The sequence below is a fragment of the Ruditapes philippinarum genome, unplaced genomic scaffold (assembly GCF_026571515.1).
Source record: "Ruditapes philippinarum isolate M1 unplaced genomic scaffold, ASM2657151v2 ctg937_1_1_1_1, whole genome shotgun sequence".
NCBI classification, from domain to species: Eukaryota; Metazoa; Mollusca; class Bivalvia; order Venerida; family Veneridae; genus Ruditapes; species Ruditapes philippinarum.
Window position 1 is genome coordinate 406,819 of NW_026861665.1, and position 144,179 is coordinate 550,997.

The following is a 144,179-nucleotide window of genomic DNA, read 5'->3' on the forward strand; positions in this document are numbered from 1 at the left end:
ATCAGCTTAATGTCAACCCACGCAACTAGTGTACACTAAATTATGTGCCATCTGAACACATGCTATTCATTCACTACTGAATTTGAGACAAGTGCATTTAAGATATTGACCGGGTAAAGCAGAGTAAGGGAAAAAGGAGTCATAAACTATTTAAAAATAACTTATTGAACTCTGAATAATGTAAACACTATTGATTATTTAGTTCATAAATGGCCTACAAAGTTACGTTTATCGCAACATCGACTATTGATTTTTGATTAAACATGTACCTACGATGAAGAAATCTTAAATCCTCGTGAATTACATGCCCGCGTCATCGTACAAAACCTGAATTATATAATGACATTATATACTTCATAAATGTGTGTGATTATAAAATTCAATGTTCGGGAATTTAATTAAGAAAAGTGACAGGTTGTCTTAACGTATGATACAAAGACAATTAGTAATCCAACTTGTCAGGTGTAAGCACCTAAGTAATGTATTGTTGACATAGTGACACATACCGCGACCACTGCTGATCGGACGCTTTCTTTTTTACATGTACATGAATTCTTTCGTCTGTAAAATATGGTGGAAGATTAATGTGTATATTGAAAACTTTTAACTGGATCACGTGACTGTTTATGTACATGTGAAAATGTAACATGTGGAATAAATCGTCGATTTTTCGTTCGATGAAATTTTATGACTTTAAACTTTCCTCTGATGCGTAACATATCTTTACAGTAAACCAACGTTTAATTCACCTTTTCAATATAAAAGCGGAATTAAATTGTATAAATTTACAACGAGTAAGTACAACTTTAAAATTGTATACATGTATATTTCAACTTTTGTTAAACTTTCATCACTTATGTAATATTAGCAATTAGGATGTAATACTGTTGCTTATAACATTAAAACACTGATTTATATTATGAAATATTTGGACATTTCTGTTGAAAATGTGTCAGAGTTAAATCGTATACGTATACATATATCGAACATCCACAGTGTGTTAACTAGTTACCCGCACTCCAGAGCATACCTTTACATATTTTGACGACAGGGAAAGAGATAACGATAGTCTATTTAGAAAAGTCATATTCAGATGCTCTTACATTAGTTACTTTTTCTGTGACGACAGGGAACGTATTTTTATTTTTGCCTATGAAAATGACCAAAAACATCTTAAATTAAATTATATGCCCGCCCCACGTACAATCAATATTTTTGATTAATGTACAAGCAAGTTTAAATGTTGTGATTACAATTATTATGGAACAATAAATGAATATATCAGAATAGTTATAAAACATGGTTTTAGAATAAAACAAAATGATTCGTAAAGAATTATCTCATGTATAAATCGAGTGTCAGTTTTTAATGCATAAATGTTTTGATGTACAGAAGTCTGACCCTTGTCCATTTAGAATTACATGCTTGGAAGCCTTTTTACAAATTGGAAAATTTGCATTTAACATTAAATGTTAAAAATGTGAACTGAAATTGTTTATTTTTTTATGAAAATCTTCATAATTCATTTAATCATTCATTCAATACCCTCTTTTATATGCGTAACACTATTTTTGTTAAATCATGTATTTCACTTCATATTCATAAGTATGTAATACTTTACACGTACAATTTCAATTATAACTAATACTGCAAAACCCCTACTGTAATGTCCAGCGTATGGTCATGTACAAGCAATGTTGACACATCATAGTCAATGTGACATTGAACATTGTTTAATTAAGTTGAATGTAAAAAATTCTATAACATAAACAATTTATATGAAGATTGATTTTGTTCCTATTTTCTAAATCATAATATAATTTTAGTCGACTAAGAATTGTAATTAATGGGAAATCTGTCTATTCAACTCGCGTCACTTGATTTAATTTAATTTCTGTTGATGACATATTTTACTATAATTCTATTCTAAGGAAAGATTAATTAACAAATAAATATGTTCCTTATCATTAAAACATAAATTCAAATATGTGACAATGTAATAAGTTCTAGATATAAAGTGCACAGAATCATATCCATATCAACTTATTTTTACCCCTATTACAAAATGAAAAACACCTAAAACACTGCTTCAACTTCAAATATTGCGTGGGCTCGGCCGCTTCGTTTTAATGTGTCCATCTAATTCCATTTCAAGGATATTAAAACATTTAAAATCTTACCCCAAATTATCTATGGAACAAATTTAACATAGTCAATATTTCAGTTTTTCCCTACAAGATTTTCGTTATTCATGTTAATAATTGTCAGGAAAAACAAGCAAAGACTGTATTCATTGATTGATTTTATCTCCTGTATTTAAAGAGTTACCGAATTTGACTTTAAGTTTTGTGTATTGCTTAATATGTGGTAAACGTATAAAGGGAGTCTCTTGACCTTGTCAAAAATATTATAGCGTTATACTCTTAGCCCTTTTTTTATACAAATTGGTCTTTCTCTTAAATTAAAACTTTTTAAAATTTAAAACCGATTACTTAATGTTTTTTCTTTTTTCGAAAAAGGGATTAACTTCGTTCTGATTCCTTGCTCTTCAATTACTCTTTTTATATGCAGGGGATAACATATACTTCATTATTAATTTATTATACATGTAAATATTTTACTTCGCAGAAGCTCCATAATATGATTAATCATGTGACGTCATGGTGCAAGGATTATAAATAAATCTGAAGAGCAGAATTATCCCCAATCTGAACTTTTCAAGTCTTGTTCCGTTAGGTTCAATTATTACCATTGCAATTTGTTATATACGAAAATTAAACAAGAAACAAAAAACGACACTTTACACATTGTATTTGTTAAATTACATAGAAACTTACTATCACTGTTCATATAACAAATTCATTATTTATGGAAACGTTTGAAATATTTTGTCTCACATTTTAAACTCAAATCATATCTATTTTACATTTGCTCGCTTATACGATTTAATAAATATGAATTCTGTCCATTCCTCCTCATTCTCGCGTTAATTCAGAGATCATTTTGTTGCAGTACAAAATTTTATTATATTCTTTATTATCATATCGATATCATAATTCAAATTCAAATCATATATTATGTTCCCTTATCATAAGATATCATGATGTGACAAGTTCAATTAAATTTCAATAAATTGCAGCTTAATCTTTATTTATATTACAGAAATTATTATACTTCCAATAAATAACTTATTTGTTTAAGGTGTCCTTTGCTTAAGACTCTAATTTTTATTTCCTAAAGCTTTTATTTTCCTTATAGTTCAAAAAGCCAAATAATGACACTTATGAACAAATTTTGATTGTTGCATTAGGTCAAATAAATTTAAGTTATCTCCAATTAAACTTAACTTTTCTTACTTTTTTGCAAATTTTAATTTTATAGCACTATTTATTCAAAGCTCTTAAAAGAAACGTATTTTAATGTTTGTGAAGATTCCATTGATATTCCTGGGTTATTAAAACAGATGAATTATCTTGATCATTTATTGTAATTTTCAATCATTTGAAAAATGATTTTTAATTATAACTCATATAGGTTCTTTTTATTATAAATATCTACTTTAAAACTTTTTGACACAATATAATGTATGACGCGTTAAATACTCTAGCTCATATGTTCAAGAGCTTGTTATCCTCTTTAAACTTATATTTTTTATTTTAAAACGTATTAGCTTTGCTCACTTAATTTCGAAAAGGGCGTTACTGCGTCTGATTCCTTTCGTTACAGTTAAAAGTTCTTCATTTAATATAGAAAAAATTAAATACGTCTATAGTTATTCTTAATTATTAATAGAAAGTAGAAATAGATGAAACTTTACTGCCCAAAGTGCTCGCATTAATGTAAATAATTTATTACTGGAAAAATCGTGCTCCCGTGCGCCAAGGACATTGATAGTAAAAGTTGTAGAAATTACTTCTCAATCGTGTAATGATTTCAGTTTGTTCCGTTAGATTTGAAATTACCTATTCAATTTGTTTTTATATACGAAGATACTTTAAAACAAAAACAAAACAAAAACCTTACGACTACCTTTACACATTGTATCTTGTTAAATTGTTACATACGAAAACTACTGTCCCACCTGTTCATTATAGCTATAGTCATTCTATGTTTATTGGATAGAGTTTGAAAATATAATTAAAATGCCCACAATTAAAAAAATATCTTTTTAATCATGTTGTTGCATTTATGTGACCTGATTCTAAATAAAAGTAATTGCTGTTGTCAGCGATTGGCCCTCCTCATATATCATATCGTATATCATATCATGCATCGATCAACATAATGTATCATATCAAATCATGCATCATGTATCATTATCATATATCATATCGATATCATATCATATCGATATCATATTGTATTATATTCGCAACCAGGCACAATTGTTCATTGAGATAGGTCGATGAGAGGTGGACAAAGTTTACAACAATTTAATGACATGTTTTCAATTAAATATACAGCTGTTACATCTTTTGATGTATATATATATATCAAGGAAGATTATTGATTAAACAATCAACAATATAAATAACTAAATCAATTTGTTAAAGGTCCATTAAGCCTAAAAGATGCTAATATTTTTATTTCTCAAAAGCTTTTTATTTTTCGGGTCCTGTTATAGTTTCAAAAAAAAGCTAAATAACTCCCTGACCAACTGCCTGAACAATTTTTGATCCTGTTGCTTTTTAAGAATTAAATACAGTTTAAGTGTATGGAAATCCAAATACTACTTTGTTAACATTTTGCTACTTTTAGGACAAATAATTTCAAATATAGCACTACTTTTTTCAGGTGGAAAGCATCTAACATGCTCTGAAACCATTTTGAAACGCTATGAAACTAATGTTTGCCCTTTCTGAAGAAATTTTCCTTATACGTTTCTGAGTTAATTAAGAGCAGACTGTGAATGTAACATCTTGAATCACTTTTTTATATTTTGTTTTATATTTTTGCAATCATTATGTATACATAATAGATTTTTAAAAATATGGATCAACATCATTATTATGTTCTTCATTCTATCATAGTAAATATGCGTTGATTTCAAAAACATTTTTAGAACACAAGTGTATAATAAGAATATAAGAGTATAGAGTACGTAATAAATCTTCAAAATGTTCAAGAGCTTGTTATCCTCACTTAAGAAATTCTTTCTATTTTAAAGGCCCATTAAGCGTCCAACCTTAAATTTCAAAAGCATGCTACGTGTGCGTGTGCGCGCGCGCGTGTGTGTGTGCTATTACCAGATTCCAAAAGTTACTCATTGGTAATATAGCTAATAAATTTCAACAGATAACGTCTTCAAATATATTTCTTAACTTATAAATAGAATATTGAGAAATATTGATGAAAGCTTAAATGCATATTTTCATTTTCCGTATTTTCACTGTAAAAATTTATATTTCACTGCAGTGAAACATATTTTTCGTATTTTCACTAGTGTCTTTCTAGTCTTCTTTCGTCTAAATTTACCAGATACACAAAATTTACGGGAGGTCTTTCAAATTGTAATGTCAAAAAAGAGAAAAATGTATATGATAAACAGAACATTCAAGTTTTTTTCTATAAAACAGGATTTATTTTCGCCTTGTGGTATGAAAATTATCTTATTTCACTTAAAGCGGTACTCAAAAAATACTTGAATTCATACCACTCGATGAAAATAAATCCTGAATTTCTTTAAAAAAAAAACAACACACACACACACACACACATAAAACAAACAAACAAACTTGAATATCCTTATATATTTATTGTCATTATTTGAGATACACATTTGTGTTTTATCAATCAACCAATCAATCAATCAATCAATCAATCAAATTGTACTTTGCCAAATTTCTGATGCCATTAAAACTTGTATACCTGTATCACCTTGGCAAGGCATCACAAAGTGGGTTAATAACTATCTGTTATAGTATTTTTTGACCATGTTTGACCTACTATTATGCTACTCGAAGGTAGAGCTTAGTCGTCGCTTTGTCCGTCCGTCCGAACGTACGAACTCAAGTGACATTATGGAATAATATCCATGTTCATTCCGTACCGACTTGTACTCATGGGGAAAAGGGTTACTCATGGGGTTTAAATACGTTGCTTATATGGTTATAGAAATCAAAGAAGATCAAAGAAAAAATCCAAAATGTCAACTCAGAGAGATTCCGTCCGTCCGTCCCCTTTTCTTGTCCGGGACATACCTCTGTAACTACAAGAGGTATAAACAAAAAAAATGTAGGTGGATAGATCTCATTGAGTAAAAGTGTAGTGCAAAAGAAACAAAACTCTGTCTTGCCTAATTTTGGAGTTATTGTCTTTTTTCAAGTTTACATTGTTAACTTTGTCCGAGACATAACACTGAAACTAAAAGATATCGACAAGAAGTAGTTTCTCTGTGTCCAGAACCTGTTCTTGTTTCATATAGATTCTACAAATTGATTTCTTCAAATTGATTGAAAACCTACTTCTGTTTTGTAAAGCGGAATTCGAGTGGTGACAGTCAGTTTTACGTTTAACAATTAGGACACATTTATTATATACATTTTTATATTGTCAAACGACTATCTATGATGAACCTATACACTGACATGTTTGTTTCGCTTCAGAATGAATCTCTCACACGTTTTCCGAAGGTTTGCAACAGAATTGGCCTACGACGATCACACAAACCCACACTATGATGTCACAGCAGGTCAGCTGAGTTTCGCTTTTATTTGGGCATGGTGCACATTTCTTTGGTTATTCCGCTACGCCGGTAAACCCCACCGGGAACCAAATGGAAATGATGACGCAGTAACTAGAAAAGAGTCGAATTCAAACGGTAGTGTCAAAGCTGACACTGAAAAAGTAAAACAGCAGCAAACATCGGTGGTGGATATTGAAAAGGATGACAAAATTGTTGACACAAATAAAGTAAAATCAGTAGTAAACGAAAAAGAAAATGGTGTGAAGACATTTTCGTCGGTGAGGCCACCACCTCCATTAGATGTTTTCCTTAAACATGTGTACATATTTGGATTACTTTTGTTCTTTTTCTACCTTTGCGATTACAGAAAGGTATGTTACTTACGTTTTTAACCTTTAACCCGATAAAAAAACCAGGTTCTTTCAAATACTATTTGAAAGATCATTCTAGAATCGAAACATATAAGCCATTGTCATCATTTACATAAGCAAAGCCAGCTTGTTGGCCCGTGCAGTCTGACCAGGCCCTTTACAATTGTGTGCTTGACTTGCCTTATATTTTCATTTTTACATTCTTAAAATTGATAATGGACAGTTCCGAAAATGGAAACTGGACAAGTTCATTTAAAAATAGAGCAATATGAGCGTTAAATAAACATATACTATGCAAGTAAAGCAAAAAATAAACGTGTACATTTAATCATGTTAGACATTCCTTTATCAAACAGATCTTTTTTTATTTTATTTCGGACTTAGTTACAGTTTCCTTGGTGCCACGGTTAAGTCGTAGTTCATAAAATATTTATAGCGCTTAATAGATGTGAAAATTGAGTACATGTAAATGTAAGTAAGAAGTTTTGATAGAGAATTAATTACTTTAGATTCATTCACTGTATAGGTCTCAGGACATAAAATCACTTGCCCGACACCGCCGTGGGTTCGAACCAGAGCAAACGAATTTCTTTTATGTGAGGAAGCTATCCAGCTATGGGAAGGCCGTTGGTTCTAATCAGATGCCTGCCCGTACCGGAAATAATTAAAATAGGTTTAAAAACATAATGATGTGTGAGTACGATAGACCATACACATGGCCAAAATCAGATCATCCAGAAATGTTTTACCAATAACTTCATTCAATAAAAAAAGTTTGTTTTGTCGGTCATTTTGGCAGACTATCGTTTGAAACCATCAATTAAGGTTCATTGTTCAATCAGTACATTTTTTGAAAGGTAAAGGTTACATTGAATTGTATTCAGCCCATCTTATGGATGTAAACTAATTACCCGCATGCCTGAAACTGCTAAACCGTTTTATTTGATCATATCATTTACATTGCATTCATGTTGAAAATGTTCATGATTTTTTTCCTGATTTTATTCCGGAAGTATGAATTGCGAAAGGAGATTATCACGTGGCGTATGCAAGAAAAAAAATCAATTTTGATTCTGATTGACAATCATCTTTTTGTGCCCCCACTTTAGTGGCGGGCATTTAGATTTACCATTGTCCGTCCGTCCTTCCGTCCGTCCGTTCTCTTTTGTGTCGCACGTATTTCAAAAAGTATTTGACCTAGTCTGGATTTATTTAGTATTTTTAGAGTTATTGCCCTTGACTTTGTAAAAATTTGCAATTTTCAACTTCTGTCGCACGTAACTCAAAAAGTATTTGACCTAGAGTCATGAAACTTTACAGGAATGTTGATACGTGTGTGCAGTTGTGCACCTTGGTATTTTCGTCTGGATTTATTTAGTATTTTTAAAGTTATTGCCCTTGACTTAGTAAAAATTTGCAATTTTCATCTTGTGTCGCACGTTACTCAAGAAGTATTTGACCTAGAGTCATGAAACTTTACAGGAATGTTGATACGTGTGTGCAGTTGTGCACCTGGGTATTTTCGTCTGGATTTATTTAGTATTTTTAAAGTTATTGCCCTTGACTTAGTAAAAATTTGCAATTTTCATCTTGTGTCGCACGTTACTCAAGAAGTATTTGACCTAGAGTCATGAAACTTTACAGGAATGTTGATCAGCATGTGTAGTTTGTGCACCTGGGTATTTTCGTCTGAAGTATTTGACCTAGAGTCATGAAGCTTACATGAATGTTGATCAGCATGTGTAGTTGTGCACCTGGTTTTTTTTTGTCTGGATTTATTAAGTATTTTTAGAGTTATTGCCCTTGATTTAGAAAAAATTTGCAATTTTCATCTTGTGTCGCACGTTACTCAAGAAGTATTTGACCTAGAGTCATGAAACTTTACAGGAATGTTGATCAGCATGTGTAGTTGTGCACCTGTTTTTTTTTGTCTGGATTTACTTAGTATTTTTAGAGTTATTGCCCTTGATTTAGTAAAATTTTGCAATTTTCAACTTGTTTCTCATGTAACTCGAAAAGGATTTGACCTTTAGTCATGCAACTTTACAGGATTGTTGATCAGCATGTGTAGTTGTGCACCTGGGTATTTTCGTCTGAAGTATTTGACCTAGAGTCATGAAGCTTACAGGAATGTTGATCAGCATGTGTAGTTGTGCACCTGGTTTTTTTGTCTGGATTTATTAAGTATTTTTAGAGTTATTGCCCTTGATTTAGAAAAAATTTGCAATTTTCATCTTGTGTCGCACGTTACTCAAGAAGTATTTGACCTAGAGTCATGAAACTTTACAGGAATGTTGATCAGCATGTGTAGTTGTGCACCTGGTTTTTTTTGTCTGGATTTACTTAGTATTTTTAGAGTTATTGCCCTTGATTTAGTAAAATTTTGCAATTTTCAACTTGTTTCTCATGTAACTCGAAAAGGATTTGACCTTTAGTCATGCAACTTTACAGGATTGTTGATCAGCATGTGTAGTTGTGCACCTGGGTATTTTCGTCTGAAGTATTTGACCTAGAGTCATGAAGCTTACAGGAATGTTGATCAGCATGTGTAGTTGTGCACCTGGTTTTTTTGTCTGGATTTATTAAGTATTTTTAGAGTTATTGCCCTTGATTTAGTAAAATTTTGCAATTTTCAACTTGTGTCGCATGTAACTCAAAAAGGATTTGACATGGAGTAATGAAACTTTACAAGAATGTTGATTTGCATGTGTAGTTGTGCACTTGGGTATTTTCGTCTGGATTTATTTAGTATTTTTAGAGTTATTTAGAGTTATTGCCCTTGATTTAGTAAAATTTTGCAATGTACAATTTGTTTCGCATGTAACTCAAAAAGTATTTGACATAGAGTCATTAAACCTTACGGGAAGGTTGCTCAGCATATGTAGTTGTGCAAATTTGGTTTCGCTTGTGGATTTATCCAGTATTTGTAGAGTTATTTCCCTTGACTTAGTAAAAACCGTTTCATTATGTTGTGTTATTTGTTCCTTGAGTGCTTGTGTTAGAATCAACCAATTTTACAGGAATAATGATCAACATCATTATATTACAAGAATAATGATCAACATCACTGTGAAGCTATGCACCTGGGACTTTGCATGTGAATTTTTTTTAGTTTTGTTAGAGTTATTGCCCTTGACTTACAGTAGTATGAATTTGCAATTTTCAACTTGTTTATGCATAGCTCAAAAAGACTTGTATGTCTGAAAGTTTACAAGAATGTTGGTCAACATGTGTACTTTGGGGTTTGCTTGTGGATTTATTCAGTATTTGTAAAGTTCTTGCCCTTTACTTAGTAAAAGATTTTTATAGTTTTCAACTTGTGGCATATGTAATATTTGACCTAGAGTAATAAGATTGACAAAACAGTGGCGTGTGGGGGCACCCGTGTCCTATGGACACATTTCTAGTTAATCATGGTTTTATCAATTTACAACTTTACCCCCTTCCAGATGTTCAGGACTTTCTAGCTCACCTGAGCTAGCGCAAGGTGAGCTTTGAGGATCGTTGAATGTCCGTCGTCCGTTCACATTTGTTAGTTAACAATCTAGTGGTCACATTTTTGCCTCAATCATCATAAAACTTTGTCAGGGTGCTTGTCTAGGTAATTGCACGCATGAGTTCAAACATGGGTCTTCTCGGATGAAAACTAGGTCACAAGAGCTAAAACGAGAAACACTCTAGTGCCTACTGTTTTGATCTAAATATCCTGGAAATTGGTCTGAAAGTTTATTTTGATAATTGCAAGTTCGAATATGGGTCACCTGGGGTCATAAACTAGGTCACACCGCCCAAATATTGAGAAAAAAACTTTTAAACACTTTAATGTCACATTTTAGACTCAAATGCCATCACATTTTTTCAGGATGCTTGTTTAGTTAATTGCTTGGATGAGTTTGAACATGGGTCGTCTTCCTTGATGAAAACCTAGGTCACAGGAGCTAAAAATAGAAAATTCTTGTTAACTCTCTGGTGGCTACTGTTGTTATCCAGATATCCTTGAAATTGGTCTGCAAGTTTGTTTTGATGATTTTTAGGTCAAGTTCGTATATGGGTCACCTGGGGTCAAACACTATGTCACACTGCCAAAATATGGGAAAAAAAACTTTGTTAACACTCTAGAAGTCACATTCATCAAACTTGGTATAAGGAATTGCTCGGATGAGTTCGATGGGTCAGGTGGGCGATCTAGGGCCATTTGGCCCCCTTGTTTAACAGTAACGAACTCTTTCCCGATCGCATCTTATCGATCCATTTAGTCAGACCTATGAATAACTGTCGAAGTGATCCGATTGACACTCGGTGTAACACGGCCGGAACTGGTCACTTTTTTCTTTATTATCTTTTTCCTTTATGTTTAAGTCAGCCAAAAGATACCCTTGTAACATATTTCGCAACCAAGTATTGTGATTAAACTATATATCCCTTGATAATCCGGATGGTCAAAGTACCAATATATAGCGAAATATTGTTACGCAAAAGAGTTAACAAAAAGTTTTAAAAAGATGGTTTATTTACGTCTACTTTTATTATACGGGAAAGAAAGAATCGTCTTGATTTATTACCTTTAATATTAGACATTGGTTCTTTACAGCAGCTGTTGTTATATGAAAGCTAATGGTCATTTAACCAAGCAACATGCTGAGCTAATCTGCTATATAATAACAAGAGCACCGCATAGGCGGGACAATATACGCCCGAATGCAAATTTGGTTTTCATTAATTAAAAGATCAAACTAATCAAAACTGATTTTTAAGTAAGAAATTTATAGACCCATTCTTTACACTTGTCCTGAACATTTTTTGTTTTCAAATATCAATATAATAGTAAGTGAGATCTACATTTATATTTGCAAAAGAACTATGCTTTAAGACATGTTTACTATATACATATATGTACAAATAAGTTGTGTAAGACCCCCCCCCCCATTACTACCGCCTGGTGAGAGCCATTTTTAACACCAATGAAATGATTTTTGTAACTATTGCAGCAAAGATCCGGGCATTGTAGCATTACATAAGAATACACACAAGTAAATAAGTTTTTCTATGTAAGTGACTCCTGGGGCAGAGCCAATATTGATCCTGTATATATTTGTTTTCTGAAACATAATGTTCCTTTAAGAAAATAAGATACTAATACTTTACCTTTGCAGTCTGATGATGCGCATGCTCAACGTTTGTAGGAACAGGTTAAAAAGACTTTTACACAAAGATAGCATCGCCTTTAACCATTTACACTCTTACTTTCAGGTGTTTCCAAAGTTGGAGCGGGTGTACAACAGGGATGAGTTTTTGTTCGCCATCTTTCTTTTATTTTTGGTGGCTTGTGCCTATACAATACGGCCTACTGCTGATAAAATACTAAACAGGTAAGTCTGGAAACGTTTTGTAAATTACGACCATAGAACAACATCAATAAATGCTGTGGAAGAGTATTGCTTTACTTTGTCATGTCTAATCTAAGTTAGGCATTAGAAGGAAAACATAGAATACTCGTCACACTGCCCATAGCTTTCGCAGAAGCGGTGTGTCCATCACAGCGGCGGTGGAGTATTCGTCGCAGAAGCGGTGGATAAAATATGGCCGTTTGCTGTTGTCGGCAAGTTTATGACTGGATTTTACTTAATGTTTTACAGGAAACACATAGTGAGACTGCAGCCCACTTATTACACGCACACAGTGCAATTCATTGCCATTTATGCAAACGCTTCTATATAGTTTGACGAGGGGACGCCACTTTTGTCTGATTTTTAGCCCGACTATATGAAGTATATGGAGCGCTGTCCTACTCGCCCCAGCGTCGGCGTCCGCGTCCAGATTTCAGATTAAAGTTTTGGTGCAGTTAAATATTTTTCACAATAACTGTTTCATTTCGTAAGGTATCAACTTCATACTTCAAATATATGTTCCTTAGATTAACCACATGTTATGTGCCAATGTTTATAACTCTAGTACCAATATTGCAAGAATTATCTCCCAATAAACTAAGATTTATTTACTTGAAAAAATGTTATTTTTTACTATAACTTCTTTAGTTTTAAACGTATCTACCTCAAACTTCAAATACCTATTCCTTATCATCAATTTAATACAACTTATGTGACAAGGTTCATAACTCTTGGAGCAATATTTTCAGATTCATGTCTCTTTGAACTTAGGATTTTCTTTCCTTTTTAAGGTATCTACTTCAAACTTCAAATATATATTTCTTATCATTACACACATGCTATGTGACAAGGTTCATAACTTTAGCGTGACTATCTCCAGAATTATTCCCCCACTTAAACAACAAAATGTTATTTTTTACTATAATTTAATACATAATTTTACATAATTTAATTTTCTTTCATAGTTTTGTCTTCCTTACTGCGTCCAGTATTTTATTAGTCGAGCTTCGCTGTCTCCTGTGACAGCTCTTGTGGTAATAGCACGTACAAATGTGTACAAAACGATCCATAAATACTCCAGCATCACATCGTATGTATGATACTTTAACAAAACAACCATATTTTGGAACTTTTGGAAATTGTTATAGCCTTTTCATAAAAAGATTGACAAAAATTGAATACAACGCAGACGGCGATGGATTCGATTGCAACGCAGTCCATTCTTTTCTAATTATAATTGTAAATACGTTAATGTTTTTAGGGACCAAACTGAAGAATGGAAGGGTTGGATGCAGGTCTTGTTTGTTTGGTATCACGTATTTGCTGCCAAGGAATGGTATAACTGGATACGTGTCTATATTGCTGCTTACGTTTGGATGACAGGCTTTGGTAATCTTAATATTATTTTTTCTTTTTATACCAACGACGAAATCCACAATATACTATTCAATATTTGTTGCAGGGAAGAAAAATGACAAATTAAGTATTCAAGATAATTTCTGATACTTAGGTTGCTACAGGAATAATAGGTAACTGTACTTTCTCTTTGACGTTATTCAATCAGTAAGGTGGTTATGTTTTCTCCGTCCGTCCGTCCGTTTTTTTGTCCGAGACATAACTTTGTAACAACAAGAGATATCAACATGAAACTTTGTATGTAGATAGATCTCATTAAGTAGAAGTGCATTGTATAAGAACCATAAATCTGCCTTGCCTAATTTTGAAGTTCGTGCCCTTTGTTCATTTTTACACTTTGAACTTTGTCCGGGACATAACTCTGAAACTATAAGAGATATCAAAATGAAACTTTGTAGGTAGACATATCTCATTAGATAGATGTGCAGTGCACAAGAACCGTTACTTTGCCCTGTCTAGTTTTGGAGTTATTGCCCTTTGTTCATTTTAATACCTTGAACTTTGTCCGGGACATAACTATAAAACTATTTGAGACATCAACTTAAAAGTTTGTAGGTAGATAGATCTCATTGTGTAAAAGTGCAATGCAAAAAAACATAACTTTGTCTTGCCTAATTTTGGAGTTATTGTCCTTTGTTCATTTTTACACGTGACATAACTCTGAAACTATATGAAACTTTGTAGGTAGGTAGAACTCATTGGGTAGAAGTGCATTGCAAAAGAACCATAACTCTGCCTTGCCTAATTTTGAGAGTCGTTGCATTTTGAGCTTTGTTCGGGACATAACTCTGAAATTACAAGATGTATACTTTTCTGTGTCCAAAACCTATTCGGAGCATCACCCGGTTCAGTCGGTTCTTATTTTTCATATCATTTCCTGTAAATGAATAATATAAAATTTGTTTTTATTTATATTTCCAGGAAACTTTTCATTTTTCTGGATACGCAAGGACTTTTCACTGTGGCGATTCCTAAAGATGCAATTCCGGCTAAACTTCTTGGTCACGTGCATATGTGTTGTAACTAATAATCAGTATATGTTGTACTACATATGTGCGATGCATTCCTATTGGTTCATATCCGTGTACGTGTTTATGGGAGTTTTGAAGTCGTGGAATACTGACTCGAACAAAATGACAATAAAATTTGTATTTTATTTCATTTTCAATAGCATAATATTTGAAATTCCAGTAATAACAAACAATATTTTTAGGCCTTTTCAATTCTTGTTAGGGTATACGGAGCCCTCTTATGAGCCAATGCACGAGTGGGCATTTAGGGCTGGTTTGGACCACTGGGCTTGCTTTTTCGGAATGCTGTGTGCGTATAATTACCCACATTTTGAGAACTTTATCAAAAATCTGGAAAGTGGAGAAGGATGGAAGAGGAAATTTTGTATAAAGTGTGTAATGGTGACGACATGCTGTTTAGCACTGGTATTGTGGTATAAGTACGTGATGACAAAGGACAAGTATGAATACAACGTGCTCCATCCGTATACTGCACCTATCCCAATATTGAGCTTTATTATTATCAGAAACGCATTTCCGGTCTTGCGCACTCACTACATTGAATTATTTGCATGGCTCGGCAAAATTACGTTAGAAACATATTTATCACAACTTCATATTTATCTACAGTCAAACGCGAAGCATTTAATAGGATACATTCCAAACTACCATTTTCTCAATTTCGCTTTAGCTACTGTTATCTATTTACCCATCTCTTACGTGCTGTTTAATCTAACCACAGAGTTTAGTTCTTACCTTTTGCCGAACAATTTAAAACTGATAATGAAAAATGCTATGTACATAATGATAGCATTTCTTATACCATATGTGGGATTTTCTATAATGCTTGCAATTTACTGAATTGTAATAAAAGTACATGTATATCCATATTATGTGAAAGATGTGGGGTAAATAAAGGGAATCTACGTTATACATATTATAGTTGTTTATTTTTTGTACTCCTAAAAAAGTTTTAGAGACTATTCTACAAGGTTGTGGAAGGTCGTAGGTTACATCCGGTTTCCGGTGTGAATGTATTGTAGTCAGGAGGATCTTCTTCCACATCAAAAGCTGCAGCCTTTATTTATCCTAAATAGATATAAATAATACAGGGCGCTTACTACACGTATGTACGTGTGTTTCTTTGAAAATTATGTGTATTTTCTAAATAATTTCAGATTATAATAATTTTAATACAACAGTGGAAATCATGCTGGTAAAGTTTGTCAGACAGACGGGACAGCCGGAGTACCTGGAACAGTTCCTGGCTGTTATGGTCAGCCAGAGTAATATAATAATAATAATAGTATCTTTATTTTAAGAAGATAACACACGAAGATATACCATCGCAGAAAACAAATAACATGTCTTAATTTTAAATGTGACCTTCTAAACAATATATAGTACCACAAAACATCATAAAACAAAGCAACTATTCCATTAAGATTTTGTCCTGTAACTATTTTTGACAAACGCTCCTTTTTAGATATTATATATCAAATATACATGCATAAATACTATTGTAACATAATGACATAGTAATGATTATATTTATTTGATCTGCATTATATGTTTTTTATACTTATTTTTAAAAGATGTCATAGAATTCGGAGAACGTAAAACAGATCGTATTCTATTCCAAATCTTAGCACTATTGTAATTAACATCCAATGAATTTTTGAATTTATTAATGTCTAAAATGTTAGGGGAGCGTTTGTCTCAAATGTTCTTTTGGGTGTTCGCAAATACACCTGGCGAACAGTATTATTTAGTGAAGTCTCAATCCGTGAAGTTTGGTCATAGTACATACATCTAGAAAAATTGTAAACTATCCGTTTAGATAATATTGTCTGTATCTCGGACTGCCTGCAAATAAGTTTCCTTTTTACATAATATCGATTCAATTTTCTTTTTACGATATATACGTGCTACAATCATTCATAGTTGGAAAAAAAGCACGTTACAATTCAATACTCCAGAGGAGTTAATGTTTTAGATATAGTTGCAAGAACACAGACTTTATATTTAGCAGAATTATTTCAGGCCCATTATGCCTCAGAAATGCTATCAATTTTATTTCTCGAAAACTTTTTATTTTCTTATTCTTATTACAGATTCAAAAAAAAAAAATGATACTCGTTTGCCATTTAAATGAACTCGTATATTTTGCTTCTTTTGCTTTGTTTGCAATCAGTATAATTATAGTGATGTAAGTCAAAATACTACTTTGTTTACAATTTTCTACCTTTACCACACAGCGCTAATGTCTTTATTTGTTAAACAATTAATGTGCTCTAAATGCAATGTTGAAATATTACTAATCAGATATTTGACCTTTCTAAAGAATTAGATGTATATAGAATTCTTAGGCTAGTGCGCCATTAACCGTTTTCTTTTTTAAAGAATACATTACACTTTCAAGACTGTAGGAGATTTTTTACTGGTTTGATTAAAATGTGTAATTCATCTTTTCACACCGATTATTGTATGATAATGAATGAAAAATGTAATAATCGGCAAAAAAAGATATTTGATTATTTTGTGATCATGATTAGAGGTGGTACTCCAGTCCTGTAATGAGTTAAATCCAATGTAACTTGTCGTACTGTCGTACGTCCGTGGCCGAGTAGTTAAGGTCGTCGACTTCAAACCACTTGCCCCTCACGGCTGTGGGTTCGAATCCCGACGGGGACTTTGGATTCTTTAATGTGAGGGAACTATCCAGCTAGCTTACGGAACGTCGGTGGTTCTACTCAGGTGTCCGTTCGTGCCTGAAATAATTCACGGAAGGACACCTGAGGTCTTCCTCCACCAGTAAAGTCAGAACGTCGCCATGTGAACTATACTGTGTCTGTGTGACGTAAAACCCAATCAAACTAACAAACAAACAAACATTATTTTTTTCTATTAACCGTTAATTAGAAATTCCCAAAAGTGAATTTTTGCGAATTGGAGATTTTCGCTATTTAAATAAAAGTTCGCGTTCTACTGTATCTAAGAACCATTCGCGATTATAAAGCCTCGTGAGTTAGTCCAAAATGTTGGTTTCGCAAAAATATCTGATTTAATAGAACTGCTTTGTGATGTACCAGTGAATAAGTTCAGTTCGATTGAGAAGAATGCTTTAGGCTTATGGAAACACTTTCGGGTCCAATTTCTTAAAGCAATGCGCGTAAAGACTTTTTGTCAAGAACCCTGACTGGGTTCGAACTCATGCGGCCAAAAATCTTAAGTTCCTCGACCACGCCAGTTAATGACATCCGACAACCATCATCCCTGGAGATACCTAAATGGATTATAAATGCCGTACGTTTCAATAAATTTAAGGAAGGAAGTTTTTGATTGACCGGAAGTGACCTTGACACGGTATCATAAATACAGAAAACACAGAAAAATGGCTGATTGCCGGTATACGGTATACCTTTTAAGAATTTTATGGAAGAATGTGAGACAAATGTACTTCGGGTGTCCTTTCTATTGTGTGTCGAACACATCTGTCTCATTTCCAATTTGTCGCAAATATAAATGTTTACGAGCACATCGGTGACCCCTCGTAAGACAAAAATGTGCTCCTACACTACTGGACCGATGCAGTTGTTTTGCTTCGGTACAATAACAGTTACGTGGGCTATGCACAATTTGCGGGACTTGCATTTTTTACTGCACCCGATGATTTGATATTCCAGAAGTATCCGATATAATTCGGGTACCTTCGTGTCGCCGGCGGGGTTATATATAACTTGCAGAATTAAAATTGCAGAATTGCATAAAATGTAATCGTATGTGAAGACAACTCTTATTTTAAAGAATAGAATGGGCAGTAAACGTTGTCTCCCTTGCCCGACTAACGTACCAGCAACTCGCATGCAAATAAAATAGTGTTTTATTTGAAAAGAAAAACTATATATATACGGTCGCCCACTAATAAAAGAGTAAAAGCAAAAGTAAAAAAAAAATATTCCACTGAGGTTTAAAAGCCTAAAAACATAAATGAACTTTAAACAGAAATATATGCAAAGATAGTTTAGAAATAAACTTTGAAATAAATTGGAAATCTTATTTTTATGCTTTTCTTAGCCCGATTTGAGTGAAAAGTGTGTAAACGCTTTTCATTTCGAGTCATTTTTTTACAATTTGAATAATTATTCTGGAAAAACGAAGTGCGCGAATGATCTGAAATTTTGCACAAAGATTAGTGATCTAAACCTACAGCAAATGGTACGTTTATCTGGAAAAAATATTTTCAGTCCTATCATGTCAAAAAACCTCAGTGGAGTCCCTTTCATAATTGCTCCTCGACCTCTACATTAGTGTCTTCCATTGCTCAATTATAGGTTAATCTTCGAAGCAGCAAGCCTCCAGATTCATGCTAATTTCATTAAAAAAATTGAAAATGTACATATGTATTAAAAAGTAAAATATTATGAACTGAACGAAACTCATACATTGCTAATGACATTTACAATCCACGTAAATCACCAGAAAAGAGGACAAAATATGCAAAAATATCTCTAACTGCGTTAGTCATGCAGTGGAATATGGTGATAAATACTGCAAAATCAATCATTTATAGCAAAAAACATGCAGATAATTATTTGATTCTTGAATATTTTTATTTGGCTCATCTAAAGGCATGCATCACTTGACGAAATTGTCATATAAAAAAAGACACTTTTCTGATAAATAAATTATATGAATTGTTCTTGTCATGGTTAACATAGTAATAAGTTTTAGTGATAAACAAGCATATTTTTAAAATGACAATTTAATTAGTTAGTTATAGAAGAAACATGCATTTAATGTTGATAACAAAGCGACTGATAGATCCTCAAACACTTGACACAGAAAAGAAACAAAAAATCAGGCATTTTCGGGACCGCCTGTTTTTTGCAAGGGTGGCCCTCTATTTGTGTCCAACCGGTTTGAGCATGTCGACAACAAGAAGAATCCCGGATATTCCAAATATGATGCCTGCTATACAGCACAGGGCGAACGACCAAGACAAGTTATCCATCTTCGAGCCATAGATAATGATACCAAGAATGATACAGCCGGCTGTAATAAAAAAAAAAGAAACAGGTTGAACACCGCTATATTACAATGTCGCCGTAACACATATGACTTAAACGCCTGATAGCCATTTTGTTTATTCACTGCTGAATTCGACATGTCAATTGCTTATTGACAAATAAATGCTAAATAAAGTGCTAAATATTTCGTGAAATTCACAATCCCAATTGTAAAATTTCTAAGCAACATAGGACAAATTTGCCCCAATTTATATTTTTAAGATGTATGACAATTTACTAATTGTCATTGATTATGGAATGTGATCAGATGACTGACTGATAGAGGATTAAAATAAAATATACTCGAATTAGTTATGACGTACATATAGATCTATATATAATATTTAAACTAGGTAAAAAGTGAGGTAATGAATACAGTTTTCATATAACGTTGTTATATAGTGTAATGTTAATATAGTTAAATATAATGTTATAATAATATTGTTATATATAGTGTCATGTAATATACAAATGTATTTAAATGCAGCTTCACATAATACAGTTATATAGTGTAATATTTACATAGTTATATATATAATGTCATATAATATACAAGGATTGCCGGAGGCGTGAATCGACCACGCAGGATAGCTAGAGGCGAGAACCGACCCATCAAGGCAAGTATCGCTAGAGGCGAGAACCGACCTAGCAACGCCAGGATCGCTAGAGGCGTGAACCGGCCCAACAACGCCAGAATCGTTAGAGTCGTGAACCGACCCAGCAACCCAAGTATAGCTAGAGGCGTGAACCGACCCAGCAAGATCGCTAATGGCGTGAACCAACCCAGCAAAATCTACATAAGCCGATAACACGCAATACATAAACACGGCTAAATTTATCTGTTTTTCTAATTTAATTCAACAAAGTCAGAATTACAATACATGGATTTCAAACAACTTCAATATTTGATAGCCAGATCATTTTCTTCAAGTTATGATCGGGCTTTTTTGTTTACAGAGATTACTCACAGACGTATCTATATACTTTGCTTCTGACTTCATACAAGTCTACACCACATTTCAAGTTAACATTTTATAATTCAATTTATTTCTTTTCGTACTCATTAATTTCAAAACAAAAGTATACTGCAGTAAAGTGTTGTATATCATCGTCGGATACCCACGGCCTTATCGCATAACATGTTCATCAACCGTGGGTATCCGACGGTATACGAATGAAAGCGTAAGATTAAAACGCTACCTGCAGCAAAGCATGCCACCATAGCAAGGATGAACACAGTCTTGTTGTCGGAAGTCTTGGGCACAAAGACGTACAAAATAAACAAAACAAGCGCTGCTAAGGCCGCAATTAATCCGAATATCACAAACGTTTTAGTAGCATCAAACCAGCCTGTAAAGTATGGAAAATGTTTTTACATGTATATTTATTTACAATGTCGCCTTTAAAGAATCAGTATTTTATATAAAGTAACGTGAACAATTTGTGCCTCTTGGCTTTTGTTACATATTAATACATTGGAATGATAACGATCAATCCCCATGTCTCCTGACTAATGTGAAGGCTAGAATTTCCGCCTAAAAAGAAAATAGAAGCACATGGCTATACGCAGCTTAAGTACGTTAGTAATAGTTACAAGTACTAGCCTTTTTAACCAGATTCCAAAGGATCACGTGTTTACAGTGTTTTTTTTTCTCGACAAGCCTTTCTGGGTACAACTGGTTCCATTTTCTGTACGAATGTTTGCTAACACTGGGATTGTTAAAAAATAATTGTACCTGTCTCAGAATTAAATCGTATACATATACATGCACAGTGCGTTAACTGTAGTGCAGGTATTAGATACCCGCACTCCAGAGCATGCACATTGATTGGCTCATTTTTTCTGGGGTTAACGTTGTGTTACATGTGCTTGAAACAAACTTTTTTTATGTTCTTTATGGGCTATATACTATAATAAGATATCTTAATATACATTTATAGACCGATTATGTAAAATATTTGATAATGTGACTAGCGCCTTGATATAAGCTTTGGTTCAGGTCAGGCAATTCTGACTGATGTCTATGGCATGTCAAAGGTTTTCGCTAGATGGGTCCCCCAGACAGTTGACTGACGGCCAGAAACGGACCAGGCTTGAAGGGTTAAACAAGTTGGAGCACAGGTGGGCATAGTGCATTGATATAGAGGGCGATTGTATTGAAAAGTAAGACCATTAATTAAGTTATCTGACTACCGAAAGAACATCGGGCCATTATTGTCTTGTTATATATCTTTACAATTAACAATTAATAAACAATATCAAATTGTTGAAACAAGTGATATCCAACCAAATTTAAAGATATGCTATGCTCAAATTTAACATAAGAAAATATTGATAAATGCTAAATAGTCTCTTTCTAAACATAAAATAAACATGTTTTAACTTCATACATAGTAGATCTGTGTTCTGTTTAAAATTCCCATTGGAGCCTCTGTGAAAAAAACTACACTGATATATACGAGGTGCGAAAAAAAACTCAACCGCTATATAGCAGTCGATTTTTTTTTCTATATGAATCAATGAAAAAACTGTACTGCTATGTATAGGTTATAGGCTAAATACAGAGTTTTAAGAAGAACAAAATTAGTTTCTTAAAAATCTGTATATAACCTATAACCGACTTACAGTTAGCCCCGCCCATTCAAATTCAGTGCATTATGTAATTGGCGGAGTCCATTAAATTAGCTCATTTAACGCATACATTTAATACATACAGTTGAGTTACAGCACTGTATGGTAAATATTTCGGCATTTAAACAAAATAGAGCGATTTCATTGGCACACAAACTTTGGGGAAGTATGCAAGAGGGTATGTTGTAGTGATCTAAAAATGACACCACTCTGCCACATAACTACACATAATATTTAAGTTGCGCATAACATTTGACCATTTTAATGCCAGAAGTTTTATCATAAAAGCAAGGAAATTACTGTATACTTTTATGGAAAAAGTTGAATAAAGTTAAGATAAAATAAAAATTGTGTTGCAACCTCAATTGTACATGCATGTAGGTATTTGTAAAGCAGTTATATAATTGCTATGTCGCTATGGAAAGTGTATCAACTGTTAAATAAAATAGGAACAACGACTATTTTTTCTGAGTTGATTTTAAATTTTATTTTTAACATAATATTTATTCAAATATGATATGGCTGCATGTGCAATATTGATAATGTAACTCTCTTTTTTGCTGCAGGTGATTATAATAATACATGTACTTTGACAATGTTAATGTCAGAAACACTGCCATTTATTGTGAAAGATTTGTGATGGGCATATCAAAAAATCGGGTGATATCAATCAGTTTTTGTATAATTTTTTTTTAAGTTCTTGATTTATACATGTTTCTGTGGATTCATTGTGTATGTATATTAAAAGATGACAGGTTATGTTTTTAATCCTTCTGGCCAAATTTCCTGTCATTTCTCCATAAAAGAACGTTAAAATCCCAAAGTGTTAAACAAAACACCTTTTCCATCATAGCCATAAAATAGCTATTTTAAGCACGTGTTTAAAGCTTAAAAATACGAAAAGCGTTACAAAATAATGAACACGCATGTGCATTATGTAAAAAGGCGGAGTCCATTAAATCGGCTAATTTAACGTATAAATTTAATACATACAGTTGAGTTACAGCCCTGTCGGCAAAATTTAAACAAAATAGAGCGATTTCATTGTCAGACAAACTTTAATAATTGGCGAACTGTAGGTAATATCAATACAGTTTTCAAATGCTCATTGAAGTGTATTGTGTATAATGGGTTAGTAAGTTCAAAACCATGCGTGTGGCGCCGTTATATGTCGCAACGCCGCTAAATGTCGCCCTTGACGCTAAATGTACCACCATTGCCGCTACATGTCGCAACCTCCGCTAAATGTCGCAAAAATCGTCTACCGTTAATGCACCGTCTACCGTTAATGCACCTGTCATTATTTTGCCCGCCCGGGGGGCGGCGGGCTGACCCAGGGGAATTTGACATCTTAAAATGTTTGAAGTCTAAATCCCCACCCTAAGGACAACCATTTTTGTCTAAATCCCCACCCTTGAGCCTGCTTGGTGCATCAAATGCCTATTTGAAAGACCCTGGCGACACCGAAATAGATTTTTAAAAAAACAAACCTACAAATTTACATTTACTTTTGCATTTAGACTTAATTAATGTACGATTATTAATATATTATGAATTATTATGAATTATAATTATTAATTGTTGTTTTTGGGTCTTGTGCTCATGAAACATATTGAATGTGCGTAATTAAGTATCTAAGTATTTTGCGGGATTCGAACCAACAACGGTGAGGGGCAAGTAGATGGACACAAGTAAGCAAAGCAATATACTTAACAGAGATGATTATCATAAGCACATTACATGTAGCGTACTTGCATACTATAACTAAATCAATCGTTTTGACAGTTTAATTTCACCCAAAAAGAACATTTAAAAAGCATACATTTATTTCGTCTTTAGTCAGCAGATTCGGACATTCCTTTCGGTCCCAAAGTTACTAAATATATACAACCATTTACTCTATGATTATTGCAATATAATACCACTAGCAAGCTTAATTTTATCATGAATATACATCTTGCGACATTTAACGTTACAGTTGCGACATTTAACGGTAAAGGAAAATTGTGCGACATTTAACGATACAGTTGCGACATTCAACGGTAGTCAATTTTGCGACATTTAGCGGCGGTTGCGACATTTAGCGGCAATGGTACGACATTCAGCGGCAAATGCGACATTAAGCGGCGTTGCGACATATAACGGCGCCACAATGCGATAATGACTTATTATTGCAATCTCAACTTTTCTGCCCTTCCGTCAGTCTTCGAATAAGACCTCGAACACAACAGTTTGAATACTGTTGAGCTGTAATATTAAGTAGTTATCGCATGGTTCTGAACTTTTCCTTTGTTCTTACTTACCCATTATACTCTTTCAGTACACTTTCAATGAGCGTTTGAAATCTGTATCGAGTACAGTTTTTTCATTGATTCATATAGGAAAAAACTCAACATTTTCAAATTTTAAAAAATACAAGGATAAAGAATAATAATCAGTCACATACCCGGTCCTACGGCTTTATAACACTGTTCAATATACGTTGACCTCCGAGAGTAATAGCTGTAACCCTCGTGACAAGACCTCCATAAGCCACTATTCACCGACACATGACGCCGGTGAACATCGTACCCAGAATAAGACATCCAATAGGGCGTGGCAAACCCAATTACAGCCAGCAAAAATCCTATCATCGCCAACACTAGCGCAATTTTTATAAGGGTAGATGCTGCAGCGAATGCCATTTTGAAGTAAACGCTTGTTTTCTATTCCAAAATTTGTATTTATTTTTTCAGTTCAAACGAGACTGTGGTGTAAGAATAAAGTAGTAAGGCGATAACAATGTGTTTCAAGCAGTTGTGCAAAAAGTTGCTGTGTTCATGTATATTGTGTAATTCGTGTGTCGTAATTTTAAAGGGACTTCACTGAGGTTTTTTTTGACATGACAGAACTGGAAATATTCTTGAGATTTGTTATACAGTTTGAAGGTATACGCAAATGTGCAAACATTTGTTCATTTTTTTTAAAATTAATTAATTAATATATTTATCTATTATCATTGTCATCATCATCATCATCATCATCATCATCATCATCATCATCATCATCATCATCATCATCATCATCATCATTATTATTAGAAGATAATTTTTGTTTGTTTTGTACAGAACTATTTTTTAAGCTCACTCGATGAAATAAAATTTCTTCTGACACAACAAAGAAACGCATTGTCTTTCTATTATTTGCTTAAAAACAGGAGTAAAATAAGCCTGGCCGAGACTCAAACCTGGGACCCTCGGAATACCGTACTGCAGCTCTACTGACTGAGCGTTCCGGCCGCCTACAAACTACCTCCCCTGATTAGAGAACAGTTTAATACCGTGACATAATCATTTTCGGAATAATTTAGGATTCAAACATACCACAACTTTGGGTCACCTGAAGAGTTTTTAAACATTATTACTACTATGTTTACAGCCCTAATTGTTCTGGAATTTAAACATATTATCAGGGGATAATTGGGAAATATGTCATCTGTCATCGTGGGAGGTCTATACAAACAGTATTAAGAGATAGAACATGTCATAGCATCCTGTAAATCTTGTCTTAAGTTGTATGAATTCAAGAATGTAAATATAGTATTAAATTGTATGAATTTGTATGAATTCAAGAAATAGTAGCCTTCACACATTAATATTTGCTTAGTTTTAATTGGTGTTGTACTGCAAAATCCTACCGTCTGCTGAGGCCTTTACAAACGCTGGGTTATTAACTTATCTTTCGGGCAGATGACTTGTCATTGCTTCTACACAGTTTTTACAGTTAGGATACTTACATATGACCAAATGTCACTAAGAGCAGTTCTGCATGATGAAGGAAGAGTAATTATCAAACTGTTGAGAAGAAATCATAAAAGTACAGACGAATAAGTAGAAACGAATTTGGTGAACAGTAGATTAAAAGAATTGAATTAAGTGAGTTTTGAAATATCATGTCGTGCTAAACTATGTTTAAGGGTATTGGTTGTATGTCAGAGTTCGTCACTTTAAATCTCCAAAATAACACAACGTACAAGTGTATCATAAGGTTCGCTCAAGTCTCAGTTTCCGAATCCAAATATTTCACTTAGGAGGTAGCATGAGCTGAATACAGACTACTGAATGTTTAAACACATTCTTTGCACTTAAAATTATAAAATGATACGAATATTTCTCCAGATAAAGAAAAACTAAACAAGAGGGCCATAATTGCCCTGAGTGACTCACCAGAAACAACTGATTTTTAGTTTTGGAAATTATCTATTTTCAATATTTTCTAATATTAAATTTGAGCATAGAATATGTTTAAACAATAATTTGAAGAAATGCCATGACCTGGGGCATTTAAGCTTTAATGTCGGCAATCAAATTAATATGAGCAAACTTGATAAAAGAAGAATGCTACAGACAAAGTTTGGTGATCATCCATCATTAGTTCTGTAGAAATAGACAATTAAAGGTATTTCTATTTTTAGCTTTAGCGGCCCCTTAAAGGGGCCAATCAAATTAGTATGAGCAAACTTGATAAAAGACTACCCAAGAATGCTACAGACAAAGTTTGGTGATCATCCATCAATTAGTTCTGTAGAAATAGACATTTAAAGGTTTTTCTATTTTTAGATTTAGCGGCCCCTAAAAGGGGCCAATCAAATTAATATGAGCAAAGTTGATTAAACACTACCCAAGAATGCTACAGACAATGTTTGGTGATCATCCATTAATTAGTTCTGTAGAAAATGTCTAAATGTTTTTATCTATTTTTAGCTCTAGAGACCCCTAAAAGGGGCCATGTTAAATTAATATGAGAAACTTGATAAAAGACTATCCAAGAATGCTACAGACAAAGTTTGGTGATTATCCATTCATAAGTTCTGTAAAAATAGACGTTTAAAGGTATTTCTATTTTTAGATTTAGCGGCCCCTAAAAGGGGCCAATCAAATTCATATGAGCAAACTTGATAAAAGACTACCCAAGAATGCTACAGAAAAAGTTTGGTGATCATCCATCAATTAGTTCTGTAGAAGAAGATGTTTAAAGGTTTTTCTATTTTTAGCCCTAGATACTCCTACAAGGAGCCAATCAAATTAATATGAGCAAACTTGTTAAGAGACTACCAAAGAATGCTACAGACAAAGTTTGGTGATCATCCATCAATTAGTTCTGTAGAAATCGACATTTAAAGGTATTTCTATTTTTAGATTTAGCGGCCCCTAAAAGGGTCCAATCAAATTAATATGAGCAAAGTTGATAAAACACTACCCAAGAATGCTACAGACAATGTTTGGTGATCATCCATTGATAAGTTCTGTAGAAGAAGATGTCTAAATGTTTTTTTCTTCTAGAGACCCATAAAAGGGGCCATATCAAATTAATATGATCCATTCATAAGTTCTGTAAAAATAGACGTTTAAAGGTATTTCTACTTTTAGATTTAGCGGCCCCTAAAAGGGGCCAATCAAATTGATATGAGCAAACTTGATAAAAGACTACCCAAGAATGCTTTAGAAAAAGTTTGGTGATCATCCATCAATTAGTTCTGTAGAAGAAGATGTTTAAAGGTTTTTCTATTTTTAGCCCTAGAGACTCCTACAAGGAGCCAATCAAATTAATATGAGCAAAGTTGATAAAACACTACCTAAGAATGCTACAGACAATGTTTGGTGATCATCCATTGATCAGTTCTGTAGAAGAATATGTCTAAATGTTTTTTTTCTTCTTGAGACCCATAAAAGGGGACATATCAAAATAATATGATCCATTCATAAGTTCTGTAAAAATAGACGTTTAAAGGTATTTCTACTTTTAGATTTAGCGGCCCCTAAAAGGGGCCAATCAAATTGATATGAGCAAACTTGATAAAAGACTTCCCAAGAATGCTACTGAAAATGTTTGGTGATCATCCATCAATTAGTTCTGTAGAAGAAGATGTTTAAAGGTTTTTCTATTTTTAGCCCTAGAGACTCCTACAAGGAGCCAATCAAATTAATATGAGCAAACTTGTTAAGAGACTACCTAAGAATGCTACAGACAAAGTTTGGTGATCATCCATTGATTAGTTCTGTAGAAATAGACGATTAAAGGTATTTTTATTTTTAGCTTCGAAGATTAAAGAGACGTCTAAATGTATAGTAGATGTTTAAAGGTGTTTCTATTTTTAGCTCTGTTGACCCCTAAAAGGGGCCAATTGAAATGACATGAGCAAATTCATGTGTGATTATCACAAGGATGCAACAGACCAAATTTGAAGTAAATTTGCCCGGCAGTTTCAGAGAAGACGATTGTTGACGCATGACGACAGACGCCGGAGCATCCCCCATTGATACTAATAGCTCACCCTGGTGAGCTAAAAAAATCAATTACTAAGACCCAAGAAAATGTTAACTAAACTTTAGTGTTTGTAGTAATTTTGGATATCGCCATTTTAATGCTGAACGACACATCGATGATAGTTTTTGCATAGCAGGCTCTGATCGTTTTTTATCACAAGGGATGAAAAACTTTTTAAAATTATTTTTGCCTGTGTGTATTATGATTTTTTTTGCCTGAAAAATGTATTAGGAGAAAAAAATCCCTAGTAAAATCAAAATGTACCGGTGGCAAACAAACCATTTTTAAAGGTGGCCTAATGATACATTTAAGGAATATTTATGTCCGTCATATACTATCGTAGTAATATGGTGCTGATTTGTGGGACATTTAGGAATTTAGTTTCATATTTAACATGTATATTGATAGTTTTTGCCCCGAAAAGATAAGAGTAGAAACTGGTGTTTTCGATTATTCAAATAGTCGTTTTGGGGAACAATATGGAAACTAGAGGTTTTTTTCTCCAATGAAACCTTTTTAAAAATTATTTGAACATATTTTCCGAGACCAGCACATTTAAGATATGTTTGTGGTGGTTTTGCTTTGGCGCAAATATACTAGTGGATATGTTAAACTCGGCCATTTACTCGGAATTTACCGTCCGACTTTCCAGCAGAACAGGGCCTGTAACCCGATAATCCGGAAGTCAAAGCCCCCCCCCCCCCCCACTCCCGACTGTTTACACGATACACGTGCGGAGGTAGCCGAAGGCACACTTTATCGTATGCATAGACAACTCGTACTTTTAAAACTAGAATGATCAATCATAGTTGTCTCCCTTGCTGGATCAAAACATACCAACAACATTTGTATATAACATTTTATTTGAAAAGAAAAACTTATACACAATCAACCACAAATAAAAGAGTACAAGCAGAAGTAAAAAATAATATTTGATTTCATTAATAATTGCACCTTAGCGTATTTTTTCACCTTGGCAAATCATAGGCCAGTTAAATTTGTATGTTGTATTTGCACAAATGCTTGAAATATAAAGGCACCTGATAAAATTTTCCTTAAAGATCTTTTTTGAAGTTCTTAATATGTGAAAAAAATTATCTTTGTTTTCTTACTTGAATATTAATGATATGATGACTGGAATTTCATTTTTGACTTTCATAACCAGTTGTAACAGCAATTTAATTATGGAGGTAGAGATGGTCCAAGCTTTACTACAAACAAGAATTATACAAAAAGCAAGGCTTGAAACTGACTATATAAGTACTTTGAAACAGACTAGCGTCTTTAACTTTCAACTCTAGTCTAAACGCTGGAGACAGACTTTGGTCAAAATTAGCAAACGTGTCTACACTAAACTCTTGAAAAAAAACTTCGGTCAATGTTAGCAAACGTTTCTAGCATAGCTTTCAGTAAAAGTTAGTAAGCCTATCTAGGCTAAACGCTGGAACCAGACTTCGGTCTATGTTAGCAAACGTGCCTATCCTTATATACTTCAGTCTCAGCTACTGACGTGTCTGAACTAAACGCTGGAATCAACCTTTGGTCCGTTTTAACAAACGTGTCTTTTAGAGCTGTCAGTCAAAATCAGTGTGTCTAAACGCTTAACAGAACCTTGGGTCAAGATCTGCAAACATGTGTGGCCTAAAACCTTTAAACAGACTTCAGTCAATTTTAGTAAACTTGTCGGCCTAAACTCTTGAAATAAACTTCAGTCATGGTATGCTTACGTATCTGGATTTGCCTGACCTGGACTCTAGAAGCGTGCATGACCTGGACTCTAGAAGCGTGCCTGACCTTAACGCTTGAAACAGACTCCGTTTGTAGCAATTTAATGCACTCGGTAAGACGTGACAAAGGTCTACTACAAATAGAAATTTAAGTTAAAAATGGAATAAATTCATGTTGTTTTCCATCCCGTTCGAGTTACCATACAAAGTACCTTGAGAGTTATCATGTACAAAAAGACTCTGAGCTATTGAAAGGCACTAACACTAACAAGGCAAATAATACGGACAGTATTTTGCATTTTGCAAGTTTCATTAGATAATTGAGTTATTCAAAAAATAGTGTAAATTGTTAGGCAAGACACTTTGGCAGATAACAGAAATTAAGTTCAAAAATAACACAAGAAAGTTTGCAACAGTTAACAACACTCTGGTATAAAAGTTTCCAATTAAACATAATCTGATTTTAAAATAAAAACTTGAAGGAATACTTCAAAGCCTCTTTCACAACACAATTATTAGAAAAATGAAACAAAAGTAAGTTACAGGGTTATCATCTCATGTATACAAGTATTATAATATTAAATGCATCTTAATGTTTTATACATAGTTATCTTTCCTGAAACAAATACGGAGTGGTCACGTGATTCAATGATGTCACGTAATTCAATTACCAAAATGTGTCATACGTTACATAGTAACTTTTGCCCCCGCTCCCCACTGCAATTTTTTCCGCCACACATCCACATTTAACACTCGGTCATCACACTAAGCCAAAACAACCATTCATTATCTTACCCATTATTTTCTAATTTGTGATCTTAAATCTTATTTCTGACAGGAATTTCTGATAACTGGACTTACTCGAACCGACGTCATCAGGCATGACTAGTCTTAAGGTAAAATACAGTAAAATAAGTCTCAACTCGGCGCGAGGACCGAGAATCCAAAATGTTGACCCGCTTCGGATGTCTTAAGTTCTTGTATCGCATTTCTATTCATGCTCCGATTCCACATAAATTTGTAAATTGTGGATTCTAATGTTTGATATTATATGTCTTGCTGAAAATTTGAAATTCAAACATGCTGAAAACAAGTTATATAAATAACTATCACGAGTTGTATTACAATATTTTACAGTTAGCTTCCGATGCGTCACTTCCGGTACGTTTCTTTGAAATTTAGAAGAAGACAAATTCAACCGGTATTGGTCCAATCAAACACTCCGCACTAGTCAGGACAGCAACTTTGTAGACAAAACATTAAAGATCTAAAAGGGTACATTAAATATAGTTCTAATACGTAAAAACACTTAACAATAAAATGAAGTTAAGCAAATATGATACGAGTGTATAAAAATAAGCTTCTATGTAATAAAACAGTTAATATATATTTATAAAAGTCTAAGATGTAGTCAATTGCTAAACAGGTTAAGACAACATTCAAATTGCTTTTTTTCAACTTAAGATAGAGTAAAAATAAACATTACAAGTTCAAACTGATTTTTCCCGTTTGTTGTTACACTTCTCAAACAGTTTTCTTTTTTACAGGCACTCGATTAGCGTGCATAACAATATACCTAAATATAGTGTTCCACAAGGTAACGGTATCTCGTGACTTAACTATCACGTGACTAACGTTTGAGCATGTCGACAACAAGAAGAATCCCGGATATTCCAAATATGATGCCTGCTATACAGCACAGGGCGAACGACCAAGACAAGTTATCCATCTTCGAGCCATAGATAATGATACCAAGTATGATACAGCCGGCTGTAATAAAAAAAAGAAACAGGTTGAACGCCACTATATTACAATGTCGCCATAACACATATATAACGTATTATTTAAATAAGCGGAGGATGTTTCCTATTCATAGACTAAAGATTCTTTTGTGAGATGTAAGAACATGTATATCTTTCTTTTTTTTCTGGAATGTGCCGCCACAGTTGAGTAAGCTACCACGAAAGCACACGAACTTTGACGTCTTTGACGTCATTTAGTTATACCTTACGTAAAAATACGACATATGAGCAGGAAATAGTATTCTGCCCAGCATGAGCTTTATCCAATTTAAATTTATGAAGAAATAAACTATTAAAAGTAATTATTCTCTTCCGAATTGAGACATAAAAATTATGCTCGCTATTCCTGATGCCATATATCTCGTGTTTTGGCCGCATTGATCCTATAAAAAGTTTGCATCCACGTTAACATTTTTCATTCAAAATTAATGAATTTTAATCGCTAAAGCATACATTAATCATGATAACACAATAGGGAAATAGCAAAATGCACCCAAGTATATTATTCACAAGGCCATTCATTGTGAACAGAAAAAATGCCGACGAAGCCATCCTTTGGAAAGATGTTTTTTCTTTCAAATTAAGTGAACTTGACCTTTGCTGGTGACACATTAGCTCAATCTGCTAAGAATTTCAAAATCCAGCCATAAATGACAAAGTCATGGACAGGACATGAACATCTATTCATAATCAATGACCTTGACCATACCTGGGAAACCATAACATGAGCGCGACACATTTATGCCAAGTTATTTTAAAATCAATCCAGTCCAGGAATGACACATTTGTTGACCGGACACGACCATAAAATTACTTTTATCAAGACTGGATATGCCCGTGTGACCTATGATCGTGAAACCTGAATCTTGTGGGATACAATTGTTATCATTTCCAGCACGCTTATGCCTCTATCGAGGAATGGCAGATTTGTTGACCGCACATGACCATCAATGCCGGTTTATGAACATTCTTTTCAAGCCATAGTGTGACTTTGACCTTTGACCTACATACCCAGATCTTGCATATTCTTGCATATTCTTGCATAAACACATTATCGACTCAATTTGGTACAAATTTAAGTTATTTCAAGAGGATAAAATTCTGATTAAAATGAGAATCGTTATTTCACAGCTCAACCACATTTATTATGCAGGAAGCAGAATGATTGCACATAATTATGAAATTAGTATACACTCCATTTTTTCTAATTTTAACAACAGATAATTAACCCAAGTTATATTTCCATCAAGTTTGGCATTTTACTAATTGTCAGTTATTAGTTCATGGAATGTGATCAAACGCGAGTGTTTCTGTCGAATTAGCAACAAAACTCACAATTTCAGAAACAAATGGTCGAATGAATGATAAATTATAGAATATTGAAATTAGGGAACAAGGGAATATTTATGATGAAATATGGACAAGTTTTATGCTCAAGTGAATTTTGCAAGGTCAGGATCGAACGAGACAGCGTCAACCGGCCCAGCAAAAACCACGTGAGCCGAAAAAATACCCAGCATCAACATCCTGCAACATTAAAACTTTTATTACAACTGTCCATCTTATTAAAACAAACATGCAACAAAATCAGAACACATGTATTTCCAAAAACGTTATATTTGAAAGGTTGTTCATTTTCTACAAATGCTATTACAATAAGCAATTTTTGTCTACATTTTACTGGTAGATTTTCATACCTTAGGACTGGCTTCATACAAGTATAGACCCCATTTGGAGTTTTCGCTCTTTATATTTTAGTTTCGGTTTTTTTCTTTTTCTTTCTAGTTAATTCAAAACAAAATAGTAAAGGGCATTTATTTGTTTCACTATGCGTAATAAACCCGTAAAATTAAGTTTAAAATTTTACCTGCGGCAAAGCATGCCAGCATAGCAAGGATGAACACAATCTTCTTGCCGGAAGTCTGGGGCACAAAGACGTACAGAACAATCAGAACAAGCGCTACGATGGCCGCGATGAATCCGAGTGTCTCAAACGCTTGGGTAGCTTCAAACCAGCCTGAAATGTACGAAAAAGGTACACATTTATTTACAGAAATGTTTTGCAAAGCAATCATTTGAATGATCGCGATCAATTCTCAAGCATGTCTCGCAAGTGTAGCTGTAAAACAAAACTGAAAATTAGAAATATATACTGGATATTTGGTCTCTACCTAGATGTTTTGCATTTCAACATTTTCAAAAAAAAAAAAAAAAAAAAAAAAAAAAAAAAAACACAAAGGCTATAACTTTTCACTAAACGTTGCTTATATACACTAAAAGTACATGTACTAGAGTTTTACAGAGTGACTGTCACCGGAAATCAAGATTTGAAAATCGATCGATCAGGTGAGTAAATGGTACTTTGATTTCTCGACAACTCGTTATGGTAAAGTCAAATGTCGTCGTAAAGGCGCTTTGTACTGCACAATTCGTGTTAACAAGCCTATTTCTATTTTGACTATTTTCGAAAGAATCGACAAAGGAGTTATTGGGTATAGAATTTATGTTTTAATTTGTTGTGACTTAATTTTTACAGAGTTATCAAAATTAAGAATATTGTCCCTAATTAATCAATTGAAGAAAGAAATTGCCGTGAAACCTAACTGCTCCATAGAACACAACTGCATAGTCGTTACAAATCAGCACGAAACATGGATAACATACCAGTCAAAGAATTTTGGATATTTCGATATGCAATTTCTGTCCAGGACCACATTGATCCTTTAACTAAGTCATATCATGGTAAAATGACATATGATAAGTTTAATATAACGCTGGACCGTCTGAGCTATTTTTCGTTAAAAAAAAATCATTGGAAATTGACATTTTTTTATTAAGAAGATATAATAATATATCATATGCATATATTTAGGTATATATACATTTTTTTTCATCAATCAAGACTACTGGAAGTCTTAACAATATTCTATATGTTTTTGACACTAGTGACTTTATCTGCAAAAGAAATACAATAGAAATGCAACGATACGAGGTTTCGTCCTTGCTGTAATACGTAATGAAACGTGTTACGTGCAAATATTGTAATAATATTATCTCTTATATTGACGGTGCAGTAGTTAATATCACAATGTGCAAATTATGTCATGATATGTAATTTCGTATCTCTCAATCTAATCTAACCTTGACTACATCGTTTTTTATCTCATAAAGATGTATGTTTTACCCATTATTCATACTGGATTGTTTCCAAGTTGTTACTATGGCAACCAGAACGGATGCCAGCGATTGAGAAATATTTCGGCTGAGTCAGGCAATCAGGTAGTTATAAAGGTACGCAGGTTTTATATATGTAAATATTTGAGCGAGGAGTCAACCTGTTCGGGCTTATCAGTGTTGACACGAGTTATAAACACTAAAATACTCCGTGTGTAAACTGAATAGTGAGTGATGTTCGGAGTGTTTCATGTTGTTTATTTCGTGGCGTTGTACACGTGAAAACCGTGCTGTTGAATCTGCATCATAATAATACAATACATCTGATGAACAAAGCAATAAATTTTGTTATTACAAGTTTTACGAGGAGGAAGAAACTTGTTGTATCTGATACCAAATCCACGATAAATCATCAAACAAAAGGGATTTTTTCTTCTATTTGATGAATCAATAAATTGTTTGATAGTTCATGTTATGATTCAACACTATTCATGGCGTACATGCGTTAACTGTTATATGATGTACTCATAAATTCAGCAACCCTCATTGTCAAACCAGTCCCCTTTACCTTTAATTTGGCAATGAATCGGGATAGGAAATATATTACATCCAAGAGACCCATGCAATGGTTAAAAAAAATCCAATCTCACACATGTATAATTTGTATGTTTTCTTTTTCTTAATTATAGTTCAATCTTGTTTATGTAAGTTAGATTGAGTAACAAGTTCTTCAAACACTTACTTATCACTTTTGAGTCCGCATTCTAGAACTCACCAGTACTGGTGTCACCCCAGGAGACATGGTCATGACCCAATTACGACTCGAACCCTTGACCCCTCGGTTGAGAGGCAGATATCTTAACTACTTGACCAACGCTCCCCGAATGATTCATTTGAAGAAATACAGCGGGCCTTATTTGTCATTTAAGAGTGTATAAATGAACGTAACGCACTTTTTTATTCTTAAAACACAGTGAAACCATTGCAGAGCAGCCCTCTTGTAAAGCAAGTACCTCTTTTCTTCAATAATTTCAATTTTTTCCCAAAGTAAGACATAATCAAATCAATTAACTTCTCTTGTGCAACACATCTCAACAACCAAAAAATCTTTGTCTCCTAAAGGGTTTTGCTCTGTAGAGGCTTCACTGTAATCTGTAAATCCTAATTATACAGTAAGTGATAAAACTAAATCTTACAAATTTCCGATTGGCAATACAAGTGATTTACATGAATGTAGTAAGTAGTACTAGTTGTAAATGAAACTGTATACCCAATGTCTCCCTTACAAACCTATTACATCTTAACATTATTGATTTGTCATGTACGATACATGAATTATTCGGCCTTTAATACTAGTAGACCATTCATTACACGATACAAAGATATTTAATAAATTATATTAATGCAATGTTTGTAATATTAAAATTTACAAAATTCAGGAAACTATCGTGAAATGCATACAACAACAAGAACTACAGCAGCAGCAGCAGCAGCAACAACAACAAAAACAACAATATCAGTATAAAGGTATATAAACGTTATATACACGTGTCGTTGCACGTATGTATGTACGTGTCATTGCACGTGTACATTTATGCAAGTGTCACTGCACGAAAAAGGCATTTACTTACTTCCATGACTTTTAAAATTATGACATTTCATCATGTATCGAGTTTGAACGCAATATTTCCACATGCCCTCGTATTCTCTAACTTGAAGAAGTTCGGTCTTTCTGAACGGGTCAATGTAGTCAAACACTGCCCAGTACGTGGTATAAAACCCTATCATGTGTAGCAATAAGGCCACCAAAACCAGTACAAACACTATTTTTGTCAATAAAGTGGCATATTTGTAACTGCATTCCATTGTTATTATTTGTTTTTGGAATGATTTAAAAACGCTGAATACTGTATTTATATGTGGATTTTTGGTTATAAAAACACTTCCGTAAGTTACCGAACATGTAACTCACAAGGTATGGTAAAGCTTTGCTACGGAACGCTTATTTTATAACCTTTAACTTCCCTTTAATGTTACAGCTGTCGGATAGTTCCGTAATGTTTCCGAATCAAGCATATATCACAAAACATGAAAATCACAATCAAGTTTTCATTAATTACAGTTTATCTATGTTTAAAATAATCCATAGAACTTTTCCACTATTTGAAAATGAAAAAAATCCTTCACAGTCACTGAAACGGTTACGTAAATGACGTACGGTATTACAGATAAAACTAAAATTAGATTATTCCTTCCTTGTTTAAAAGACAGATAAAATTCTAATCAGGTAAGCATCAATTTCTGCCAATTTCCAGTTTTCTAAATCCGTCTGTACGAAAGTGAGTTACCATTAAACCTTCAAGCCCAGGAGAATCACACTTTAAAATTGAGTAAAAACTTTTAGTAGCACCAGTAAGAAGTTCAACTTCATCACACCTGTCGATGCACTGGCAATAAATTCATAGAATTCTTCAACAGAATACAGATCACACACACGCGTATGTTTTTTCAACTTCCTTTCTACTTTTCAAAAGAATGCAAACAATCCCAAAATATATTCTATCCCGCCTATAGGTGAAGCAAAACAAAAACATTAAAGAAAGACAGAAAAAGAAAGTAGAATGCTAATGAAGATGAGGTTGTGTATGTAAATAGAATATAGCAGCCAACCTAACTGTCTTCTATTGCTTATCAGTAAATCGCTGGGCAAGAACATAGGATAAGTAACTCTATCAAGCTTTCTGAGAAATTAGCATTGACAGATACCGCGTGCCAGTAGGTGTGTGATATATTTAGACCTTGTATTGTATTAATAAGACTGGTCTAATGTTATAAATGTACTAATCAACTATTATCATGTCAAGTTATCATTGTATAACTTAATTATCACCACATGTATTTTAAATTATCATCCCATGATTTAAATCAACTAAAACTTATCTTTCTCACAGTCAAAAGTTTCAAAATGTTGATTTTAAAGAATGACCGAAAGAAGGCCCGAACTATCGTTAAAACTTTAGTAACAAATAGGCTACCGTTATATTATCAAATGACATTTTTAGCATGAATTATCAATTATCTTTAAATTATCGAGCAGATAGTAAACTGACTACCAATTACTACCGCAAAAGTAAAACAAACCTCAGACACATTTTCTCAAAAAATAGATTAAAATATTATAAAAATAAATTCAACTCAGTTCATTTGTCAAATAAAAAAGAGAAAATTTTGCTCAGCAATTTTCAAACGTGTTTATAATTATTCAGAGCTTTTATCAAACCTTTAAAAAAAAGTGTTAATATCAAAATAAGATTTCTAAACGTCAAAACTCTTTTTTATTTATAGATTCCCAGATACATTTTAATAAACTAAGCACGCACGGCTGTCTTAAGATATTTTGCAAACGCTAAGAAAACTATTTTATTTCCAACTTGTAACGCATAAGAAATAGCACCTTTAATAATACATTTCAGAAATCAAACCATTTAATATAGCACGTAATATAACCATAAAAACAACGGATAATTCAAATCCAGCAAAATTAGATGAACCACTGATTAAACCAACAGTCCAAATGCTCTAAAATGTGACTCAGAACTTAAAAAGAAACTAAATAGTCTAGGGGGTATTTCATCTATGGACTGTGCGTGTGAAGATGACCTCACGAGTCCTTCGGGGGGAAACTGAGACAAGTGGACTTTAATGTGACGACATCGCTAAATCAACGTAGTTGTAAAACCCTTTACAACTAAAACAGTGCTCGGAGTACATCGCCGATTATTCATTATTTTGTGGAGATCTGTTTCATATATGCATACAATCCTTATTCAAAGTCTGACGGAAAGATAATGGCAATTGTGATTTCACTGATAAAATGACAATCACAACTTTTCGTCCTCTTTCGGTTTACTTCGGTCTGGGACTTTGTCCCAGCTTCGGTTCAGGACTTGGAAGGCATTCAGAACGCTTCGATAATTATTGATGACGAAATGTTGTATTCGGAACATATCGCCGAGTTGGACAGGGCCGAAAAATTGCGATTGGGAATGTTTATAAATGCGGCCAAAGCAATTAAATTACGGCCTAATTATATTTTGTAAAAGAACAGTGTATAGCCAGAAAGAATAACTATTTATTCAAAGCCTTTGAACGGCTGCATTTATTTTTGTAACAGGTGTACCTCGAGCAATGTAAGTGCCCGCCTCCACAAGAATGTTTGTTTGATTAGTCACGTTCTATCTGAAACGTACTTTCAAATAATCATAAAATGATAAATTACACCATACTAAAAATACAAAAATGATATATGACCCATTATGATATAAAAATGCTCTAAAAAGTTAAGTAAAACTGCATGACATGTTGACAGTCCTCGAGTGTCAAATCACGTGACTACAATTAATCAGAAAGAAAAACATAGGCGTGTAAACTGGACCGAAGTGCACAAAAAGGGCGGCACATATATGTAACTTTTCCAGGGGCATTACTTACATACATGTACTGTCACTTATTACTTTTGACCAGTGACATAATATGCACAATTGTTTCGGGAAAAAATGTATATTTTACAAGCAACCTTTGCTAAGAATAAAGAATGTATAATATGAATTTACTAGCAATCTTTGCGACATCGCGGATTGACACGTTTTTCAATATAAAATATAAATTTTAGAATAAAATGGTACAATGTAATGCCATACACGCACATCCTAATAAGAAAATGTCGCAAACCCCCGGAATCCAAGTATGATTTCCGGAATTGGAATTCACTTTGTATACATGTACAATAGCTCTTGACCCGGCTGCTCTTTAAATATACCTTCTTTCTCCTCGACTATTTCTTCCGGTGTATTAATTTCATTCGTATTCATAAAAACTTCTGGTTCCCTGCGCACCTCCTTTACTGGGTGCCGGTGATGATGATGGACGACTACTTTTTGGGTACGGATATGTGTCTCTTCTTCGTCATGTTCCGGAGTATTCCGTTCAAGTTCGAAATCTCTTTCGCGTTCTCTGTCATGTTCGTTGTCGCGCACTTCAGGATCTATATCTTCAGCCTGTCTTTTCTTTCTTATTTCCACCTCTTTGAATCATATATACATTTATTTTGCTAAATTCGTTTATGTTTTCCCTGTTCTCCGTTACACTTATTTCACGAGTCGTATAACAACGCGCTTTTACAACATTAAAAAACAAGAACTTAACCGCAGACAGCGCGCTCTACTTTTCTCAGTGCTGGATTGTTAAATAAAAGCAAAATAATTCTGCAAAAATGATTGACAGACTTATCTGCCCTTGAACGTAAATATATTTCAAGTAAGAAGAGAAAACTTAAATCGTTTTTACAAAAAAAGCCAAATGTTTTAAATAAAAAAAGGAAAACGTCAAGCTAAATGAAGCAATGAACAAATTATCCTAGTTTTTGAGAAATGCACCTGAACAAAAAGATTTAACAAGTAAATAAAGGGAACAATACAGAGCAAGACTACCTGCACTTTTGTAATGCATTTCAATTGAAAAAATAAACGTTTTGCAAGTGAGAAGTAACTAACTTTGACAGTCGTTGGGTAGTTGACCACCGCAAAAAAGAAACACTTTAGGAAAAAGGTGCATTAACAGTTAATGAAATTTAGAATTTTTATATTTGATAGTGAACATGTAAAAAATCCAAGTTGAAAAAAGGCGCATAATTTTGAAATTTTTATTTTATTTATGTGTGCCCTTTTGAAATGACGTTCTTTTAAAATAATAAACATGTATACAAGTTTGAAGTGAATGGATTCTCTTAGTTTCTGAAAAGAATGGGCCTTAACGAAAAGGTTAACCATCTCCAACGCCGAGGAAGGAATTATGAAAAAGCTCCATTTTTTACGAAAGTAGGGCTAATAACGACAGGACACAAGATAGACATTTACATTGAAGCAATATCATTTCATCCGATACAGCAGTGTATGCTCCGGAAATAGTCAATATCAACATACGTTAAATTTTAAGATGTATTCAAACAAAAGTATGCGTACAAGTTGTAACAATACAAGAAAATGTATTGTTCACGGTAATTGAATACATACTTAAGTTTTCTTCTTTCAGCACTTTAAACACTTCTGAAAAACTGCCTTCCGTGCAGGCGTCAAGAGTACAATGACGCCATAGGCCGCTGTGGCTAATATCCGTATCCGTCCAATAATCCGTAGCGTATCCGGTGACAAATAAGATCATCCCAATCATGAAAGTTACTACAATCACTTTATTTAGATTTTTCTTGGGAGCCGGTTCGCCCATCTTGAAAGCCTTAATTAACAGGAATAAGAACTTTCGGAGTAAAATCAATCGGTGCTTGCTTAATTCGAGTAATAACTACGAAGATTTTATTAACATTCAAAATTCCAGTTATCCGAAACAAAATTTATCCGAAACAAAATAATGATTTGTTTAGATTTTAAAAAGAAACACACATGCGACGAAAAACGTTACGTGATTCAAACAGTAAATCAAAAACGACAGAAAGCAAAATAAATGTATGTCTGATTGAATGTATTTCCTTACCGAAAATGGTCACTGGTCAGTATATGTAAAAGACAATTAATTTGTTATATTCGATTAAGCAAGCACTAATTGTGGCACGGCTTTTATCTTGAAACACACAAAAAATTTGCTATATTTGTTATTTACAAGAAAGATCAATTAGAAATAATACGTTAACGCTGTTCTCCGTTCTATAAACGTCAATTAGAAGCTATTGTGACCTTTGACCAAAATGGTTCCTTGCTATCGAGCCAATATTCAAATAAGAGTGCGCGATCAGCGGGAACCAACTTGACAAAAATTGTTTAGCCAGCGGGCGTAAGTGAGTTTTTTTAGCGTTCCTCAAAACAATCATGTACGTGTGGGCCTTTAACTTGACAATTATAGAAATATCCATGTTGACAGTCAGTGACATTTACCGTGTCAACTTTTTGTTGTTGATAATGACCGATTATTGATTGGTCAAGTTGAAACTATTCTCAATGATATATGATACTTGAAAAATGTGCTGTCGTTTTTTTGTTTGTTTGTTGTTTTTTTGTGTTGATTTGTTGTTGTTTTTCTTTGTCTTTTTTACGGTTTTCATGAATAATCGCCCGCGCAAAAAGGCTACAAGTACATTACTTGTAGGCTTTTAGTTTTTAGATAGTTAATATTACTCAACCATCAATCTTTAAGTTTGACAATGGTCAAATCGACAAAAGAATGTTAAAGAACGCCCCATATACATTTACATGCCGTCTGCTTTTGGCACATGTGAATTTAGTGTGTTTTACACGTGAGAGTTATACCGAAACAGTGCAATCAGATCTCTTCCGATTTTCATTTGTTGCGACGGACGCGCCCTCAGGCGCGTTCAGAGCTAAGTCATCTACATGGGATTTCGTCTGCTACACTCGCGCAAAGTGTCCTCAACCGATTAACAGCCCAAGAAAAAGTACATGAATTTGATCCTTTAAAACTCCCATACTATGTCGGGATATCTTAAAATCTTCCATAATTAGCCTTTTCAATTTCAAATTAAGTTATCCAAGTTAAAATATGGACGTATATGATTGATAAAAACGTTGTAGTCCCGTAGTATTATTGCGCAATTATGCAAATTACTGCCGAAACGATTTACCGCTGTCGAAAAAGTAGGACAGCAAATTATACTATAATAAAGGTGTAAGCTCTGAGTTCCAAGAAATTATTAGTAGGAAATAAATATTTCTACATTATACAAAACATTATTATTAACAAATCAAAAGTTTTTTGGACTCTAGAATAACTCGCGCATTAATAAAAGAAGAACTATTTTCGTGACTCATACCGCGGGTTTAGCTGAATATTCAGCAGTTATTAATAAATTAGATACATTTTCTAGGTCACGATATGAGTTAACCTTCGCTATTCTAAAAATAGATTCTGCTTTACCTGTGCTGATTTTCGGACAGTAGGGAGTACACATTATACATGTTATAAACCAGCGGATACTTACTTTGTTCACATGCAATACTTTTAGATATTCTATACAATTGTAAGAAGCAAACATGTTGAAAATGTAATTTAATGTGAAAATGAAAAGGACAACTAAACACTATAGTGCTTTTAAAAAAATTGTGACATTTAGATTAAAATAAAAACGATGTGCTCTGGCCCTTGCAAATAAAAAAAATCTAAAAAATACGGTGACTATTAATTGCTGATGATTTTAACCAAAAATATTTTTAATGAGACGTACATATCCAAAAGAAATAAAAATCCAAATGACTTATATTTTATTGTCTATATGCCCACTATGTTAAAACACGAAGCAATTCTAAATAACATTCTCACATGTATAATCACGGATTTATCCGTGGTATAATGTATTATGCTTGAAGTCTATTTGCATGGTTTTATTTTAGAAATATGTCGTTGAAAGTTTTTTTTCCATTTACATATCATTTCTTGGAATAAATCGATAATGACACTGATTTACAAGTTTGACCAGGGTTTAAGGCATATATTTCATTCTGCTTGAAAGTAGAAAATCTGGATTATATCAGATTGGGACACAAAATATATTGCTCCTTGTATGGAACAAATTTTCTCTGTTATATATTTTGTGTTTTATTTTTTTTTTCTAAAAAAACCCAAAATGTCTCCCCAGTTGCATGTCCGTCGCATTCAGTGCTGCAGCACTTTGATTGACAGTTGGGGCTTAAATATTTCTTGCTACGTATAATCAGCGAAGGTGCCAGTATTGTTTTCTTAAAGAGTATTTATTTATCTAAGATTTGACACCAAGAGTGTTAAGATGGGTGAAAATTTGAAGAATATATGCGCTGGTAATCGAGATGCTTAAATACCTTTAAATTTTTTAGTCATAATTTTGTTTTCATAAAATTTATTTATGTCAATACTTATGATGTTTGGATGATGTTTAAGTGTTTTGGGTTGTACAGGGGGAACGGGGGTATAGTGTAAGTCATGGCCACACGACGTTCACCTGTAATTTAGCACATACAATGTAAGTATTTATTTGTTATAACATTCAGTTTTATGTATATAAATCCTTAATAGATAGCATTTGAATAGTTAACCATGACTTTATATGAACATTAGCCTACATTCACTGCACATGAAAATTTAATTTTTACAGCATGTAAGAAAGATAACTCGTGCATACTTAAACACGGTTACAGTTATAGCAAACAAAATTTTAATAATCGTACTTGGTAATGGAGCATAGTCGAAAATCACGTGGCATTCATCTTTATAACATCCGGACCACAGTCCTTCATGCCCAGGTCCGATGTGATCCGTGCTACTCCAGTGTGGTGTAAATAATCCGGCGGCTAATATAGCGACATTTAACAATACAACTGCAAGTCCAATAGAGTAAGGTAAAGGTTTCCTCCTCTCGGACACATTTTGTGGCGCTACTTCCATCTCCATCTCGTAAAATCCGTGTAATTATATACAATACATATACAATACTTTATACACTCTCTGAATAAATAGGTCACCGCGTCGTATTTTATTTGCAGTAGTAAAACAGTATTGTACGCGAGGCAGCTATTCAGCTTTCAAATTACACACTTTATCAATTTTCGACTAGAAACTAAACGCATCGCTGCTAATCATACATTACTGTAACTGTTTATATAGTTTTAAATTTAAAGTTTATTATTATTTCTATTTAATTTGTTTTATCTGTATATCATTCATTCATTCAGTCATTTATTCATTCGTTCGTTCGTTAATAGAATATTTTGTTTTGCAAACCGCGGAGGCATAAGTACAAGAAAAAACTTTATATCATTGAGCCAAGATTAATTAATACGCTTAAACGAGCATAGATTGTGTATACATGAAGTTGCTATCCAGATATCGATCTACTCATCCGGAACAAATAAACTTTTACCATTGAACCATCACATCATTCAGCTGTCAAGCCTGTTTGATGTTTTAGATGTAAAAGTTCGTTGGTGCCCCCTGATAAGTTCGGAAAACTCAAAATATTCATAATTCTGAAGTAAGTCCTTTTAAACTAACGGTGCAATATGCCGAAGTGTGAGAACGTAAACAGTTGAGTAAAGTATTCTATGTGAACGAATAAATCGCTGAGTTGAGCATACTTTGTAAATTAATAATCTCTGAGTAAACCAATAAATCGCTGAGATAAGCATACGATGTAAACCAATAAATCGCTGAGATAAGCATACAATGTAAACCAATAAATCGCCAATATAAGTATGAATTGTAAATAACATTGTGAACCAATAAATCGCTGACATAAGCATTCAGCGTTACCCAATAAATCGCTTAGTTAAGTATTCTCGTACATGTACATTGTGAACCAATAAATCGCTGAGTTAAGCATACAATGTAAACCAATAAATCGCTGAGTTAAGCATACGATGTAAACCAATAAATCGCTGAGTTAAGCATAAATTGCTTATAAAATTGTAAACCAATAAATCGCTGACTTATGCATAAAATGTAAACCAATAAATCGCTGACTTACGCATACAATGTAAACCAATATACGCTGAGATAAGCATACAGTGTTACCCAATAAATCGCTGAGTTAAGTATACATGTACATTGTGAACCAACAAATCGCCGAGTTAAGTTTACATTGTGAACAAATCGCTGGGTCAAACATTGGTGAGTCTAGGGTAGACTGTGATAAAAATCATTGCCTTCTCGCAAATGTTAACAACTCGTTAAGTCAAGTAAAGTGCGCACTGAAATAATTTAAGAATAACCATTTAATATATTTTCAAGTGCATCGTTTACAATATCAAACTTGACATATGAATTGGAAAATCAATCATTTCAGGTACAGAATTCATAAATATTGATAACGAATACAACCTTGCAATAAATCAATTAAACATACTGAAAATAAAACAACCAAAAATAGATAATGGTTACAAAACCAGGTTTACAGAAAAAGAGCATACAGTGTACAATGAAATAAAAAAAATGGCGACACTATGAGTGTAGGCGCTTGATGATGAACATTCTATGTAACTCCTACCATATGTGCAGAGTTGTGACAGGCATACTAATAACCACAGTTTATCAATTATTAAAACAATCATGATGGTGATGATTGATGATGATGATGATGACGATGATGATTTAAATGATAATGATAATAATAATAATGATGATGATGATGATGACGATTGTCATGATGATGATGATGATTGTCATGATGATGATGATGATGATGATTATCAAGACGTTGGTGATGACATTCAATTAATTCACGATTAAAAGGATACAAATTTTCTTGGTTACATAAAAAAATTAAACAAATCATGCAAGAAATGGCATTGTAGTACAAACGTGTACATTTTATCTATATACATTTTTACAACACATACATCATACGTATGTCATGTTTGTTTTACGGTGTGATAATCCCACAATAATGTATTTTTCAAATGTTACATCCTGGTAATCACAGTAGCATAGTAAGATACTTACATCTGACAGTATAAACTTCAAAAGCGTTTTTTATGCAGTTGCTATGGCAACAGAAAGTTACAGGCGCCAACGCTGGGAAGAGGAATAACTTTGAATGAGATATGGTGCGCTTTGAAACATGTAATCGCACAATCAGTACACAAGCAGTAATTAGTAGTGTAGTTTATCATTTATTTCTTTTTTTAATCTTAAGTCATACTTTAGAAAAAAGATATATGTTGGTTTAACATTCAGTTCAATGTAAAATAACGAGTTTTCTTTGACATTATTGTTGATAATGATGATAATGATGATGATGATGACGATTATTGATAATGATGATGATGATGATAATGATAATAATTATACTAATTATAATGATGATGGTAATGATGATGATTATAATGATAATGATGATGAAAATTAAACTTAAATATAGGTAGAGGAACAACAAATGTTTTTAAGTAGTTGTTTTTCTCCCTTCTAATCCCTTTAAATTTTATGTAATAAATATATACATATAAAATGTAAAATATGTAAAATATTGAAATAAATATGTTTAAACGAACCTAAATATATTTTGAGTTTTGAAGTGCATGTACGATGATATCAATTCCAAATTGATCACGTGATGTAAAGTCACAGGAAAGTGGGAAAGTGTAAAACAAAATTATACATATATTCTCAAAGTTACTCTAATCGAGCAAAAGTTGTAAAATATTTGACATTCTCAAAACGTTCAAAAGTGTTGGGACTCTTTACTTTTCACACAAATACGTATGCCACATTTTGATGTTGAGATAAAACTCTATTGACTACCTCTTCATTGTAAGAAAATACGAACCCATGTTATCTCATTATCTTGTTTTTCTTACATGATTTTGATATTTTCAGCGGTCATAAACAAGTGTATGACATGATATCTTTGGTCATTTATCTATATATCTTTTTTTAAAAGAACTGTTTTGAAAAAGAGCCCATATCTCCTATACTAATCCTGTATACATACACTTATTACAGAAATAAGTTTACTTCATTGCAGGGCTAAATATTTATTTATTTATTTACTGAACTCTTATTCTACTTTATTCATATTTCATAAAGTACAATTTTGTTTCATTCTTTTACTAATTCATTCATTCATTCATTCATTCATTCATTCATTCATTTGGGTTTTCAAATCTTCTTACAATTCATAAACATAATACATAACAATAATGAACTCGGCTTCGATTTTTTCTTTCTTCATATAACAACAGGTCATGTTAGAGTCATACCCCATATTTCATTTTAAAGTAATCACCAAAAGTGTCTTTAATCAAAGTATAATAAAAGTGAACTAGTCTATAATGAAAGGTCTTCAATACGATAAATAAATATGTTACAGTAATTAGTTTCATATGTGATAACAAGCCATGGAAGAGTTTATATATATGGATGTTGTTGGTATTAAAGTGCGAGATACAAGATCCGATATTAATCAGGAGTTCAAATATTGTTCTAGCACAAAATATTATTATGCATCGCAAACATGTCCATACTTAATCACTTAAATTTCTATCAACATTTTTTTTCGAGAACAATTACATAAGAATATCTTAATGATAAATCAATTTTGAAAACAAATTCAAAAGCAAAAGATGGTTCAGCTAATTAAAGCCAATACGTCAAAAAAGGCATTTGATCAGATAATTTAATAATAATAATTTAATAGTGCCCAGTGCAATATGGATTTATATTGTTAAGATAAGATTCCATCTCGTGCAATCAATGTGTTCACTTGATAGTATTTCTAAAATTTCAAACATTTTTTTAATTGTTTAAAAGAGAGGAGAGACATAGAGAGAAATTTATCTAGAGAAAATTGTCTTTAAAGACCCATTATGCCTCAGAAAATATCTCAAAAACTGTTAATTTTGGTATCTTCTAACAGTTTCCAAACATATACTCATTTGCTATATACTTAAACTATCTGTTACACCTAGCTCTGTTGGCAATTTGTATAATTATAGTGAATTAGTATTTTGTATGAAAGTCAAAATACTACTTTGTTTAAAGACACATAACTGCATGTTCAGCGCTACTTTTTTCAGATGTAAACATCTAACATGCTCTTAAAGTCTTAATCCATTATTTAAACATTATTAAAAACATACATACATGTTTGACATTTCTAAAGAATAAAAAAAAGGATCTCTATGGCACAATGTGCTTTTAAGGAAACGACTGGTCTATGTACGGACATCCCATACCACCCAACAAGTTGAGATTGCTAAGCAAGCCCCGGGTTTTCCTAGGATATCGCTTTTCTTTCATAGCCACTAAACTAAGGATAGTTCTCGGAGAGACAAACTCAGTTGAAGAAACTAACTCATAGACCGTAACTAGGTCATATTTTCACAATTTTCGCATTAGTATCAAGACCCTGATTCTTTATAAAATCGACAGAAATCACATGTGTTTTTAGAGAAAACACACACACCAAACAATTAATAAACAATTGAACTTACTTGGTTGATCACCACCACTACTACAAATAGAGTAACCATTGCCTGAAACGCAACCCCTCCAAAGTCCTTGATGTGATTTCACACCACCGACAGACGATGAGATCCAATACGCAGTTGCGAAACCAATTATATGCAAGAGAAAACCGGCTGCAGCCAAACAAAAACTAACTTTTATGAAAACTGATGTTTCGTTAAGACCCATTTTTTTTCACAGATTCACACTTATTTTGCAACGCAAAAAAACCAATGTAATGATCGCTGGACTGATTTGAAATAGAGGCTTGTTTCGATATATCACGTGACACCATAAAGTACCGGGGTATAATGTTTCTCTCGAGTATTTTATTAGGGATGAAAAAGTATAGATGTGTCCAGTGATTGTGGCACATATTGGTCATTTACTGCTTGAAAATAACTTATTCTTTGTACAAATTAAATACATGAAATACATATAAAACCATTATATTTACTTATTATTACTGTAGAAACATGCATTTTATATTTGATTAGACACGATGAAAAAGTACAGATATGACACATAATGGTCATTTTCTGTTTCTGAAACTATCTAGATAATTCTTTATACAAATTAAATCACAAAATACATGCAAAACCATTAAGTTTGACTTGTAATAACACAGTTCTGTGAAAAACCTGAATTTCATATTTAAAGCTTAAGAACTGCTTCAAAACCCCAATCTTGTGCACTCTTGTCAATTTAGCCATTTTACCATGCAAATAAAGGAGATCTGTAGATATTCGATATACATGTAGTTATAAAAATAGCCACTCGATACTTACTTTCATAAATTTTTATGACAATCCATTTCAAGTTATTTTTATTACCTTCTAAAACTCAAGGTCACCTTACCATATATTTCACTGCGCTCGTAAATTGATATAGTTTAACCCCGACTCTGTCAAATTAATATTTATGCCATACCCTGCTTTAAATTTGAAAATTTTCATTGTTTTTTCCCCGTCTGATGCTGGAACTTTCATTATGATTTAATACTTATACTTATGTGTAACTTGGAACACTTATATGTTACCTTCTTGAAATTTTACTATGTAAATACATAATATAAACTACCATTTTTTTAATATTCATATGGATATTTATTTCTTTATCTATACATATTTGTATAGGTCATGTAGAAGCACTACAAAAGTCGCCAAAAGAAATTGCTAATCATCCAAGTTTCTATATACTGAAAACACCATCACTTTTCACACAATCAAAACCAATATAATTTGTAGCGCTAAGAATGCACTGGTCAAGATATTGTCTTTAATTTGGTATGAAAAGTATTGAATACATGGCAAAACATGAAAATAAACTTGTTTGTATACCAATTGTTTTTTGTTTTGTTGTTGTTTTTTGTTGTTTTTTTTTGTTGTTGTTTTTTTGTAATGTTTTTATTTTGCGTTTTCTCATCCTCTCACGATCAAATCATCTTTGAACATATCGCTGGGGACGGGCGATTCTGTGCCATCGACTGAGCAAAGTATTGTTTTCAAATATCGTTTTTGATGATTATGGATAGTGTCTAATTTTTTGCCGCGCGATTTAGTTCCGTATGTTATACGGATTTATTTCCGTTTGTTATACTGATTTAGTTCCGTATATGTTATACTGATTTAGTTTCGTTTGTTATACTGATTAAGTTCCGTCTGTTATAGTGATTTAGTTCCGTATATGTTATACTGATTTAGTTCTGTATGTTTTACGGATTAAGTTGTTTTTTTTATACGGATTGAATTTTAAACTTCGTATGATTCACAATTTTAATTTCCTATGTTTAACGTATCTATTTTCGTATGTTTACGGATTTTTAACGAATTAGGTTTCGGAAGTTTAACGGATTTAGTTTCCTAAGTTATATAGATTTCGTGCCGTATCTTTTACGGATGTCGCCACTGTTTTATTTTTTTTTAATATATCAATACTAATGATTTATTGCTGGTTGAGACTTTCTCGTCACGATATATAAATAAAATCTACTATCATAGAATTTAAGAAACAATATGCAATAAAAGTTCTGGTACAGCATAGTAACCCTTCTACAAAGCTCTGTTAAAATGATGCTTGCTGTATTATAATTTCGTTATAATAAATATTTCTGACAGGTTAAAAGGCCATATATAAAAGGTTGTTTGCAATATAACCCTCGCCTAGCGGCTCGGTTATATTTCCAAAACAACCGTTTACAAAGGGCCATATAACCTGTCAAAATCTTTATAATTAATAATATTAAAACGTCATGATTTTCCAATGAAAAGACGTTGTATAAGCAGTTATAAATCATTAATACCTATATTACTATATATTTAGAGGTTAATACTTGGTTGCTGCTCGCCATTATGCGATAATGGCCCGAAGATGTGCTTAATGTATAACGTCTTAAATACCTACGTCCGAAATACGGCATTTAGACATCGCCGCTAATCTTGGTTGTCGACCTTTCTAAGAAATGGACAAATATCTGTCATACAGTTTAACACTCCGATTAACTTAGAAAAACAAGACGAGTCCAGCAACTACCTCCCTATCTTCTATTTAGATAGAAAGATAAGCTGCTGGTAGGGATTTACAATATACAAAGCTTAGGCAGCACACCACACTAAATGAAGCCGCAGCTTCGAATGGCCAGGGAGGATTTCATGGATATAGTGACTATTGTGGATTTAAATGACTGGTTGTCTTTAAAATGCATTTTCAGCATGAAATTTGTTTTTGTGACATGTAATATGATCATTGGCAAATTCGAAAACATGGTTAGAAATCACATGCTGATAATTATTGATGTCAAGGTCGCCATTGTTTGTAAACATTGCTTTTAAACAGCATGCTCGGTGAAAACAAGTAATTTCACAGGGGGGTACAAACTTTCAGCAATAGCAAAAAATCTACAAGGCCAAGCACCTATTTCTTTGTGATATTTTGCATGCATAGGGAGTTGCTAAAGCAATGACAGAGTTTTTGTAGACCGTATATTTGCAGGTATTTTTGGCTTTTTTGGAAAAGTTGTTCCGGTTAGGTGGTTTCCTGCTTACATTTGTTAGTGCATGATTGAACGAGAAACCAGCTGCAATCGTGCCAATCGCAACTTTTTGGCCCTTTCCTTCACTCTTCGGTTTAATGATTATAGCCGATGTAGTTCCGATTGCAATCGTGACAATTCGGGCGATTCCGTCATACTGCGGAATCAGACGAAGTAATATTACGGAAATCTAAGCTATTTTAGTTACTTCGGTAATCCCAGTTTGTTTATATAAATAGGATTTCTATTTTCACTTGATTACCGTAATAAATTATAAACGAAATTGTTCCGTTTCAATTGTTTTTCAAGACGCAAAAGTTAGTTTCTTTTATAATTGTTTTTGTCTGTATTAGTTTTATACAATCAGGTACGTATATTAACATATATACCTGATACAATAGAGGATGGTTACGTCTCCAAAGGGGGGTCTTGCTTACCAAATCACAGAATATTAGTGCATGATCGAGTTATATTTAGATCTAATGAATGCAGTGAGGTAATCTAAAAATAGCTCATGCACCATGTTAGCGCATCGTATCTGTGGTCGTGTAACATAGTTGATATATGCTTATTAATTGGTACCACGTAACGAAGTATTTTAGTGCATTTACTTGTCCATAAAGATGCTATATAAATGAAATTAGCAACTGCCAAAACGAATGATTTCTCTGGAAATGAAATGTGCACACTTGTTTCCTTTTCAGTATGATAGAATAGTTAGTATTTTTATGATTGATTATTTTCTTTATAAGTTTTATACAATAGAGAATAGATTTCAAATCGTTTTGACAAAAAATATTCGTTTTTACAAAAAAAAAAAAAACTTTATGATATTCAAATACCGTAATTCAAAAAAAATTGTGATAATAAATTGAAACAAAAAAAACAAAACAATTTTAAAGGGTTGGGATGAAGGCACAACTGTGCAAGCCTTTCCTTTTAAAAGGAAACTTTATTTGCCGGAGGGATGAAAAATGTTGTTTTGGGTCTCGGACCACTATAGATTTTTGGCTTTTACGGAATGAATTGGAATTTTTTTAACTGCCTGACTGTTGCACATGGGATGATTTCATTACAGATTTGCAATGGTATGACATATATGCTCTTAACAAAATGTGTTTTCTTTTTCCAGGTTGTGTAGTTTGGGATCAGATTTATCAGACATATTGCTTGTAGGACATTGACGGCAGAAACTTGAACTTTAGTGTGGAGTGCTACCTTTATTCGTTTTAAATCTACCTCTGGATTTTTAATACCTATACAGTATGTTACTTCATAATATAAAATTGGCACTAGATCAAAATGTAATTCTCACAAAAAATGTGAAGAGTAGGATTCTGTATTATCGATAAAAACAACAATAAAACAACATTTTCTTTTATTTATTTTGTGTTGTCTTGTTTTCTAAGTTAATCGGAGTGTTAAACTGTACAGTATGACATATATGTGTTTACATTGATCTTAGAAAGGGCGACAACCAAGATTAGCGGCGATGTCTAAACGCCGTATTTCGGACATAGGTATTAAAGGCGTTAATACTTGGTTGCTGCTCCCATTATGCGATAATGGCCCTCGAGTTCATAATGTCCTTCGTGCCTGCGGCCCTCATGCCATTATGCACATCTTCGGGCTATTATCGCATAATGGCGAGCAGTAACCAAGTATTAACCTCTAAATAATTACGTAATATTGTTAGTGAAAAAATATTATCATATAAAATAGAAAAGGTAAATATGTACAGCAACATAAATAGGAGAGATCTTTCGTATGACAGAGAAGTTTTTGAAGGTGAAATTATTTAGTTCCAAATTTAAAAATTAGTAGCGGGATTAAAATATTTCATGTGGAATGTATTGTAATTCTTGGACTTAAAAAAGCTGAGTTTTTTTGTTGTTTTGTGTTTTACATACATACATACATACATACACACATACGCACGCACGCACGCACGCACCCCCACACACACACACACACACACACACATTCATACATACATACATACATACATACATACATACATACATACATACATACATACATACATACATTCATACATTCATTCATTCGGACAAATCCCAATGATGTGAACCCCATGAAGGTTAGGTTGAGCTGAGAAGCTCCAAGTACCATACAGTAAATCTAGATATAGCCTTGGAATAACACAGACTGACATTGATAAAATCATCAGAAAACTAAGTTGGAGACAACAACTAAAACACCAGTATCTACATGTATGATGGTAAACATTTTAGGCATCAAGAAAATTTAACACCACATATATGTAATTAATTTACATGGAAATTTGATGACATAAATTGAGCCATGTGTCGAAAATATGCATGTTTGAAACTTTCCACTATCGCACTTAAAATTGAAATTTACTTAAGCCTTATGATACTTTGTATCATTGGATATTGATAATTTTCACTGACAAGCACGCAAGCACACAAAAAAACATAAAAAAACAGCAAAAAAATACAACACTATATGTACGTCCTGAAAACATTACCATGTTTACAAGAAATTTGGTATTACTGGTAAGTTATTCAGGAAAGCTTGTTAGCAGGACCAACCTCCGAGAGATGATTAAACATGTGTTAAAAACCATAACAAACAAATATTTCCCACCTAAAAAGACACTTCTCTTCGACGACGGGGAGAGGAACTTTCCCATTCCGTGAAAAAGATTAGAAGTTATGATTGCGCCACATAGTTACATTTTTAAATTTTCAAAAATACAAGGATAAAGACACATACCCGGTCCTGCGGCTTTATAACACTGATCATAATACGATGACCTCCGAGAGATATAGCTGTAACCCTCGTGACAAGACCTCCATAAGCCACCATTCACCGACACATGACGCCGGTGAACATCGTACCCAGAATACGACATCCAATAGGGCGTGGCAAACCCAATTACATCCAGCACAAATCCTATCATCGCCAACACTAGCACAACTTTTATAAGGGTAGATGCTGTAGCGAACGCCATTTTAAAATAAGTTTTAATCTCCAAATTAAACGTTTGTTATTTTTATCCAAAAGTCTGTATATATCTCAGTACATATAGCCGAGAGTGAGGAGGTATAAGAATATAAGTAAGTTGATAGCAATGTGTATCGCTGAAACACTTCCAGGTAAAGAGTAAAGAATCTAGCGGTGGCGTACACAGGTAAACGTCGCGTGAGCATGACTTACACTATACCCCCATTCCCCCTCTACAACCAAAAACCCTAAAAAAGAAAAATTATGAAAAAAAAAATTTATGACTAAAATATTATAAAGGTATTTTACTCTACTTTCATTTTGCATATAAATATCACTAGCATCTCAATTATCAGTGCATATATTTACAAATTTTTCACCAATCTTAACAATCTTGGTGTCAAATCTTAGATAAAATATAATACTCTTTCAGAAAACAACACTGGCACCTTCGCTGATTAATACGTAGCAAGAAATATTCAAGCCCAAACTGTCAACAAATTAAACTCGGAAGAGATCTGATTGCACGGTTTCGGTAAAACTCTCACGGAGTAAAACACACTCAATTCACAGTGAATGAATATTTCTTTGTATATGCGTATTTTAAAATATGATAAAATTAAGTTATTATTTGTAATAATTGTTTCAATCAAAGCATCATATGAAACTATAACGCAAACCTTTTTCCTATATGATCAAATTCTCAATCAAATGAAAGTAAATAGTGTAAGTCATAGCCACGCGACGTTTACCTGTGGTGGCGTGTATGTTGGCAAGGAATGTCTGGGGAAGGGGGAAAAATTGAAAAGTGTATAATAGCCTATTCGCTTATTTAAAATATTGTGGCGTTCGTAGTGCTAAAATATTGATGTTTGGGTGGTAAAAAATAATTGATAATTTTGATGAAATTAACCCCTTGTCTTCTAATGCTGAAATAATTGTGATTGTACTCGAATACGAAATAGAAGAACTACTGGAATGATGAGGACAATGTGATGATGATATGTGGTGGTATTGGTTGTGGTGGTGGTGGTGGTGGTTAGTTATTGTGGTGGTAAGTGGTTTGGTATTGGTTTGTGGTTGGTGGTGGTGGTGGTGTTGGTATTGGTTGGTGGTGGTGGTATTGGTTTGGGTGATGGTATTGGTGGTTGGGTATTGGTTTGGTGTGGTATTTGTATGGTGGTGGTGGTATTGGTTGTGGTGGTGGTATTGGTGGTGGTGGTGGGTGTGTGGTATTGGTTGTGGGTGGTGGTGGTGGTAGTATTGGTGGTTGTTTTGGTGGTGGTGGGTGGTGTGATAACTGAAGCGATATACATTCTTTATGAAGGGGTGCTCTATACAGTGGCATAACTTTACAGTAGTCGAGTTAGTAGATTTAACGAATATCAATCATTAATCCACCAGCATCTGTATATGTGAGTGACCTTAAATTATGGAAAAAATTAAAATATCTCTCGTCAAGTGACCAAAAATAGTACAAAAACATAGTGCATACCATCTTTGCAAAGTCCACTGAAACTGTAATTTTGCACACTCTAAAGAGGAAAGAAAGTATGTCACATACAAAGTATGTCATATACGAAGTATGCCATATACAAAGTATGTCAAATACAAAGTATGTCACATGCAATGTATGTCATATACAAAGAATGTCACATACAAAGTATGTCATATACAAAGTATGTCATATACGAAGTATGCCATATACAAAGTATGTCATAGTACAAAGTATGTCATATACAAAGAATGTCATATACAAAGTATGTCATATACAAAGTAAGTATGTCATATACAAAGTATGTCATATACAAAGTATGTCATATACAAAATTATGTCATATACAAAGTATGTCATACAAATACATGTCCAAAGTATGTCATATACAATGCATGTCATATACAAGTATGTCATATACAAAGTATGTCATATACAAAGTATGTTTCATGCAATGTATGTCATATACAAAGTATTTCGCAAAGTATGTCATATACAATGCATGCCATATACAATGTGTGTCATATACAAAGTACGTCATATACAAAGTATGTTTCATGCAAAGTATGTCATATACAAAGTATGTCATATACAAAGTATGTCATATACAAAGTATGTCATATACAAAGTATGTCATATACAAAGAATGTCATATACAAAGTATGTCATATACAAAGTATGTCATATACAAAGTGTGTCATATACAAAGTACGTCATATACAAAGTATGTCACATGCAAAGTATGTCATATACAAAGTATGTCATATACAAAGTATGTCATATACAAAGTATGTCATATACAAAATATGTCACATGCAAAGTATGTCATATACAAAGTATGTCATATACAATGCATGTCATATACAAAGTATGTCATATACAAAGTATGTCATATACAAAGTATGTCATATACAATGCATGTCATATACAAAGTATGTCATATACAAAGTATGTCATATACAAAGTATGTCATATCCAAAGTATGTCATATACAAAGTATGTCATATACAAAGTATGTCATATACAAAGTATGTCATATACAATGATATAACTTCATAAACATCAGAATTCTTTATCCATGTATTATTTACAAACCATACATATCTAATTACAAGTATTACATTCATGTATTCAAACAAAGGAATGTCTATACCAAATTATGCATTTTTAAAATAATTCACTTAAGTGGTGCACGTGAAAAGGGAAACCGCTTTGCTAATAATGTTTTTATGTCACATGTATTACCACTCAAGATTATTTTTGAAGCACGGATACCCTCTGAGTACTGAACATGTAGGTTATTAGTAAGAGCGCGAAATGGTTTGACAATAGTTGGGATTCGACGCAATACTTTATCCAGAAGCATGTATAGACTTAAGTTAAATAAAACATTATACATTTTAATTATATAATGTCCTATCGAATTTAAAACAAGCACAGTAACCTTTTCTTGTAGCCAAGGTAACAAATCAACAAAGGTGATACCGATTAAAACAAGGTAACAAATCAACAAATGTGATACCGATTAAAACAAGCCTTACAATATGGACGTAAAAATTGTCAATATTTCAGAAACATGCGTGAAAATCTACGCACACTGCCGTTGTTAAGTATGAAAAGCGTTTATTACGATATGTCCAATACTATGTCGATGTGTGCAGACTTCACTAATTTCAATTTTCGAAAGAAAATTCACTAATGAACAAGAAACCTGGCAATGCCACGAAACCAGGTTTTCAATTATCACCATTGTAGATAGATCTGTTGTAGTTGAAATACAAATAAAAGCAACAAACAATGTAAGTATGTGCAATGTAAATCATAAATAATGAATTTTAAAATCTTAAGTAACTGTAACCTTGACCCAAGGGGGCCCAAAAGCCATCCCAAGTGAGGTCTTGATAAAAACATGCTTAACACCAAATTTTATAAAAAATATCTTATTCCGAACTCTAGTTATTGACCGGAAACCTATTTTCTATTTTTAGTAATAGTGACCTGACTGGAAACAGAATTTCTATTTTTAGCAACAATGACCTTGACCTTGACTCTACAGGACCAAAAAGCAGGCACATGAGCTGGCAGTCGTGCAACAACCCAGATAGCTTCTGTTTCATAACTAAATAAAGTTTGGTTAAATGTTGTAGTTGTGATTAAAAGTATATATTACAATAATAATAACACTAATAATTAATAAAAAAACAAAGAGCCATAATTAGGTCAAAACTTATCCAATCGCAAAACCCCAACAATATGCGCCAGGGCACTTGATGACAAAACTTCTGTGAAAGTTTGGTCAAAATCCGTTGAGAAATGTAGGAGGAGTTGCGCACAGAAGAAATTGTTTACGCCCGCATGCCCACCCGCCCGTCCGCCCGCCCGCCGACATACCTCAATCTAATAACCAGTTTTTCCTCCGGAAAACCTGGTTAAAAAGCTTTGTTAAGAAAATCACTCCAATATATCATTATAGTAAGAATTCAATCACTTACTTTGCGTTTCAAATGTAAAACAATATGAGTATATCTCCACTGAAAGATTATCAACAGAGTTGGCACAACTTCTCCACAAGCCTCTAAATTCTTCAACCCTGTTTCCATAGACATCTTCATACTCGAACCTTATCCAATAGTCAGTGGCAAAACCCAACAGGCCAGTAAACAGACCCACCAAAATTAGAACAAAAACTGAACCCACCAAATATGGCATGTTTTATCATATCAATCCAATATGAACATTTTTTTTAAGTATTTTTTCCAGATATTTAATTACAAATATTTATCTCATGTGCATGTGTGCATATATTCATGGCCTGATAATTTGTGGAATAATTGGAATATAATCGTTACAAATTTCTCACATATGCTTTGATGTCAGGAAAAAAAACACATACATATACACATATTTCACGCAATTAACTGTTGAACCATCGTCTACCAATGCGACCTATGCAGAACAAGACCATAGTCGGTACATTTTTAAAAAATGTTCACTAAAATAACGGACGAATGGTTTTGCTTTAAATATTTAGTGAGCGTGGTAAGAGTTAAACCCCTTGGATGTTTGCGACTACGCCACCGCAGCACAAGTTACCGTACAAGTGTTAATAACTTATATCATTCCCGTCATAGCAGACTTATGAAGTTTACTGATATACACGCAACATATAGATCAACAGAAAAGATAGAATGTGTCGATAAAACTAATATGTCCACGAAAGTCAACAGACGCGTGTATACAAACAAAACATTTTTTCAAAAATTGAAAGCATACAATTTTCAGCATGAGCTTATAATTAAACTTAAAAAAGGGAACCAAAAATGATGTCTTATAATCGAGAAAAGAAAATGACAAGCGACAGATGATTCTTAATAACCGTTTTTGCAATCTGGTGGGTAGCAGACGTTACAGTGGCAAAATATCGTCTGCAGTTAATAATAATTTGTACTTCAAGACTGTAGAATAATTATGGTATAGTCTATAATGTTTTCCTATCATTACAATATAAGGAAAGTGGGGAAAGAGAATTAAATTGTCAGCATATAGATATACAAATAGTGTATCTGTATGTGAACCATTCGGAACTCCTAGGCTATTTTTCATAATAACCATATTCGAAATTGGCCGGACAGTTCGAGAAGATACGATTGGGTGAGAACATAATTATTCACGTTGTCCTATGATTTACCTACGTCAATTAACGTCTTTCCTTTGTGGTTAACTGTAATAATTACTACATATATCTACTTACTTCCCCCTCTAGGCCTAAAACATAATGTCCCCGTTTCTTCGCAACCTTTCCACAGTCCAGAATATCCTTTCAAAACAAACGCTGAGATCTCGTGCGTTGCTAAGGGGCCATTAAACCAAAAAGGCGTAAAAAATCCCACTAAATGACACCAAAATCCTATAGCTGTTAAGCCCATAGATAATTGGGCATAAACCGAATCTACTAATATTTTGATACGCATAGTTGTGTCCCTTTTATATACTTAAAAATATATATCTTCAAAAGTGATGAGTCTTAAAAACTTATAATAACATCCTCTGGTGAATCAACTACATGAAAAACGTCATGAAAAACGTACACAAGCACGCACGTAAGTTATAGTTATTCAAAATTCCAAGACAATTATATATTCAAAACATTTTAAAATTATAATTTTCTACATTGAATATAATCCATTTCTTTTAATATTGTCAGAAAAACCTCGTCCTAATCCATAGTGTTGTTAATTTCAAATTTTCTTATTTCCTTTAATTATTTCATCATAATCATCCAATCATTAAACAAAGTCACACATATTATATGTACACACTCATCGTTTAAATTTTACGTGTATATTTCATGTGTCGTTGTTAAAACATATGCAGTATAAAAGGTAATCTGTCATCTTAATGTCGTCTGTCACAGTTGTATTGTCTTCATCATTAATACATGTGTAATTAAACATGGTGAGGCCAAATTACGAAATTACTGTATTGACAGTCCCCCGAAGCTATCTGGCTGTCTTTCAAATTTTCTATTTATTTATTTTTAACCATTTGATATTTTCTGATCTGCGTGGAGCATAAACCGTTCAAGATTTAGGGGGAAATCTTTTTTTTTAAGGAAAGCGAATGTGCGTGTACACCGTGCATATCCAGTAACGCAGGAATGTGCAAATGACGTAAAAGTAACGCCGAATCTGTGCAACGCTATTACAAAAACGAATAACACAGTAAGTAAACGAACCAAAATATTTTATTCTAAATCAAATTTAAAGAAATGAATTAGCGCATACGGCTGCTACGACATTATACTTTAACCAGCATTACAATTTTTATCAGGAATATGTTTACTTCTTTAGATCATTCGTGAGAAAGACAACCTGATCACCGTTTCGAAGGTGACTTTTGTGTTTTCGTCAAATAAATATGTACATAATAATAATAATAATAACAGATTTAAAACATCTTTTTTCATATTCTGTATACCTAAGACATTTTCCAACTACAAGTGTCGTATAATAATAGAAGGAAGCTGGTAAAATAAGTTTTAGCTACTTTAAACGAGATAACCGCCGTTGCGTCAGTGCTTAATTCACGAATTCGGCGTTACCTTGTAACAAGAGGGCCATGATGGCCCTGAAGTCGCTCATCTGTATATAGCGCACCCCCCTGCCCCCCCCCCCCCCAGCAGGGCCAATTTAACCCAAGGGCTTTTATTTGAACAAACTTGGTAGACACCCATAAGAAGATGTTTCAAGCTAAGCTCTAGCTCATTGGGTTTCTTAAAAAAAGATTTTTTAAGTTTTTACTATACACATATAGTTAATAAATGACAGCCCTGGGGCGGGGCCAGTTTTGACCCTAGGGCTTTTATTTGAACAAACTTTGTAGACACTTACTAGAAGATGTTTCGTGCTTAATATCTTAACTCTAGCTATTTGGGTTTTTCAAAGAAGATTTTTAAGTTTTTGCTATACACATACAGTACAGATAAGGAAAATCAATGACCCACCGGGGCGGGGCCAATTTTGACCCCAGGGATTTTATTTGAACACTTGGTAGACACCCATTAGAACATGTTTCATGCTAAATATCTTAGCTCTAGCTCTTTGAGTTCTTTAAAAGAAGATTTTTTAAGTTTTTACTACATGTTTATGCATATAGGGAAAATCAATGACCCCCTGGGGCGGGGCCAGTTTTGACCCCAGGGCTTTTATTTGAACAAACTTGGTAGACACTCATTAGAAGATGTTTCATGCTAAATATCTTAGCTCTAGCTCTTACGGTTTTTTCAAAGAAGATTTTTAATTTTTTGCTATACACATATAAGGAAAATCAATGACCCCCCGGGGCGGGGCCAATTTTGACCCAAGGGCTTTTATTTGAACAAACTTGGTAGACACTCATAAGAAGATGTTTCATGCCAAATATCTTAGCTCTAGCTCTTTGGGTTCTTTAAAAGAAGGTTTTTTAAGTTTTTACTATATGCATATAGGGAAAATCAATGACCCCCTGGGGCGGGGCCAATTTTGACCCCAGGGCTTTTATTTGAGCAAACTTGGTAGACACTCACTAGAAGATGTTTCATGCCAAATATCTAAGCTCTAGCGCTTACGGTTTTTTAAAAGAATATATTTAAAGTTTTTTCTTTCGGTTGCCATGGCAACCAGAGTTCTGCATGGAATTAAATTCTTTGAACAATTTTTAAAGGTGACCACCAAAGGAACATTCCTGTGAAGTTTGGATGAAATTGGCTTAGTGGTTTATGAGGAGATGTCATTTAAAGTAAAAGTTTACGGACGGACGGACGGACGACGGACGGACGCCGGACGAAAAGCGATCACAAAAGCTCACCCTGTCATTTTGTGACAGGTGAGCTAAAAATGGTCTAAATTACGTTTTATCTGCTAGATAAAGTGTAATATGACACGAGTAGATTGGAAAATGTCTCAGGTACACCGAATATAAATCAAAGGGCTGCAAGCTCTGTGGTATTTTCTGATCTTTGCAATCTAAATCATACTGACTATCTGTATGTATTTTCCTATATAAGTTTATTTTTATATACTATAATTCATCTTACGCAGCGACTGCGTTAAGATTTTTTTTTCTATAACAGTTTGAGATTGATACATATGGAATTTTGCATGACTAGAGTTGCATCAAAAATCATTTTTTATGACAGCCACACTTTATCCTTGCATATCGTGGCTACTTCCTTAAAAAAGACACTTCAAAAAAAAGTTGCCTCGACTAGGATTTGAACCTTAGGCCTCTCACACCCTAAACGAGCGCGATACGAGCGCGATACTCCTGCACCACGGTGAAGTAATACGTAATATGTAGCCTGAATAAAAACAAATACATTGTAATTCTAAATTGAGAATTTCCATTTCGTGTTTGTAATCCTTATCAATTTCGAGGTATTTTGTTCACGATAAACCTGTTTAACACTGATAAAAATAATTTAGCGAAAATCTTCTCGCCAAAACAGTCCGACATGTATATATTCCACTACTCGGCAGTCAGATTTATTTGTGTACTACGCCCTGGAGTATTCAGTAATCGACATAGCTAAAAATAGCATTTTCATTGATTAAAATGATACTCATCCGCGAAATTTGTGATTGTAACCTCATATTTCTATTGACTAATCTGAACTTTCAATGCACTGTAATTCGTTAAATGCCTACATTAAAAATCATTCTGTCTTTTAAATTGCTGGTATTTAAGCAGTTTTGAGTGAGAACTACTTTGCGTTGTTAGTTCTGTTAGGAAATTTTGTGTTAGACCGTGGATGTTAGCTATGTATTTTTCAGAAAATACAAAAATAATAAAGTTATATGTACGTTATTGTATTGAAAGATATCAACGAAACTAAAAATCGCCATCAAAAGTCATATCGCCATTTTCACGAATGATCTTGAAAAACAAACATTTTTCATGAAAATAATTTTGATGAGGCTTAAAGTATAATGTCTCAGCAATCATAATATTATGCGCTAACTCATTGCTTCCAATTTAGTGTACAGTAAAAATATTGGTCTATTTACTTATCGCGGTGCTCGTTTTAGCAACTAAATTGCACAATTCTGCGTTACTTTTGCACAATTCCTGCGTTTGCTACAAATTCCTTCGTAACTGGATATGCACTGTGGTGTATAATCAATAAGATATGCATAAAAAAGATTTTTTTCATGAAACATTCTGTGTATGTATTACTCACTAGGATGAGCTTGTAAAATATTTTAAAATTTATGGCAGGATATAAAACACGGACGGTCTTGTCTTTTCTGACACAGACCACAAAAAAGTCCAGTGGTATATGCACTGTGATTATTTCAAATCATTTTTAAAAACGACTTCATTAAAAATGTGATTTCTTAACAAATTTTGTTCATATAATAAGGTTAATCACTATTTTCAAGAGAGAAAAATATGACCTACATCAACATCCACACATAAGTTAGAATGAGCGCAACAAGTTTCATATCTTTACATACAATAAGCATTCACGTATACCAAACATATGTAAACATATGAACATAAACTTGTTAAACAATCTTATAAAAATCACAAATATAAACATGTATTTACGAATTAGTTACGCCATGTACAGCTTATGAATGGTGTAGAAATAAAACAGTTCTCACTCACGATGATCAGACCGTATTAAACCGTATACAGTTCATAAAGTGAACAACAAATTATGCGAGATTTGTCTTTGGTGTTGCAAGAAACATATTGGCGATAACGCATTGTGCATAACATCCACTTCTTTAAAAAAAAAAGTGTGCGTGATTTCAAATATAGCAAAGTGCTTTAAAATTTATAAGCATTTTTCAATCTATGAATTGACGTTCTGTGCCGCCGTCTCTGCATGTGTGCGTGTGTGTGTATGTCAACAACATCTCATCTAGATAAAGATTACTGATATAACCTGTATACGGCGTAACACTACATGTAATAAAACTACATGTATATTAACATCAAGCTCTGTACATGTATCAAAACCTTACAGAGTATCGAACTTACTTGGAAGGTTTGTATAGCCGGAATAGCTCCAAAGACCGGAATGCGAGTAGCCATATTTCGACCAATATTCGGTCACGAACCCTATAAGGTCAAGAAGCAGTCCCACAATAGAGAGAATGAACGTAACTTTAATCAACACCGGTTTCTCGTTGAATCCCATTTTTGTTGATTATTTTCTATCTGAAAATAAACAATGAAAATAGTTTTAAACAATGGAAATAAACATCCAAAAATAGTTTTTCTAATAATAGAAATAAACAATGAAAATAGTTTTAAGCAATGGAAATAAACAATGAAAATAGTTTTTAAAGTGACATTGCTTATGTCTATCCTCGTGTAAATAAACTGAGAAAATAATTGTTTATACACGTGACCAACAGAAATGTCTATTAATATCGTTCATCGTTACTTTCTTCATGTTGTAAGCATTTAACATGCTTTAAAACCGTTACCTAAACATTATATAGTTCGCATTTGCCCTCTAAAAGTTATCCATTTCTTAAAGGCCTATTATGCTTCCGAAATGCTATCAATTTTATGTCTCACATTTTTGGTACCGTCTTACATTATCAAAAAAAAATTACTAATTTGCCATATAAATGAACTTTCTTTGCTTCTTTTGCTTTTCTGACAATTTATATAATTATAGTGAGTTAGTATTTTGTGTGGAAGTCGAAATACTACTCTGTTTACATTTTCCTACCTTTACTACACAATTCTTTGAATTCATTGCTACTTTCGTCGGTATTTAAACATGTAACATGCTCTAAATCCATTATTAAAACATTATTCAACACATGTTTGATATTCTTAAAGAATTCTATACATAAGAATTTCTGAGGCATAATGTGCCTTTAAGCATATCGGACCTTTAATGTTCATGTTGTAAGTAACCCTCAGTGACTAATTAACGCTCAGTGATTAGTTTATGTAGTGAGAAGAGTTCGTGGAGGTGAGTAGCGCCCAGTAAGTAATATATTCATGTTCTTGTTGTGAGACCTGACATGGAGTGAGTAGTGATCTGAGGGCATGTTCATGGGTGTGTAGTGATCTGAGGGCAATGTTCATAGGTATGTAGTGATCTGAGGGCAATGTTCATGGGTGTGTAGTGATCTGAAGGCAATGTTCATGGAGTGAGTAGTGATCTGAGGGCAATGTTCATGGAATGAGTGGTGATCTGAGGGCAATTTTCATGGGTGTGTAGTTATCTGAGGACAATGTTCATGGAGTGAGTAGTGATCTGAGGGCAATGTTCATGGAGTTATTAGTGATCTGAGGGCAATGTTCATGGAGTTATTAGTGATCTAAGGGCAATGTTCATGGAGTGAGTAGTGATCTCTGAATGGAATGTTCATGGAGTGAATTCTGATCTGAGGGCAATGTTCATGGAGTGAGTAGTGATCTGAGGGCAATGTTCATGGAGTGAGTTGTGATCTGAGGGCAATGTACGTGGAGTGAGTGGTGATCTCAGATCAATGTTAATGGAGTGGGTAGTGATCTGAGGGCAATGTTCATGGAGTGAGTAGGGATTTGAGGGCAATGTTCATGTCAGAATATACAAAAATAACCCTTACTGTGTTAGTCACAAAGGAGAACTATTGTCATGAATACTGCAAAATCAGTAACCGATTGCATATAACATGTAAATTATTTCTTAAATTTTGTATCTTTTCACTTTTCTCAAAATACATTTTCCTCAAGGCTGATTTGAAATATTCTTGGCTCATCTGAAGGCGTGCAACTTTAAACCATTCCTTACTACATTATAATCAAACTTTGATTCTTTGAATCCAAGGGTCTCCATTTTAAATATGTTCTTCGGCAAAGAGGCCGATATCCGACTTAACTATAAGTTCAGCTATAATGAAATTTTCAGTTACTATATGGATACTTGACACTTCACAATAAATAAGCATTTTAAAAATATAAAATAAAAATGTCATTTAGCAATAAGATTTTTTCATTAGGTAATAAATGGGTGTAATGAAAGGGAGTACAATGACATAAGCCAACAAATAGATACAGAGTGGAACCCTTTATGTATTGACAGTTATCACCTTCCATAGGCCTACCAATGTAGGTATACTTTACACTTTCAAGATTCTGAGAAAGGGAACCCCTTTACTTAATGAACAGACAAAGAGCCGATTCACAGCCAATCTTTATTTCCTCAAAATGTTAGATAAAATCAAAATCTTCGGCAGACGACAACAATTTTCGCATTATGCAAATGATTATGTTCCAGACGAGACACCATACAACGAGACACCATACTATCAGATTAATCGCATTAACTTGTTGCTGAATCTCTTCTCGCAAGATGCCATTAGTAATTGCGTTGCCATGCCTACAAGGGCAGGAAAAGGTCAATAAAGTAAGACGATAAAAACAAAGGAGGAAATGCGAGAATCAGTTAACCGTATCAAGATGGAGATCAAAGAATGGGAGCTTGTAATAAGAGCGGCAGTGGTTTGGCTACAAGAAGGTAACTAGTAAGTTAATTGATGTTTAAAACATCGTCGGAATCTACGGGTTCTGATTACGCTAGACTGTAGTTTAACCAAGGATTAATAAATAGTGATTGTATATGCATATCAAATACATGATAAAAATGCATACAAAACATCCGGCCCATTGGGAATATATGTCAACCCTTTGCATAAATTTACGTATTTAAAAATGTGAAAATACCTTGCAAAGAAGGGCTTTTAAATGTGATCAAACTCACTGCTCAGCTGCTTTTAAAGAAATTTGTCATAATTATCGCCAAGGTCAGTACGACATATCACATCGTATGTTCCGCAGCGTCACGAAAATATCACAAGGTCCAAATTAGCTACCATACATTAAGATATTTCTGTAAAACTACACAAACATACTTTGTTTTAAAAACAAGATGTATAGCTGCTTTTCGAGAGATTTATAACACGATATATGTTATACGTATTAGAGATTCACGTGAGCATAGCTCAATATTTTGTCATGAAAATATAGTGCACAAAGATTATGAGGCTGTACGCAACTTAACAATAAACAGTAAACAATATGCACTAGATAGTAAACACCAGTTAGACGGTGAACAGAAATCAATAGAAATATGCATAAAGCTAGCATTAAGCAGTAAACAAAAATTTAAGCATTAGGTTTTAAACAGCACAAATATGCATTAGTTAAAAGGCAATAAACAGTAGAAATACATACAAGTGTATCAGGTAATAAACAGTAGACAATATGCATAAGACGGTCAACAAAAGAAAATATGCATAAGTCAGTAAACGGAAAATGCGCCTGTGGCGGTAAACAATAATAATAAATTTAGATAGTAGACAAATGCCGTTGCTAATGTGCAAATCCAACGTAATGCGTTTGCGACCAGCATGGATGCAGACCAGCCTGCGCATCCGCGCAGTCTGATCAGGATCCATGCTGTTCGCTATCAGTTTCTCTACTTGTAATAGGGTTGGTAAGCGAACAGCACGGATCCTGATCAGACTGCGCGGATGCACAGGCTGGTCTGGATCCATGCTGGTCGCAAACGCATTATGTTGGTTTTGTCATGACGCGGCTCAAATGACGTTGCTAATGTGCAATATACACATCCGGATGACCTCGTCGATTATTTAAAATAATCCGTAGACTGACGGAAAGGGTCGAAGAGTTGTGATTGTAGCACACAGAAACCATGAAATTGTTTAATTATATTTGCACTTGGTGAATATTTTAAATTGACTTGTAATTATATTTACACTTGGTGAATATTTTTAATTGACTTGCACATGTTTCTACTCAGGCAAAATCATTCATCGTATTGCCAAACAAAATCTAAATACAATGCAGATCAAGATCAGAGGTCACGAATATGTGCCGGCTGGTCTTTGTCGGCACTAGTGTATGGATAGCATCACCTGCCGCCACCAGTTTAAGAGATTAACATCATTCATACGAATTTTAATGAAGTTCAAAACAAAAACATTATTCTACTGCACTGGACCACCTAGGGTTAATGAGATGAACATATGATCTTATCAGATGACCAAGCAGAACGCTAAAAGTATCCTATCAGAGTGGCCGCAGTAAATTTCTCTTAATTTATGTGTTTATGTGTTATTACTAGAATTAAGATTTATTCAATTATTCTTGTTAAATGGATTAATACAATTACTTAATAACTTTTGTAAAATGGATTAAATACCGGATTTATTTGTTCATAATTTAATTTAAAGTGACAATATTCTGGATATAACAATTGACTTCTGTTTTTGATTTGATTATCCATTTATATTTTCCACATGGATTGCTACAAGAATGGGTAAAGTGTTCAGTTCCAGTAGGGAACTCCACTTTTCAAGAAGCCCAACAGTCGCTATAACACCAGTACAGTAGGTACTGAGGCGTACTGCAACGACCCCAGAGTTTGCGGACAGTAGGTCCAACATAACTCTGCAACAAAATTTGGAATGTCTAGAGTTTGCGGACAGTAGGTCCAATATTAACTCTGCAACAGATTAGGAAAATCTGTTTCGTCATCATGGAATGATGGACAACAGTATGAAGCCTTGGCCAGATGATTGACCTTCCAAGTTTTTATGCTACAACTACTACTACAACAACAAAGACAATATTGCTTTAACTTGAAGTTATCAAATTAATATTATATTATTTAACAATTTAATTTCTTGAGCCACGAACATACCAAAGTCATGTGTCTTAAAATTAGGCCAACGAAATGCACATATCACAGCTTATAATTTATAAGACTCTTATTCTATTGGTTAAAAAGATCTGCAGTATCTTACTGTTTTAAATCTTACTTGATATAAGAAAATATCAGCTCTTGCTCACAAAATATAATTCTATGTTTAGTTGGGTAATTGTATAATAAGTTAAAATAAAAATTATTTGAATTAAAGATATAATATGCTCAAATTCATTGTATTTTTAAATATTGATGATTGCTATACAGTCTCTTTTTTAATATAAAATAAACATGTTTTGACTACACACTAAGAAGATATCTTATGTCTTAAACTCTACACAATTTAGAGGCACAATAAGAATGCATAGTGTCAAAAAAAAAAAAAAAAAAAAAAAAACTTTACTTATATGCAGCTTCCCAAACACAGTTTGTACATTCTTTTATTCAAATAAGACATATTTAGAAAGAAATACATAGATTTCAAATAATTTCTGGGATAAAAATATTTTACTCTGTGATGAGTATAGTATATGTTTAACATGCTTTGGGCGGAAAAACAGTAAGTTACATTTTACAGTATCATCCTTGAACAGGCTCATTCAAACCAAGCCTGCAACATTTTCATTTATGCTGTTTTGGGCGTATTGTAGAGATTTTATTTGCACAAAAATGGTTTTATATTAGAGGAATATTCTGGAGTAAGTTTTGCCTAGAAATGTCAAGAACTGTATACTCCAAATTTGTTACATAACAGGGAATATGCTGGAGTAAGTTTTGCATAGAAATGTCAAGAACTTTGTACTCCACATTTGTTATATATGATGGAATATGCTGGAGCTAGTTTTGCATAGAAATGTCAAGAACTGTGTACTCCAATTTTTTTATATAAAATGGAATATGCTGGAGCTAATTTTGCATAGAAATATCAAGAACTGGGTATTCCAAATTTGTTATATAAGAGGGAATATGCTGGAGCTAGTTTTGCATAGAAATGTTAAGAACTGTGTACTCAAAATTTGTTATATAAGAGGGAATATGCTGGAGCTTGTTTTGCATAGAAATGTCAAGAACTGTCTACTCCAAATTTGTTATATAAGATGGAATATGCTGGAGCTAGTTTTGCATAGAAATTGCAAGAACTGTGTACTCCAAATTTTTTATATAAAATGGAATATGCTGGAGCTAATTTTGCATAGAAATGTCAAGAACTGGGTATTCCAAATTTGTTATATAAGAGGGAATATGCTGGAGCTAGTTTTGCATAGAAATGTTAAGAACTGTGTACTCCAAATTTGTTATATAAGATGGAATATGCTGGAGCTAGTTTTGCATAGTAATGTCAAGAACAGTGTACTCCAAATTTGTTATATAAGATGGAATATGCTGGAGCTAGTTTTGCATAAAAATGCCAAGAACTGTGTACTCCAAATTTGTTATATAAGATGGAATATGCTGGAGCTAGTTTTGCATAGTAATATCAAGAACAGTGTACTTCAAATTTGGTATATAAGAAGGTATATGCTGGACCTAGTTTTGCATAAAAATGTCAAGAACTGTGTACTCCAAATTTGTTATATAAGAGGGAATATGCTGGAGCTAGTTTTGCATAAAATATCCAAACCTGAGTTTCTCCAAATTTGTTATATAAGATGGAATATGTTGGAGCATGTTTTGCATAGAAATGTCAAAACCCGCGAGTACTCCAAATTTGTCATACGAGAAGGAATATGTTGAAGCAAATTTTGCATATCTTGTCAAAACCGGAATACTCCCAAATTTTTTATATACGAAGATCAAATATGCTGGAGAAAGTGTTTTGCATAGAAGTGTCAAAAACTGTGAGTCCAAATTTGCTCTTGGGAAAACGCACCATTTGGAGCTGATCTTATGAAGGAATTGTTACTTTCCTTACGGAAAGTAAACACATATTAAATAACATTGGTTGTATATAGTGTGAGGTAAGAATCTCAGGGGCAACCATGAGTACATATACAAGAAAGCTAACAGAATGTGAGTATGCATTGTTTTTACAATACTCTAGAAACACTTCGAAATACCCTGAACATTGTAAGTTGATAACTTTCAATATTGGTACTTGCTCGAGATGGTTCAATAATGAAATTTATATTGAATAACTCTTTACCTGTATATCTCAAGTAAAGTACACTGACAATGTCGATTGTAAAGAACTTGCTTTTATTTTTAAGAAAATGACATATCATTCGAAATGGAAGAACATGAAATAAGATATGAAAAGTTTTAGTGAAGAAAATAAACATTTAATCACTAAAATATTTTTCTATCCAGAATTTTCTTCGACTGAAAGGTGTATATAGACATAGCTAAATGCATAATTGAATACATGTTTGATATACTTTGTATGCATTGAAATTTTTGCTCAAGCTAACTACAGTAAAACATAGAAAAGAAATAAAATGAATTAATGAATATAATAAAATAAACTATTAAGATGGAAAAAAAAAAAATCATTTGCATTTGCCTTGTCTTTCATTGTTGGACAAACCTATGAAACCAATGTTTTACCATTCATTACAATAATGATAGTTTATACAAAGTTGTAATGTGCAGTATTTTAGATGGTTAAGATAAGGTTGATAATTTGGGATTTATTGTATACATGTACTACATCTTCAGATAAATCTCTCACTGGACCCTCTCAGTGAATTGTTTTTGTTAGGGTTTATCATCGGACTTATTCCTGGGAAAACAGCAGGTATTAATAGCTGTGCCTGGTTTGTAGGTCAAACATATGTCTTAATTTGATTTGTTTGTTTGCAAGGAGGGGTTGCTAATTAACCTTCACTGTGTTATGATCCATGGCACTATAAATCACCCAGAGAGGGATTTATGTCGGACCTATCACAACAATAGGCAAACAAAATCCTGATTGTGCTACGGCTGTCAAAGTGTCATTAAAATTTTGATTTAAATAATTGAAACAACTAGTTTCAATAAAAATATTAATTATATCATGAAAACTGCAGTTTAGTCTATGAAACATTTCTACGGTTGATGAACGCATTTATATTTGTAGACTGCATGTTAATTAGTCAACTAGAAATGTTATAAAATTTGAAAAAGAAATGGCAGGTAAATTAATAATATATCATTATATGTAGATGTGGTACCTTACTCGTCATTGCCCGGGGGAAAGGAAAACACTAAGCAGATTATTCTACCAAATGGCATGATCATAGAATATTACTTGTTAGGGGTTTTATTTTCGAACAACTGAATAAGTAAGTGGTGATAAGAGATTCAGCCATTTGTTTTGGTAGTTTTCATTATCGTTTTTGAAATAAATCAGTTGATGACTTAATTAACTAATTAATTGATTGATTGATTCCAAACAAAATGATAATAATATTAATAATTCAGGAAAAATGAACAAATTCATTTGTATGTTTCATTATATCCTATCCTGTATCGAGTGGAATCGAAAACGTGAACCATAGAAACATGTACTGTAACTGCAATACAGAGCTGATTTGGAAAATAATATACATGCGTTTATTGAAGAAAACATGCATGGAAAAAAAAAAAAATGTAAATAATATAAACGAATAATGGCAGGTTTATGCTTAATGGCCCTTTAACCGCAGATCAGTAATTTCAAAACACTGATTTTGCAAGATATCAGAAATCGAGCCTAAAGAAATTATAATTAAAAACATAAATGTGTTGCTTTAAAACCATAGAAAACTTCGAATATCACTTCGAACCACTACATGTGAAAGAATTTTGTGCTACACGTATATGTGTGTCAAACTTGTTTGCAATTTTCTGTTTACAATATACGATACAATGTATCAATTTTGCAATGTAACATTGCAGCAGGGGTCAAGCCTATAATGACCTTTAATTTCCGCACAGTAGAAATAGGGAATAGTATTCTTTTATAATGATTGTTACTTTTACAGCATTTTATGTATATGGCAATTGCATACTTTATTTTGTACATTACATTTTCAGTTTTGAAAAGTTAATAGTCGTAGATTGAATGCGTAATCATTGTACTTGGTTATGAAGTTTTAACGACTTATCAAAATGCGAGCATGGTCTCTAAAATCTCATTAACCCTAGGTGGTCCAGTGCAGTAGAATTAATAAATTAAACGAGACTTACCTGGAAGTTGAAGTTCAATTATTATTCTACTGCTACTGGACCACAGGGTTTAATGCCCACCCAATTACCCCTCCCATATGTATAAGCCATTGTCGCATTTTGCATAATTATGTATGCTCTGAAAGTCTGCTTGGTCATCTGATAAGATCATATGTTCATCTCATTAAACCCTGTGGTCCAGTAGCAGTAGAATAATAATTGAACTTCAACTTCCAGGTAAGTCTCGTTTAATTTATTAATTATACTGCGAGCAGAACACAAGAAAATTCCCACCTGTTAACTATAGAAAAGTTTAAAATCCTAATCACATCAAAACCAGTCTGATCCAATAAAGGTCGAGCAATAAGCTATGCTGATTCAGTTAAACTGATACTAGAGCGACGTGCCTTGACCGAGTTAATGTTACTCCAAATCCAATACCTTCAACATTCTGTATGAAGAAAACTCTCTGGCAAGTATTTTTTGTGTATAGATATAACTAGAGGCTTACACGATATCAAAGGCATAATTTTGATGGATGGCCGTCTGAAATATTGGTTATAGTAAAGCGGTGAATGAAAGCAAAAATCAAACAGTAAAACTTCCGGTCTTTACCTACTGGAACAGATAGGGATTTGCTCTTTCCAGTCTCTATATGCTCTTGATGCTTGACTTTTTTTCGTAGATTTATTTCCAAAGTCATGTCACCGTTCCCGTACCCGTTTCCGTTGTCGTTGCCTAGCACGGTGTCATTACCGTCTGCAAACTTTTAACAATGATCATAACTTTTTTATTTCTTAGTGAATTGTCTCAATACTTGGCCACAACAACTTTTGTGACAAGACCTTCGAGTAAAGCAAACAAACATTGACCTTCATTCATAAATGACCTTGGTATTCTAGAAAAATGTGAATTTTGAAATCCCTTAAAGTGAATTGGTCTACAAGAGATCCGTAAGTAATGTAATACAATGTTATGTAATACAATAAATAATTATGTTCATAGTATCAGACATAAAAACAAACTACGAAAAAATTATATATGAATGTTTTGTTGGCAAATGTGAGTTACTTGATCCGATATATACATACATATGAGCCATGTCAAGACAAAACCAACATAGTGCGTTTGCGACCAGCATGGATCCAGACCAGCCTGCGCATCCGCGCAGTCTGATCAGGATCCATGCTGTTCGCTATCGGTTTCTAGAGTTGGTAAGCGAACAGCATGGATCCTGATCAGACTGCGCGGATGCGCAGGCTGGTCTGGATCCATGCTGGTCGCAAACGCACTATGTTGGTTCAAATGTTCATACTGACTCATTTAAGGCTTTATCAACAATTTTTCAAAGCAATATTTTATAAGAATATTCATATGATACATTTATTTTGTTTTCATCAATATTTGAAACCTATTCACTTTAAACTTTGAATGGACTGTCTCAAGTTTATTGTTACATAAAGTCAGCGGGTCAAGTAAGGGTGAGGAAATCAATTTGTAGTCATTTCTCATGCCAAATAAAATTGGAAGGTCACATTGTGCATGATATCTTTGGCAAATATTTAATTTACGGTCGTCTGCTAAGATTTATTTTAGAAGAAAGGAGTTATGATCTCATATGCAATCGCAATTTCCGGTATGATTATTGACCATCGGAGAGGTTTCCGTATGAAAACTTGAAACAGCTTTTTTTTCAGATTATTTCATTCACAGGAAAAAGCAACAAATTTCACGAGACTATAGAAAAGGCACGTGACTGAGGCTACTAGAACTTCGCCAAAGAAAACTGTTTAAGCCGAACAAACGTTATTTCGATTTTAATGGAAAGAAAGCGGGAAAAATCAAACCTATTAACAACACTGAATTTTGATTTTTTTTTTATTTGTGAATTGCAAGCATCTTACGTTCACCTTACTAACGTTAAATGTAAGTCTATAGGAAAATCAATGTGAGTGTTTGACCTCTAGGAAGAACGGTACACATTTCATTCGGTCATATAATAGTGAATGGTGATACATTGTGTTTAATGTTACTATTTTTCGATAAATGAAATAGGAAAACATAATTTAGAAAACAATAATCAATTTATACAGTTTTAAGGATTGAAAACGGAATGAACCACTGTTCGTCCGTAAACGATATTTTCCGATTTTTCCTTTTGCCGATTTTACACCCCGCTAATTTTTCGATTAAGTAAATTCGTATTTTAAAGCGGAGCATGCGCATAACAATGTTTGTAGACTGGTTCTAATGATTTAAGGCTGTAAATGAGATTCATTAACTTCAATTTGATACGCAAAAATTTATGCCCTAGATCATCACGTAGTTAATACGGAATGAAAGTAGATTTAAAGTCTGGTTCTGTATATTGTTACTGAAAATATGTCTGACAATTATTTTAAAATTTAAATATGCCCACTGATAAACAATTTTAAACAAATCCGACTTAATGTCATTAGGTTGGCGTTTTGTACTTTTGGTTTCTACTAACCACAATAATTATTTAAAAAAAATAATGTATTGTTTACTTTCAAATCAAATCTATGAATTAACTTATTTTAAGTGGACTTTAACTTGATATATTGGAAAAAAACTTGTCAACAAGTCCCAGCATTAAATTACTATTTGTTTACATGAAAGACCGTACAGTTGCGATTGGGAACAGCCTACAAAACTGTGTTTTCTACTGAACCACTACATAAACTACCTAAATATCATTTGATAGATAATCACAAGATTTCGTTAAAGATAACCTGAGAATCACAAAATTATGATGACCTATTTCTACCATGTCAATTCTCTGTTGTGGCGGCACATTTTGCAGTGGCGAATTATTCGGTAATATGCAAAAGAATCGACTGCCAAATAGATAGGACTTCAAATGGAAACATTCCTATGAAAAACTTAACTATTCAGATTGAAAGGATTTGTAGGAAGGTATTTTCCATGGTCGGATACAGGACTTGAAAGCATAAAATATGCAATCCAAATTCTTAAAGAAGTTCCTTTTCTTTCTTTGATTGAATGTGGAAATACGCTATCCACTGTCAAGATTACGCTCACTGAAATGTTTCGAGCAACCGGGGAATAAAGCACGCTATGCGAAAATAATCCTACACGGTTATATGAACATGTTGTGTTGTATCATTTGGATATGTGAGATGCATTAATATTATTCTGGTAATAACGATGACAAAAAGAGTGGGAATAATGTCATGTCGCAATTTCTCCATTAAGTTGATTAAAACCTGTACAATAGGGAATTCACGTACTCATATTGATTGTTTTATGAAACGAGAACGAACTCAGAATGTGTAGTATACCATTTGAATCCTGGGCTTTCTAAATTCCGGAAACAATTCGAAAAAAGTCTTGGTCCTAACATATTTTCTATATTGGCCAGGTACTGGAACTTGCAATTCTATTCTGTTAAATAATTAATAATTTTATAAGCAAGCATTCTGTTTTTATAAAATGCCCCTTTATACTATATAATCTATATAAAAGTATATCTGTATAAGTGGTTTTTTATGATGGCTGTTTGTTACAATTTTGCGCGTCGCTTTATCGCTGGCGACAACACGACAAAGCACCAAACGTCGCGTTATCGTCTTGTCGTCTTGTACACCTGTCGCCAGCGAGACAAGCCAAACTTAAATTTAAAAAGCTTTCGAAATTTTGACTCGTGGGTCATTTTATGGATTGTTGGTCCGGAGCTCGGAGCCCGCCGTATGTAGTTTCCTGAAGAGCTTTGTTGACATCTTACTAGGGAATGCTACAAATATCGCGATCGAGGACGCTGCCGTCGGTCATTTCATCGAACATACATTAATGAATGCATGGTGCTATTCGAAACCAGGGTCTTTTAAATAGAATTTCTATTTGAAAAACCCAGTCGAAACAGACTATAGCACGTGATTATACATATATCATTTATATAATATATTTAAGGTATTAATTAACTCAGTATTTGTGTCAAAACGTCAGAAAACGGGCAATAAATCACTTCACATATATTTCAATGAAAAATGTTCAGTTCTTGTGACATATTTGACTTTTTTTTTGTGTATCGATATTTCGATATTCCAAATGCAACGTAAGTAATATTTCGAGCGTGCGCATTCTGCGAAAGGCAAAAAAGTTCTCGATGTCAAGTGAATAAGTATGATTTTCCCAACCATAAAAAGTGATTGGTCAACATTTTTACAATGAGTAAATTTTCCACAAGTATTTCAAATATTGATAACTGTAGAAATGTATCATTTGGAAATTCTTATAGCATTTCTTTTATTGATAAAAAAATGTTGATGGAGTTCTAAGTGATTGAGTATGAGCATTTATATGATGAATAATAATGTTTTGTGTATAGAACAATATATAGATACATGCATGTCATATCGGACCATGTATCTTACACTTACCCAATATTTTTATTTATGGCACTACAGACCTTCCATTCTTTAAAATATACCATGAACTTGAAATGTCTGAAATTGACATCAGTTTCTATCAATAACTTATTCTTATCATCCGTAAATCAAAACGAGATGAAATGTTCTTTCATTGGTATTTGTACCAGATATGAAGTGAGGTAACATTTTATTATCTTTGTTTTTACCAGAAAACCTTGAAATTATGTTATTGGTAATTTGGCATTCGTCCAAAATCTCTGATATAGTTCAGGTAAAATACTTTTGCAAATTGACTACTCTTTCGTGCTATTAAAACTCTTGTTATTAGTTGTTCCGAAGCACTGTAAGACTAGTAAGCTCTCAAGGTTATATGTTTTTCTCGTCGTTAACAAGAGCTTGCGTGTTCGATAAGGTCTTTTCGACATCCCATTCCTGGAAATATTTAATTTCTTTCTGCAGAAGACGAAAACGTTTACAAGTATATTTCAGCAGAATACAAAAGTCTTGAATTTCATTTACAATCGTTACACAGCATTAAGTCTTTGTCCTCCTTTTTCCCAATGAGAATGCATAAATTTGAAAATTTCTGAGTCTATTCCGCATAAAATGTTTATTTAACCATTTATGTCATGTTTATTACCCGTGCCTTCGAAAAGTAGGTCAACGACTACGTGAGAAAACCTAATCGCTCCTTTTTGGCTGTTTAAATCTGTGTTTGTTTTGTTTTTATTTGTTTGGGTCGTCAGGCCAAACAAATAATGGTAGCGAAATTTCAGAGTCTAATGTTGTTAATTGCAAATGCCGAAAGTAGTCCACTTTTTTGAAGCGGTTACTTCCCTTTTGTATGTACACTAAAGCCGAAAAATTCAGGGGAGATCACTGCGTAAAGATGGTCAAAGACAGGCGCATCAATTTTCAAGCAAAGTAATTCCCGAATGGTCGAAGATTTCTAATATTGTTTTATTGTATTTTCTGATCGAAAATAACTAAATACAAAGCGGACATTCAATCTCTGACACAGAAGTTTACGACAAACCTAACAACAAGTAGTTCTCAAAACAGCTTAAAACTAGCTATTTAAAAGAAAGAAATATTTTATTTTGTTACAAGTATCCAACAAATTACAACGCATTTAAAGTTAAACAATAGCGTTGGCTTATAGAATTGTCAATAAATGCACAATCACAAATTACGCGGATGAATATGATTTTATCAATGAAAATACTATTTATTACCGAATACTACACAAACCGAGTAGTGGAATATATAGATTCTACATGTCGGACTGTTTGGGCGAGAGGATTTTCGCTAAAATATTTACTTCAATTTTAAACAACAGGTTTACCCTGAACAAAATACCTCGAAATTAATAAGGATTACAAACCCGAAATGCAATGGAAGTTCTAAATTTAGAATGACTTGATATTATTCAGACTTTCTGTGTTATAACTTCTCCGTGATGTACAGTGGTAACGCGCTCGCTAAGTGAGTGAAAGGTCTCGAGTTCGAATCCCAGTCGAGGAAACTTTTTTTTTTTGTTAAATTTCTTTTTTTAAGTGTTTTTGGTTAAGGAAGTAGCCATGATATGCAAGGATAAAGTGTGACTGTCGTAAAAAATGAACATAAATGATTTTTTGATGCAACTCTAGTTATGCAGAATTCCGTATGTATCAAACTCTGGTGCGTTGCAAAATGAATTATTAATACATAAAAAAAAACCTATACAGGAAAATGCATACAGATATACAGTACGATTTAGATTTGCAAAGATCAGAAAATACCACAGAACTTGCAGCCCTTTGATTCTTTATAAAATATAAAATGCTTATAGTAAGCTCCAGGATTATTTACATTCTGTGTTAAACAACAGTTAAAGTCGTTACAAGCCCTAATTTAGAATAATATGGTTTTCTTCAGCCCGTTCACATATAAATTCATCGTGGCTGAAGGGTTTTCGGGCTCGCTTAGGAAGCGAGAGGTCTGGAGTTCAAATCCAGTAAGGTAACTCATTTTTTTTTTCAAATTGTTAAAGTCAAATAAACATTGGATTGAATATCAGTGTTGCAATTAGTCTTATAGCCAATTTGCTTCAATTAAAACGCTGGAAAGCATTGGTGGCACTATACATATAATCTCACAACCTGCACCTTTCTTACATTCTGAGACCCAAACAAATTCAGCGCCTTCTGTGCTTTGATTTCTTATTTCTGTCCATTATTGTTCACAACAGCGGTCAAATGTTTCAAGACCTGTATACAACCGTGAATAATTTAAATGTTAGTTTAGCATCGAATAGAGGTTACTTTACATAATTGTTTATACCTCTAAACGGAATATATATGTAGCGAAAATTGTACATTTTTTCGATCTGAACAAAATTGCTTTCAATTCATCAATGCTCAATTTTCCAAAATTTCTTTTTAATTCAAAATAAATTCTAACATCTATATTTTAGACACATCTTATGAGAATGCTCAGTGATATTTGTTAGATCAAAATTTAGCATGAGGAGTATCATTTTGTAAAAGTTTATAGTGTACATTCTATTATGTGTAACGACTTTCCTGATAATGTGTATCACGTGATACACATAACAGGTATTGATGACCTAGTCGTAAATCCTCCAATTGTATTATTATTATATTGAAACCCCTTAAATTCGGAATGGACTAGTCTAAATCTGGTAAATCAAAACAGTGAAAATCAATTTACAAAATTAATTCAACAAGTTTATGGTGAAATTGTGAAATTTGTTTTCTATTTCAATGGATGGCCAAAAGGAGATAAATGTTATATGACACAATTTCAGATTCTATCTCTCAGATATTCCGTCCTTTGTGTAAATATGACAGACATTAGGAATCGATTATTCGGATATCATTCAGAAAATTGCTGTCCATTAGAAAATCATGCATAAAGGATCATTTTACACAATCCCCACGGCGGTGGATCCACATATATCTCAAAAATGAGCATAGGTAAAAAGTATATTTGAATTTCCGATGCTCCAGATGTGAAGCATAACACCAGATGTGACTGTGAAATTAGGTCAATCGCAGTGTAAGTTTTCACCTTTTTAAACAGTTATATAAAATTCAATCCTTTATTTAAGAAAATCGAAATGTGATTTTACCCTCCTGACTCTCCTCTATATAACCCATTTTTGTTTTGGATTTCTATGCAGTCTTCATCGAGATATTCTTTCCGTCGTTGGGGTTCTGGTGTGTCCAAAACATACAATTTGTATGAAGAAAATGTCACTAAACGGACTCAAAAAACAGAGATTTTACAAAATTTCACTACAGACCGATGCTTAACAGTCAGACAAATCCTGATTTAAACATTTATTGAGATTTGGTTACACACGAAGGAATCGCTGCACAAAATTGCATTTGAGCTCCATATGTGCCGAAGAGATGTAGAAAAGCATCTACAAAACTGCGGATCACTTTCATATAATCATTGAATAGCCAATTTTAGTGCTCATTTTTGAGATACATATGTGGTTCCACCCCCGTGACCCCGCTATATGAACAATTGCACATTTTCGGCCGTTTCCGTAAAACTTCGGAATCAGCGGAATGTACCGAATGCACACGCGTGTTTCCTTTTTGCATGATTGTTCTGATAAAAAATAGAAATCGTTATAAATACTAAATATAACATGATCGATAAGAACTAGCTAGTCTATCAGGCATCGATCGTAGGAGTATTTACCGGAGGGTGTCACGATATTTCGATAATAAGGGTTAATGCAAATTCCAGAATGATTTGGCATTTTATTATTTTCCTAACAGAACCTATTGAAATTAATATCCGAATTCGAGAGGTTTTAGAACCCCGACCACATGTTTTGACTGCTCCTGATCTCGCGGAATTTGGGGCAGTGCAAAACCATATAATGCATCTTGTCCTTTATATACATGTGATATAATCAGAGATAAAGATGAGAAAATTAAATGCAGTTTGTGTACTGGTATTTTGTTGTTGTTGTTTGATGGTTTCGTTGTTTATTTTGTTCTTTCTTTCTTTCTTTCGTTCTTTCTTAGTATTTATTTTTATTAATTTGAGGGGTGTGTTATCATTTTGTAACGTTATTTACTCCGGCATATTACTCCGAAGGATTGTAGTTTTAAGCAGTTGTACTTGATTAACAGGATATACTCATCGGTTTACCTGTGTGTAGTTTTTTTCTGTTTATACCTATGAAAATATATAACAAATTTTGGCATGCTGCACCGTTGTTGATAAAGTATTTGTATCTGTTTAAACTCAATGTGAAAAATAGGTCAGCCAAATATTTATATATACATGTATATAAAGAAGATCTAAATCGTCGATTTTTAGCTCGACTTTTCTATGAAAAGGGGAGCTATCCTACTCGCCCCGGCGTCGGCGTCGGCGTCGGCGTTAGCGTTGGCGTCACACCTTGGTTAAGTTTTTCGTACCACCCCACTTTATTTCAGAAGTATTACAAGTATGGCTTTGAAACTTACCATACTTGTTCACCATCATAACCTCCATCTACAGACAAGAGTACATAACTCTGTCAAGGTTTTTGACAGAATTATGGCCCTTTTTTGACTTAGAAAGTGTATTGAGCTTGGTTAAGTTTTTTGTACCACCTCACTTTATTTCAAAACCATTGGAGGTATTGCTTTGAAACTGACCATACTTGTTTACCATCACGACCTTCATCAACAGACAAGAGGACATAACTCTGTCAAGGTTTTTGACAGAATTATGCCCCTTTTTGACTTAGAAAATACATTGAATATGGGTAAAATCCACTTATTGCCTTAACCCTTTGAGATATTGCTTTGAAACTTTTAATGCTATTTCACATCATTACCCTCATCTGTACGCAAGAGAAGGTAACTCTGTCAGGGATTTGTTTTAAAAATTAAGGCCTTTTATCGACTTAGAATCTTGGTTAACTTTTTTGTACCAGTCCACTTTTTGACTGAACTGGTTGAGATATTAAATTGAAAGTTGGAATACTTGTTTACCATCATGGTCCCAAAACATGGGCAGGAGAAGGTAATTCTGTTAAGGATTTTATTTGAATTATGGCCCTTTTTGACTTAGAAACTCAGTTAAAATTTTCATTCTTGTCCACTTGTTGACTTAACCATTTGAGATATTACTTTGGAAGTTGGAGTTCTAATGTGCCATCATGAGACCTATCTGTAAGCAAGAGAAGATAACTCTGTGAAAATGTTTCTTGATTTGTACTTAGAAATTCCTAGTTAAAGTCTTGTGTGCCCTTAACTGTCAAAGTTTTGTTTTATAGGCAAGCACTAAAAAAGTCGAGCGCGCTGTCCTTCTGACAGCTCTTGTTTTTCTGCATGACTGTGCTCTTCACTTTTAAGCAAGAAAACACTCGTAAAGTCAAAAAATTTCCATCATTTTATATACTTTCTGCATATAACATATTATCTTCTCTTTTATGTAATGATTTTGTTTTCGTATGGATACGCCTTTTATAAAAACAAATAAATGCTTTAGACAGTGTAATACTTGGTGTAGGCGTTGAAGTTTATGTAAATATTTACACAAAACGACAAAGTGGAAATTTCAATTTGACCATACTAAACACTTGTATATTCCTTTGTAAACTTAGATTTCAATATTTTGCACTTATCACACTGTTAAGTCGAATACAACTTCTAAAATGTCATTGAGCCAATTTGCTATACATCTATTATAAAAAAATGGCGAGTGGTCAATTTGATAAGATAAAGCATAAAAATGCCTAAAATATAACAAGAGGGCCATGTTGGTCCTTAATCGCGCATCAGAGTCCATTTAAACATAAAGTCGGATATATTTCGCTCGAACTCAAAGCGCCAGAGAAAATGCCCAAGATATCATTTTGACAGCGTTAAATGAAGTTCAAATCAAAATGCGACATATAGACATTTAACAAGTTGTTTCTATGATTTGAACAGGTTACCCAGTTTTGACCCCAGATGACAATATTCGAAGTCATCCGAGTGACCACTAATATAATCATTCTGGCAATGTTTTATTAAGATCAAAATTTCAAAAACGACTGGTAGACTGTTTTCTTATACGACCAGGTGACCTAGTTTTCTCCCAAGTTTGACAATATTTGAACTCATCCGAGTGACCACAATTATGATTATTCTGACAGTTTGATGTACTGTTAACTGTAAACTCTTGACGATACACGAACGGATGGACGGACGATTTATTTAGGCTAATAATCTCTTAAGCTAAAGCTCAGCAACTGGTGAGCTAAAAATAGCCTGCCCAATCTTTCACGATTTGAACGTCCGAAAGATATTAAGTGGGTTAATGATTGATTGATTGATTGATTGATTAATAAAATTTTTAACATGACAAAATGTAATGTTATTTTGACTTATGATACCTATGCAGTCGACATTTACGAATAGTTGGGAATAATGTCACTTTAAAGTAGCGTGCCTCCAGATTCATGTTAATTGGCATGAAAATTTTGAAAATGTATTGAAAAGTACGGCACTTATACAATTAACAATTTGTCATATGGTATTCATTCGGAACATCCCGCCGAATGCCCATAAAAACCATTCTCCGAATTATAACGAAAAGAGCCAAAAAGTATCGATGAGATGGTTGCCAAATTGGTTAGGCATACAAAAACGGACATAAACCTTAGATCTGACCTAAAATTAACTCTACAGTTCAAATACGTCAACTAAGATCATATACAGTGTTTATACAGATAAAATTGCTTGAAATGGACTAATTTACCAACGATGGACATCGTACATCATATTAACTGAATTACTCTGGTAAAACCTTGTACTACAATTGTCGATGGTACAAACAAATCTACATGGCGCCATGGCCGAGTATTTAACCAGTCGCACTAGTCGCTAGCCGCATGGGTTCAAACCCCGTCAGGGGCAAGGCGAAGTTTCTTTGAGCAATAAACTTTTACACTCATTGCTTACTAGTGGTTGGTTCCATAGCCCATACACAATCACAAAAAAAAAAATTATGTAAAATCTACGTAAGAAACCCTGGGATTTGCCAGTACGATCACCGGTTACTCCCGCCTGTCCGAAACACCTCAAAATTCACTGACTCGGGTTTATACTGACTAAATGACTTCCTTGGAAGTCGTTTATGTTGTATGTTTCCTGCGGTGATTAAAAATAAACGTATGTAACAACGCAAAAAGATAAGCCTCGCCTTATATAATTTAAATCTATTAGCTATCCGTTCAACCCCGGCAAACTTGAATATCACTTGGCAAGATAGTTTAAGTTGTCATGCTTATTAACTGTAGAAGTCAGTAGATATGAGTTGATAATGAAGGATTTTCTAGTGTACTTTGTATTGTCGTATTGCACTATTTACTGAGTATACTTCTGCACAATATCATTCGATAATACACTGAAATTAAATAAAGTTTACACGATTTTATCAATATTTTACCGGTGTGGGAGAAACCCCGGAAACTTCAATTTATAAGTCACACTCTCCAAATTAACAAAATTGACGGCAATGTTTTAATCTGAATTCATGGTCAAATAGGATAACGCATGAAATGAAGGATTTTACGACCAGTCATCAATAAAAGTCGCCCATTTTATTTGACATCGCCAGCTTTAATCTTGTGCGATACGGATTTATATCTCATTATTGGCTGAGTATTAAATGAAGCAATATCTATTTATATTGATTCGCACGACGTGTTATGTGTGACTTGTACATGCATTATCTCCCATCTCCCGTATTTTAAATGATCGTCTGCCGCCTAGATATTATTTTCATGTTTTTAGGATCCTGCTTCTAACGTGCATTCTCCACCCTAAGCCCTCCCCCCCCTCCTTCCCTGCCCCCCCCCCACCACACTTCAATTTTACAAAAATTATGATATCAGCTATGAATCTATGATAAAATGAAAAAAATGCAACATAAAAGCTTTTTTGATGTTATGATGTTAAATATGATAAAAATGATTAAAAAACTTGGTATAAGGCTTTTGTAAAGTATGGCGGCTGTTTTGGGCCATGCACACATTTGTTTGTTTGTTTGTTCGTAAGTTGATGTTGCCCGGGGGTAGTATTTTTGTTGTTTTTTTTTGTACTTTTTATTGTTTTTTTTTTCTTGGCAAAAAGGGAAAATGGAAAAACGTCGGATTCAGTACGGAAGATACTTATATTATATTTCTATATGGGGGAAATATTTTTGCCCTTGGCAGATTGCACATACGCGAAAAGATATAACATCCGGTCGATTTTGCATAAGAAACGATGCGCATTGCAAAACGTCAATCGTAATTGTACCCACAAGGATTATTTTTGGACAATAAATAAAACCGTTTTGTCTCTGACAAGAACTATAAAGTAACCACATTGTATGCCCCTCATAAACATAACAAATTGAATAATTCAGTTATGCCTTTCATAATCAAGGAATATCAAAATATTCATGATTCATGCTAATATTCATGAAAATTGTGTAACTGTATGGAAAAGAAACAAAGAATTGCAATCTTACAATCCACGTTAATTACCAAAAAGAGGCGAAAATATGCAAAAAATAGCCTTTATTGTGTAACTCACGCAGTAGATACATATATGGTGGTAAACGCTGCAAAATCAGTCATTATTCTTGAATTAATATTCTTGAATTAATACTTGATTCTTGAATACTTTCACTTTTCTTTAAATATTAATGCGTTTTTATCAAGTTTGATTTTCTTGAAATATTACAGCTCATGTGGAGGTATGTAGCTTTAATATACGACTTACGGAGTCTTAAATTTTGTCTGAAACCACGTTATTATGCATAATTCTGCTTGGACCACATAAAGATAAAATATAAATTTGATATTGATTCAATTCAGACAGTCTGTCGCCAGGAAGAATAATACCGCGTGTTTTGTCGATCAATAAAACCTCGGGACAATATTTACAATACAAGCATCCTTGATATACAGATTTTGCTCAAAAATGCTCCAGCATTTACTAATAATCTTTCTGAATAAAGTAAATTGTTTATATGCATAATAACATCATCTGTGTACGAATATAAAACATATTTGTCATACATAGAATTTTCATATTAAAAATTTAATTATAAATACGGTATACATTCAAAAGCTGATAACGGCGATTTTGATGAATTTACCACCACCTGTCTGGACAACTGGCCCGGTAGACTTTGGCCAATAAAAATAGTTATGTTTCCGGTCCCCAGGTTTCCTCTTTAATTGGAGGTAGGTAGAGGGGACCTCTGTATACAATGTCAGTTTATACTCTTAGAGTTTATATATATACGATGTACATATATAGTTAGACCAGGGCGATTTTTTTTATAAAAGCGGGAAAAAGAAAATAAACAAATTATAGGGTTGGTAGAGAACAGGGTACGCGGGTGACCTGAAACATAACATTTTTTTTCTTTGTCAGTAACCATCATTTATCAGCTCGGATCAGTGATGAAATCAAGTATGATTTGAAGTGAAGGGATGTACGATGTACATGTAAATAACTTAATACAATTGCCTTCTCGATTTCAATTAAATTTGAAGCGAATTTTTCAAAGATTTCCAATTAAATCTAACCACTCTTAAAATAAGTTTTTTTTATCATTGCCACCATGATTCACATCATTCATTGTGTACCAATTTATGCAAAAATATATACATACAAGCAAAATTGAAAATCATTTTTGAGAAAATACAACAAAGTTATCTAAGATGTAGAAAATAATAGGCATTGTATAAAATGTACTTTCATCGGAAAAAAAATAAACCTGGAAATAATGTAAGCATTACCTATATTCATTGTATACAGATAGCATAAACATAAATAGTGCATACCATTGACTGTGCATGAAAACAAAACAACCTAAGCAATATCAATAAAAATATTTGCAATCCTATTGATCTTACAGTATCAAAATTAAGCAAACAAGAGTATAAAACTTTTATATATCTTACCTTTTTCAGCGGTAATTCCGGTCACAAAACTAGTGAGCTTTTGGCTGAGACAAGAGGCGTTCGTTTCGTTGGGCAACTTTACAGAAAATGTTAAAAGTAGTAGGTTAATGAATAAAAAAGAGCTATTGAATATGTTTAACAACACGCCCTTAAACACTAGGAGCAAAATATCCAGGTATAGCTAAACTCACATTGGAGGCGTTCTACCAGGTAAAACAAATCTCGTACATCGATGATTTTTGTGGGGGTGAAACATTTTATTTAATAACTGAAATGTATTCTCATCGGCGGAGTTTTTCTTCCCCTCTCTTTTATATATAAATTAAACTAATTAATAACGCGCTTTAACCCTTACCATGTTAAAGACGTGTCCATCTTTCAATCTGTAAAAAAAACATTTATCATTTTAGGTAATTGTTCAAAAGTTGTAGCATGGTGTGTGCACTGAACTTGGTCTGCAATGATCGCATGTGTGATTTTGGTTGCAACCAGTAGCTAAAGGGTTTTTTGTTTTTATTGTTTTAATGGCAATTCAATTTTATGAATGGACACACTGAATGGTGTCATGTATTTTAGACTGTTGACTTTCTCTTAAAGACTCGTTTCAACACTTATCTCCACATAGAGATAAAACAAATACATGTACATATTTTGACAATTATTGTTTAAATCATAAGATTTAAGTTCATTAGAAAGATGTTATGGGCTCGACAATCAATAACTATGGTGGCTTATCATGGACATTTCGCCACGCCTTGCGACAAACTGTATATATGTAAAGCACTGTTGTTAGAATACAGAGACCGGATTTTGAACTTCACAGACCATTTCTGCCTTCTTCATGTTTTTATTAGCATAAATAACTTTATTAGAGCGAAATGTTATTTTAACAATTTCTTGGCCTGAAATTCAACACGCGAGAACAGCGTCTTTACATCGGAGAACATGATAGTCCTTAGAAAGGTCGAAAAGTTTCTCAAATGAATTTTTATTTTTGGTGTCCCGCTATAGTTTCACATTGGCCTGAACCATCTTTTGGTTCTGTTGCAGTACAATTATAGTGATTTTGTATTTTGTACGGCTTTGTTTATATTTTGCTTATTTAATGACAACTTATTTCAGATTCACTTCCTTCAGGTGATAAATATCTAACATGCTCTCAAACCATTTTAAACATTATAAAACACACATTTACTCGGCAAAGATTTATTTAGTTCTGAGGCATAATTTATGTATTATAGACACACACGCTCCAGCTTTAACATACAACTGCAACCCGCTACCGGTCCAGACTTGACTCCCACATACCGCAGCGTCTTCCCCGTCAGCTATTTTTATTTTGAGAAAAAATGCATTTTCAGCAGACGATAATCTTCCCAGCATGCAAATGTCTTTACACGTTTTGGTTAAATCATTTTGCTAATGATGGAGAGCGTTAAATTTGTGGTGAATATATAGAAAATATCAAACTATCAAGCGGTAAAGATTCTTCTTTTGGTTTTCTTCTTATCTGAACTAAAATATGTGCGGGACATTTTTACCTACATAATTATAGTCAGTATGTTTTCCCCCAACAGAAAGCGTTTAAATACAAATATGTTCACTCATGTGTAATATTTTTATTAAATCCATAAATTTTGATATTCGTTTTTTTTAATACAGCTATGCTAAAACGAATTATTAAAGTAACATCTGTAATGATTTTTACGGAAGCCCTGGAGGGACATTTATTATTTAAAAATTATAACTTATTATCTATTTTTTATAACTTATCACTTATTATTTACAGACTTTTACTTATATTTAGTATTGAACAAGTATATATACGGAAGCCCTGGAGGGACATTTATTATTTAAAATTTAGTACTTAAAATTTATTACTTATTACCTATTATCTATAACTTATAACTTATTATTTAAAGATTATGACTTATTATTTACATATTATCTGAACCGCGCTATATTTGGCGGGAGAAACAAGATGTTTTAATTGAGGCGATGACCGAAAAGGATGAAGTTGAGGATCAGTTACAGATGGTATGTATGATACATTAATAAGTCAATAATTAAATGTAACTGCACGCTGTTTAGAATAATTTCTACTTTATTGAAACCTTTTTGTGGACGTTAAGTAGGAAACAATTTTTCTTGTTCTCAATTTTGTTGAAAAAAGAAATGTCCCGATTACAGCAGTAGGTACAGGGCCATTTTAGATCTAGTATTCTGACTATCTGCGGCATTAAACAGCGACCTTTATTTCATATATTATTTGATCTAGGTTCCTGATTATAGTAAAGCCTTGAGAAAGTTTTCAAGTGTATTGGATTGGACCTTTTCGAAAACCTAGCTAAATACCGTTTTCCGGTACGTTATGGATTTAGCTGTGTACCAAATGAAGTACATAACACACTTACATGATATTTCTATTTTTCTTCATTATTTTACCGTTTCAGATAAAAATATCAGGTGCATATTTTCAAACAAAATGTTTATAATGAAAATCAATTAAATTAAAACAGTCATTGTGACATCTTCCATAATAAATAGAGATATTTTCTGCGTATATGTGTTAAGCATGAAACATTTTCTAGTAAGTGTCTACAAAGATTGTTCAAATAAAAGCCCTGGGGTCAAAACTGGCCCTGCCCCAGGTGTGTTATTGTTTTTAACTATATGTGTAAAGAAAAAAACTTCTTTTAAAATACCCAACAAGCTAGACCTTAGATGTTTAGCATGAAACATTTTCTAATGCGTGTCTACCAAGTTTGTTCAAATAAAAGCCCTGGGGTTTAAACTGGCCCCGCTCCGGGGGCCTATATACAGGTGAGCGACTTTAGGACCATCATGGCCCTCTTGTTAACTAAGTGTTATGGGTAAGTTCTAATGGATATTTACAGAAATTTTGTTTGGATCTGTGTGTTATTTATTGTTTATGTGCACTTAATGTTTAAATTAAAAGGTATTATGGCAAAATGAAAACTTATTTTGATCTTTATCCGTTCACTCACTATATACTCTTGGATGGGCATAATGTCACTTTAAATATTTTAAAATATTTAAGATAATCCTTTAATATTCAAAAAGATCTTTATTGTAGCGACTTCTTTTTACCATTATCTTATTTACTTTAAAAGCATATTCCTCAGATATGAAAACAGATATTTGTTTCAAAAAAGTGCAAAATTTATTGGTAATGTAAGAATGGATTTAGTGCATGTTAGCAAATTACTTGGAAAGAGATAATTATGTGCTTGAAGTGTAATACATAATTTACCTTAGATATAGCAAAATGTAAACAAATTTACATTTTGACATCCACTCAAAATATTTGGTCACTTATAATACAAAGCTTTTTTGTCCTATCACCACTAGCCAGGATCAGGCCCAATTCCCAATCCAAAATATCCTCTTTGTTTCCCAATTAAATAAAAATCCCCAACATAGCAAAATAACACCAACAAACAAACTGTTCATCTACTTTTATTTATTAACAAGTAAAGAATTAACCATTAGAAGAAAACTATCATAATGTGACTGTCATTATTATAGAACAACTGAGATAAGCTAAAACAGTACATAAGTTCCATTTTCTTCTATTATTATTTTTGTCTTTTGTGTACTTAAACATCATTTTGCATACCGATATTTCCTCTCATTTTTATTTAAACTCATCCTCTTTTAGATTTTCATTAAATAAGATTGATTATCTGTTGTTGATATTTTCTTTCTAATGTGGCCTCCTGTAATAAATTCGGGCGTATATTGCAGAGCAGATGATAATATGTCTACACTTATTCTGAGTGACAGCTTAATAGAAAGTTTGAAGATTAAAAGTTGAAAAGACTGCATACATACAAAGAACACATTGAAATGATACTTGATGTTGGATGTATGAATAAGAAAAAGTACCATAAGTATTGCTTTTTGCAATAAATAGTGTGTATATATTCAGAATAAAATGTTACATTGATAAATGATATGTCAACACAAAGATCACATTGTAAATCTTTACCAAGTTTGTTCTTTGAGCATTATAATGGACTTGGCATTAAAATGGGGCTAATTTTATAGCAGGGTGGCAGTGTATAAACCTTATTTAGTATCAGACAAGGTAAAGAATCACCTTTAAAGATAAGAAATAGTTAGTAAAGTATTTTTTATGCTTTGCAGGATCGTACAAAGCGGAAACAGAAGTTACAGCAGCTAGTACAAAGCATAATGGCCACTAAAAAAACTGAAAGGCAATCTCTTTCAAAGGTATGATGGAAAGTAAAATTCTCAGAATTTGTTATTTATGTATTATTTGCAAAAGTTAGTTCATTTGGGAAATGAATATGCTTTTTAAAGAGGTTTAGTGTCACCAATTATTTTAAAATTGTCAAAATTGGCCCCAGCCTGGATGGCCATAGGTTTCCAATATGGAAAAACACTATAGAGACTACTGTTTCAGTCAAAATATCCTGGAAATTGGTGTGAAAGGTTGTGCTGATGATTTCTAGGGCAGTGTCAAATATGGTTACACTAGGTTACTAGAAAAACTAGGTTACACAGCCAATATGGATATACATTTATACACCTTTAATGATAGGTAATAAATCTTAAGTAATAAGTCTTAAGTAATAAATCTTAAGTAATAAATCTTAAGTAATAAGTCTTAAGTAATAAGTCTTAAGTAATAGGTCTTAAGTAATAGGTCTTAAGTAATAAGTCTTAAGTAATAAATTTTAAGTAATAGGTCTTAAGTAATAGGTCTTAAGTAATAGGTCTTAATTAGTCCCCTACCGGTTTAACCGGAGGGGACTTAAGGTTTACCCTCCGTCCGTCTGTCTGTCTGTTAGTCCGTCAGTCCGTCCACAAAACTGGATCCCGCGACAACGCAAAAAATACTAAAAATATTTTTATGAAACTTAATATATGGATAGATGGCAGTATGGAAATTATGCACGTCTTTTCCTTTTGTTCCTATGTTGAAAATTCTGGTTGCTATGGTAACAAATAGCCTGAATTTCAAGATTTCTGATTTAGATTTTTCAGCTTTTTCACCATAAGTTCTTTATTTCTTAAGGTGTTTACTTCAAACTTTAAATAAGAGTTTCTTGTCATCATCCACATCATATGCGACAAGGTTTACAACTCTAGCACAAAAATTATCAGTATTACCTCCCTTGAACTTAGAATTTTTATGAAAAATAATGTTGTCTTTTTTAAATAACTTCTTTATTTCCTAATGTATCTACTTCAAACTTCATATAATATTTTTATATGTGTCTTATTATCACTCAACATTTTTGAGAAGGTTAAATACTCTAGCATGACTATTTTCAGAATTATGTCCCCCTTGAACTTAGATTTTTTTCGAGAAATTGGTATTTTTTACTCCAACTTCTTCATTCCTAATAGGATTTACTTTAAAATCCCACATCATAATAATATGACAAGGTTGTATAAATATAATTTACTTACTAAGGCAGGGAAACTTAACACATTACTGTGATATAGACAAACTTAGAACTCAAAAGATTTTAGTTCATTCACTGGTAAAATTGAATGGCCAATGGCCCATCAGAATGTTGCTGGGGTTCTAATCGGTAGGGGACTTATGGATTGCTTGCAATACTATGATAATTGCTTGTTTTGACTAGAATTATGCTCTTTTAAAACTTTAAGTAATAGAATTTATTACTTTACATATTCATTATTTGTTATTAATGATTGGATTGTCTTCTTACTTAAAACAATAACTCTTAGGAAAAGAGCTTCCAGTATCCCAAACTAAATTTGACATTGATTTATATTTTAGGTCCACTTGTGAAATATTGCCTGAATTTTGCAATTAATGGCAAAAATATTGTTATAACAATGCTCGATGCCATTATCATATTCCAACTGAACTTGACGTTTACAAGAAAACAGACTTGATGTAATTGATCACGAAATTGAATTTGCTAAAATTGACCAAAACATGTCTGTAAAGTGTTTGATATGTTCATGCTTAACACCCATTTAAAAAGTACCTATAGTTTGATCAATCTGAACTTGATCCTGACATTTATATGGCCTTCAACTTTAGAGGTTAATTCTTGAATTTTGCTAAATGTAATGCTGCATTGTTCTTATTTGAATTATTATTTATCATTCTGAGACTAAACAACACTGTTGACAAATTGCACATAATGAATGATTCATATAGGAATTTGGGCATCAAGGCCAATTCATTGAATTGCGCAAATTGTCAGAACTATGAAAATACTTGACAGATGCTAATCATAATTGAGTACCTTTGACAAACTGATATGTTAAGCAATTTGAGCAAGACCTTCACCTTCAGATAACATTTACCTTTAAGGTTATTTGTTCAATTCTGCAGGTCTTTGTAACATATACAAATTTGAAAAAAGTCAGAAAAGGTTTATCACCCTCAGTTAATTTTGGTGATAATATTATAATTTCATGCATGATTTTCTTGTTGCATCATTACTTTTCTAAGACCTGGAAACTTGGAAAGAATATAGGTCAGGGTCACCACCCAGTTTTGTGACAGCAAATATTGAATTTATCTTGATTTCAACATAATCAATTTGATCAAGATTGGTATTTATGGTTGTCGTTTGCTATATGGACAAACATATATTTACTTTGGTCATGTGATGTATGCAGTCTATTAAGAACTTATATTAAATGATATTAATGAAGATAAAACAAGTAAGACCAAGTAATGATAGCTACAACTATATTATAGTTTTTTTATGAAGCAGTAATGAACAATTCAATTTAATATAAACATACTGAAAACATGACTTAAAATAACATTTTTAGAATAATTTCTTTGTTCTCCTTTTTGCCATTGTTGCAATTAACCAAGTCTATAATAGATCTATAACTCCTTACAAATAACAATTTAGTAACAACAAATAAAAGTATAGAAATAAGTAATGATAAATTATATTTACATGGCTTCTTTAATTTATAAACTAAATATTATTCTGTTTTTAGCACACGAGTCCTTATACTAGAAGTGGTCGTGGGCGTGGAAGGAGGTCAGAATACAAGGTGCCCATAGGTTGGCAACATTTTAGCAAAGGGAAATACAGAATTGTTATGCAAAGGAATGGAGGTGGTACACGATATATATACAAGAATTCTGATGAAGAAGTAACAGTAGATGAAATACTCGTAGAAGGGAAAGCATTTTACTTTAAGGATGGCAAAAGCAAGTTTGGTTTATTAGAGGAAATGGCTGTTACCCTTGTGACAGCTTCTGGACAAGAAATTTCAGGCTTCACAGACAGAAATGGTCTGCCCTGTTGCTTCACAGAGTATGTTAAAGCTTATGGACTGTACCCATCTCAGTGTCATTTATACTTAAGAACGAAAATCAAATCAGAATCGGATACAGATAAATGTTTAAAAACAAAAGAAGAAAGTCCGTGTTTTCTTGTAAACAACATTAAAGCTGGGTTGCTGGAAATATCATATGAGAAAAAAACACAATCTGTATATGCTGATAAAGGAAGTTCCATTTTCATTAAATCATACAGAACTGCTATGTCTTTGGCAAAAGATGATCTTGAAGAATACAATGTTTTCAATGATGGCTATTCAGTAATTAGTGTACAGAAAGACAATAAAGAATATTTGGTAGACAATGAAAATGTTTACTATTTCCCACAAGTCAATTTTGATCCAAATCAAGTTGTTTGCTTCATTCATGGACCGAATATTATTCATGGGAGTGAAACTGACGACTTGAATCATCTTATTATAGGATGCCTGACAATATTTCATATTATTTTCAATATAACATGCTAAAGTCCTTTTAAATACAAAAAAAAATCAATTGCAGTATATCAAAAATTCTCAGTTGAGTTCCTTTAAGAATTAGCTTTTGAGCTTACAGAAATTATTAATACACACTCATGTTTATATAATTTACTCGTTTTGTTAAAAACCTTGTGTTAAATAAAGGTATTATAAATTTCTACAAATATTTATTGTCATTTCTTAAGAGAAATTGTAACTACATTTCATTAAAATATTTATTCCCATTATTGCACTAAATCATCCCTTACGAGTGAAATATAAGAAAAGCTGAAAGAACTTTCGCCATACTGAAGTCATTTTATGGTAGTGGGATCTCGACTTTTAATGTTTAATTGTTTTGAATAGATTGCAGATTATGTTTTGCTTGGTCGTGTGGGGTTGTGTTCATTGAACGCTGCCTTTCTTTTGTGTTCTTGTTTTCCGTATTAAAGTGAATTATATATTGTAGTTTTTATGTAGGAAAAGTTGTCGGTTACATTTCAAAAGCTTAATAAAATTTTAACTATCGATTTTTTGTGCTTTGTTACGAATGCGCTTTAGAGGCACTATCTAACGCTTAAGCTTATAAGTAAAAATTATGACAAAATTTAATAATTAAAATAAGTAAGTGAAAATTAGCGCAATATTTTTGTCTTATTTTGATATTTTAAAGTAATCCTTATCACATGTACAAGCCAAATCTCTGGCATTTACGACAACTCATTCTGGATTCGCCTGCATACTTATACCTAATCTACAAGTCCGGTTATCTCGCCGATTTCTTCTGCACGGATCTTGCAAGATGCCGTTGCCAGCACAGTGTAGACTGTAGACAGTGACTGTTATTAATTTATATCTTTAGGGGAGTAGAGACAGATACATTTTCTCTACTAACTGAATTGGGTCTTTTGATACAATATGAACAAAGGATATTGCCCTCTTACCATAACATTAGAAACGACCATTGCAAATGTTCTCTTGGAAAAGTTGGACTTTCCAAATATTCAACAGGGACAGTGTTTTAAGAATTTTTTTTTCAGAGAATCTTGTGACAAGCATCAATTTGGGATTTCATTTGTTGTATGCAATGAAAATATGAATTGAACGATGAGACATGTAAATGCACATATTTTATACATTTTTATATCCACTAAACAAGTTTACAACTGGTAAATTTTATACTACAAAAATAGTAAGTAATAATTAAGATAGACAGAAAAGATTAAATAATTTTGTAAACATGAGTTACTTCCCCTTAAAATAGAGAAAACCTGAAACCCAAAAGAACACCCTAAACAGCAAAATTATGAAATGTTGCAGGATCAGGTTTATTAAGCCATGCAAAGTAATGGTAAAGTATTCATAAAAAGTTAGATGGCCATGTGACAGCAGTAATTGCAGAAAATCGGATAGCTTTCAACATCCGGATACTGGTACACTTTGTAAAAACAATCATTCTGTGCAATAGATAAACGTAATATGGATAAAATCAATAGGATAATCGTTTACAACAGTTCCAATACCAATCTTAATACTCATTTTTACAGGTGAACGTTCTTCTTGTAGGAACATTTTGATTATATATAAATGAATGAAAAAGAATACAGCATCAATGTAGACCACAACGATATTCGAAATTCGGGTTTTAGTATTGCCAATAAAGCTAAGGGACAAGCTGCAATTTCGTGAAAATAATATCACAATGCACATGCTTTTTACATAATGTTATTAAATACAAATATAACAACATATTAGTTTACTTGATTTTTACGAATCAAAATAAAACTAATTAACACAACATGACATTAACTGCTAATGATAACAGCTCCTTCCATAGGCCAAAATAAAAAGCATTTCATAAGAGACGACGCCGCTCACCGGCGTCGCCAATAAAATCATACATCTGAGTCTTGTACAAATTGAAGCATTACTCGTTTATAAACAGACTAGAGACCCTGGTCCGAATCCTGGAAAATTAAAATTTATAATTCTTTATGCCACTGCCATATTTTGCGATTCATGTTTGTGCGTGCATATGTTATAGTGAACTTAAAAAATCCTTTTGTTAAAACCCACAAGTCCAATTTCAACGCAACTTGCCATGATTGTTCCTTGGGTGAAGGGTGTCTAAAATTTATCAAAGAATTTTATTCCTGATAAGTTACAGTAAAACATAATATTTTTTAGGAAAATGCTATGTTCAAGGGGAGATAATTCTGAAAATATTGCATTTAGAGTTATGAACCTTAACACATAAAATGTGGTTGATGATATGGAACGTATGTTTGAAGTTGATAACTCAAGAAAAAGTTATAGAAAAAAATATTTAACTGCACAAAATCTTTAATCTGAAATCTGGACGCGGACGCCTGGCTGAATTGGACAGCTGTCCATATACTTTGAATAGACGAGCTAAAAATTTAATACTAATAAAAGATTGAAACTCGGTTAAATAATCTTGCTGAATCAAGACATGTATCAATGGTTTAGTTGTATATACATGTAGAGGATATTGAATGAGTGTAAGTTCAATACTGAATTTAATGCACTCGTTGAATAAAATTATATTATGCGAGCCTCTGGCGAACATAATATTATTTTATTCAACGAGTGCAATAAATTCAGTAATGAACTTACACGAATTTAATATTCTATTTATCACATACACAATATAAATACCGTTTTTAAAAATTGAAATAAGAGTAATTTTCCATTGACGCACCTTTAGTATAACGCTAACATTTAGCGCGTCTTTACATTATATTTGTATAACGCTAATAACGTCACGTCAAAATATATGCACGGCTGCGCAATAGCATTTTTACGGAGTCTCAAAATCGGCACGGGTATGTGAAAAATACATTAATTTTATGAAAATGATGCAATATTATCTTTTGAGATAAATTCCGTAAATATGTTAGCTAGTCGCTTTAAGGACCCTTCGAATTTGGGTTACATAGATTCCAGTGTCTACAGACAATTGTTCATTTTCGGTAGATGTCGAACAAAGGAACACTTATAATACAAAAGAATACTTCGTAAATTAGATATTAAATAACACAAGTACCATACAAAAGTGTATTCTTATATATCTCAATTGTCAGTAAAGCAAACCTTTATAATGCAAATAAAGACTAAAGTGAAAATTATAGTATTTAAGAGGCTGTATAGAAGTAATGTTAAGCAAAAAAATTGTGTCCATTTAATACTCAAGTTATTGAATATATCACAACTTTATTTTAAATTATCAAAAGACATTTATGCAATCATTCGTATATATATGTATATGTTAAGTATGCTACTGTTCATGCGCATATGCTAGTCACATTCTTGATCGTAAAGGCATATCAATTCTTCATATAACTTTAAACCATCATTTGCATTACACGGGATCTGTAGATTTGGCTTAAGAAGGTATGCCAGTTCATGGAATTCTGCTCTCTCTTTTTGTTTGGGGGTAGCATACATTTCTTGGCAAAGATTTAGTTCAATATCGTCAACACTTTTCCCCATTTCGTATCCACCAAATAATTCTGGAACGTAAAATAATATATCTGGCTTACCAGAAGGAAGTTCGTTTACACTTTTCTGAGGTCGGATATTGTGTAAATTCCAGTGTTTTGCAATACGGTCTAGTTCTGCTTGCAGAACATCCATAAGGCAAAAACGGACACACTCTATATGTATCGGATTAAGTGCATTAAATTTGCCAGTATCTCGCAAATCTTTCAGTTTATTTATCCACCAGTGTATTCCTTGACGTCGCAGGTAGCTCCACCAGGCTTCGATTCGTTGGTTCGAGGTACTTCTCCCAAACATAAGGCTCTTGGTTCCAGACATTGAATCATTGTGGTTCCGTCGAAGTAAGGGTTGTAGAAAACTGATGTGTGTGTTTTCAGTGCCACAGTCAGCTCTTACAAAACGAGGGACAAGTTTTAAAGTCTTAATCGATTCAATATAATAATCAGCGATGCATTTTTGATCGTTATTACTTGCCCCAACTTCTAACCAGATAATTCTACGACTATACCCGTCTATTGCTGCATGAATACACAAACCAAATTGTTTAAGTTTGTCGTATCCGTCAACGTGCCAAATATAATTTGGGCCTTGTGCACAATATTTCCTTCTAATTAGCCTGTGGGCCTTTCTCAAGCGTACCCCTTCAGGATCTATTTCTCTCATTAACCGCATTACATCATGCCTCTTAACTTTTAATTTATAGTCGTACATTAAACGACGCCACATACTTCTATAGCCGATACAATTTCCACTGTATTGAAGTTCTTTCTCTATCAAATCTTTAATAACGTCATCTTTTGCGGTAAGAACATCTCCTCGGCGGCGTTAATTATTCGCCTTCAATATTCGCTTCAAGTGCCGTATGCTGATTTTAATATTGTGTTGAGAAAATAAAAGAAGAACGATTTCAAAGTACTTAAAACCATCCCTGAAATATTCTTTCACCAAGTTTAGTCTAGACTGTTTATTTTGATTCACTGGTGGTGTTTTATGAGGTACAACAGCTCCTGCATGGCTTATCAGAATTGTTGAGAACAGTACAACCCTTGCACTCCAAAGCATTTCCATCTGACCTGCAATTTACAAAAAAAAGATTGATAAACATAACTACATTAATTATGCTTTTTATTGATATTTTCCCTTTCATATTGTGTAACATGCATAAGTAGCACAAAGGGATCGATACTTGCGCCGAGTTTTGAGTTTTAGTTTTACCTTTATTCAACTGATGTTTTAAATTCATTATTTAGAACCAGCTGACGTTATTTCTGGCATGCATGAAGGCGCCAGAATGACATCATATAGAAGTTGTATGAGTTGGTGATAAAATTGGGATAAAATTGATTTATCTATCTCCGATGTAAAAAATACTTAGATAAGACAGAAACGTACGATACTTGAAATAAAAATGCATTCTTCATTATTTTTTGTTTGTTAATTACCATAGTGTCAGGAGGATGTTGAATAGAACAGCCAAATGTGAAAATTGGCAGCGGAAATAATATCCGCTTGAAAAAAAGCCTCAATAATCTCCATTACTTTGCTCTTTGTGGTCATGTTAGAAACAAAATAACATCGATCTGAGCGGTCTTTATCGGCTATTAAACACCTATTTGTCGTTTTGATGCAAAATGTTACCACTCAGGAAAACGGCCTTCCTGGTTAATTTGGTGTTTAATAACCGATAAACACCGCTCAGACCGATGTTATTTCTCAAGTATATACAATGTAAGACCAAAAGTTCTATAGTACCAGCAGTGATCTTACTGCTCTATATATGGTAACATGTAACATTTAAGATACACCAGCACATATAGGATTTGATTTAAAAAAAAACAACATTACATACCCTCTGTTACTGGTTTTTGTCTTGTGCTGCGTAACAATGTAACTTTTCACAGAAGTGTACTTTTTGACATCTATTTTGCACCATGTGTTCATTATTTCCCGCCACTGGCAGATAATAAGTTATAGATAATAGGTAATAAGTAATAAATTATAAATAACGGGGTATATGTGCTAAATAATGATTATTGGATTAAGTAATAAGTAATAAATATTAAATAATAAATGTCCCTCCAGGGCTTCCGTAGATTTTGTACTTCATAGACCATTTCTGCTTTCTTCATGTTTAATATAAGCAAAAAAAAACAACAAACTTCATGTTATTTTGACATTTTTAACACGCTTTGAGATTGGATTACAAAATTTTTAATAGTCCTTTTCCGAAGTTTGGCGGAAAGGGCCGAAAAATAGCAATTATGTTTTCTGTTGATTGTATAATTATGACACTGGAACTGTGTAATAATACATGGCAAATTTTAATAATAATTATGTTTTTTTTATCCAAATGACAATTATGAATAATATGTTTTTATCAGCTTAAATGTCCCAGCTTGACATGTCTGTAGCTCGTACAACATACCTCCGGGCCTATGATGCATTGAGTGAAAATAACCTAGTTAGCTATTTCCATGTGAAGAAATACATGTATATATGACAGATATGTATATTTAGCTCCATGTATATATCTATAGTAGTTAAAGAGCTAGCTTAAGGCATTAGCAATTTCTCGATCGTTACCAAAAAACTACGGTGAAATTCAATTGTAAATTTATCCATTTCAAACTGATGAGTCATATACATTTTCATACAACATAATTATGTAGTGATGCAAATAATAAATACAGTAATATAAGTAGTACGTAAAATGGGATATATTCTAGAATTAAGCATTTATTTGGGATTTTAAGCAATTTGAAGAAACAATTATAAACTACATTACATATTATTTATGTACATAGGATTTGACTTTACAAAGAATTGTAATCTGACGTGTTTTTTGGTAAAATTTTCATTTGTATTTTTTTATATTATATACGAAATACATGATTAACAGTAGAAAGTGCAAACTCGAGAAGTTTGTTCATAACTTTTAATATGTAAAATATATGGCATATATATTACTTCTCAATTAGCTTGAACAAAACAAGGTTGTTCCTTGGTGAGTAAGAGAAAGAAACAACGATAGTAATAATTATAATATAAATGATTTACAGGGGAAGTGAAAAGATAAATACCATAATAATACTTGTATTATCAGAACTTTTAAATGTTAATCCACAAGCAAAAGTCAAGGTACACAACTTAACATGCTAAGCAACATTTCTGTAAATTTAAGTTTCATGACCCTAGGTCAAATACTTTTTGAGCTATGTGCGACACAAGTTGAAAATTGCACATTTTTACTAAGTCAAAGGCAATAACTCTAACAAAACAGAGCAAATCCACTAGCGAAACCCCTTATGCAGCTTCACATGCTGAGCAACATTCCTAAAAAGTTTCATAACTCTAGGTCAAATATTTTTTGAGCTTCGCGCGACACAAGTTGAAAATTGCAAGTATTAAGTCAAAGGCAATTACTCTACAAAAAACTGATTGAATCCACACACAAAATACCCAGGTGCACAACATCATATGCTAACTAACATTCCTGTAATTAAGTTTCATGACTCTAGGTAAAATACTTTTTGAACTACGTGCGACACAACATGAGAACGGACGGACGGAAGGACGGATGGACAAGGGTAAATCTAAACACCCCCTATATTTGGGTGCACAAAAACCTTCTGCTCTTTTAAAGTGTATTCTAACTTAAACTGCAAATTCTGTTACAAAAATTATTGTTTAGATTTGAAAAAAAAAGACTTCCAAAATGGTCTTGACCATCATCAAACTATGACAAGCCCGTTATGTCTAATATATTGTACTAGAAGTAGGTCCAGTATAAGTTGATAGCCCTGTATGTGATAGTATAGTAACTTCTACAAACATTAAACTTTTACATGTACTTTATTTGTTTAATCAATATTTTTTTTTGTTTATTGTTTTTTTTATTGTAGTATGATGTATTATTATGCAGGATAAAAGTAAGTAGTGGTGAGGTTTTGGTGTATGAAACAACAGTGACTGATGTATTTCATGTTTTATTCAGGTCTAGAAGAAACCTATAACAAAACGAAAATATTATATTAATAACAAAGAGAAATAATATACAACAGACAATTTATATATTACATATTTCATAATTACAATAATGTCAATAATTACAATACTCGTAAACATTATCAACATTTCACAATTACAATTAAAATAAATATATACATACCAGGTTCTGTAATAAGAAATCAAATATAATGATGTGTTACTAAGAAATACTGCATTCCAGAACCAAATCAGCTAAAAATTACTTTCATACAAAATCAATCATCCATCACTCAACTTGAAAAACCAGTTCAATCACCCACAAGAAAAGCATTGATGCAAAGCATCAAAGGAGACGCCAAAAAAATTTGATCAAGTTTTGCACCTCAATACTTAACAAAATATGTGTACTTTATAGCAGTACCATTACATGTGACCTGGAGGCTAGGCCCAGTTTAAGTTGAAACTTAAACCAAGAGGGATAGACCCTGTCTTGCCAAGATGCAAAGACAATTTTTAGTCAATAAACAAATCACTTATAAGAGTCATGCCATAAGAGAGAATTTCTTCAGATTTATTTTACCAGATACCATGATACCTGAGTCATCAGCATATAATAAAAGCTTATTGCAGACATGTCATTCACATCTATTGGACATAAAAGAGGACCTAAAATGAACTTCAGGGGAACACCATAGGTACTCGGGGCAGTAGTAGAATGAGTACCAGACACATCCACCAGCTCCTGTCCATCAGAAATAAGACTTGAACCATGTAAGAATGTCATTACCTATGGCAGATGCTAGAAGTTTCACGAAGAAGAAGAAGAAGAACTTCTTCATGTGCAGTATAGTGTGATCAACTGTATCAAATGCCTTTTGTAGATCTAAAAGTATCATGCATACAATAATGCATTTGTCCATTTCAAATTAAATACAATCTGTTAAATGAATAAAACATGTGTCAGTTGAAAAACCACTTCTAAACCCTGACTGAAACTGCTTTCCCATGACTCGAACCCATGACTGTCAGAAGATCAACTGAGCTATCCGGCCGGCTACACATTTCCTCTTTAATAATGAACAGTTCTAAACCACAACATATTTCCCCACTATATTGATTTGTGTCCTGGAATTCTGATGTTTACAGAGCATAGTGAATTAAACTCAGGGTTATATGCAGTCACAGGATGAGAAAAACTTTCAGCTTGACCTGAACTCGAATCTGTGACCCACAGAATAATGTACCGTGGCTGTAGCGATGTAGCTATCTGGCCGCTTACACATTTTCTCCCCTAAATAGTGAACAGTTCTAAACCGTGACAGATACTTTTAGATTTTTTAATTAACAGGTAGATTAATTCTTAATTTAACAAATAAGAAAAAAACTTACATACTTAGATTATAGTCTTAATCAAAATAACAATTTATATATTGTATAATTATGTTTACTAAAAAAAAACGGCTTATATCATGTGATTTAAGATATACTGCCCTCCTATAACTATTTTGCAATAGTTTAAACAGTAAAATATAAAGAAATATAATGCAATTCTGCACGAAAATAATAAATACATAGTATATACCTCCATACATAGGCCCCATATGAAATTTAAAATATTAAGACGCTCGTACACGTGTGCATATTGGCACCCATATTTGGTAATTTTTCTTATACCTGTACATGAGGGAAGTAACTGATATAAAGTTTAACATTTAAGCTTGAAAGAGTTACTTACCCGCAATTCAAGTTGACTATATATACGCAACACAGAATTGTTTTTCCAACAAAAAAGCTGTAGGCCGCTTTAATGATCAGTTATTTTGCATGAAAAAAATTGAACCAGACTACAATTTAGTAGACATTTTACAGTTTTGATTTGTTTCCCATGTTAATCCACCCAAGTTATGCCTGTGCAAGTTGATACAACTTGTCAAAAAAACTTGAATTATAACTCTTTTCAATTCTTAGTAACGGCATCGTGATACGAAACATGGTCGTTCCCAAAATGGCAAAGCACAGGTTCGAGTATCATAAATAAGAATTACGAACAGGTCGGACCGTGAGCAATGGCCATTTTACCCACACCCTGCTCAAGACATAAGTTATTTACCATCCTAGACTGCTAATCGTTCAGGATTTGATATGAAAATTGATTTTTCTTTACTCTAAGGACAGATATCTTATATTGAGCGCACTGCTCAGTTACTTATTGCAAATGTTTTCTTCAGTTAGTTCAACGGTAAAATCGTTAACAATAGGGCCTTGATGCTCCTGGATACATTGCAAGTAATAGTCAAAATTTTATTTCATCTGTGCACTGCCAGTCAGATATAGACTTCCAGAATTAAGAACATTTGTGGTTTTCCTAGGTACAAACAAACTTTTACAGTTACAGCATACCCATAGACCACTGGAATGTTAAAGCAAGTGTACCTTGTGACTAAGAAATTTGTACTGTTACAGGGTAACAGTATTTTTAACAGTATAAAATCTGGTCACATAGCTAACACCTCGGGGTAACAGTATTTTCTTCGGGATGATATTTTTACTGTAACCGAAATGTTATTTATATTCTATACAAGCCTTATTTAGTGACCCCTAGGATGAACCCAGGATGCAACTAGGACATGGTGATACTTCATGCGAAACATAAGCTCTAGGCAGTTCTGCAGATGTTGTTTAAGACATTTTTTCTATACAAGTCCACATAAACAAAGTGATCCATGGCAGGACCAATTTTGTCCCCAGGGTCATTACTTAGGTAACTTTTGTGGAGGTCCACTTGGCACTGCTACATGTCAAGTATCTTAACTTTGGACATTTGTAGTTTTTAAGATACTTCAAAGATTTCAGGTTTGTATATTTTTAGTTCCTGTGGGCTACTTATGCATAGGACTGAAACCATAAATGGTCATCCAAAAATTATTGCTGTGAAGTTGTCAACATCAGATGTTTCAAGGAACACTGCTATCATAAAAGCTCAACTTGCGAGATCTTTGTGTTCAGGTGAGCTAATAAATAGACGAGTTAAGACCACTTTGCTTTCTGAAGGGAACACTTGCTTAATAAATTCGCAGTATGTCAAAACTGATTTTGATTAAAGAACTTCCTTTCCTACTTTCTGATACAGTTCAGAAGTTTTTTATCATGGATCAAAGCTTGCAAGTTGATGAATGAACTTTAATCCAAACAAAAGAGTAACAACAAATTTATATGGCTTTTTCAATTTTTTTCTTGCTTACATGTTACAATTCATAACAATATTCTGTAACTTTTAGTCGAAGAGACCTGAAAAATAGAAATTTATGCAAATAAGTTAACCAAAATTCTATAAATACTTTCAAATTACAATTAATTCACATGACAATGTTAATGAAATTAATGCTTACAAAACACTAACCTACTAAGTCGTTGAAATTATATTAAGAATATCTAACACATAGCAAGTATGATAAGCTGCTCTATCCAGATAGTATACGGTCTAGTATTAAATGACAAGTCAATATTAACTGTTTTGAAGAATTTGAAAAATGGAAAGATTTCGTTAGACAAGATATATAACTTCAAACAGAAAGTTGATTAAGAACTTTTATAAATGGTATAGAGGTATAATAAGGTATAATTTTAGTTTAAAATTTTGTTGCGTTTAATGTCACATCAACACAGTAAAGGTAAAATGTCAGCTGTCCAGCTTTACTGGTGGAGGAAGACCTCCGGTACCCCTGTGCATTATTTCAGGCATGATCTGGCACCAGGGTAGAACCACCAACATTTTTAAGATATTTAATTTTATGCAAAAGTAACATTACTAAGGCAGTTATAACACTTGCCATGTCCTTAAATTCAACTAAAGCTGAAAGGAAAGACAAGAGTTAACTTACTGCCAAATTTATGAGTATGAAATTAGAATATTAATATAGGGTCATGTATAAAATACTTACCGAATCCCATGTCATCATCAGATTCCTCGGACTCTTCTTTCTTTTCTTCCTTCTTCTCTTCTGTAAACAAGATTAATTCAAATTAATATTTCCTAACAATATATTGCCTGATTTTAATGCAATAATTAACTTTAATGTATTTCTTTATGCAACAACTCTTGAATATACACAAACGTTAGTTGCTTACTAACTTTGCCCCTTTGTGTTTTCAGGCTCAAAAAAATTACACATTACTCAATTAAAATTAAATTTGAAATATGAATCTGACATCAGATTTAGTCCTTGGATGTTTACATTTGTATTACCATGGTGCTTTAATTACAATTTTTTTTTATTATATCAGCAAATTTTACATTTGTTATGTATGGTTGATAGTGTCAGCATCTAGAATTATGAGTCATAAATGACATAATTTGCCTTAAGTTTAGGATTCAAAACTTTTTGAATATTTTTTCCCCAATTTTGAAAAACATGCAGAATCTTCCAAATTTAGCTAGACTCATTTTCCCAACATGACTGCAGTAATATCAACTACTCCACAGCTATTTCCTAGGCCTCTGCAAGTCATTTGGTCTAATTGTCAAGGATAACTCTAAAATAATTATCAAACAAGACAGGAAATAACTTGATAGCACTTTATTTACCTTTCTTTTCCTCAGCTGCACCACCAGCCGCTGGGGCTGCTCCACCGGCTGCTGGGGCAGATCCTGCAGCACTTCCAATGTTTGTTATCAGTTCCTTCACGTTTACGCCTTCAAGTGCACGGGCAAACAAACCTGAAAATAATATAAATGTATGATCTGATATGTAGGCTTTAAAGCTGATACTCATTTTATCCAAGAAATACTGAATAACGTATAATGTATCATTATTGGCGGAGGATGGCCATAAAGTAGTAGACAACTGACAGAAAACAAGTTCTTGAAATTTTAATAAGGGACACAATAATTTTTTATCAATATAGCACCAGCAAAAGTAATGTTCCTTTATCAGCACTGAAATTTATTGGTCAAAACGCCCAGCATTCTGAAGGCATTCTTGCCTCAAGAAGAGAACTCTAGTCTAATTGAAATTCTGACATGGTTCATACAGCACTCAAACAAACACAGCTTTCAAGGAGATTTCTTAGACTTTCTCTCAGTTTGAGTTAATTCATTAAGTTAAAGATAAAATACTCTTTAAAAGGCTCTTTATACAGAGTACAAGAAAACTGCAAGCTACTTTCATCATTTTAGTACTACCATGAGCTCACACCAACTTTTTTGCCACTTGCACAGAATTTAAACCAGTACTAGCAGTTTGAAACTGTAGTAGTTCTCAAGGTATGTGCACACTTTGAAATAAGTATCATGCCAGAGTAACATTAAATGATGAAATGTACAACCCTTCATAACTTACCTGGCCAGTATGGCTCCACTGATACACCAGCAGATTTCAAAATGGTCTGGATCTTGTCAGCCTGAAACAATTAAGGTAAAATAGTAACAATGTTGTGATTTTGACAGCCTGAAACAAATTTTAAACATTAAAGAGACCTTGTCACACAGGGCCAGAAAAATCCGTAGTCGGTATAGCCCAGATTGTCCAACAGCCTATACGAACAAGACTGAAGTGAAAATTTTTAAAGACTAAACTTATGTAAATATCATACGGACAAATTTAAAAATTGCTTGCCTTCACCTAAAAACAGACAAGCAAGTCAAAATCAGATTTTGACAGCCATGGAGAAATTTACATTGGCGAACTACATATTCTATGGAACCTGTTTATAATATCACCAGGATTGGTTAATTGCAGTCAATTAGCTACACAATATTCAATCCACTGTCATGTACAAAGATATTTCGTATCGGCAGTATCAAATCAACATTACACCTGAAGCCAGTTGAGTGCTTGAATTCATACTTACCGATACCCGTTTCAATAGAGCCCTGAAATTATATTATCACAAGCAACCAATGTGTGTTCTTTAAGTAAGATGTAATTAAACAAAGTGAATTCATCAAATGTTATGTCATATTATATTATCACGATTTATATACATTAAAAAACGTGCTCTACAAAGTTAAAAAAAAACACCGGGATATCATTTTAGGTTATTTACCGTGACTGTTACTTGGTCATCAGCGAGGATGAGGGCAGCGTAAACGCAAGCAAGCTCGTCGGTAGAAGCCATAGTTTCCTTCTTTATAAAAATTTGTTGTGGATGCTAGAAAAAACAGTGTATGTCGCCGGATTTGGCCTTAGCTCAATCGAGAATAGTACACTTTTCTTGCGCAACGGATGTGAAAGAACGACTTCCGGTTACTGGTACCCTCAATTCTATTGTAAGCAAGGAACCTTACTAGTGCGTTTGATTTTCATAAGATTAATCGTCCTTTTAAGATCTAATCGGTCACTCTTAGCATTACATAAATATTTATCTGAACTTGTGATACATATTACTTACGTAATGAACTGGCTAGCCATTCTGTTACCTCTTCTGTCAAGCTATTGAAATTTGCTTAACAAATTGCAGTAACTTTGTAAAAATGGACAATTTTGAGTCATACTATGAAAAGAATACAACTAATTAATGACAACATAAGCATGTTGGATAATTCATGTATGACATTGATCTTCAAACTTAACTTACCTTAACTGACATGGTCAAATGCAAAATTTGAATTTAATTATGTACACAACAAAAATGTGTTCTCATTAAAAAAAAATCCTTCAAGTGTGCTACAACATAAATTTATTTTTTGATGTAAAATAAAAAAAGAGTTAAACGCAGCCTCCACTCATTTCGTTATGTTTCCCTGCCATGGCCATATTAGTCGACTATGGCCATATCAAAAATACTATGCTTCAAGAAAATAAATGGTTTACTAATCACTAGTAATCAGATTAAAACTAGAAAATTGGCAATTTGGTGAAGCTATTTAAAAGTGATTGTACGATTTGGTATGCATTTGTGTTTATTTCATTTTTCTCTTTTCACTGCAATTCATAACGATTAATGAATAAATATTTAATTTCTACTGTCGTTTGAATATTGAACTGAAGGTTCTTGTTTTCAAGACTGACAGAGGTGATTTGGTTGGGCCAGACTCACTATATCTAGTCCTATTATTTCCATACAGAACAACGTTACTAATTTCCTTTTTTCCTAAGACATGATTCATCTTTTTAATTCAATGGAAAAGATAATATATATCTCCTCAAATGGTTAATCTTATGTCTCTTCATTTTAATTTTATATTACAGGAATAGAACTGAGGCAGATTTAATGCAAGTTCATTATCTAGAATTCTAGTTAAATTGTTTGAATTGTGTTTTTCATCAGCTTTATTTTTAACTATTCTAGCATTTCTAGTTGCTTAATGTTCAATTATGTTTGGCATTCAGGGTTATCATTGTTTTGCTTGTATTGTTTATTTGGTGGGGTTTAGTGGAATTAATTGTTGTTTTGACTTTCAATAATATTTTTTATCCACATAATAAGATGTTGTTTTGTGGGATTGTTTGATCTTTTGATGTAAGTAGTTAAGTATATATTATATACATGATCATATTTTGTCAATTTCTAATAATTGCATCTAATTATTAATACTTATCAACGTGTCCGATCCATTACAGTAGTAAATGTTTTTATGCTGTTTTTATCCCTTCATGCCCTTGATTATATACACGCCCGTTTAACTCACAACGAGTGAAAAATGTCCATCGGTTAAAATGTTGTGAGCAACTTCCGTTCCTCGTTGTGAGCACCCGTCTAGGACGTTTGACACGATAAACAAGGTGAGTTTTTCATATTTTTTGAAGATTACAGACATTTATGTAAAAATATCGGAATGCAGTTAGCTAGCGATGTTATTTCTGAGTATGCACATGTAAAGATATTGCCTATTGGTCGACAATTTGATGGAAATACCGTGCGACGCAGTCACTCGGGGTAGCTGGGGGAAAACTGGAGACAACTTCTCTCCGGACCAAATTTAACATTTGAAAACGTCGATTTGGTGAAGTTTTGTGGCATTCTAACCTTAAACAGATGCCCACAAGTCTTCAGCGTAAATTATTACATGAAAGTCTTCATAGAAACGAAGATATACCCTTATTTGCTTTAATCCTCGTTGTGAGCACCATAACCTCGTTGTGAGCAAGACAAGCGCAGTGCGTGTCTGGTTTTAATATGTTATTCAGATGGTGAAAAAGGGGCGTCCGTGGCTGAGTGGTTAAGGTCGTTGACTTCAAACCACTTGCCCCTCACCTCCCGACAGGGACTTTGATTCTTTCATGTGAGGAAGCTATCCAGCTAGCTTACGGGAACGTCGGTGGTTCTACTAAGGTACCTGTTCGTGCCTGAAATAATGCACGGAAGGGGCACCTGAGGTCTTCCTCCATGAGTAAAGCTGGAACGTCGTCATATCACCTATACTGTGTCGATGTGACGTAAAACCCCAAAACAAACAAAAGATGGTGAAAATATAATTTTCAATCTACAAAGCAATTAAAACGTTTTTGCACAGCAGCATTTCTTTGCAAGACGTTGCTGCATATCCCGAAGGGAGGCATATTAGTTTTGAACTGTCCGTCCGTCAGTCCGTCAATCCGTCCGAAAACTTTAACATTGGCCATAACTTCCTCATTAGTAAATGATTTGATCATATTTGAACACAACATTCCTTAGCACAAGACCTTCCTACGGGGCCTGTATTTTTTCCTTGACACCTGAATGCCTTTATCTTGAAGGTCAAATTGTCCAAAAAACATTTAAGATTGGCCATAATGTCCTTATTAGTAAATCAATTTAATTCATATTAGGCACAACACCTCTTTGGACAAGGCCTTCCAACTGCAGTACTATTCTTTTTCAGTGATTGGACATGGGGTCGTTCAAGGAGAGACCGAAGCGAGGAGGCATCAAGTATGTACTTGCCCTGGTCTGAAAAAGATAAGAACTACTAGAAAAACTGTCAGTGATGCATAAAAATCAAAAGAAAAGTTCTGGTCATGTCTCTTGCAAAAACATTCTTTTCAGTTAAACACACTGTAAAATTAGCTAACCCAAAATTGTACCAGTGGTGAAACACCTAAGAAGTCAAGAAGATTTCTTAAAATGTCACTATTTCATGATGAAAAATGCTATTTAAATGTCAAACACAGACTGTCATGAGCTTTCTAGGAAAGACAGTGCAACTAAATCATGAAAAATGCTCGTGTACAGAGCAAACAAACGCTTAGAACTATTTGAATCTGTTATTATATGCGACTATCGTTTTTCGCGGAGGAAATACTTATTTTTGTGTATTGTAACTTTTTTAACACTTCACTAGTATATTCTTAGCTTAATAGATAATGGTAAACAAAAAAACTACTTATACCTACAATTTTGCAGATGTTTTGCTGTTTTGTGCAAATGGGGTGGTGAACTAATAAGGGAGGTAAATTATGTATTTAATTGCATATACTTCGTGTTGCCCAGATTAACATAGAGGGCAGTCTGTTTGATATAAACATGCATGTATTTTTCCTGATTTTTTATTCATGTTAGACTGGACCAAGTTATGTAGACAAAGAATAGAACTATTGCAAAGAGAAACTATTGTGAAAAAGTTTTGATTGCTTTGGTAGATTGAAAATTGTACTTCTCCCCACTTGAATTACATATTAAAAACCAGACACGCACTGCGCTTGTCTTTGCTCACTCCATACGAGGTTTATGGGGACAACGAGTGGGTATGGTGAGCACGCACTGTGCTTGTCTTGCTCACAACGATGGTATGGTGCTCACAACGAGGATTAAAGCAAAAAAAAGGTATATTCTTTCCTTCCTTTCTATGAAGACTTTCATGTAAATAATTTACGCTGAAGATTGTGCGGCATCTGTTTTAGGTTAAAGAATGCACAAAACGTCACCAGAATCGACGTTTTTCAATGTTAAATTTGGTCCGGAGAGAAATTGTCTCCAGTTTCCAGCTACCCCAAGTGACTGCGTCGCACGGTTATTTCCATCAAATTGTCGACCAACAGGCAATATCTTTAACATGTGCATACTCGGAAAACACATCGCTAGCTAACTGCATTCCGATATTTTTACATAAATGTCTGTAATCTTCAAAAATTATGAAAAACTCACATTGTTTATCGTGTCACACGTCCTAGATGGGTGCTCACAACGAGGAACGGAAGTTGCTCACAACATTTTTACCGATGGACATTTTTCACTGGGTCTCCCTAATTACCGACAAGAACCGTCAGGAACCGACAAGAACCGACAAGAGCCTATATATTACAAATAAACAAATACAAATGTGTTTTTATGATTGTTAAACATGCAGGGCATATATATTTTTTATATTTGATAAGGTTTTTCTTGTATTTTTATAGAAAATTAAATATATGCGTACCGACAAGAAAAATTCGAGTGCAACGCGTACTGTTACTGTTACGTTGACACCGACAAGAAAGATTTGTTATTTCCAATCTAATATAAATAATATAATCAGTTGCAAAAGTTGTGGTCAGAAATATCTCATAAACATGTTTCAACCTTATCTGTAGTCATAAAATAGTTTTTCATGACATTGCATGAATGTATATGCAACAAGACAAGAAAAAAAACAGGGATCATGCGTAATGAAGATTTACCGACAAGAAATTGAGAACGAGCTGTAGTGTAGATGTAGAACATGTATATAATCTTTTTTTTGTAATGAAATAACTTTTTAAGACTTTAAACTTTCATATTTTAATGCATATAAGAAAAAATATTTGTGTTTATTCCATTTAGTTTTTTCAAAATATATTTTTAACAAATCGATTACCGACAAGAAAAAAACAGGGATCATGCGTAATGAAGATTTACCGACAAGAAATTTGAGAACGAGCTGTAGTGTAGATGTAGAACATGTATATAATCTTTTTTTTTGTAATTAAATAACTTTTAAGACTTTAAACTTTCATATTTTAATGAATATAAGAAAAATATTTGTGTTTATTCCATTTAGTTTTAAAATATATTTTAACAAATCGATTACCGACAAGAAAAAACAGGGGGATCATGAGTAAATGAAGATCTACCGACAAGAAATTGAGAACGAGCTGTAGTGTCGATGTAGAACATGTTTATAATCTTTTTTTTTGTAATTAAATAACTTTAAAGACTTTAAACTTTCATATTTTAATGCATACATGTATAAGAAAAAATATTTGTGTTTATTCCATTTAGTTTTAAAATATATTTTAACAAATCGATTACCGACAAGAAAAAAACAGGGATCATGCGTAATGAAGATTTACCGACAAGAAATTGAGAACGAGCTGTAGTGTCGATGTAGAACATGTTTATAATCTTTTTTGTAATTAAATAACTTTAAACTTTCATATTTTAATGCATATAATAAAAAAATATTTGTGTTTATTCCATTTAGTTTTAAAATATATTTTAACAAATCGATTACCGACAAGAAAAAAACAGGGATCATGCGTAATGAAGATTTACCGACAAGAAATTGAGAACGAGCTGTAGTGTCGATGTAGAACATGTTTATAATCTTTTTTGTAATTAAATAACTTTAAACTTTCATATTTTAATGCATATAAGGAAAAAATATTTGTGTTTATTCCATTTAGTTTTAAAATATATTTTAACAAATCGATTACCGACAAGAAAAAAACAGGGATCATGCGTAATGAAGATTTACCGACAAGAAATTGAGAACGAGCTGTAGTGTAGAAAGAACATGTATTTAATCTTTCTTTTGTACTTTTTTTCAGTTTTTGAAGAAATATGATGACTTAATTCTCACCACTGAGAAGAAAAGACGGACATCATGACGTACAAAGATGTGATGTTATGCATTATACGCTTGTATTTGTTTAATGAAAAAAAAACCCATTGAAACCTATTTCGACCACAGGTCTCATCAGGTTGTGGTTCATTTCTCCACTAGAAGTAAAGAAATAAACAGAGATATCCCCACTATAGGTTTTAATATTTTATTATCATAAAACTTACGGGCAGTTACGCCACGCCAGAGGTTGCAGAAATTTTTAACTTTTTTTTTAAATTTAAAATTATTTACATAAGTTACAGCACTGAAAATGTATTGTAGCTTAAATTGATAATGTTTGGTAAAGATAGGCAAATTATTGTGTATTCATATGCTTTTTAAGTAATTTCGTATCTCAAATTAAACATTCTCACATCACATAAACCATTATTTTATAGTCAAGTATATAATTTTTTATAATATAATTCATGTCATGTGTCATTTATGTATTATATGTTGTATTTGTATATTTAATATGGTGATTAGCTTTTTATGCTTAAACCAAGTAATAAAGTTTCTGTTCTGCTCAATGTACGAATTATCTCTTCTTTCACAGCTGTTCATTTCGAAATTGTTTTCGCACCTTTTCACCCTTAAAGTTTTCACAGCTTTGATTCAATTAAATCGCTCAAAGCTAACTGAGTGAGAAACACACGCGCACAAGCTTTAATTGAGTAATATCAATCAATTTTGTTTGAGCAATCAATTTTGAAATTTGTACTTGAAAAAAACCGAAAAAAAAAATTTTGGGCCCTGAATATGTTATATGTATATATGCTAATACAATAATTGAATTGAATTTATGTTTTCGTCCATTATTTTATTTTAATTCTATATCCTTATTGTATGCTTTACCGATGTATTTGTGTAAAAATTGTAAATGGATTATAATTGGATAATTTAAATGGCAGGTATGTAAAACTTTATATATGAAATATATTTTGATACAGTTATGAAATACTATTATTTTAAACAACTATAACTGATCACTTTCATTAAATATGTTATATCTTGCCTATACATAATGTCTCTTTAAAGAAAACATGAAGCATGATAATATTTCTTGTCGGTACTGTAGGCATGAAAACATTTCTTGTCGGTAGACATGAACACATTTCTTGTCGGTACAGAAATAAATGCCTAAATGCAGGATATTTTGTAATCAATGACAACGAAATGTTTTAAAATTATTTATTGAATAGATAGGCTGACAATAAATTATTTGAACACATTTAAAAACCTACGCCATTGATAGCAATAATGAAACTTCTTGTCGGTATCCGCGAATATTCTCATATCATCATTCATTAATGATGATATTCTTAATTGAATTAGAAAACATTTAACATAATAATTATTATTTATAATACAACATAATCTTAATAAAAATAATTATGATTTAACACTTATACACAAATTCTTAATGTAATATCAATGATACGAAGATGGCCGAGTTCTTGACGGTGAGGAACTGAGACTGACTTCTTGTCGGTATAGATATTTGCCTATAAACATGGTTCACAACGAATTTATTATGTTTTTAATGTAAAAAATATTAGGAATTGTTATTTTTAAATGATGAAGAAGTGAAATTAATTCGTATTTTCCTATTTTTACTTCTTGTCGGTTCTTGTCGGTTCCTGACGGTTCTTGTCGGTAATTAGGGAGACCGTTTTTCACTCGTTGTGAGTTAAACGGGCGTGTATATAGCTTAATTCACACTTGAAAGCATGCATATTGCAATGACAATGATTGATTATTGATTGATCAGCTATTGGTGACAGTCTTAAACAATGTTATGACTTTGGTAACGTTAAATCATTTGATGAAACTGAACTTATGCTTGCCAATATCCGAAATTGAGTCTACTATAATCGCTCTGTTTATGATTCGGAATATATTCTTTATACATTTGCCAACAGTTTCCAAATCAAGTTCTACTAAATTATCATTCGGTTTCTTCGGATTTTTCGGTTCGTTACTTGTAATTGTACACGTTACTTTCACATTGTGTTACCTGCTCGTAACGTTTATTGACAAGATGCAGAATTTTATTTTCGGTTTTATTTTAGTCATTTGTCTAATCGGATTGGCTGTTTCAGATGAGCATGGTGAAAATGCAGTATCGTTCACAAAGCAAACGTTTAACGAAGCCATTGCAAATGAAGAAATTCTGTTTGTAATGTTTTATGCTCCCTGGTAAGTTTTATTTTTCACTTCAAGCGTTTGAATTTGCTTTCATGTGTTCATGACATTTCGACGAAGGCATTATCATATCATTGTATATTACAGTTAGTAGAATCCGATATTTGATAGAATCGCACAACAGTGGTTGCGCGATAGATCAGTTGGTTCACTGGCTGTCACTCGAGATCAGGACTGAGGTCCTAGGTAACACCCTTGGGATCTTTCAGAGACACTTTCAGTATTTCCCACTAACTAGTGGTGTACTGGTAAGAAATCCAGGTAATCCTCGCATGTATCATTGCTATACTCTGGGCATGTAAAAGAACCAAGGGGTCTATTCAATATGATCTAGGGACTGGTTCCCGGATTCCCATGTATCTCATAGCTTTCTCTGAAGTGACTAGTCTTTAGTCATGTCTACATCCCCACGAGGGGTTGACATAAATGGAAGATAGATGGATAGATTTAGAATTTGAAAATTGGTGGAATTTATTTTATGTCAAAAATTTGTTTGAATCGGGTCTACAGGTCAAAGGTCATTATCACACTTAAGTGTCATATGCAAAATTTAGGTCCCTGCCGCCAGGGTCAAGGTCACACATAGGTGTTCAAGTTCAGTTAAAAGTAAGAAAATGTGTATTTGAACCATTTAGGGATTGAAACACAAATGGTCATTATCTGTTATTATCATGACTACTGGTGTGAAGCATTTAATTAAGGTTAATACATACAAGGTCAAGGTCAATAAAGATGATAGTCTAGGTCACTCTAGGTCACTAAAGATGATTAAATATAGATATTTTGTCCAGAGCATATCCTACATGTACATATATCCATGGAGGGATTTATTGACACTTCAAACAAATGTTTATCACTATAAGAAGCAGTACCATGCATTTGAATTAGGTCAAAGGTCAAGGTCACACTTAGCAGTCATTGAAAAAGGCTTGTCCAGAGCAAAACTTTTACATGCATAGAGGGATTACAATGTATCTTGGCACAAATGTTCACCATTGTGAGGCGGAGTGATGCATGTAAATCTTATGTGTCTTGCTCACAATCCAGTGTTTTTGTTTTTTTTCACCGAAATATTCTGCGAAATGCGGCCAAATTCTCCCTCCAAATAATCCAAAATAGTTTTTTTTTCCCTCCTCAAGGCCGAAATTTCCCCCCTTATGGCAGTCTGAATTTGGCTGCAATGAATATCATTTTTTGCAACTAACTGCCAAAAATGTTTTATTTATGCCTGTAAAACTTACTGTTAAGGTTGTTAAGGTGGACCAACCACTGAGATGTGACCGAAAAAAACATGTTTAAAAAGGTCAGGTGCAAAAATCAACCAAATAAAGAAAGTTTATATTCTAACCAAAGTTATATAAATGGTAATCCATCTTTTCATGCATCCTATTAATGCATTTCATTTTTATGGTATATATAAATTATAATTTAAGGTGCGGCCATTGTAAACGACTTGCGCCAACTTGGGATGATCTTGCAAAGGAATTCAATATAGATGAACGTAAAGTAACCATTGGAAAGGTAGGCTTAGACTGAGTTTACCTATTTCCCTAACTAACAAATTCATGAAAAATAAAGTTTAGAGATACTATGACATGATTTCTAGCTGAACCTTTGCGAAGATAGCGGGACCATTCATCTAACACTAGATACTACAGTACATACACATGTATATGTGTGCAAAAATCTTTACATGCAACTTCAAATCAATGTCATATAATCACATTAACAGCTGTTCATATTCACTTAAAACTTCACACATAAAGTCTTCAATATTATAAAATTTATAAAAATCATATATTTGGGGTAATATTGGGTGAATGAGCAAACCTGACTGCTGAGGATTATGAAGCTTAAAATATGAGAACCAATTAAATGTATTGCATTTAAAATTAAATGCTCAAAGTCCTATTCAGACCCTGTAAATTCAATTTTGCAAGTTATTTTCTCATATTGTAAATTCATAAGAAAGTCACTTATCATTTGCTAGTGGGGAAAAAAAAGGACATTCTAACCCTGATTTATCCCAATTAACTGATAAAAACCATGATTATATACTGTCATTCTTAGGTTGACTGTACAAAGGAAACAGATCTATGCAGCGATCATTTGGTTCGTGGATACCCAACAGTGAAGTGGTTTCACAGAAGCAGTCTTGGTATAAAATATGGAAACGATCGATCAGTGGAGGCTTTTAAGACGTTTATTGCAGATGCCTTGTCCAAGGGCGAAGTAAGTAAATGTTTATGTAACACATATTTACTCAGTTTTTAGCTTGACTTTTAGTTAAATGTTATTAAAGTTTTTTTCTGAGACAGTCTATTTGCAAATGAGGTTGTCATATTTTGCTCAACTATTTGATGGGTATTGTACATACCCAGGGTGTGCGTCACTGTCACACTTTGATTTAGTTGTTGCGTGTAAGTTTGTATCTCCAAATCAACTGAAGGGAATTGCTTGAAACTTCACAGACTTTTTTGAGAGCATAATAGAAGGTCGTGGTCCAGGGCCCCAATGTATTAAGTGCATATTGGATGTTTTATAACTGAAAAAGTAGTGCTGCACGTGTGGTAAAATTTTGGAAATATTGAAAATCTACCTTTCACATGATGTGCACGATATTATCATATTTGTGATCATATTGCCAGGACATATTTATTGTGGCTCTAGGCTAACACATTGACAACATTTTACCCATAATTTCTAATGGCAATGTACATGTAAATTACACACATGTATTGTACATGTACATAAATAGAGACCTTTTTAGGTATTTCATGTATTATTAATATTATTGAAATTCTAATGCCTTGGACAGTATTGTAAATGTTCATATTATTTATGAGTTTATGAAATATTGGTTTGTTTGTTGATATTTTTACAGATGTCATCCTATAATATTTGCATACATTTATTTTAATTTGATGTACAATTAACTCTTCTACTGTCAAAGTCACCATATGACAAATACATGTAACCCTTTTAGGAACTTCCCATCTCATTATCTGAAAAGACCTTTACCAGACTGAGATACTTACGAATCCTTCATGACTACTTCCTTAAAGCTGCACGCCTCTAGATGAGGCAAAATATTTCAAGAAAATCAATTTTGAGAAAAAAATTTCTTAAATTTTTAGAAAGATAAAACATTCAAGATTTAAGTTATATTGTACATGTTATGTGCGGTTTAAGAATGATTTTGCAGTATTTCATCACCATATTTGTACTGAGTTACTTATGTAGTAAGGGCTTTTTTTTGCATAATGTTGACCACTTGTTGGTAATTTTTTTTGGATTGTAAGTGCCGATTGCAATATGTAAATTACTTTATTTGCATACCTCACAATGTTTTACTTTTAAAATACATTTTCAAAATTTCCATGAAAATTAACATGAGTCTGGAGGTGTGCTGCTTTAAAAGAAAAGAAAAAATCATGGAGTTGGTTACATGTTTTCTCCCAATTATTTTTGAGACCCATTTGATACACCTTGGAAAATTCTTATCAATTATATAGGAACATTTAAGTTCCCTCTCTGACTCTATTTATAAAGTAATACACAAACACAATCATATAGAATAAACTAGAAATGACAGAGATTTGTTAAATTATTCACTAGGGAGATTTGTTAAATTATTCACTGGGTTTGAATAAATTTATCTGACATGCCGTCTGTTACATAGATAAACAGAACAGCAGCTGTTACCTGTATCATTGATGTTTGTTTTATTGTGTCGACAGCTTGTATATGATGACTTTGCTGCCTGTGTTGTTTTAATATTCTTCTTGTGAATATAAATATTTCACACTTTCCTCTCTACAGTGAAATAGTTTTTCACACCTTTGAACTTTAACCTTTGGCCTCTTAGTGAGTCTTGTGGCTATGGTTTATAGTGCTCATAAAGGTTCATACACCTGCTAAATGTTGATGCTGTAGGTGGGATGATTACCATGTTCAAGTTTTAGGACAATCAGTCAGATTTAAAACAATATTATATGCCCTCCTAACATATTGATCTGCCTGGGGGTATTAAAATTAAGATAAGTTAAATCAACACTTAACACAGATTCAGTGTAACCAGAATAGTCTTATTTTAACACCTAAAACTTATCAACAATTTTTGGCAGTAAAATTTGAATTGCAGGAGTTTCACATGTAATAAAAGGTAAAAATTTAATAAAACAATGACAATGTTTCCTGGGTGCTTCAAGTCTTACTTCTAAAACTCTTTTAAACTACTAATTAACAATTCCAAATTCAACACTTGGCAAGTCCATTATATATTAAGTAAGGTAAATATTATTTACTTTCAAATTGTGTGTGAGGTAAGCAAAATCATCTTTATGTACAATCTCTATTGTCTATTGTTTTAACCTTTACAGGGTCTGAACTTGAACCAAAAACTTATTGTTCTAACCTTTACAGGGTCTGAACTTGAACCAAAAACTTATTGTTCTAACCTTTACAGGGTCTGAACTTGAACCAAAAACTTATTGTTTTAACCTTTACAGGGTCTGAACTTGAACCAAAAACTTATTGTTCTAACCTTTACAGGGTCTGAACTTGAACCAAAAACTTATTGTTTTAACCTTTACAGAGTCTGAACTTGAACCAAAAACTTATTGTTCTAACCTTTACAGGGTCTGAACTTGAACCAAAAACTTATTGTTCTAACCTTTACAGGGTCTGAACTTGAACCAAAAACTTTTTGTTTTAACCTTTACAGGGTCTGAACTTGAACCAAAAACTTTTTGTTTTAACCTTTACAGGGTCTGAACTTGAACCAAAAACTTTTTGTTTTAACCTTTACAGGGTCTGAACTTGAACCAAAAACTTTTTGTTTTAACCTTTACAGGGTCTGAACTTGAACCAAAAACTCGAGCAACCGGTTCCGGAGAAGAAGGAAGAAGAGAAAGAACCAGAAATTGTAGTAACCGACGGCTTGTACGATCTTAGCGATGCCACGTTCTCTAGTCATGTTGCCACTGGACATCATTTTATCAAATTCTTTGCTCCATGGTGTGGACACTGTAAAAGAATGGCACCAACTTGGGAACAACTTGCTAGTCAGTATGTAGACAACGATAAAGTCAAAGTTGGAAAGGTATGTATAGTTCTATGTGTTTTTTTTGTTAAGGTCGCTGACTTCAAAACAATCACCCCTCACCACCGTTGGTTCAGATCCCACCAGTGACCTTGGGATGTTTTCATGTAAGCAAGTTATCCAGCTAGATTACTACCTTACTGAAGGTAGATGGTTCAACTGGGGTGCTAACTCTTGCCTCAAATAATGCAGTGGGGTACCAGAACTCTTCTTCCAGAAGGAAAGCTGGAAAGTCACATTGTGAACTTTCACATCTCCATATGGCTTTAAACCCAGGGAAAAAATAATGAAATGAACTGTATGTTGCAGTCATTCAAAACAAAGTCAGAATATGGTGTTATATGATATAAACCTAGCTCCCTTAATGCAAGAGACGAGAATGACTTGCATTTTACCACCAGTATAGGGCTAGGCCAGCCTCTATGTAACCAAGCTTATTATACCATCTTTATACTAAAATGAGGTATTTGAAAACTGAACAGCTGGAAATTCAAAATAATAAACTTTGAAAAATTTGTTCTTTTTTTATGTCAACACAACTTACCTTGTTTACATTAAGAAAATTCAACCATTAAAAGCTAACTTCAGGTAGTGTGTATTCAACATGTAAAATAGTTCAATTATTGTGCTATGTCAAGTGTGTTCATTAAATATTAGTAAATGGGTTGAAATTTATGAAAATGGAATTTATTTGGTTAAAGTTTGATCCAGACTGCAATTTAATGTCCTATGAATATAGAAGCAGTTTTATCTGATTATGTCAAAATAAGTGAGACAGGCTTACTCTGATAAATATGACTGATAGTTGATCATATAGAATGAATGTTTGAATTTATTTCTTGATTCACATACATCTGTTCATATACTATATATAGAATGTGTTTAACAAAGGCAACACCTTGTGAAATAAAATGTGGAGCTTTTTATACATGCCATGATGGTGTTATAGTGATCTTATAGATTTATTGCCTTTTTTTTGTTCTACAATAAAATTTGATATTTCAAACTTTCATGACTTCATAAGCAATTATGAGTTGGCTACCATACAAATAATGATTTGAGAGCATTTTAGATGATTTTAGATTTCACCTAAAGAAAGTAGTGTTGAATGTGAAATTATTTGTCATAAAAGTAGCTAAATGTAAATAAAGTAGCATTTTGACTTTCATACAGAATACTGAATCACTATAACTGTATTTTAATTGCCAAAAATAACAGCAGCAACATGAAGCTTTAGTAGTTTAAATTTTATATTGAAATTTTGCTGCCAATGTATAGTAAAAGAGTCTGGTCAGACTGCACAGATGTATAAGCTGGGCTGGCTGGTACAGTACTGGTGGTGATGTAGGTCTGTAATTATTGCTAGTAGCATATATAATGTTAAAGGTATCTCTCTGTTGATCATGGCTCTTCATGAAGGGTTTGAATCTTGCTGTAGGATGATGTTTGGTAATACATGTGTGGAAACTCTTTGACTTTGGACTATTTCCCTTTAGTCTCACTCTGGAAAGTCACTATGAGATCTTGTTGGAGTCTGTGCAACTTGAAACTATATCTACAAATCTTCCATCATAGTTAAATTTTGATCAGTTTTAAAGTATAGAAAAATTAAAGTACACTCAAAGTATCAAAATATCTGTTTTTGCCCCAAAGCAGTTTAATTGATGTAAATTAATGTACAGTTTTATTGTAAATAACATTAATTACCTTACATAAAGTAATTAATAAAAAGAAATAATTTTGTAGTGTTTTCCTTATTTGAGAATGATTTTGAACATTGACAGGTAATAATTACATTGTACATGTACCTTATAATTATTTTATGATAATCAGGTACAAATTGCCTACATTGTACTCACTTTAAATAAATCACTATCAGGCACAGACTTCTGCATTTAAATGTCTGGTACAGACTTTAAACATTTTACTGACAGGTACAGATTTTAAACATTGAACTGTCAGGCACAGATTTTTTTTTTTTTTTGCATTTTACTGACCATTATACCCAATGTTCGAGCTCAATTATCATGTAGAATTTACGCAACACGAGAGGATAGAACAAGTAACCCCTGGATGACAAGTCCGACAGCTGACATGTATTAAAATTGGCATTAAAACCTAACAAATACTTAATGACAAAATTTGAAATGTATACATGTATTCAATATGCAGGCAGCAGAGTCTTACAACGCTAATTTTACCAGAATCCACTAAGTCTTGAACCAAATACTACAACTCCCACAGCAAAATATTTTTAATATTCATATTTCATATTGATTTTTTCTCTTGAAAATACCATCAAAAATTTATGATACTTGTAATGCTTTCATCTATTAAGCACATACTTTCAATTATGTTTGCAGGTTGATTGCACTCAGAATAAGATGACATGCACTAAATATGGTATCCGTGGATACCCCACTATACTCTGGTTCACAAATGGTGAAAAGGTAAGTTAATCATAATTTATGATACATGTAATTTTCTTCACAGATAAGTTTCCTTCAGAATGTTTTTTACTATCCCTCTCAAAGACAGCTGAATTTTTTTGCAAGAAAAGTGTTTCTATTAATTTTTACAAACTGTCACTATGACAACATAATAGTAATAATAATAATAAACACTTTATTTCATGAAGGTAACATATTAAGAAATACATTTCTTATTTACAATATGGCCTTCAATTAAACAAGATAATGAAATTCACAAATATGTACACACATATCAAAAACATAAACAACAACCATTCAACATAATATATAGTTTGTAGATATAATTTGAATGGCAACATATGATAAATATATGTCGAGAATGCAAGTATAGTTGTTGTTGATGTAGAGACAAAGTTATTTTGGCGGAAACCAAGCGTAGACGTTACGTTTGGGGGAAGAAGAGACAATCAGACATCAGCATAAACATTGTAGAATGTAGATATTGTGCAAAGTAGTTGGTTCTCTATCTACTGACCAATTATCAATAATCTTATTTTATCAATGTATAAGATATTTATGCCAACTTGGATATAGAGGTCACCTGCCTATAGTTTTCATGTAAGCTCAGTCCCAAAGACATGTCAAACTGTGTTCCTCTTTTGTGAACTTTAAAAAAAAATCTGCGGAAGATTCTCAAAGGTTCTCCACACAAGATTTGTCAGTCTGACATCAGCAGAATTATTGTTTATTTGACCAGTTTTTATGAAAAATCCTGTACAAGGTTTTAATGTTGATGGTTGTCCTTCCCATATATTGATTTTGTTACCCTGAAAAGAAGTGTGACCCAACAAAAAATGTGTGTTTTTTTTTTCATGGTAACTTATTAACAATAATGAAGATTTTGGAAACTTAGAAGTTATCATAAAGTATACTTAAGATATATATTTCATGCATTTACAAAGTATTTTCTCCACTTGAGTTTAAAAAACACAAAGGCTGATATCTGTTATGATATTTATTATGGAAAGGGCATTTATTAGGGAATATACGGTATTATCTATTTTATAGAGTGAAGATTATAGAGGTCAGAGGTCAATTGAAGAACTGACAAACTTTGTAACAAAAATGACAAGTGTTGAGTCGGAGACCGCCAAGACATCTAAAGACGGGAAAGTTCCGGATATTTTGAGAGACGAACCAGAAGTTGTAAGACTTATTTATTATTGTTTTTGAAAAAGATAAAAAGAAATTGATAGTAGATTGACAATGTAGAAAAACAACTTTATTGTGAAAATGAACATATCAATGGATAAACTTGTTTAGATGGCAAATTTTATACTAGTGTATGGAAAAAATAAAATTTGTGATACTCCAAATAGTGATTATACACCCTGAAAGCTTTCTTTCCACACATGGTTATTTCAATTGTTTTTGATAATATAATATCATCATATTAGAATTACACCAGAGGTTTATATATATACATGACACCATAATGATTAGTACATGTTGTGCTCCAGGCTTTATAGTGTTAGCTGATTTACTTGAACTTTTTTGTAAACCACAAAATTGATAATGGACTGCTCAAAAATAGAAGGTGAGAAAAGGCTAGAGCATTGATGTATTAATGTTTAAGGTGTCTGTCTCTTAAACCAGTGATTGTATGTTTGAGCACTAATAGGGTCATTTCCATGTTTTTCTTGTTTCGCACAAATGATGGTTGTTCCAAGAATAAAGCTTGAAAGTGTTAAAGATCCTGTATGTTGTAATTAAGGTTGTTACCACACTTAAGTGCCTGCTGACAACTCTTGTATCATGAAGAACCTGTTTTACATTACGATTTATTTTTATCCTTTAAGGGAGTTGTGTCTTTGAATGATGATGATTTTAAAGAATCTGTATCAGAAGATTTTACACTAGCTGTATTTGACAATGATGAGTAAGTATTAGTAAACCTGCCCCAGCCTAACCTTCAGCCTGCTGGCAGCAACTAATAGTATGTACCCATGTGACCAGTGCAGACCAAGATTAGGCAGCACCTCTGTTGTGTGATTGTTGTCTACACTTTTTGCTATTCAGTCAATACTAGTTTTGAAATTTTCCCATAATAAATAGTTTTATCCAGAATGAAAGATGGACAAGTCTATTTCAGAGATTTAGTGTGGTAAGAGTTAATTAAAACTTACCTTGCTAAATTTTTAAAAATGGACTTGCCCAGCATTGAACTTGGGACTTTTCATTGTCACAAGGGTTTTTTACGTAAAATGCTTAAATTCAGTGGCCAAGAGTAAAAAGAACAGTTTGCACATTTAAAAAAAAAATGAGATACTGGTGGCAAGTCATCACGCCAAAGATGTTAATACTGCAAATGGTGCTCTTTATTGCTTTTCATCAGAGAGCAACCATCATTCCTGCAGAAAAATGCATACATAGATATACTTTTACAGAGGAGAAAACATGTTTTGATATATTCTCATGACCGTGCGCCACTGTTTCTCAATTTAATAACATTTGAATGCAGTAATAGTCTCGGTAGTGTTATTGTTAAAACATAACTGTCAATTCACATCACTTTAATATGTGGAAAGCATGGCTCGATAATAATATGGTTTATACAAAATACAGAAAACGAAATGCCAAATACTTTTATACAAGGATAGTGCGATTGCAATTTTTTTAATGCATGAAAACCTGCAGAAACCCTTGGGACTTTCTAAATCCCTCACCCTGCGGTGAGGTCAAATAAGTCCTCTTGCTTCTGTAGATGTTAATGCATGAAAGAAGGTGCATAAACCCTTCATTACTATGGCTTTTCTTGTTCAAAAGTAAATCAAGAGAAGGAGAGAACACACATCAAACATCAGGATGGTTTGTAACTGATTTATTCTAGGACCTACCGGTTTTGGTCTTTAAAGACCTTCATCAGGATATATTTCACTGAAGTACTAAAAAAGACGGGACAGAATGTGACTATAAATAGATATATAAATGAGTTATTTTATGGCATGGTTAAAATGTTTATGCTCAACTTAAATGATTGTTTTGCACAAATGTAGACCTAACTTCGAAGTCTTAGGTTGACAATAGTTACTGTTTAGTGATTAGTTGGTTTCAGTATCAACAAATTAAAATTCTTCATTTTTTATGAGTAAATATGTAGACGTTAGTTGAGATTTTCTTCTGTAGTTGTTTCCTTTATGTTCATAAGAAAATGAATGGATTTTATTCTCTGGTTTCAGTAAGCGTATTGAAGCTGTCATGCCAACATTAAAGAAGCTCGCAGAACGTTATGTCACCAAACCAGAACTATTAGTGGCAACAGTTGATTGTAAGAAGAATGGAAATACTTGTAAAAATCAGGACGTAAGTTCATTTTAGCATCTTATTATAACATTTCCATAAAACTTGATGCCAATAACATTTTTTTTTGCTAGATTTGTGCCATACACTCTCCCTGCACTTCATTTATTATTATGCATTTTTAATTTTTCAAGAGATTTTAATATCTCAATATCTGAATGCATAGATCGAAAAGAGTACATAATATTATGTAAATGTACAAGCTGGCCTGACTTAATTTGACAAATCATTATAATCATAGCAGTCTAAGGTTTACAATAGTTCAGAATTCTTCTAGAAAATGACAAGTTTCATTTAGCCACAATCTTTATTTTGTATCTTGACCAAAGACCTGAAAGCTTAGAGTAAATATAGGAGACAAAAATAATCTTTTTCGTTGAAATCTATAAAACTTTATGTTTGTCGTTATTCAGGCCAACGGACCTTATCCACAGTATAAATTATATCACAATGGAGCGGCCATTATATCATATCAAGGAGAGAAGACAGTTGTTGCCATGGAAACCTACATTAACGAAATGATGAAGAAATACGGAAAAGATCATGATGAATTATAATAGATGTGTATCTTAGGTTAAATTATGATCGAAATGTCATCCAAAATTGTCATCATTTATTGTTACATAAATATCTTAAATGGACTTGTCCATTATTTATTTTGGAAATTTTCAAAATATTTACATACTGAATAGCAAATATTATAAAAACATATCGCTCTATGATATGTTACATATATATATATATATTAAAGAGAGAAAAGTTATTTTTGTATGAAGTTACTCCCCTTGTTATGACAGCATTTATTTTAACCCTAACCGTTCTATAGCTCGTCCAGTCGGTCAATAAAATTAAATAATGGGGACAGTTTTGGATTTCATTTTTAATTTCTTTTTTTCCAGATATATATATATATATATTAAATGTGTAATATATATTTTTTATGTAAATAATTTAATCAGCTTGTGAAAATAGTAAGTATTTCAAGAAAGTTGACCAAGCTTACATGAATTGATACAATTTTGAATAAATTTCGAGTCAATTAACAATAATTGAAATTTATATTTTAAAGGCCTACATATTGAAAATACTGAATGTACATGTAATGATCAATGGGAGTATTTTCTTGAACAATGGAATACCATCTTTCTGTGATATATCAAACATATTTTTGTAACATTATTGTCTATTTTTCATTGTGTATTGATGCAATTTCAAATACTCAACATTTATTTTCACAGCTCATAATGTCCTTTAGCATAATATTATAAAGTACCTTAAATTTTCTCAAAGGCTATGTACCTATAACTTTCTGAAGGTCTATGTACCTATAACTTTCTTAGAGGCTATGTACCTATAACTTTCTTAAAGGCACATTAAACCTCAAACATGCTATTATTTTTATTTTTCAAAAGCTTTTATTTCTGGTGCTAGGTTACAGTTTCCAAAAAGTTACTCATGATTTACCATAATGGTGAAACATCTTTTGTTCATTTTGTGTTTAAGCAATGAGTATAGTTATAGTGACTTAGTATTTTGTACGGAAGTTGAAATGCCACTTTGTTTACATTCTCTTACCTTTGTGACAAATATTTTTACATTTAGCACCCTTCCCTTCTTTCAGACGATAAGCATGTTCTAAATCAATAAACAACAATATAAAAAAAACCTGTTTGCCCTTTCTTCAAAATGGAAACTTTATTAATTCCTGAGGAATAATGTGCCTTTAAGCAAAACTTGAGTGTAACATGATTATTTTATCTAAAGAATAAAGTCTGGTCATTTATGCTCCTCTAATTACACATACTAATATTTAGTTGATAATCTTAAAGATTAAAGAAACTTGACATTGCAAACCAGTCATATATGGCTGAAGAAGCTGGCAATATGAATGGATATATTTAATCAAAAGTTCTATCATATATACATCGAAAAGTTTTCATGCGCTTTTTTTTACTGTATTTAAAGATCTGACAGTTAATGGCTTTTTGAGATTCATTCATTTTCTAAATTTTTAGTTGGATACTGTTTATCTGTGAATATACAATTGTTACATCTTTGTTAAGATTTTTGCTTTTTGTTGTTTATAGTGCCTTACAAATATATCTTTTTTGTTACAAGTTCAAATATTGTACGAAAGGGTCACCTATTTTTTGTACTTGAAAATGAGTAAATATTTTATGAAATATGATAAACTTGTGAGATGAAATATTTTAATCCATTATAGAAGTGTTGGGTTGATGGAATGTAACTTTTCATATATTTCAATCTTAAAATAAAGCACTCTTTTGAGTTTAAAATAGTTTCTTTTTAAAGTGATTTTGGGTTGATTGCAATGATATAGAATGATAATCAATCAGAGCTCGTCAATATTTTTTTAAGTTGGGAGGGTAATAATCTAACCACTTACAAGTAAATGACCAGTGTTTGATAAGAACTTTTATTTAAGGTTGTCAATCTTTTATTTTGTACTAAATCTTGTATTTTATATTCATATATGTGAAGTGTTAAAGATTTTCATATGAAAGATACTGTATGAATGGTGTTAATTGCTACATATATGTTTTTTTGTTTATTTAAACAAATGTTTTCAGTAGCATAATATTACATATGTATGTTGCTATTTTGCATATTTTTGTGGGTATGTGTAAGTTTTTTTTTGGTTTTTCGTTTTGTTTTTTCTTCAAATTTTGTCAGTATATTAAAAGGTTCCAATGATCTTGCAAATCCATATGATTTCTAATACAGTTTACTGCACTTATAACAATATCGCTGATAACGATATTACCAGCTCATTTTCATATTGGTTGCCTCTCGGACACAACAATATAAATTTGTGGTCCCTTTAAATATTGTTTTAAGTGGAGATTACTTTATGTCTGATCTGAAATTTGCATAGTTTATCATTTTGTATGGCAATTTATTTACGTCATATACAGTTTCTAGTGTCACTGTGCTGAAAGATGAGTGGCTGAGTGGGTAAAGTCATTATTTTGCAGAACTTTGCCCCTCACCACTGTTGTCTTGAATCTTGCCAGTGACTACGACATCTTTTATTTGAGGATTCTATCCAGCTAGCTTATGGAAGGCTGGTGGTTCTGCTGAAATAATACACAAAGGGGAACCCGAGGTCTTCCCCAGTTAATTAAGTTTGAAAGTCGCTATGTAACCTGTAGTGTGACTTCGACAAATTGTCAAACAGACTCATGCTTGTATGTGATGCCTGTATCTCGATAACATATGTATTATTTATGCAAACATTCTTCTTTTTGTTCCTTTATACATATCAGTATGTTGTCAAATTTCATTTTTTAAATAACAAAAAATAACCCAATTCTTGTTTGCCTAATGTTGCAAAGAAGAAAAAAAGAAATTTATGATGTATCTTATAGCTTAGTAATCATCAGTAGAAAAGTGGAAAGAGAAGTATTATTGCAATGCTTATATTTAGCATAACAAATGAGTCTTATTGTACATAGCAAATTTTTCTTTGATCTAACAGTAGTAGCATTCGGATAGTGAAAACTAAAAATCTTTCGCTGTCCGTCTGCTACTACTTCTAACTTTCCAATTAATTTTTGTTGACATTGTAGTAATCTCAAATAAGTTCTTATTTTTGCATGAAACTGTACCTCATTTCATTTTATATTTAGGCCAGTATAAAATATATAGGGGGAAAATACCTCGTTGTTTCAGCTTATTCATTGGTTTATCTCTTAACACTCTTAATATCTTAGACTTATCCATCTTTTAATTTAGACAAAACTATTCATCACTTTTAGGGTAAATTTTCAAAATGTCCACTGAATGAAAAGTAATCGGACTCGGTGCCGACTTCGATCAGGACGCCCTAATGAGCTAATTGATCCTGGTCTGTCCTGGTGGCATGGGTATCAGTAGGCAAAAGGTAAAGACAGTATAATCTCCATTGGGAAACAATAATGTTGCGGAGAGATTTTATTCTATAGGTTAAATTCATTCTTCACTCTTCTTAGTCCTACTTTTGGAAGAAATAATAGTTGTAAAGAGGGCGCTACTGCGAACGCATATTACACCGAGTTGCTCTGCATTTAACCCTTGTTAAATATTTGAAATGGACTTGGCTAATCTTTTCAGACGAACTTTTATATTATGCGCTAGTTATAGTCGACATGTTGGACAAATTGTTCGGATGGTGTGCATCTTAAAGCAGCATCATATATATGGTTTCTAATGTTCCGAGTTCATTTTATAGAATATACATGCAGATTTTGGTCAGCACTGGTCAAAAAGACAATCAGCTATGCAGCAGTTTATGGAAGGCAAAACTTGTTTCAATAGTTAGAATAAGGATGACAAAATTTATTTAACCATCGGCAACATTAAAGCAATATGAAACAAATTGGTCAAAGCTAATGTTAAAAGAGAATGAATTATTTTGTACTGGCCTTACTAGTATCTGTATGGTGCTATATAAGATTTGCAATGATGTATTTTTAATTGCAATTTAATTTGAACAGTTATTTATAACATATTCTTCATATACATGTACTTTTTTTTTCTTATTTCTTTTAATTTTCTTTTCTTTTTTCTCAATTCATTGAGAAAATAATCACGAGGGATATCTTTTTATTAAAATCATCAAACATTATATCTTGTTGGTCTTTAGTAACTTCCCTTCCTCATGTGCAATATTAATTTTATTCTAGTCGACTCATAAATGGACGAAATTCTAGTAGCGATAAAAATACAGCAAATTAATAGATACTTTGTTACTGTACTTGCTGACCTCAAGGAGGCTTTGTGCATTAACAGTTGGAAACAATTCCCTCTGGTTTCCTTTCAGATTCTCAACATTCAAGAGCAATTACATGCAATCAAATTAATATTATCTATGAAAAAGGTAACATTTGACACTTCAAAAAGGAAAAAATCTTAATTTCTATTCAACAAATCTAATAGAGGCAAACATAAAACAAAACAAGTTTACTTAACAAGCCAACTTTATTTATTGTAAATACAAGAAATTAAGAAGCCTGTTCTGAAGGCATACTTCTGATGATGTCGGAATCACCTGAAATGAAAGAAAATCAAGAATTTCCATAACTACTATCGATACTAAACAATAATATATTTTGCAATAATCTACATGTACTATGTAATGCACAGAGACAATATCATATTCAATGCTACCTTTTTAATACGACTATGCCTCAGAGATTTAGAATTCAGTTTTAATTTGAAATACTTTAAACATTGTAAAAAATTTTCATTATCAAAATCATGTTTATAAATTTAAAGCCAAGTTGGCTTAACTTGTATAATGAGACGGTCTCTGGTTTTCACAAAAAACTTAAATTTACATTTTTAATCTGATAAGACTCCTTTTTTGCAGACCGACTTTTCTTTAAACTGATAACTTAGCAATTGTTTTTAACTTGGTGCGAAGTGTTGCATCGTAAGCTTACAAAATTTTAAACAAAATACAGTTTGTACAAATGTCAAACATGTGTTCTAATAACACACAAATCAAATAACTTTGTCAGAATAGAAAGAATCATCTTAAATCTCAGCCGAAAGATGGTGAAGTTTCAATTCATCATTTAAAGTTAGTCAGTCAATCTTGTTGACCAAAGGGCAACATGTCATTTGTGTCCAGCTATCTAAAATTGTCTAGATCTAATTCAAACAACTTTGAAGAAGCTATCCAGCTAGCTTATGGAACATTGCTGGTTCTACTCAGGTGCCCCTTCACGCCTGAAATAATGCACTGAAGGGCACCTTAGGTTTTCCTCCACTAGATAAGCTGGAAAGTCGCCTTATGACCTATACTATGTCAGTGTGAAGTAAAACGCAATCAAATGGCAAAGAAAACTGGACCGAGACACTGACGGTCGTGAACAAACAAATAAAACAAGAGGCCATGATGGCCCTGAGGTCGCTCACCTGTATATAGCCCCCCCCCCCCCCGGCCAATTTTTACCCAAGGGCTTTTATTTGTTTATTTGAACAGACTTGGTAGACACCCATAAGAAGATGTTTCATGCTAAACATCTAAGTTCTAGCTCATTGGGTTTTTTAAAAGAAGATTTTTTAAGGTTTTTACTATACACATATAGTTAAAAACAATGACACCCCTGGGGCAGGGCCAGTTTTGACCCCCGGGCTTTTATTTGAACAAACTTTGTAGATATTTACTTAAAGATGTTTCATGCTTAATATCTAAACTCTAGCTATTTGGTTTTTTTCAAAGAAGTTTTTTAAGTTTTTGCTAAACACATATAAGGAAAATCAATGACACCTGGGGCGGGGCCAGTTTTGACCCCAGGGCTTTTATTTGAACATACTTGGTAGACACCCATTAGAACATGTTTCATGCTAAATATCTTAGCTCTAGCTCTTTGGGTTCTTTAAAAGAAGATTTTTTAAGTTTTTACTATATGCATATAGGGAAAATCAATGACCCCCTTGGGCGGGGCCAACTTTGACCCCAGGGCTTTTATTTGAACAAACTTGGTAGACATTCACTAGAAGATGTTTCATGCCAAATATCTAAGCTCTAGCTCTTACGGTTCTTTAAAAGAAGATTTTTTAAGTTTTTACTATATGCATATAGGGAAAATCTATGACCCCCTGGGGCAGGGCCAATTTTGACCTCAGGGCTTTTATTTGAACAAACTTGGTAGACACTCAATAGAAGATGTTTCATGCTAAATATCTTAGCTCTAGCTCTTTGGGTTCTTTAAAAGAAGATCTTTTAAGTTTTTACTATATGCATATAGGGAAAATCAATGACCCCCTGGGGCGGGGCCAATTTTGACCCCAGGGCTTTTATTTGAACAAACTTGGTAGACATTCACTAGAAGATGTTTCATGCCAAATATCTAAGCTCTAGCTCTTACAGTTCTTTAAAAGAAGATTTTTTAAGTTTTTACTATATATCAATGACCCCCCAGGGTGGGGCCAATTTTGACCCCAGGGCTTTTATTTGAACAAACTTGGTAGACATTCACTATAAGATGTTTCATGCCAAATATCTAAGCTCTAGCTCTTACAGTTCTTTAAAAGAAGATTTTTTTAAGTTTTTACTATATGCATATAGGGAAAATCAATAAACCCCTGGGGCGGGGCCAATTTTGACCCCAGGGCTTTAATTTGAAGAAACTTGGTAGACACTCATTAGAAGATGTTTCATGCCAAATATCTAAGCTCTAGCTCTTAGGGTTGTTTAAAAGAAGATATTTAAAGATTTTTCTTTCGGTTGCCATGGCAACCAGAGTTCTGCATGGAATTAAATTCTTTGAACAATTTTTAAAGGTGACCACCAAAGGAACATTCCTGTGAAGTTTGGATGAAATTGGCTCAGTGGTTTATGAGGAGATGTCATTTAAAGCAAAAGTTTACGGACGGACGCCGGACGAAAAGCGATCACAAAAGCTCACCCTGTCACTTTGTGACAGGTGAGCTAAAAACCACAAGTCCATAAGCCAACTGAAGAAAGAATGTCAACAAAATCTGCAAACTGGTCAATCCTATAGTACTATTACCTGAATAACAAGAGCTGTCGGTAGGACAGCACGCTCGACTATTCTAAGTGCTTGATAGTAAAAGAGCATTGATAATTTTAAATTTTTTAAGTTCACAAAAGGGCTATTTTTTTTTATAAATTCATGTTATAGGCCTTAGAGAGAGTCTAATTATACAGTATTGGCTTGACTATTCGGAAGATAATGTCACAAGGGTGTTTTATTGAGTATAATAGTACTAATTACCTATCAATACATAAATTTGACAGAAAAGGTACAAAGGCTTGTTATTAAGATGTTTTATCAAGTAAATCACTGCTTTATTAATATGAAAAAGGCAAAGCCTCAAAGCGAGCTCGATGTACTTTTTACGTGAAATAGTATGAAATAATCGCTCATTTTTATTTAAATGCAGTGACGAGTGCGTGTGACGTCACACGTACTGTGTTAAATATGACTCCGCCCCTGTAGTGAAATGAATAACGAGTTTTGAAAACGTTTATAAAACTATGTTTATTTTATTTCACTCTATAATTTTTCAAGCGAAATAAAGATTTTTTAAAGTAAAATAAATGTAAAACTTAAAACGTTTGCGACATTAAAATAGCGTACTTGATTTGTTTGTTTTGCACGCGCTGTTTGGCGCTACATTGTGATGTCACGTAAACAATACTTTAAGCGTCTGTACAGCGTTAACGACTGAATAAAAGATATTGGTGTTCGGATTCATTTTCTTAGTTAGACCATTTTCTTTCATTCTAGATAGTTTTCACAACAAAATTCGTCAAAAAATTGTTTTTATTTATCAGATTTCAAACAAAATGGCGCCTTCGATTTTCATTTTTTATACACAGCTTCCGTTATTCTGGTTCCCTGTCCAATTATGGTTCCCATAGACGTGCGCGGGTGACCAGTCTACACATCCGTTTTCAGTCAGAATTCCTCAGTTTTTATCGTTACCTTTAAATTCGAAAGGTTGCGATGTGTCCAATTCGGTACTTTGGACGAAAGTTTTCAAAACCATCACTTAGCAGGTACTCGCGTTACCGTAAAGCTCGCTTTGCGAGCAGGCCCTTTGGGCCAGCTCGTCGAGCTCGCTATTATGAATGCATAAAATTGTCCCAAAAAAGGCACAAACCCTTCAGTAGTTATTGAGATAACAGCTTACAAGCAAAACTTTACCATGAATTTCTAAGTTGAAAAAGGGGAGAAAAATCAGTCTAAATGCAAGATAGAATTATGGAACTTTGTCAGTGACCTACAATTATGATCCTAAATGCATATGTGAAGTTTTAAATAAATATCTTTAATAGTTATTGAGATATGTAAAACTTGCATGTAAACATTAACCAAGAGACTAAGTAGAAAAGGGGATATGAATCAGCCTTAATGCAAGATAGAGTTATGGAACTTGGTCAGTGACATACAATTATGACCCTCCAATTATGACCCTAAGTGCATGTGTAAAGTTTCAAGTAAATATCTTTGAAGACCTTTAACCAAAATTTCTAAGTTTCAAAGGGGCAAATAATTCTGCAAATATTGCAGGCAGAGTTATGCAATTTTGCAAACTGATGTACATTGTTACTATAAAAAAGTATTTTAAATTTCAATTGAATATCTCAAGCAATAATTGAGATATTTGACTTTACAAAAAAACTTTAACCAAAATTTCTAAGTTCCAAAGGGGCATAATTCTGTCAATATTGTAGGCAGAGTTATCCAACTTGTCAATCTGATGTACCTTGTTACTATAAATAAGTATTGTAAGTTTCAATTGAATATCTCAAGCAATAATTGAGATATTTGACTTTACAAAAAACTTTAACCAAATTTCTAAGTTAAAAAGGGGCATAATTCTGTCAATATTAGCAACCAGAATTTTCAACATAGGAAGAAAAAAAAAAGACGTGCATAATCTCCATACTGCCATCTATCCATATATCAAGTTTCATAAAAATATTTTCAGTACTTTTTGCGTTATCGCGGGATCCAGTTTTGTGGACGGACGGACGGACGGACAGACAGACAGACGGACGGAGGGTAAACCTAAAGTCCCCTCCGGTTAAACCGGTAGGGGACTAATAATTGAGATATTTGACTTTACAAAAAACTTTAACCCAAATTTCTAAGTTAAAAAGGGGCATAATTCTGTCAATATTGTAGGCAGAGTTATCAAACTTGTCAATCTGATGTACTTTGTTACTATAAATAAGTATTGTAAGTTTCAATTGAATATCTCAAGCAATAATTGAGATAATCTGATGTACTTTGTTACTATAAATAAGTATTGTAAGTTTCAATTGAATATCTCAAGCAATAATTGAGATATTTGACTTTACAAAAAACTTTAACCAAAATTTCTACGTTAAAAAGGGGCATAATTCTGTCAATATTGTAGGCAGAGTTATCAAACTTGTCAATCAGATGTACCTTGTTACTATGAATAAGTATTGTAAGTTTCAATTGAATATCTAAAGTAATAATTGAGATATTTGACTTTACAAAAAACTTTAACCAACAATGACGCGACTACAATAGCTCTCATATTCTTCGAATAGTCGAGCTAAAAACCAACAATATTTTGAATAGTGCTTGAATATTAATATTTCTACTATACCTGGGTCTGTGATGCTAAGTGTGCACACACGGAAGTATTTACCACAAGCGGTACCCAGCTCTATGTTGTTGCCAGTGTAATGATGGACACCAGTCTTCGCTAACATAGCATAGTATTCAATCTCACTTTTCCTGCCAACAATAATACAACATATTACTCTGATCATGTAGGATTATTTTTTTTACTGGGAAACTGTTGTTATTTATTTCATGAATGAATTAACTTTTATACATTTCTTTTTTTGTTATAAAATATTAACAAAATTTTATCAAGACATGACATGTGGTTTACAAGAAAAGGTCAGGAGTCAATGAATTATTAAAAAAAAGTACATGCTTTGCTATTTACAATTATTATTTGCTAAATCACAAAAAATTAAATATATAACTTATATTTTAATCTACACCCAATTTCTAACAAAATCAACAAATCTTAGCTTTTAAGAACTAATCTTAATACAATATAAGTCTACAGCTTCTGTTCTATTCAATATTGGTGTAGAATAACATCAGTCACAGAATTATCATCTTAAACTCTCAGTCGAAAGATGGTGATTGTACAATTCATCATAGTTATTCTTTCACCCACTTGTATTAATGTATCCCCTATGAAATCTGGAGGGCAAAACTCAAATACTTGACAACAGCAGTGTCCTAATCTTACCTTCATACCAATATGACAATATCATTTACTATATAATTCACCCAATTACTCTCTAATAACGATTCCAAAATATCTAACTATTCAAACAAATTCTTAATTACCATTACTATAGGTACATCAAGGGACTAGTCAAATATAGCACCTGCACATGAGCAGTTTTACCTTCTCTTTTAACATCCCTTGTCTGCTTCAGTCAGAAAGCAAATGCATAAGTAAAGAAAAGACTCCATCTTCACCCAAAAAAATATCTGGGCTCCGAAGTCAGTACATTTAAATTATTTAAAAATTTTGGTGAAACAATACTGGAAATAATCTTATAATTTATATTATAGAATGTATCTCTCAAGTATATAGAACTTTAATTCATTGGATGAACTTAAGGTGTGCACAGAAAATGTACTCTCAATTTCGCTTTATCGCACCACCAAAACTTTGTAAAATTCCTTTATATTAATGATACAATAAAAAGTTAGGATACCTTTTTTTAAGAGAAAGAACTTTATATAATCACTATTTGCAAAGGCACCCTATCCATTTAGTATGCTTACCTAAGTGGTGGTGTGTTGCTTGCAATGATAACAAGTTTAGCTTTTCCTTGTCTCAAGGTTTTGAGTGTTTGCTTGTATCCAAGACAGTATTTGCCACTCTTCATCACAAGGGCAAGTCGAGAATTGATATTCTCAATACTCTTTTTCTAAAAATAAAAAAGAACTTATTAACTACCATTGCAGGCCAATATTAATGGATAGGGACAATTAATCTTAAAATCCTTTTGCATCAATGTAATAAAACTAAGTAAGTTTTTTTTTTACACAGGAGCTTTACATTCTATCAATAATTGAAAAATATACCCATATAATTAAGAAATAATGGCAAATATACCCCTCTATACTATAAATACACACATGGAATGCAATGCCTTTTGCACTTGCTACAAATTTTATCCAATTTTGTGTGTGGAAAATCAATTTCAACAAACTGGTTTAGCCATTTCGATACACAATTAAAAATTAACTTTTTTACAATTGCTGATATTTTAGATCTACATCAAAGCATTTTTTAATAATAAATTATCAAATTATGTTTAGAGTCAGTGTACCCGGAGTCGTATACTTTTTTAAGTAAAAATAAGAAAATTATCTTATCGTTAAAAATTCTTCTTATAATTGATATTATTTTGAAAATTACATCCTTTGCCCATAAAAACAGATGATCAAAATTTTTCTATCTTAAGTAGGTCATACTTCTAGGCGCATTTGATTTTAAGCAACAGGAATGGGCCAAATATGATAAATAGTGGACTAGGTTCCGCACACAAGGCCATTTTTATACTGAAAGGTTATTTTACATCTTAAACATGTTTTATAAATTATTTAACATCTCTAAGTCCAGATAAGTTATATTTTTTTGCAATTTTTCAGGACTTCAAATAAATTTAATGCACATTCTTACTACAGTATACAAACATTTATTTCCAAGCATAGTAGCACACAGGAAACATGTAACAGCAATTGAAATATACTTTTAACCACTTGTAGGTAGTTAAGACAGACATAAAACATTATCAATAAAGTTTTTTTCATCTGTTTAGTTATGATTTGTTCTATTAAGAGTTTGGTATCATTTTAAACAAAAGAATCAATGTGAAATGACTTAACGTTTGGTAGTTGGGAGAAGTTAATTCATGTGCATATATTTCATAACTGACGTTTTGGTAGTTGGGAGAAGTTAATTTATGTGCATATATTTCATAACTAACAGCAAATTTGCCATAACACAGGGTTCGAATTTAGGCACGCAAACACGCTAATAGCTTGTAGAAATTCTGAATAGCGAGTAACAATAAGACACTCTCATTTATTAGCGAGTGAATAAAAAAGGACCGAAATATAAAAAAGTCTTCTTTTCAATAAATGTGTGTGTAAAATTTGAAACAAAACTTATAACGCCGCGAAATAAAGACAGTCTTGCGCATTTTCACTATAAATTCAATTGCGGAAATCCGATTTTTAGGGGGGTGGCCCATTCTTTGGACATGTGCGTGAAAAAAATGACGTCAATCGGTACCCGCGACTACGATTGGTAGATAATTTTGTAACCGTGTCTGATTGGTCTTTATAAATAGACATGTACTGGAAAATCCGATTCCCTTTGTTTGTTTCATTTTACGCCTTTTCCAAACAGTTTTTCAGTCTTATAGGCGGTCCGTTATGCTTGACTTTATCAAGTGAAATAAACAAGGTCAAAATGTCTCAAAGTCTATAATGAATTTTCCAATGACGAAACGGCCGGCGGACACATCTGATGGAGATTCTATTGCATCTTAATATCAAGGAAACGTCTGAGAAGGCAGTAACTGCAAGCTTGAAAACTGTAAGAACTTAATGTTCACCTGGATATTGTTATGAGTGATTCATCAACCGTGACTCAAATGGCCTGCAAAACATGTAAAATGTTTGCACCTGCAGACAGAGTATCTAGACTAAGGAATTTATATTTAATTAGATTTTCTGTCTATTTATTAACCAGAATGGAAAGAAAATTTGGTCTTGCCACTTTCTGTCCATCATGTTTGTCTTGTAATGTCCAATCTTTTATATGGTCTTGGGAGTGGGTGGGGTGCTATAAAAACTGCCTAGGCTAGGGAGGGGTATCGCCATTTTTTTGTTAGGTTGTAGAAACTGCCTAGGCTAGAGGGGTAAGGCCATATTTATTTAAGAAGGCTATCACTAGCATAGACATTCTATTTCAACATTACATGATCCATGGCATAATTCTCTCATAATGAGGTCAGTTTTTTTCAAAAGCTTATGACTGTTTTCATTTTATAACAACCACCTTATCCAATGCAATGGTCAGAGAAAGAAGAGGCCAACTACAACTCCATATGGCCCGAGAACTTGATATGATTTGTACATCATATTTTAAAAAAAATGCGTTCTCAATTTCAGCTAGTCACTTTTCATTTTAGCTAGTAAGCATAAAATGCACAAGCTAATTTTAGCTAGTAGTAAATATTGCTAAATTCGAACCCTGCATAACAAAAACATACATTTCTTTTCAAATATATATTTTATAATGATCTTAACTTTAAAATAGAAATTAGCATGGTTTAATTGCTGAATTAAGTTGTTTTTATGCGTGACCTACACAGCCATGTACATGTATCTACACTGTCTAGGGTAGTCCAATATATTAGACGTTACAGGCTTGTTATAGTTTATGTCGGTCAAGCCTGACGTCTAATAGGTATTGCTCAAAAACGCATAGCATCATAAAAAAATCAAAAAATGTCTTGCCTTTCAAGCTTTATTCAAAAGCTTATCTTCTTTTCTTTCAATTTTATGCTCATTCATACACAAAAACTCTCAAACAATGTACTTATCAATTGAAAATAAAATATAAACATCAATCTATTTTTGTCTATCAGCCATACTGGTTAAGCAAGGTGCTTTACAGATCGAGTCCAAATTTTTGAACGGAAAAATATATTCGAACACACTTGACGGTGCATGGGCAATTATTTCGTTAAAAAAATATTCTGTTAGATTGTTCTGACTCAGTTAAACGCTTGCATTTGAATTAGCCAATCAGATTTCACGCACTTTATGGCCGCCATTCGTTTATCGGCTGTAAAAAGAATTGAATTACACGAGAGGATTAAATCATGATTTTTCGAATGTGACAGTTTAATTATTTTGACAAAAGGTATTTATTTTTTAGTTTTGTTCATTAATAGATCAAAACTTATGTAAATACACGCTGTCTTCATTGTTTTTCATTCGGGCGGAACATGCCATGGGTTTTTGAGCAATTTCGATATGACGTTGCCGCGAAGCGGGTCCGGGCTTTGGCTTGCCCGGCTGTAGAATACATGTGTATATTTAAAGAAAATCAAATAAAAAACAATTAAAAAATATATAGAATTCTATACCTATCAAAGAAATTTGCAGTGTCAGTTCTAGAATGGCGCCGCCATTTACAATGTAACTCAATGATAAAAGACAGGGTATTCCGATAACGGAACAAATCTCAACTTTTCGGATAAATAATAAACGTCGAGTGTTCCGAGTGAAAACGGAAGCAGTGCATGAAATACCGAATGACAATTTTAAAACGGAAAGAAAGAAAGGAATTTTTTAACGACTTCCCCATTCATAGGCTTTGCCTAATTTCATATTATGTTTTAAATTATTATCAAAACTATTTATTTCCTCATTATTTGCAGTAGACCCACACAATTACTGATAATTTCTAAGCACGTGCCACGTGCGTCCGAGATCATGAAGATTGAAGACAAAACTTACTGTTTTCTTTGCTGGTGCCATTGTTGTAAGTTAGGGACTGCTTGAATCTGCAAAAGATATATCGATATTTAATACAAAACAAAGGGAGTTAAATAATTTCATT

The 144,179-nt window shown here is 32.9% G+C and overlaps 8 protein-coding genes across 15 annotated transcripts in view; 3 read left to right on the top strand and 5 right to left on the bottom strand.

The window, feature by feature from the left end:
* The first annotated feature begins 275 nt into the window (after nt 1-275).
* Nucleotides 276-16,159, top strand: LOC132716463 (uncharacterized). Its single transcript, XM_060699747.1, has 6 exons — nt 276-794; nt 6,606-7,056; nt 12,307-12,425; nt 13,705-13,832; nt 14,781-15,303; nt 16,072-16,159. Exons 2-6 carry the CDS (start codon nt 6,607-6,609, stop codon nt 16,157-16,159), a joined length of 1,308 nt encoding a protein of 435 aa, XP_060555730.1. The 5' UTR covers nt 276-794; nt 6,606.
* Nucleotides 16,160-18,853: 2,694 nt separating this feature from the next.
* LOC132716450 (uncharacterized) lies at nt 18,854-25,382 on the bottom strand. The gene is made up of 3 exons (XM_060699728.1): nt 25,017-25,382; nt 21,139-21,288; nt 18,854-19,924 (listed from the first exon to the last, which is right to left on the bottom strand). Exons 1-3 carry the CDS (start codon nt 25,252-25,254, stop codon nt 19,773-19,775), a joined length of 540 nt encoding a protein of 179 aa, XP_060555711.1. The 5' UTR covers nt 25,255-25,382; the 3' UTR covers nt 18,854-19,772.
* A 4,339-nt stretch (nt 25,383-29,721) lies between these two features.
* Nucleotides 29,722-88,983, bottom strand: LOC132716451 (uncharacterized). 8 transcript variants are annotated; one of them, XM_060699735.1, is made up of 4 exons: nt 88,814-88,983; nt 65,614-65,793; nt 34,273-34,422; nt 29,722-32,373 (listed from the first exon to the last, which is right to left on the bottom strand). In XM_060699735.1, the coding sequence occupies exons 2-4, from the start codon at nt 65,771-65,773 to the stop codon at nt 32,234-32,236; spliced, it is 450 nt and encodes a 149-aa protein (XP_060555718.1). In that variant the 5' UTR covers nt 65,774-65,793; nt 88,814-88,983; the 3' UTR covers nt 29,722-32,233. The 8 variants fall into 8 exon arrangements, with proteins under 8 accessions (XP_060555718.1, XP_060555720.1, XP_060555715.1 ...); XM_060699737.1 differs by lacking the exon at nt 88,814-88,983 and adding an exon at nt 74,729-74,878; XM_060699732.1 differs by lacking the exons at nt 65,614-65,793; nt 88,814-88,983 and adding an exon at nt 60,839-61,073.
* Nucleotides 88,984-90,632: 1,649 nt separating this feature from the next.
* Nucleotides 90,633-96,732, top strand: LOC132716453 (uncharacterized). The gene is made up of 3 exons (XM_060699738.1): nt 90,633-90,850; nt 92,984-93,070; nt 95,807-96,732. The coding sequence occupies exons 1-3, from the start codon at nt 90,812-90,814 to the stop codon at nt 96,620-96,622; spliced, it is 942 nt and encodes a 313-aa protein (XP_060555721.1). The 5' UTR covers nt 90,633-90,811; the 3' UTR covers nt 96,623-96,732.
* A 2,939-nt stretch (nt 96,733-99,671) lies between these two features.
* On the bottom strand, nt 99,672-102,139 carry LOC132716460 (uncharacterized). The gene is made up of 2 exons (XM_060699743.1): nt 101,985-102,139; nt 99,672-101,208 (listed from the first exon to the last, which is right to left on the bottom strand). Exon 2 carries the CDS (start codon nt 100,859-100,861, stop codon nt 99,932-99,934), a length of 930 nt encoding a protein of 309 aa, XP_060555726.1. The 5' UTR covers nt 100,862-101,208; nt 101,985-102,139; the 3' UTR covers nt 99,672-99,931.
* A 5,191-nt stretch (nt 102,140-107,330) lies between these two features.
* LOC132716454 (large ribosomal subunit protein P1-like) lies at nt 107,331-110,368 on the bottom strand. Its single transcript, XM_060699739.1, has 5 exons — nt 110,168-110,368; nt 109,462-109,522; nt 108,708-108,839; nt 108,064-108,123; nt 107,331-107,410 (listed from the first exon to the last, which is right to left on the bottom strand). Exons 1-5 carry the CDS (start codon nt 110,237-110,239, stop codon nt 107,397-107,399), a joined length of 339 nt encoding a protein of 112 aa, XP_060555722.1. The 5' UTR covers nt 110,240-110,368; the 3' UTR covers nt 107,331-107,396.
* A 7,472-nt stretch (nt 110,369-117,840) lies between these two features.
* LOC132716455 (thioredoxin domain-containing protein 5-like) lies at nt 117,841-133,611 on the top strand. Its single transcript, XM_060699740.1, has 9 exons — nt 117,841-118,082; nt 119,522-119,609; nt 120,159-120,320; nt 122,944-123,192; nt 125,556-125,642; nt 126,693-126,830; nt 127,484-127,563; nt 128,864-128,987; nt 129,398-133,611. The coding sequence occupies exons 1-9, from the start codon at nt 117,925-117,927 to the stop codon at nt 129,539-129,541; spliced, it is 1,230 nt and encodes a 409-aa protein (XP_060555723.1). The 5' UTR covers nt 117,841-117,924; the 3' UTR covers nt 129,542-133,611.
* A 334-nt stretch (nt 133,612-133,945) lies between these two features.
* The window catches only part of LOC132716456 (large ribosomal subunit protein eL30), a 10,354-nt gene continuing 120 nt past the window's right edge, over nt 133,946-144,179 (bottom strand). Inside the window, exons 2-5 of the mRNA XM_060699741.1 lie at nt 144,077-144,123; nt 140,318-140,463; nt 139,107-139,237; nt 133,946-134,034 (exon numbers count right to left, since the gene is read on the bottom strand). Of these exons, the coding sequence (XP_060555724.1) occupies nt 133,988-134,034; nt 139,107-139,237; nt 140,318-140,463; nt 144,077-144,097 (345 nt within the window). The 5' untranslated portion in view covers nt 144,098-144,123 and the 3' untranslated portion in view covers nt 133,946-133,987. The remainder of the gene's footprint in view (nt 134,035-139,106; nt 139,238-140,317; nt 140,464-144,076; nt 144,124-144,179) is intronic.

Coding starts and splice junctions, on each gene's coding strand:
- LOC132716463 (XM_060699747.1), top strand. CDS start 6,607: ATGAATCTCTCACACGTTTTCCGAAGGTTTGCAACAGAATTGGCCTAC. Junction 12,426..13,704: donor GCTGATAAAATACTAAACAG/GTAAGTCTGGAA, acceptor TAATGTTTTTAG/GGACCAAACTGAAGAATGGA. Junction 13,833..14,780: donor CGTTTGGATGACAGGCTTTG/GTAATCTTAATA, acceptor TTATATTTCCAG/GAAACTTTTCATTTTTCTGG.
- LOC132716450 (XM_060699728.1), bottom strand. CDS start 25,254: ATGGCATTCGCTGCAGCATCTACCCTTATAAAAATTGCGCTAGTGTTG. Junction 21,289..25,016: donor TTATAAAGCCGTAGGACCGG/GTATGTGACTGA, acceptor CATACTTTACAG/GCTGGTTTGATGCTACTAAA. Junction 19,925..21,138: donor GGTGGCATGCTTTGCTGCAG/GTAGCGTTTTAA, acceptor TTTTTATTACAG/CCGGCTGTATCATTCTTGGT.
- LOC132716451 (XM_060699729.1), bottom strand. CDS start 55,600: ATGGCGTTCGCTACAGCATCTACCCTTATAAAAGTTGTGCTAGTGTTG. Junction 34,423..55,362: donor TTATAAAGCCGCAGGACCGG/GTATGTGTCTTT, acceptor CGTACATTTCAG/GCTGGTTTGAAGCTACCCAA. Junction 32,374..34,272: donor GCTGGCATGCTTTGCCGCAG/GTAAAATTTTAA, acceptor TTTTTATTACAG/CCGGCTGTATCATACTTGGT.
- LOC132716453 (XM_060699738.1), top strand. CDS start 90,812: ATGACCGAAAAGGATGAAGTTGAGGATCAGTTACAGATG. Junction 90,851..92,983: donor TTGAGGATCAGTTACAGATG/GTATGTATGATA, acceptor TATGCTTTGCAG/GATCGTACAAAGCGGAAACA. Junction 93,071..95,806: donor AAAGGCAATCTCTTTCAAAG/GTATGATGGAAA, acceptor TTCTGTTTTTAG/CACACGAGTCCTTATACTAG.
- LOC132716460 (XM_060699743.1), bottom strand. CDS start 100,861: ATGTGGCGTCGTTTAATGTACGACTATAAATTAAAAGTTAAGAGGCAT.
- LOC132716454 (XM_060699739.1), bottom strand. CDS start 110,239: ATGGCTTCTACCGACGAGCTTGCTTGCGTTTACGCTGCCCTCATCCTC. Junction 108,840..109,461: donor AGTGGAGCCATACTGGCCAG/GTAAGTTATGAA, acceptor TATTATTTTCAG/GTTTGTTTGCCCGTGCACTT. Junction 108,124..108,707: donor TGCAGCTGAGGAAAAGAAAG/GTAAATAAAGTG, acceptor TCTTGTTTACAG/AAGAGAAGAAGGAAGAAAAG.
- LOC132716455 (XM_060699740.1), top strand. CDS start 117,925: ATGCAGAATTTTATTTTCGGTTTTATTTTAGTCATTTGTCTAATCGGA. Junction 120,321..122,943: donor ATGCCTTGTCCAAGGGCGAA/GTAAGTAAATGT, acceptor TAACCTTTACAG/GGTCTGAACTTGAACCAAAA. Junction 127,564..128,863: donor GCTGTATTTGACAATGATGA/GTAAGTATTAGT, acceptor CTCTGGTTTCAG/TAAGCGTATTGAAGCTGTCA.